Below are 144,179 nucleotides of genomic sequence, written 5' to 3'. Positions count from 1 at the left end.
GGACTCACAGGGCAGTGTGTTGGACTATAGAGTCAGTGCACTCTCATACAGGGACTCACAGGGCAGTGTGTTGGACTATAGAGTCAGTGCACTCTCATACAGGGACTCACAGGGCAGTGTGTTGGACTATAGAGTCAGTGCACTCTCATACAGGGACTCACAGGGCAGTGTGTTGGACTATAGAGTCAGTGCACTCTCATACAGGGACTCACAGGGCAGTGTGTTGGACTATAGAGTCAGTGCACTCTCATACAGGGACTCACAGGGCAGTGTGTTGGACTATAGAGTCAGTGCACTCTCATACAGGGACTCACAGGGCAGTGTGTTGGACTATAGAGTCAGTGCACTCTCATACAGGGACTCACAGGGCAGTGTGTTGGACTATAGAGTCAGTGCACTCTCATACAGGGACTCACAGGGCAGTGTGTTGGACTATAGAGTCAGTGCACTCTCATACAGGGACTCACAGGGCAGTGTGTTGGACTATAGAGTCAGTGCACTCTCATACAGGGACTCACAGGGCAGTGTGTTGGACTATAGAGTCAGTGCACTCTCATACAGGGACTCACAGGGCAGTGTGTTGGACTATAGAGTCAGTGCACTCTCATACAGGGACTCACAGGGCAGTGTGTTGGACTATAGAGTCAGTGCACTCTCATACAGGGACTCACAGGGCAGTGTGTTGGACTATAGAGTCAGTGCACTCTCAAGGGCAGGGGTGTAGTGGTGGAGTAAACGTTAACTACATAGGAAAGGGTTGGGGTGGTGGAGTTGGTGTACAGTTAGTCACAGTGCTAGTAGAGAGACGGGCAGTAAGCAAGTCTCATGCCTCCTCAGCCACTAGACGTAGGTCATAACGTAACTACAGTAGCTGCTAGTGGGGTGTAACATAGAGAGGACTCCTACAGTGCAACCGCTGCTCCAGGTTGGTGTGACTTTTCTGTTCCTCCGGGGATGTTTCTGAGACTGGAGATGAGTATAGGAGTATAGGAGAATAGGAGTATAGGAGTATAGGAGTGTAGGAGTATAGGAGTGTAGGAGTATAGGAGTATAGGAGTATAGGAGTATAGGGTCAAGGCTGTGTTGTACAGATTGATAGCTCTCTGTAGGCTCACTGTGTTGTACAGATTGATAGTTCTCTGTAGGCTCGCTGTGTTGTACAGATTGATAGCTCTCTGTAGGCTCGCTGTGTTGTACAGATTGATAGCTCTCTGTAGGCTCGCTGTGTTGTACAGATTGATAGCTCTCTGTAGGCTCGCTGTGTTGTACAGATTGATAGCTCTCTGTAGGCTCGCTGTATTGTACAGATTGATAGCTCTCTGTGGGCTCGCTGTATTGTACAGATTGATAGCTCTCTGTGTTGTGCAGGGGTGTGTAGTGGTGGGTTGTAGCGCCCAGCCACCTATAGAGCCATTGGCGTCAGCTAATGAGGATCTTAAAACATCAAATCCAAAAATTGAATTGATATCTCTCTGTAGGCTTGCTGTGTTTGGGCAGTGGTTCTACATCTGCTCTGCATTGCTTGGTCTTTGGGGTTTTAGGCTGGGTTTCTGTATAAGCATTTTGACACATCTGCTGTTGTAAAAAGGGCTTTATAAATACATTTGATTTGAATTGGTTGGGGAAAGCATGTGCCCTCTTGTTCCACACAATTTTCACTTTTGAACTGTGCTCCCTAAATTGCTTCACTCACTCTGCACCTTGGGTCCAATTAAGTAGTATATTTCCTCTCATAAAGCTAGTGAGACTTGGCCTATTTGGTGTGTAGAACTTTATGCTGAAGGGTTCTCTTTGATGTCTTCAGAAGTCTTCTAGGTTCTAAGTGTTGTGTGGAAGGAACAATGGATCTCTACTTGAATGGGACTGGTTGAGTAACCCTGCTTATGTCCAAACAATATGGACTTATATCCGAATATTGGACTTGGTTTACTATGTCTGATGACTTACTGGTAGACACTGGGGGTTTTGGGATTTGTTGTAAAGTGGGAGTGATTTTGACTTTGTTTCAGATAGGTTTCGACTTTGTTTTGCTAGTTTGACTTTTGTCCACAAATAATGTGTTCAAATGATTTAGTTCAGATTTATTTATCAAATTATGTAATTGGTGTCCTTTTTAATTATTCAATGAATCAACATGAAGCTTTATCCCTCGCATTTTTTATTGCACTAATAATATAAGATCATTATTTTATTTGTTTGGACATAGGATTAATTCATATCATATCTACTACTCCCTAAGTCTGTTCAATTTACTATTTCAGTTCTTACATATTCATTCAAGTTCAAGTGCGTGTTCATATTTTCAGCAGGAACACTTGGCTTAAAGACAACATCTTTCAGCGTGAGACTAAAAGCAGGAACACTTGGCTTAAAGACATCTTTCAGCATGAGACTAAAATATAGTGTCAATAATATATTGAGCTAATTAATATATACTGTTTATATTCATTTAAAATATGTATGTGCTATATCCATACTATGTTCCTAGAATAGCAATCCCCAACATGCAGGCTACGTATAGTACGTTCTTGTAATGCGCCATACATGCACACACTCCATACATATAGCCATACACATATATTGTATTTACTAGCAATGTACCATATATGCACCTAGTGTAAGTTACAGAGTCCATTATGGAGACATGCTACACGGCTAAGCTACTCTGTCTTCATTTGTTATGGAGTCAACACTCATTGGGCTTTGAGACAGTCACATAACAGAAAAGGGTGGTAATGGTTAGTACAGTCATCTATCAGGCTGCAGAGGAGAGGGGGACTGTGTGTTTGAATGTTGGTGAGAAGTCTGATCATGACAAATTGGTTATACACACAGAGGAGAGGGAACCAGCTGCTCCAAATAGTGTCTTGTGTTGCATGAGAGGAAAGAGGGAACAAAGGAGAGAGAGAAGGAAAGTCGGGAGCCTAGATAGAGGGACTTACTTTTGCTGGATTGTGTTTGTTTTTGTTCATTTAGAATGATTCATTAAGAATTTGTTTGAATTTGTGAGTAGCATTAATATATACAGTATCTTCTACACAACAATATGCCATTTTGCTAGTAACACATTTGCTTGAAGCGTTGTTTGGACAAATAATTAGTGTTTCATAATAAATAAATACATTAAATAATTAGTGTTTCATAATAAATAAATACATTAAATAATTAGTGTTTCATAATAAATAAATACATTAAAATATTTGTGTTTCATAATAAATAAATACATTAAAATATTTGTGTTTCATAATAAATAAATACATTAAAATATTTGTGTTTCATAATCAATAAATACATTAAAATATTTGTGTTTCATAATACATAAACTGTTCCTTGTGTAAATGTAAGTTATTGAATGAAGTAGAACCCAACAGTATGTGTGGGAAACAATAATAATCAACCAGTTTGAATGCCCTTGTTCCTAGCATGCTTTTATCCAAAACATACACTATTATAATTATACTTATAACATACACAGTGTAGAAAACATTAAGAACACATTCCTAATATTGAGTTGCACCCCATTCATTTTGCGCTCAGACCAGCCTCAATTTGTCCGGGCATGGACTCTACAAGGTGTCAAAAGCGTTCCACAGGGAACATGGAAAAAGCAGGTGTTCCTAATGTTTTTAAACACACAGTGTATACAGTAAGTATAAGTTAAATACATATAACTTAAGTATATGTTAACAAATGTGGACATATACTTAAATAAAATACATAATTAAAAAATATACTTTTATATAAACTTTATAAAATGTATAATATTTGTGTCCTCGCAGCAGCACAAATACAAATATGTCTATTTTTAATTTATTTAAATTACTGCACATTTTCTATGAATAAAATTGTAAACGGAAAAATAGCTAATAAATTATTATTAGCTTAATTGTTTTCTGTTAGTAAAAGTTAGACTGCAATATGGTCTCTCAGCATGTTGAGAGAAACAACCCAATTCAAATGAATAACAGAATAGTGACTATATTGTTGTTTTTGAACGCAGACACTTTATGGCAATTTGACATCCTGAACATTATTAGTATGCTGTTTCTTTAAATGACTGCTTATATGAACTACATTTCCAACGTTTAACATATTATCACGTTACCATATACGTACAGATGTAGGATATTAATTTGAACACTCTTTTGTTGATGAGAATTTTCATGCACCTCGGGAAATGCAGATGAGCTTCATGAATACACTGAAAACGCGCACTAACACATGGTTGGTTACACTAACAGTATTGCAGTTTTCATGTAGCCTAATTTTGGCCAGCTAACCAACGATTAAACAACATTATGGACTAAATGTTTAAATTCTTTTACTGCAGGATTATTTTGCTTTGACAATACTGGTGAAATTAAGATCCAACACCTGTATGCAGCATAACAATGCCAGGGAGCTCTCCGCCCTTCCCTGCTTATAATAACTACTACTAATTAATGATGAAGCATGTGACCATACCCACAGCACGACACCGTCCCGTCCACATTGTTACACCATTAAAAACAGGAGCATGAAATAGTTTCACACGAGAACATGACAAATCCCACAGTTAAAACTAGTCTGATTTGATTGAATGTATAGGATTGAATATTGCTAATAGTGTTATGGGTGACTAATAATTTGTATTTGGGATGTATTTCTGTATTATATTTATTCACAATGTTGTCTCTGATATAGTGATTTATGAGATCTTAATTCTATAATAGCTCACCCCCTACATCGTTATTGTGTTTCTAAAAACCGAACACCTTCAACTATGCACTCAAGGTTGAGCTTGTTGAACCGTGGCGACATAAGCTAAGGCAGCAATGACGTCACCCTGTGTGTGCGAGAGTCTTTTTCTGGCGTATAGGAGACTGGGTCCAGTATTTATGACATGGTAAGAGATTCCCAGCAGACAGCAGACACACAATAGGACCTCAGACAAGCATTTGGGCCTAATAGTCTAGTCAGTTACAAGGTCATTAGCAAAACAACAGGGGACTCAGTGTTTTTTAAAAGCAACAATTTATTCCTCTGTAATATAAAAAACATGTTTAACTCAATGATAATGCAATTACTTAGGTACTATTTAATACAACGTTGTTGCTTTAGTTAATACACAGGTATAAGAGCAACTTACCATATGTAGAGTCATCTTCAGCTGAGGATCGCTCCAGAGAAATTCAGTGTGACATTCATATTGTCATCAGTCAGTGTAATATACACTCTATCCATCTCTGATTGGTGTAAAGGCCCCCGATCCTTTAGAGCACATCTAATGATCTATTATCAGATCACGCTCCAATAACCCTAACACCTGGTTTGAATTTATTAACGATTGTATGACAGGCAGACACACACACACATTCTTCAGGGGGCATCTAATGATGGCTTATCATATTACGCTCCAATATCCCACCACCTGATTTTAATGAATAAATTACTGTCCGGGACGACTTGAAACCTGAGTCTTACACGGCACCCTATTCCCTATGGGGAGGCCGTCATTGTAAATAAGAATTTGTTCTTAACTGACTTGCCTAGTAAAATAAAGGTTAAATAAAATAGAATAAATGTAGAAAGCTACTTTTAAGAGGGCCCATTGTAAAAAGTAGTAGTATATAGAAAATAAAGTGCAATTTGAGATGCATCCATGGATCTATACCTCTACTACTAAATCTGTTTTGTATTACAAGATCTGGACAGGTCTGAAGTGGCCTGGCCAGCAGCACTCAGCGAGCCAGACCTCGGTTCAAATAGTACTTTCTGTCTTTAAAATACTTTAGCCGTTTGATTGAGCTTTGCCCTGAATGCCAGGTGGGCAGGGTTGGAACTTTTGGGACTATTCCATTGGTCCCAAACTATTTGAAAGAACCAAATACTATTTAGACCCAGGTCTGCTCTACTCAGATCCAGCTGCCTCAGTAAGAGCCGAGGCCATATTTGTCTATTAAGGGCTGTGTGTCAGAACAGATGAGAGACTAGTATTTTTAGCAGCGAGTCATCGGCTGCGGCAGTGTTTATATGATCCATCAGCGTGCTTGTACTGATAAGAGTGTGTACAACATGCAGCACAGGGGGCTGACCACCCTGTCAAGTGTCCAAGAGATCTAGTTCAACACTTAATTATGTAGCTTTTAAATAAAGTACATATTAGTATTAGTGCTCAAAGCATCTTGTGGAAAGACAACAATATCCTGCAAAGTATTTTAAGTTATTCAATCTTTTTGCTTCCTTGCTTCCTTTATAAACCTGTATTTATAAATCACCTCTCATATTGTCCTATGCTCTAACACAAGTCACCCTGCTTATCCACCTATACCGTGACAATCACAGTCTTTATCCGTTTACTGGCTGACATGACATAAACAGCTTCATCTGATCTGGGCAGCTAGGCCTATAGTCTGGTCTGTTCTGACTGAGACAGAGTGTATCATTGTGACATTACTGGCACTTCAATCTCAGCTAACAGAAGGACAACGAGGGGCAACCGGGGCAGTTGTTGTTTGTGTGGTTTAACAGCGTGCAGGCCGTAAAGCAGGACTTTTAAAGATGGCTACGTATACTACTACAGAGTTAGCGTGTGGTGGTGTTGCCAGGGTGAAAAGACAGACAGGCAATTAAAAGGGCAGCTGCTGTGGGGTCCTAAAGTCTTAGCCTCAGTACAAGCTAGTATGTAATTTAACACGAAGCTCTGGTGCCACGGTGCAAACAAAGTATGATGATGTTATACAGTAGCATGTAACATGTACGACCAAAGTCATAGTGATATGATAAACACAGTAATACTGTATGAGGATGTCAATATGAGGTCATCTTGTGACCGTTAAGTCAAAGCGGTTAATTGTCCAAGTTTGAGTTAAGTCACAGGGGGACATGTGTACTATCAGAAGTGTGTAATACAGTATGCTAATATCAAGATGTCTCTAAAAAATGTAAGTTGCAGGTGCACTATAACTGTGTATGATGTTAGACTATTTTGTGAAATAAAGAGTAGCCTAATACTATGGAATAAATATTATTTGAATAATCTATGGAATAGTGATGGCATACGATCGTTCAAATGTGATCGGTTGTGAAAATGGTGAAATGTCAATAACAAAATCCACTCCGTGGTCTATAATATAACTGATGTCTAATTTAGCGACAGCACTGACGTGATGACTTTATGGTGTGGAAATGTACCTCTTCGTAAGACCATATGACAACTCTACAAGCCAGTAGCACCACAAACCAAGAGGTGCTAATCCTCACAAAGATTCAGTTGCTTCTCCGTGTTCCGAACGAAACCACAACGATCTAAATATCTACATTAGTCTCTTGTCCATATTTCACAATTTGAACCCAGCAGACGCCACACAGACGCTTCACCCTGTGAAGAAGCTGTGTTGTTACGTTTCACAAACAAAATGCCCCTTATGTGGCGCTATAGACCTTCATGTGTGTGAGAAAACAACATGGCTGCTGTGTCCATCAATGTCTAAAACAACTTTCTCTTGGGACCTTGCCCACCCCTAATCCAATTGGTCTCTCACCTTCTAGTTCTAGAGTGTTGGATCGGGGCTGATGGTTGGTCGGGTTGGGCTGTGTCAAGTCATGGGGTTCTATATATGATTTGATTGATAGTGCAAGATACTAAATTTAGCCAGCATGTGAGCACATTCATCAGAACACGAAAGGACAGGGCCCAGTCAAAAGCGTTTACATCCGGGAAGGGTCTGGGGTTGTGTGGTGGGTATGTTGGTATGTGGATAAGTGTTCATGTGTACAGCTGGTTGCAAAACTTTGTTGTCTCGTTTAACCATTCGCTTGGTGCGAAACAAGCTGTTACTGCTACCGGTTCCTCTATAATGCAATGGTCTATGACTCTGATACGAATTGTAGTTCCTCCACAGAAGCTAAATGTTAAGGCTACATAATGTATTTATTTATTCGTTTTAAACAGTGGGACCCAAATCTCTGATTAAAAGCTGTGTTTTATAGCTACGGTTGTTTACATTTTCTCATCCATCTTTTCCCTGTTTGTTTCTAGCACCAGCGTGTCCGACGGCAATGATAACAAGCCCCAGCCAGTGGGTGGTGTCCAGGGCCAGCTGAGTGGTGGGGGTGGGACCCACCAGAACCACCAGAACACACAGCTCCTCTTGACACCCGCCAGTATCCAGCTAGCCCAGCTCCAGGCCCAGCTCACCTTCCACCGCCTTAAACTGGCCCAGAGTGCTGTGGGGGGCAATGCAAACTCTGCAAACGCAGCCAGCATCCTCAATCAGGTCTGTTACAGAATTGATTGGTTTGCCTGTATTTTCTTTTGGTACTTTGGAATGCAAGCTTTTATTTTCTCAATTTTACTTTTATTTCCTCAATCAGGTCTGTAACAGGGCTGGTTGGTTTTCTTATATTTACATATCTTGGAATTTTATTCTGAGATGCAAACTCTTGTTTTCACACACTTTTTAAGTGTTTCAAGTGTTCACACTTTTTGTCTGTTTTCGAGACTAATGTTTTTGAATATATCTTCTCCCTCAATCAGGTCCTTGCCAATGTGGCCATGTCCCAGCCCCTCTTCAACCAGCTCCGCGCCTCGGCCATGGTCAGTAATCCCCAAACAGTTGGTGGTGGTTTCCACTCCAGTGCCCTAGCCTTCCAACTGCCTCCACCACCGCCGCCACCGCCGCCACCGCCGCCACCCCCCAACTCTGCCCTGGGGACTTTGGTAGGGGCCGGATTCAACCAGAATCATGGTAATCTGAGGCTGAACCATTACGGAGGTGGGGGTGTTTCTGGGAACCAACAGCAGCAGCTACAGGCCAACCAGCATGGTGGATCAGACTACAGCAAGAAAGCTGGCTCAACATACCCTTCAGATATGGATAGGCGTCTCCAGTATGGCTTCACAGGGGGGACGTCGGTGGCGTTGAGTGAAGCTGGAGAGGGACAAGGACAGTACGTGCCAATCATGACTCAGGCAAAGAGTACAAACCAAGGCTTTCAGATTGACTTCTATGGTCAGAGTCAACAACAACAGGCTGGGTTCGGTGTTGGGAATCAAAACTATCAGAACAAGAACGCTTTTAATGAGCAGCAGTGGAAAAGCCCAGGTAACATGAGCCACGCGGGAAAAGGGTTGGACATGGTTTCCAATACTGCCACAGTATGGAGGGGGACTGGGCAGCCAGTCCGTGCCAGAGAGGATCTGTACAATCCAGAGGAGCCAACCTCTGACCCCAAGTTCAATTCCGGCGGTGGGGAAATTACTTCCTCGTTCGGAGAAGGCATGGGTGGCACCAAGGGGTTTGTGGGATACCACAAGCAGCCCCTGCAGGGGGGAGAGGAGATCCTGTCTACAGGTGGTTCCGTACAACTCCAACCTCACCAGCTGAATGACTTCCACGCCGTGACGCCATCCCACCTGCCCCACCAGTGCACCATCTGTGAGAAGAAGGTCTATAACCTCAAGGTGGGTGGAGCTCACTGGACGGGGATTATATCATTTCCTGTGGACAGTATGTCACTTCCTGTGGAGAAATATGTTACTTCCTGTAAAGTCTAGACTAGAGAAATACTTAATTACATTGAACAAGCTTGGTGACACTCCTATTAGAATGTATTGCTCTTTGAAACTGAGATGCAGGCATAGACGACGTGGGATAACATATGGTTTTATTCTAGTGAACATATATCGTCAATGCGTTTAAATTTTCATGTACTGTAGTGTGTTAACCATAGAGATCCTATTAACTTACTAGAGGGGCTATGACATAAACCCTCAAAGTTCCAGAATGGAGTGAAAATTGCAGCCATATTGGTCAGGGAGAAATCCAAACCAGTCTGATTGGAATGAATGGCAGCAGAGGCATAATCCTGATTTTAATTATGCAGGAAAATAAAAGTAAGGCGTGTGATATATCGGAAATTGTGTAATAGAATTATTGTCAACCTAAAATATTGTCATATAATTATATATACAGTTTATACAGGTTTTATACCAATTTTCTGTATAAATAGCCTCTAAAATGATCAGGAATCAAGGTAAGACCCAGGCGCAGACTGTTGAGGTAACAATGTTTATTGTCGCAACAGTGGCAGACAAAGACAAGTCAAGGCAGGCAGGGGTCGAAGATCCAGGGTAAGGCCAAGGTAACAGGATGGCAGGCGGACTCAGGGTCAGGGACAGGCAGAGTTCAGTAATCCAGAGGTGGAGCAACAGCACAGGACGGCAGGCAGGCTCAGGGTCTGGGACAGTCAGAGAGGTCATGTGGGCAGGTACAGGGTCAGGACAAGCAGAGATCAAAAACCAGGAGGACGAGGAAAGAGAGGCTGGGAAACGATAGGAGCTGACAGGAAAACGCTGGTTAGCTTGAACGAACAAGACAAACTGGCAACAAACAGACAGAGAACACAGGTATAAATACACAGGACATAATTGGGAAGAGGGGCGACACCTGGAGGTGGGTGGAGACAAGCACGAGGACAGGTGAAACAGATCAGGGCGTGACAGTACCACCCCACTTCTAGGGACGCCACCTGGCATTCCACCTGGGCGTATACCTCGTTGACCGGGGTGCCGGCGGTGAAAGTTGGTGATGAGGGCCGGGTCCAAGATGTCTTTAGTGGGAACCCAGCACCTCTCCTCCGGGCCATAACCCTCCCAGTCAACCAGGTACTGGAAACCCCTGCCCCAGGGTCAAACCCTCAGGAGGCCTCTCACCATGTACGCTGGCTGGCCATCGATGACACAGGGGAAGAATGGGCCTAGAAACAGAAGACAAGGGGCAGTCAGACATGGTTTTGACTCTAGACACCGAAAAGGTAGGAAACATACGGAGGGTACAGGGTAACAGAGGACAAACAGCAGAGGGGCTAGTGATCTTGGAGCGGGGGAGACAGGTCTCGGCTTCCGGGGGTGTAGCCGCTGCCCTAAAGTGACGTGCCAGTGCCTCAGACTTGACTTCCTTGGATACCGGTCGATGCTGCAGAAGCGCAATGGCCCGGGCCTTACTGAACCCCTTCCGGAGGTCCTGGTACTCTGTGGAGCTTGCGGAGAGGTCCGGGGATATTTCCAAGCCCCCAGGAAGATGTAGGCAGAGCTGACTTCAGGCAACGAGTGTGGCAGGACAGGCTCCAGACCACAATGGCACCAGTAGCCCAGTCAATGGAGGGATTGTGTCGCTGGAGCCAATAGAATCCCAATACCACGGGAACTTGCAGAGACTCAACCAGCAGGAATTGGATAGCCTCGCTGTGGTTCCCGACACTCGTAGGCTGACGGGGGTGGTCTGGTGGGTGACCCAGCCTATAGAGTGCCCGTTCAGCACTCTAACACCCATGGGAATGGAGAGGGGTTGTGTGAGGATGCCCAGCTCGGACGCCAGGGTATTGTCCAGGGGGACTCATATCGGCCCCCGAGTCCATGAGCACCTGGAGAAACATGGACTGATCGCCCCACAGCAGGGTGGCATAGAGAGGGAGGCGAGTAACGGGAGAAGAAAAATTCTCTCTCAGACCCACCAGTGTACTCACTCCAACGAATGAGATAGCTCTCTTGAAGGGACAAGTAGACACAAAATTACTAGCAGTACCGCAATACAGACAACTCTGGGTCGCAAGTCTGCGTACGCGCTCGGCTGGAGGCAGCCTAGTCCTGTCGAGCTGCGTCGGCTCGGGAAGAGGTGAATCGGCAGTCTCCGGGGGCTGTTGGAGAGATTCGGGTAAGCACAGATTCTTTCGGGGACTTCCAGAGTTTATCAGCTGCAAGGTGGGATCCCTAAGTGAGCGATTGGGACTGCAATCGAAACTCTTCTGCCTCCTACGTTCCCGTAGCCAACCATCGATCTGGATGGTTAAAGCGATGAGTGAGTCGATATCCGTTGGTAGTTCTCCGGCTGCCAGCTCATCCTTTATTTCCTCCAACAATACATGCAGGAATGTGTCGAATAGCGCTTCCGGGTTCCAGGTACCCTCGGCTGCTAGCGTGCGGAACTCCACCGCATAGTCTGCCACATTGAGGGTGTCCTGCCGAAGCTGGAGTAACTTCTGGGCAGCCTTTTCCCGGACATCGGAGCAACGAACACCTTTTTCACCTCCGCCACAAATACCTCCAGACTGAGGCAGATGGCAGATTATTGCTCCCACACCGCTGTGGCCCAGACGAGAGCCCTCCCGAACATCAGCGTAATTATATACGCTCTTCGAGGGGAACGAAAAAGGCTGCAGCTCGAAAACGAGGGAGCACTGGGAGAGAAAGGCCCGGCAGGTTCCGGAATCTCCATCATAGCGCTCTGGTGGAGGTAAGCGGGGTTCCCGGGAAACCGGGGTGACGGTGCTGCTACCAGCCGGGTTACAGAGGGGCTGGGAGGTTACCATCATGATTGGCTGCCTAGGAGGTAACCCACGGACTTGCTCCCGCAAAATGTCCAATGGTTGGTCGTGACATTCGGCTGTAACCTGGAACCCCTCCACCATACCACAAAGCAACTCCTCGTGCCTACCAATGGCGGATCCTTGGGAGGAGATGGCATGGCGGAGCTGGTCCAGGTCTGCTGGGTCAGTCATGGCCAGTTCGTACTATCACGGATCAAGGTAAGACCCAGGCGCAGACTGTCGAGGTAACAATGTTTATTGCCGCAACAGTGGCAGGGAAAGGCAGGTCAAGGCAGGCAGGGGTCGAAGAAACAGGGTAAAGCCAAGGTACAGGATGGCAGGCAGACTCAGGGACAGGCAGAGAGGTCAGGCAGGCGGGTACAGGGTCAGGACAAGCAGAGATCAAAAACCAGGAGGACGAGGAAAGAGAGGCTGGGAAACGATAGGAGCTGACAGGAAAACGCTGGTTAGCTTGAACGAACAAGACGAACTGGCAAGAAACAGACAGAGAACAAAGGTATAAATACACAGGACATAATTGGGAAGTGGGGCGACACCAGGAGGGGGTGGAGACAGGCATGAGGACAGGTGAAACAGATCAGGGCAAAAATATATGTAAACAGATCATTAATGTCTCTATTTTAGTTTTCTTTGAATGATGTGAGTGCTATTATATGATAAAATCAGTACTTGTTGCATTTACAACTTGTCTAAGTCCTATCATCAACTGATTTCAGTGTATGGCTGTAGGTTGACTGCATTGTTTGAATGGAATGTTGGCATATTGGCAGTTTATTTGAATAATTATTGGAATCATTCCTCTAAAACTGTCTGGCTAGCTAGCTGACAAACACAGCGCAGATAAATTCTTCAAATTCATTATTTTACACAATATCTTATCACAACACTGGCAAACCATGGTTTGCTTCCTGACCAAAATGGCTGACCTTTATCCCATCATAAGAAGGTTCATGTAGATTCTAGTACACTAATTCCTAATTCTATGGTGTAAATATTGAACTCAATCCCTTTAGCATCTTGCTCTTTCTAATGTTAAGCTGTGTAATAGATCCTTTGCTCAACAACTACTAGTTCATTAGTGTGTGTGACCTGAACTGTAAATGGCCTGTTCCTTGAACAGGGTGTGAGGAACAGTTTAGTTTTACTGTGGTGTGCAGGATGTAACATCATTACCCAACAGAGCCAACTACAGTTAGCCTGGTCCCAGATCTGTTTGTGTGGTCTAGCCAACTCCTTTGGGACTCATATATCCCATTGGCATGACAAGTTTGCTCTACAGCACAAACAGATCTGAGACCAGGCTAACTGTAACTGCTCCAGAAGCAGTTGCTCTCCGCTCCAAGTCGTTGCCCCTTTAATTATAGTCCAGCCACCCATGATCAGGGCCAGACACACAGGGGGGGGGAATGTCGCTGTGCCCAAAGGGGGTGCACTGAGGTAGGGGATAGCGTTCAGCGAGTCAGGGTCTATCTATCTGACTGGGTTTGGTTGGATGTGTGTTTTCAGGACTGGGACCAGCACGTGAAAGGTAAACTACACCTGCAGAACCGCTTGCTGTACTCTGAAGGGTGAGTTATAGGGAGGTCAAATAGATTAGACAGCACGTTGATATGCTTCTGTGTGATCTAGAAACGGCTTTCTGCTTCCTGTCTAGGAATAGGGAGTGACTGACAACAAATGACTAATGTGTGACGTGTTCCACTCATACCGTGGGTTGTGAAGTACAGTATTGAGGGTGCCTTTCAGTTAGATACAGTATAGGCTAAAACTATTTCTTAAATGTGTTCTGTTTTGATCTTGACATTTTGTGTAACGTGTGCTCCACTGTGGGTTTGAGAAGTATTTTCAGTCAGATATAAGGAAAAAACTCTTCACAAAAGGGGACCAATCATATAGAGTTTAAAGGGTTTATAACTACATGAATGGTTATTTAATCATTTGTAAATGCATTATAAATCATGAATAACATAATTAGAAACGCTTTAGAAAGTGTACCTTATCATCAAACACGTTTCCTAAATGTGGTACATTTATGTGTTGTGTAGCAGTTGAGTTGCATGTGCTTCACTGAAAGTTTTCTCTTAGGGTACTTTTCAGTCAGATATAGGCTACAAAATTGTAATAACTTTAATGATTAAGCCATTATACCTGTTTATACATGCTTTATAAGTTACTTCATGTATTAGTTTCTGTCCTTATGTTGTAAGTTTAATCGTCATACTCTTGTGACCATTAAGTCATGTCTTCACCTTATTCTGATCTCCTCCGTTATTCCCAAAGTAAATATTCCCGGACAGCCGAGGCATTAGATTTTTACACTTGTGTTCCATATACAGCCTTAATGGCTTTTGAATATGAGACTTGAGGTCCCCAGTCACAAGATATAGCAACAGCCAGGCATGGACAGTCGAGGGGAGGGTAGTCAGTCAGTCTGTCAGAAATCTAAAACTAGTCTCCGGTACCGTCCCTGCAGAAGGGGCATAATGCCCAAAACATTGGTGTAATTAATACCCATTAAATCATTGGGATATACTGTATATAGAGTGTGCAACATTCTTTATTTAATTTTCTTTCATAAGTTTACTTTTCCGTTAGTCAGCCAGATAGACTAGCCAGGGAGGACAGAGCAGTGCAGGTAGACAGATCACTCAATCAGTTAGTCAGGAAACTAAAACAAGCCTCTCGTGGCGTCCGGTTCTGTCCGCAGTGCTACAATCACAGCCGGAGCCGTCTACTACGGTCCCGCCGGGTCGTCTGAAGGATGCCTAAACAACGTCGGAGTGAATAACTCCATGGCTTACTCTTCCACTGCCAATCAAGGTAGGTTGGAGTGTGTGTCTGTGTCTCAAAGACTTCGGGTTGGAGGTTGAAGGTCAATGTTGTGGTGTTTTTAAGAGGGGAAATATGTGATATGTGGTAGATATGCGGTAGATGGGGGTGGAACTGCTGCTATTTTTAGACTGCAGGGTGCATGGCATGGGTCTCATTTTGGATTTTTCGATCTAGGGAGTAGGGAGCAGATCGGGCTAACTTGATCGTCCATGTGTTGATATTATCTCAATATAGTACTTATAAAACACAAATAAAACTTGTAATATCGATGTAAATTACTGTTACTAATTGTGCAACTTGTATTTTTACACTATTTGTCTGGGGTTTATAGTTTTTTTCAGTAAAGATTACAGTATTTTGAGAGTACAACTTATTTTTGGGCTCCCGAGTGTCGCAGCAGTCTAAGGCACTGCATCTCAGTGCAAGAGGCGTCCCTACAGTCCCTGGTTCGATTCCAGGCTGTATCACATCCGGCCGTGATTGGGAGTCCCATAGGACGGCGCACAATTGGCCCAGCGTCGTCCGGGTTTGGCCAGGGGTAGGCCGTCATTGTAAATAAGAATTTGTTCTTAACTGGCTTGCCTAGTTAAATAAAGATGAAATAAAATAATAATAATAATAAAATAATAGAAATGTGGTATTTTCTTATCGGAGCCAATATTTAACATTTTTAAGGTGAGCTTGTGAAGTAGACTGGTCCTTTAATTTCAAGAACAGCCATGATACAAACATAACAAGCAAAACTAGGATAGCATGACACCATTTTAACATAGGTCATTGTGATTTTCTGGTTTCTTCACAGTCAAGAATTAACACAACATAAACTTCCCTCGATCCCATGTGTTTCATGGTCCTGTCGTTCCTGTTTCCTCCACATTTATCCAGATGTATCATCCGGAGCTAACCTACCAGCTGGAGTAATGAGAACCTATCCCATGTCAGGGGCTGGATTTACCCAACTCCCACCTGGGTCAAAGGTCAGACAAATGTTTTGGCTTTCGCTTATCAAGATTAGGGGATATGTGCTCCTGCTGTGTGTGGATGTAAATTCGTGAAGGCTAAATACGACAGATTGTACAGTTGGGTTACTTAAACTTGTAAAAGGTCAGCTAAACGTTTGGCTTTCTCTTATCCAGATCCGTTAGAATGCTGCTGTGAAACAAAAACTGTAAATGCCCTACTGAATGAGATATAAGGACTGTAGTTTGGTGTAACGCTTTACAATAACTTTAATTAATAAGCATGATTAAACCATTTAAAGGTCAATGTTTTGGATTTTGTATATCAAGATTAGTGAATACATGCTTTTGTGAAATACATATAGTACATTTGGGCTGAAGGACAGATTGATTTTATGGTAACACTTTATAATGACTTTTAAATATAAAATATTACTTTAATTTAACTAGTCAACATGCATCAACTATTTATACGTAGTAAATACACTCTCAATAAATTAGTAGTAATAGTGCATTTATAAACATGTATAAGCATTGCAGATTCTAAGCATTATATGCATTACAATCATTTATAAAACACTAAAAAGCATTTAGTATGGCTTTTTAATTAAAGTTAGGGAGTGGTACGGAGATCCATGTTTTCTGGAACCCTCTTCCCGACAGCTAAAGGTCTGAAGCTTCTTCGCATGTGTGGGATTCTCTACTTTGCGCACAGCAGAGACGGAAGAGGAAGAGAGACATCCCACTCCCTCGTTTCTTCTGTTTCAATGGAAGTCAATGAACTAAGTAGACCAGAACCATGCTATCACAGCTTAAGTAGACAGGAACCGACAATTTTTTTCAATGGTAACTGGTAACTGGTGAAGTATTTTAATTTAACCACCATCTTTGGCGCACAGTCTCTGCTCTTAAAGTTATTAATATAATTGAATGTGTCTATCCCGGCTTGCCTCTGTGCCTAGAGAGAGCATGGCAGAGGAAGGGCTCAACACGGGGGCCCAACATGGGGGCACATATTAGGCTATGTATTTGTGCCAAGGTGTATTTTTCATGTTGTATGGCAGTTTCTCCAGTCAGTTCTACTTATTTGATGTATTTTTAAATACAGTATATTTTTTTATTTCAAGAACTAAAGAGCCATTTTGACTGAGATGTACACTCTTGTTTTAGTTTGACCACTGGCTTCCCTCCACATCCCTCTGGTATTGAGCGTATGCACTTCAACTGTGTTTCAGCTAGTAGGATATCTAAGCTGTGGTGGCGGATGGGGTTGTGTGTTGTGTCAGTGGATAATAACGGACCAGCGAAAGGCCTTGTTGACAGCTGTGGATCCAGAGAGAAGCTTTTGTCTTTGCTAGACAACTTAACTCCATTTAAACTGATATCTCCGGCAAACTATGTAATTAAATGCCTGGCTTGAAAACGCGTGTGTGAAATGAACAGATTTAAGCTCTCTCTTTAGTGATAAAATGGGTCTAATGGACTTTATCACAACCATATGCGAGGACTCTACAGTGCAAAGCGGCAAAAAAAGACATTGGCTGTGGCGAGATGGATTTTCATAATCACGGTTCATTTTTGTTGCTTTTTATACTATTTGTTGATGTTGTGTGTTGATTTGATTTCTAACTGATATATCCGACTACAAACTATGTAATTAAATGCCTGGCTTGTAAACACAGATTTCAGCTTTCTCTTTAGTGATGAAAGGGGTCTAACTGATTAAATCGCAACCGTATGCGAAGATGTAGTTACACAGCTACAAAACCCCGGTAGGCTTTGGCCAGATAATAACGGTTTATACATGTAACTGTTGAATTGTTGGTATTCATTTACTTGGAGTATGAATAGATCTTTTACGTGTGTTATTTCATTTTCTGTCAAGCGGTGAGTGTAGCTGGTGCATGGAAGTCAGGCGCAGGAGAGCAGAGATGAGTGGACAAAGCACTTTACTGAGGCAACCATTTGCACAGAACGCAACCGCGTCACAAAACAAAACCCGGTGCAAACCAGCCACACAGACATGGGGGGAACAGAGGGTTAAATACACGACAAGTAATGAGGGAAATGTAAACGAGGTGTGTGGGAAAACAAGACAAAACAAATGGAAAATGAAAGGTGGATGGGCGATGGCTAGAAGACCGGTGACGTCGACCGCCGAACAAGGAGAGGAACCGACTTCAGTGGAAGTCGTGACATTTTCACTATAGCTTTTTTTAAATGATAGATCCTTTTTCACCAATGATCCATTCTATTTTATTCTGTTATATTATATTATTTGTGCCATGTGATATATGTAAGAAACAGTTGTTACACCCCGTTACACCATATGACAGGTCAGCTTAGCTTGGAGGTGCCACGTGGCCAAGACACCCTCTCCATCAGGAGAGGTGGTGAGGAGAGGGGTGACGTGTGTGCCTGCATCCGTATGTGTGGGTGTCTGTGCGCATCTGTGTGTGTGTGTGTCAGGCAGCATACTTTTTGATGTGAGGTCTTACTTGGGTTTGCTTGAGGTGTAGAGTATCGCCATGACGGCTTGTCGGGCTATTTCAGCGTGACATTTCTATGTGGCCATTATATCTGTGGGATTAATTGAGGAAACTTTTTGAGCTATTTCTTGTCCGAGGTGAAGTATTTTTAAGTCATTGAATTGAGGATTTGACTGAGTGATAGCCATCTATAGCGAGAAAATATGGAGCTCAAGTCCCATCATTTTTTGTGTTGCGTGTCTGCTTTATCCCTATTTTGACTTGGAATAGGCCTCCGTCCCTTTCCACTATGAACATGTTCACATTTCTTCCTTGGAACAACACACTGATGCCTATTGCATTGCACCAACAAACATATGTCTTCATTGTCAACTGTTGTTAGGCAACACCTTTTATCATTGTCAACTGTTGTTAGGCAACACCTTTTATCATTGTCAACTGTTGTTAGGCAACACCTTTTATCATTGTCAACTGTTGTTAGGCAACACCTTTTATAATTGTCAACTGTTGTTAGGCAACACATTTGATCATTGTCAACTGTTGTTAGGCAACACATTTGATCATTGTCAACTGTTGTTAGGCAACACCTTTTATCATTGTCAACTGTTGTTAGGCAACACCTTTTATTGGAGATTTAAAAGCATTTGATGTGAATTGTGGAACTCCTACAAAAAACTAGCCTGGTTCCCAACCTGTCTGTTCGGTCTTACCAAGTTGGCAAGCACAAACAGATGTGGGACCAGGCTAGAAAGGCTTCCACAGAAACCTATGTATCTGTTTGACCCCATTTTATTTACGAGGCCTTTTATCATGTCAGTGGTGTGCTAATGTTAGCCCTGTAAACACTACACCTGTCCCTACCAACAACCCAACAGATGGAGGTTGTGTTGTTCCCAGCAAAATACAAGCCTTGCAGGGTAGCCTATAGAAAAATGACTTTGGTGGCCTGTTAAAAAATATTTAATAGTCAACAGACACTCTATCAGCTAAACTGTCAACTAGTCTATGGTATGGTTCGAGACTTTTGTGATTTTGTAGTAGCACACTTGAATATCAAGTTCCAAATTATTATAACATAATGATTTGTATTCATAGCCTAGGTCTTTGCAATTTATTTTTCTCAAACTCAAAGTACCTGATACAAGCACTGCTGATATCTTCATTTATCTTTAGTAGTAGTATTGATATGCAGAGTCCAATTAAATATAGGGCTTAACTACAATGCATTATACATGAAAACAATATGCAAAAGTGTCTTTAATTTAAAGGCCAAATGAAATAACTGAAACAGAATCGAGACCTCAAGCACACACACAGATCCACAGGAGGGCTTGGCGGTGCAGAGAGGTTGAGTTTTAAACCAAGGGGACTCCACGGCGATCCAAGGCGTGGCCGGGCCCTCTGTTTTAGGAACGCCGGGAGAAACTGAACGTTGTGGTCAGCACCCTGGTCGTACAACGACAAGGATCTAACGTTCATCCAACGGTGGATAAACTAACAGGAATGTCTCTCGAGGGGAACAGCACGCGGCTAGTCATAACGTTTGGTTGAGAGTGTAAAGTATACACTTTACACTCACTTTACACAGTTCAAAATTAAATGTTGAGAGTGTAAAGTGTATAGTTCAAAATTAAACATTGAGAATGTAAAGTGTATAGTTCAAAATTAAACATTGAGAATGTAAAGTGTATAGTTCAAAATTAAACATTGAGAATGTAAAGTGTATAGTTCAAAATTAAACATTGAGTATGTAAAGTGTATAGTTCAAAATTAAACATTGAGTATGTAAAGTGTATAGTTCAAAATTAAACATTGAGAATGTAAAGTGTATAGTTCAAAATTAAACATTGAGTATGTAAAGTGTATAGTTCAAAATTAAACATTGAGAATGTAAAGTGTATAGTTCAAAATTAAACATTGAGAATGTAAAGTGTATAGTTCCAAATTAAACATTGAGTATGTAAAGTGTATAGTTCAAAATTAAACATTGAGAATGTAAAGTGTAGAGTTCAAAATTAAAGGTTTGGTTGAGAGTGTAAAGTGGTCCATTAAATCGCAGTCAGGGTCTGGTAAGCATCATTTAAAAGCTTGGTCTATTGCAAACATAACTAACCAAGTTATAAAATAGGATCTTACAGTGTAAGGCTTTCACAAGGTAATTCAGAGAAGCAGATCGTACATTTGGTGCGCATGGAATAGTCATCCGAGCATTCAGATGCGTGGTCCTCACATTGTCTTCACAATACAACAAACATAGACTCATTCTGATCAGGACAACCCAGGGTATAACACCATGTCATCTTGTAACTGGACATCAAACATGATATGGACATGTGAAGTGCACATCTGGACTGACAGGTATTTGGCTTGTATGACATCGAAGCGGTATTTATAATAATCCTCATCGTCTCATCTTTCAAAATACATAGAGTCCTTGTAATTTATAGAATTGACCTCACTCAGACAACCAAACATTTGCTAAAAGTTGCCCAATTAGCGTGAGGGGGGGGGGGCAACTTCTTGTCGCTCGCGGTGCTCATGTTCAGAATGGATGTCAGTCAAAACCCATTCATAGCTGTGAAGCGCAAAGCCTGAGCTCTGACGTCATGTATAGCATGTTACTGTACAGCCACTGCTCTCCAATTTAAGAGCCTATTAGTGTCCAAATCTGCCACTTTCAACCCGTATATGGGTATGGGTGTAAAGGGCTGTGGGTTTTGTGTTTTGTCTATGGGGCGGAACTACTGCTGAGACTGCTGAGAGTGAAAGTGGGAATTTGCAAGCATGTTTGATTGACTCTTGGTAGCAGTATCAAAACATTCACTGGTGCACGAAAACATCTCTCTCTCTCTCTCTCTCGATCTCTCTTTTTTCCATCTGTCTTTCTTGTAGTTGATTGCAAAGTCAATATCAATTGAACACTGACATCAAAGACCATCACATGTAAACCATTGAATAAACATCACAATGTCATACCATTCCAGTCGCACGTTTCAAATGTGGTTTACTAGCCGCAATGACATTTGCCAGGCCGTTCCGGTAACTTAACTAACTGCCTCATGTATTTCAATTGTAACTTCACTTTTTCATTTCCTGATGAATAGGTCACAGTTCAAATACTATTTGAAATCTTTCAAATACTAAGAGTTTGCTCTAGTCTGCCTTGAGTGCCAGATGGGCGGGGATTGCACTTTTACAACTATTCTATTGGTTCCATCACGCTCGGTGAAGCTCAAGTAAGCCCAGATAAAGTATTAGAAACTGTATTTAAACCCAGATCTGAAGGTCAGATTGTATTACAAATCACACACTATCGCCCAACAGAAATGCAGCTCCCTGTACCCCAGTAAACCCAATCACGTTTACAAGATGTAGAAATCATCTGCCGTTGTCAGCCTCCACACACGAATCAACAGCAACACTCCAGTCCATCCACAGCTGTTGTAGATCAGCTAAATTAGTCATATACACACTAACAATGTCCCATGTCAACGTAAGGACCAGTTGTTCCTTTTGGTCTGCAATACACTACAATACATAGATTTATAGTAAAGAAATTGTCTTTAACCACTGATACAATGTCAGGCTTTTTTGTTTGTTACACCATTCTAAATAGTTCAAATTGAAGCAAGGGGTAATGTCATTGCTGCTGTAGGTAGCCTGGTGGTTAGAGCGCTGGGCCAGTAACCCGAAAGGTTGCTAGATCGAATCCCCGAGCTGACAAGGTAAAAAATCTGTCTTTCTGCCCCTGAACAAGACAGTCAACCCACTGTTCCTAGGCCGTCATTGTAAATAAGAATTTGTTCTTAACTGACTTGCCTAGTTAAATAAAGGTTAAATAAAAAAATCCTAGAGCTGTGTTTAAGAAGCGTTGGCATCTTTCCACAGCCCAAGAACATTTACACTGTATGACCCTCAAGTCAGGGGTAAGACTCAGGCTGTATAACAGTATGAAGAGGTCTAGCCCTTAACCAGTGATACAAGGTCAGACATTCATCCTCCTAATGGTTTATGACTAGGGTAATCTGATCCAAGATCTGTGATATAGAAGCGTCAACATCTTCCCCAAGCCCAGAAACAGACACTGTTTGACCCTCAATTTATGGATCCAAAGGATGTAAAAGCATGAACAAGTGTCCAGATCGCTGGGCCACATATTTACAAGGCAAACACTCTGACTGATACAACCCCGACGACGGCCGGCAAGACTCTTCTTCCCTCTTTCACCTCAAGGACATTAACAGCCTGTTGCTGTCTATTTTTGTAGCTGTTTACTGACTGGGCTGCGGTGACCTTTCGTGTGTGTGTGTGTGTGTGTGTGTGTGTGTGTGTGTGTGTGTGTGTGTGTGTGTGTGTGTGTGTGTGTGTGTGTGTGTGTGTGTGTGTGTGTGTGTGTGTGTGTGCTAGCTAGATAGCTAGCTTAGCTTAGTGGTAGTTGGCACAGAGCCGCTAATAGAATTATCACTCTCGCATCTGAAACTGTTAAAATCAGGTGGCAGGCCAGGGGCAGTTAAACGACAGTTATTTAACCCTGTAGGCAATCAGGGATTTGGATAGATTAACATTGGGGATAGCGGATTAGTCTAGGGTATAGCAGCACAGTAGCAATGTTCTTCACATAAACTACCTACTAATCTTGAGGTGTAACATTTTGCTTCTAATCTTAGGTTTTATGGGATGAGCAGCACAGTAGCAATGTTCTTTTCAGAAACTGTATACTAATCTTTGGTTGTAACATGTTGGTTCTAATCTTGGGGTGTAACATCTTGGTTCTAATCTTGGTGTGTAACATCTTGGTTCTAATGTTGGGGTGTACCATCTTGGTTGTAATTTTGTGGTGTAACATCTTGGTTCTAATCTTGGGGTGTAACATCTTGTTTCTAATCTTGGGGTGTACCATTTTGGTTCTAATCTTGGGGTGTAACTTCTTGGTTCTAATCTTGGGTTGAGGGGAGGATTATAGGGTAGCAGCATAGTAGCAATATTCTTTTGGCACAACTTTCCCAACTCATCACATCTACTAGTATAGTCTAGTTTTCTGTCTACTATCAAATGTAGCAGTGTTCCTTATTGGAAATAGGTAGCGACACAGATACGCTGGTAAGAGTTCCCCCATTTTAGCCTGTGACCTGGGGTGTATAGGGACCATCAAGCACAATGCACGTTTGATCTTCTTAAAAGAAGATCGATGGGCATTACTCAAACTCGGGGGGCGTGGCAGCGAAAGGAAACTTTAAAAACAGAGCAACATCAGTACTTCAATATCCCTGTCCCCCTGTCCTCTCTACCACTTGTAAAACATCTGTTGGTGCTAGATTTCCTCTGTACAAGTTCCTTATAACAACAACACCATCGCTGGCCCTGGCTACTGTTACTGACTCAGGCCCAGACCCAGGAGAATCAGATCCCAGACTGTCCCACATGTGTGCCTGTCTGTCAGGCAGGCTGGGCGGCCCGTCCCTGGGGTAGAATCATGGTTCCCTGGGTAGTATCATGATTAAGGACAGTTTAGGCCCGTCAGGCTTGGGTTGCAAAACTACCGGTAATTTACAAAAGTTAACAGAACTTTCAGTAATTTTGGTAATTAACAGGTAATCTGTGGCAATCTATGGTAACTTTGGCAATTTATACTTTAATAACTATTTCTTAAAGTAGTCCTATTTTATATATGTATCCATATTGTCCAGTTTCAAGAGAAAATAGCCTAATTCATGAAAAAAGCTTCTAATCAACAATGGCATTATTTTCAATTAACTCTACAACTCTTCCAACTATTGACTTTTTTCACAACTGCCACTAGTTTGACGCCAAAACATTTACAACAAAGACATATTGGCTTCGTAAAATAAACAACTGTGTGTAAAAATAAAGGATACTTCATGTTGAAACGCTCATATTTAACACCAATGGTGTTCACTAAGTTGATGGTTTATATTTAGCATGTTGTAGTGTAAAACTTAGAAAGTTACCACTAATATACCCTCCCTTTGCAACCCTAGTCAGGCTACAGTGTTGTTCTTACCTGTAAAGGGAATCTTTTCGTAAGAAATCCAGCACTACCAGACATTTTACAGAAGACAGAGAGGACAAAGGGTAGAGGTAAGAGGGGGACTGTCTGTCAGGCTAGCTGGGCAGCCCGTCTCTGGGGTAACGTCATGGTTAAGGACAGATCCGGTCTGATAGGCTGCAGTGTTGTTCTTCTTATAAGTCTGACCTGAAGAAATCCAGCACTAACTGACATATTGTACAGTAGAGAGGGCAGAGGTTAGGGGAGAACATGGAGGGACTTATGACCGTCCTGGGTAATGTCATGGTCACCCAAACCCCCGGCTGTCAGGGACTGTCTGTCAGTGCTGTTTTATGTGACACATAAACACATTTTGCTTTGAAGTGATCTGAAGGTGAAAGTTAGGGTTAGGAACGATCCCGGTTTGGCCTGGAATTTCCAAATACAAATCAAATCAAATCGAATGTGTCACATTCTTTGTAAACAACAGGTGTAGTCTAACAGCGAAATACTTAGTTACGGGTCCTCTTCCAACAATGCAGAATTAAAGATTACAGATCCATTAAAAAGAAAGACATGTTGAACGTCTTCCCGTAAGTGACCATTAAATGTCTGAGTAGTGTCCAGTACCACATGCTACTGTATACCCAGTGCTGTATCATCTGAACAACACAGTGGTTGATATATTCCATAGGTTGACCCATGATGCTGATTCCCATTACATCTGGTGTCGTAGCTATTAGGGAATAGTGTTGACACCCTCTTCATTCACTTACTTTGTTGGCCATTAGTCAGTCAGACGAGAGGCCAATGGTTTTTACCTCAGAGCTGAGTGCTGCCCCTGGGTGTAAGTTACACCACTCTGAGAGGGAGAGAGAGAGGGGAGGCAGGGAGGAGGTGGGGGGAGAGGAGCAGCGGGGGTTGCTATACTTGGCAATCCAGAGGGATTAGTGACAAAGATGACTGGGATGTCTGGGTCTTTGTGTGTGTGTGTGTGTGTGCTATGTATGTCTGTACCTGGTCAGCTGACATGTTCCCAAATCCAAGCGAGAAAGCTCTCATTATCATTGTCACGCTGTCACGGCGACTGTGTCGCTTCACCAGGGATCTATTTATAGCAGAGCCACTGAGGTGGAGGGATACGCTCTAAGAGTGGAGGGATACATCACATTCTGTCACTGAGTGTGAGTGATAATGTTGAAGTGCTTTGACATTAGAGAGGAAATAGTTCCCTACAGTCCAGTCTAGGTCTACAGTCTGTGGCTGAAGTAGGGTCAAATATTTTCATTGACCTTAAAAGTCTTCCAAAAAGAGGGAAGAAGACAGCAACAGCCTAGAATGGACTGCATTTCTGTATGATCATTTCTCAGATCATTGTGCTGTTTTCTTAAAAGCGGACATGTTTTTTCATATTTGTAATTTTAGATAAGAGCATACCTGTAATTGATTATTTTAATCAGACTTTTACTAGTGTAAATAATACATGAAGTACAGTGAAATATTACACGAATCGTATGATGTTTTAACAGTAATAAACATACTGATGCATTTATCTTATTTCTCTTTATTTTAGGTATTTCCACCCAGGAAATCAATCACAGGACGGGTGGTCCACATCTGCAACCTCCCCGAGGGCAGCTGCACAGAGAATGATGTCATCAACCTGGGACTGCCCTTCGGGAAAGTCACCAACTACATCCTCATGCGCTCTACCCACCAGGTACAGTACAATGTTATTCTCTTAAAACATGAGTGTACAACTCCAAACACAACCACACAACTCCAAACACAACCACACAACTCCAAACACAACCACACAACTCCAAACACAACCACACAACTCCAAACACAACCACACAACTCCAAACAAGTACACAACTCCAAACACAAGTACACAACTCCAAACACAAGTACACAACTCCAAACACAAGTACACAACTCCAAACACAAGTACACAACTCCAAACACAAGTACACAACTCCAAACACAACCACACAACTCCAAACAAACAACAAACACAAGTACACAACTCCAAACACAACCACACAACTCCAAACACACGTACACAACTCCAAACACAACCACACAACTCCAAACACACGTACACAACTCCAAACACAACCACACAACTCCAAACACAACCACACAACTCCAAACACAAGTACACAACTCCAAACACAAGTACACAACTCCAAACACAACCACACAACTCCAAACACACGTACACAACTCCAAACACAACCACACAACTCCAAACACAACCACAGAACTCCAAACACAAGTACACAACTCCAAACACAAGTACACAAATCCAGTCCTCTAGTCCCAGAATGGCCAAAAAGTGAGCTCGTTTTTGGTCTTACCTGATGATTATTAAAAGATGAACGATTAACTTAACGACTGAGGCCTATCCCGACAGACTCCTCACAGTGAGCCCTAGTCGTTGGAAATGCCTCAAAGAACAAACCTGTGGTTTCGCTTTACCCTCACAGCTACTGCCATTAGCCCTGTGGGATATCACTGCAGAACAAATACTCACTAATGTATACAGCTGCACTAGGGAGTCAAGTCACACTTCAATGAACAAATAACTGCCATGGAGAAACGGAAACCAAAGGATGTGTGCCCCTTTGCAAATGTCTTGAAATAACCCTCGGTTGCTAAGGACCAGATACACCATTTTCCCCCTCACAAATGTCTACTGCTCTACTGTGGAGTCTAGTCACAATATTAGTCACATATATTTGTTGGGAGAAAAGGGTCAATGCCCTTGACAACTGGAGCAGTTCTCTAATGTCTTTAAATACCCCTGTGTTGCTATGGACCAGTACCCCTGTGTTGCTATGGACCAGTACCCCTGTGTTGCTATGGAACAATACCCCTGTGTTGCTATGGACCAGTACTCCTGTGTTGCTATGGACCAATACCCCTGTGTTACTATAGACCAGTACCCCTGTGTTGCTATGGACCAATACCCCTGTGTTACTATAGACCAGTACCCCTGTGTTGCTATAGACCAGTACCCCTGTGTTGCTATAGACCAGTACCCCTGTGTTGCTATGGACCAATACCCCTGTGTTGCTATGGACCAGTACCCCTGTGTTGCTATGGACCAATACCCCTGTGTTGCTATGGACCAGTACCCCTGTGTTGCTATGGACCAGTACCCCTGTGTTGCTATGGACCAGTACCCCTGTGTTGCTATGGACCAATACCCCTGTGTTGCTATAGACCAGTACCCCTGTGTTGCTATGGACCAATACCCCTGTGTTGCTATAGACCAGTACCCCTGTGTTGCTATAGACCAGTACCCCTGTGTTGCTATAGACCAGTACCCCTGTGTTGCTATAGACCAATACCCCTGTGTTGCTATAGACCAGTACCCCTGTGTTGCTATAGACCAGTACCCCTGTGTTGCTATAGACCAGTACCCCTGTGTTGCTATGGACCAAATGAATTGTTTCCACTTCATATTATCTTGTAATATGATAAGATGCCTTTTCCTACAGTTTCATGGACCATTTTCTATTGTAATGTGATAATGATGTCTTATTTTCCCTACGGTCCATCCAACCATTTTATCACAGAACATGATGTCTCACTCAGTCTCTAGAATTTCATTTATCAGACACTGTATTAAAATGACTCGTTAATGTCACCCACATCACAGTCAAGGGGCTCGACTACACTAAAATCATGGGTGTTGGTTACCCAGAAATGTATCTGAGCAGATTGTAACTGTCTTTTTGATTTATGATGCCAATGAAATATGATAACCTAGCTGGGATATAGAAGATTTGCTCGCACCTTGTTTGACATATGTTATTGCAAAAATGTTATTTGAAAAAAAAGGACGTTAAACTGTCACAAACAGATGTCTAACATTGGTGTCTTTCTCTCACTCCACTCAACTGCCGTTGTGCCCTTGAGCAAGGCACTTAAGCCCTAAAATCTGCATGGGGTGTGTCAGCCTGCACTGTGAATACCCTGTGTTTGCATGCCTTTAGAAGGGCTTGGGGTAAAATGTAAGACACATTTTCTTGGACTCTAAGGGAAAATGGATCAATAAAGTTTTCTTCCTCCTCCTCTTCCTCTTCACCCCACAGGCGTTTGTGGAGATGGCGTACATTGAGGCGGCCCAGGCTATGGTTCAATACTACCAGCTGACTCCAGCCACGATCAACGATCAGAAACTACTGATCAGGATGTCCAAGAGATACAAGGAGCTTCAGCTCAAGGTGAGTTGTATTGGGTTGACAATGTGGTGTTGAAATGTTTATTACAGTTTTTATTTAGCTCACACCAAGTGTGTACTGAATCTACAGTACAGTATCATGTTATGGTGTGAAATGCTCTGTTCATACAGAAACCAGGTAAAGACGTTGATTCAATCATCCAGGATATCAACTCTCTGAGGGAAAGGGACGAGATGCAGGAGATTGATCAGTAAGGCGACTTGTTTCATTCTTTCCTTGTACATTTTCTTAGCGGCAATTTTTTGTTTTAATATGCGATTGTCTATGTACGATCGATCTACAAAACGACAAATAATGGATGAAATGATCCAACACTACTTCCTGACTACAAACTGCATATTAATGATATTATTTCCTCCCAGCTACATGCCAGAGAGAGCGCGGTCCCGTAGTCCCATCAGCCGCTCTCTGAGCCCTCGCTCCCACAGCCCCAGCTTTACCTCCTGTAGTTCAGCCCACAGCCCGCAGGGGGCACCCTGCCGAGGAGGCCCGGAACGGGGCTCCTGGACCGCCAAACACATGAGAAAGGGGGACGAGGACAGAGAACGAGAGAGGGAAAGGGACGAGGTGCCATGGAGGAACGGAGGTACAGTGGATGACGACAGGCTGAACGGGAGGATGCAGGATCGACGGAACAAGCCGTACCTGAAACCCTCCGACCGAGACCGGATCAGTCCCAGATCAGCAGACGAAAGAGGTGGAGGAAGAGGGGAGGGGATGAGGGGGGGGAACAGGGGGGGAGACTGGTACCCCCACCCGCGGTGTAGCCCTCAGGGGATGCCCCCCTTCCCTTCGTACAGGAACATGGATGAGGACTCCTACAAAACACAGCACGTGTATAAGCCAGAGAAGCCCCTGAGGCCACAGTACCAGAGACATGAGGAGGGGAGAGTCAAGTCAAAGAGGAGGGATGGAGGGGACTACCACAGATCCAGACACTCAGAGTCAGAGCTGGGAGAGGAGTCTCTACCCACCAGGACAGGAGAAGACAGAAGACAGAGAGGAGGCTCCCCGACATGGGGAAGGAGCAAGAAACCCACCATGAGACACGGGACGGAGAAACCGGAAATAGAGATTACTGAAAATAACGTAAGTGATAGGATTTTATTTTATTAGTAAGTAAGATTAATACGTAAATCAGAAGTTTGACATGTACAGTATATCTTATCTATAAACAAATGGCGTATCATTACAGGGAGAAACCGCTGAGGATCAGCGATCCAAAGAGAAGTCTGTTTCTCCTCAACGAAGTGGCAAGCATGAGAGAGAAAAAGACAGCGAGGCGGAGGAGTGGGAGAGTGGGGACGACACAGAGGGTGAGTGCTGGTACCCCAAGAACATGGAGGAGCTGGTCACAGTGGACGAGGTAGGAGAGGACGACTCCATCATCGAACCGGACCTCCCTGAGCTGCAGGATGACGAGGATGTGTCAGCCTCAGACCTCCAAAAGGATCCTACGGAGGAGGAGGAGGGAGAGGCTCCACGATCAACCTCCACCCCCAGTCCCAGGCCCTGCTCTGAGAAGGAGTTAGCCCAGAGAGAGGATACCGAGTTGGGTAGAGGAGGTGGGGTAGGTGGGGTGGTGGATCCTATACCTACAGAGCAGAAAGATGGGGAGATTAGCACAAACCCCAGCCCCACAGACCAGTCACTGCCACAGTCACAGTCACAGTCACAGCCACAGCCACAGCCACTGCCACTGCCACTGCCACAGCCACAGCCACAGCCACCAGTCACAGTCACAGTCACAGTCAGCCACAGCCACAGCCACTGCCACAGCCACTGCCACAGCCACAGTCACAGCCACAGCCACAGCCACAGTCACAGCCACAGCCACAGCCACAGCCACTGCCACTGCCACAGCCACAGCCACCCATCCCAGTAGCCTCAGAACAGCTCAGTTCAGATCTGGATGATTTCCCCAACCCGGAGTTCAAGGCAGCCCTGGAAGAGACGTGTTTGGAAGTCGAAGTACTGAAGAGTGGAGCGCCGACGCAGGAGCTGGCGCTAACCAATCACGCTGGCGCGTGTGAAAGCAGCAAGACCCAGGATGTAATACACAAGATGGAGGACGTGGGGAGGGAAGTAACGGTCATGAAGCCAGACATACAGCAGCACAAGGCTGAGACTTCTAGAGGTACAGAACATTTGCTCTCACTATGAAATAATATGTCTAGAATTTGACTTCCTGATCAAATAAGCCAGTATCGGGATTCTGAATCGTCATCCATGTTTCCTGTTTATTATTGTACAGATGTTATTCTTCTAGATTTTATAGGTAACTTATGTTCACTTGTCATTTACAGTCATCCAGAATTCAACACATGTCCCATGTCCTATAAACCTGATAGACATAGGGGCTCCCTCACCTTCTAGAGGGCAGGAGAAGATTCTCAGTGAACACAGCATCCCTCTGGGTAAGGACCAAATGACTTTAATTTACATGAAGTATTGTTGTTGTTTTGTTGTTGTATGTATGCGATCTGCAATGTCATTTTAAGCCCAGTAAAAATTGCCCCTTGGCCTTGGGGACAAATAAAACTTATTGAATATAATATGATTATTAATCAACAACCTGTTATACCAATGCTATCTGTGCCTGGAGTGAAAGAGCGCATGTGGTAGCTTCAGCTGGCCACTTGTTGAGAGCAAGGTGTTAAACGTACCCCTGAGATGTGTTTATTTAGGCCTGGCATGACATAGGCACACACAACACATGACCTACTGTGCCTTGTTGGTGAACACTACACATGAGTGGACTATGATGGCCTTCGAGTGTGTGTGTGTGTGTGTGTATGTGCACCGTGTGTGTGTGTGTGTGTATGCTGTGTGTGTGTGTGTCAGTGTATGTGCACCGTGTGTGTGTGTGTGTGTGTGTGTGTTTCACAGCCAAATGCTACGGTCATTGATAGCATGGCTGAGATAGATTCACAATTGAGTAGTGTCTGGCTGCAGTGTTGTGTTGTGTTCTCCCATGAGAGAGACAGTGACAGTGCAGCTGATCTAGATCAGCTTGAAGAGTTAACAACTTCACTCTGTCACACTGACAACGAGGCTACTGATGAGGGGGAGAGGGGCCATGCTGCCCCGTTGACTATCCTCCTAGCTGCCTTTGAAAACGTGTCTGTTTCAGACCTGGGAGTTAGCCCTGGGAGTTAGCCCTGGGTAACCTCTCTAGCCAATCAGTTACATTGGTAACACTACATTACGTTACTCTAGTCCTTGTGCAGTAACAATCTAATCAGATTTGTAACAACTTTTAATACGAGTTTTAGAGGTACATGGGCTGTGTTCTGATTGGTCTGATGCTGTTGTATGGTCGGAGGATTCTCTTCTGTAATTGGTCTGCGGCTGCTGTAGGGGTACATGTTCTGTTCTCTGATTGGTTTGTGCTGTTCTAGAGGTGTATTAGCAGTTTTCTGATTGGTGTGTTGTTGTTCTAGGGGTGGAGTTCATCGTGCCTAGTACGGGGTTCTACTGTAAGCTGTGTGGCCTGTTCTACACCAGCGAGGAGACAGCCAAGACCTCTCACTGTCGTAGTACTGTCCACTACAGGAACCTTCAGGTACAGCAACACATTTACTATTAACATAGGTCATTCTAATTAGACATGGTTATGAGGAAGAGGAAGAGAGGAGGAGGAGGAGGAGGACGAGGAGAAGGATGAGGAGCAGGAGGAGGAGGAGGAAGAAGAGGAGAAGGAGAAGGATGAGGAGCATGAGAAGGAGCAGGAGGAGGAGGAAGAAGAGGAGAAGGATAAGGAGAAGGATGATGAGGAGGAGGAGCATGAGGAGGAGCAGGAGGAGGAGGAGAAGGATGAGGAGGATGAGGAGGAGAAGGAGCATGAGGAGGAGCAGGAGGAGGAGGAAGAAGAGGAGAAGGAGAAGGGTGAGGAGGAGGATGAGGAGGAGCAGGAGCAGGAGGAGAAGGATGAGGAGGATGAGGAGGAGAAGGAGCATGAGGAGGAGCAGGAGGAGGAGGAAGAAGAGGAGAAGGAGAAGGGTGAGGAGGAGAAGAAGGAGGAGAAAGAGGAGAAAGAGAAAGAAGGAAGGGGATGAACGATGATGATCATGATGATGATGATTTTGATAGCAGGAAACACTAACCCTCTCCATCGTTAACTTACACTACCCCTTGCAGAAGAGTCATGAACATATGTGTGACATGTATTAGTTATTACAGGGAAAGCTTGGAAGCTTATCACTCAGTGACATCATTGTGAGACCAAAGTTCAGAAAAATGTCTTTAGAGTTGAGTTACAGTGTGGCACATGCTACCCAACCGTGGGGCAGAACACGAGATACAGAGATCAGTCACTCACTATCTCTATTACACACACACGTCAAAACTGGCAGCACAATCCAAAGCTTTTCCCCCTCTCCACCGTGGGGGGTGGGGTCCCCCTACAGTGGGGTGTCAGAAAAGGAGACTTTTGATGAGTGAGTAGAGTAGAGGGTGTTAGTGTGGCACCCATGGGAGTCTATCCATGACGCTACTTCCTAAAGGCTCCCTTCCAATGGGCCCAGCTGCTCTAGTCCTTCCTGGGGACCTCCTTTGTGCACAGGCAACGTGTAGACTAACTAGCGGATAGAAAGTCCTACATTTGTTAGACCCATTGTGCTCTTCAAGTAAAGTAATAACATTCTGAAGGTTCATTCCCAATAGGCTTTTGGTTCAGCAGGTCAGGGTATTTCTGTGCGGCTGTGAACAGGCAGTGGAAGGGGCAGCCCATTGACTACAGGAAGGCCCCCTCACAGTGTTGAGTACTGGGAGTTGTATTAGGTTACCTATTAGTGCCCAATGCCCATCCAGACACACACACACACACACACACACACACACACACACACACACACACACACACACTCACACGCTAACACCCCACACACATGCAAAGCTGCACAGCTGAAAGCAGCCAGAGGGGGAAAAGATTCCTTCACATTTGATGGATTACATTGCGAGGGTAAAAAACCTCAAGAACAGTTGTGCTGTCCGTCAAAAGCTGAGGGGTTTTGTGTGTGTGATTGTGTGTGTGGTTGTGTGTGTGATTGTGTGTGTGGGGGCTCCCTGCTGCTACCCGCTTAGCCGAGAGCGGGCTGCTGATGATGGTTTTGGCCTTTAACAGGACTGGGGAAATACAGTGAATGTAGAAACTAGACAGGTTAATGTCTGTTCAGGAAGCACCTGCCTCTCTCTCAGAACATTCCACTCTCTGAGGTCTCCCTCCTTCACTATTGTGTCAAACAGCAGTAGCTCTGGCTGAGGAGTTTCTATAGCGGAATATGCATAAGAAACTCAATGCAGATAAATCGGGTCTCCTTGTTTTAAAATTCACAGGAAGTCGGATGGAGTTATAGTGTATCATAGTGGGAAGCGAAATAAGGGTGAAACGCAGATTGTTGTGTTATCGTCTAAGTATTTGAAGGCAGTTGAATATCCCACTTAAAGGGGAACTCTACAACTACGTACACAAAGCTAACTTTTATATTTGTGCTCTTCACAGAAGTACCTGTCTCAGCTGGCAGAGGAGAGTCTACTTGGTGCACTAACTGACCCCTCAGCTACAGAGTGACCTCTGACCTATTCTCATCATTCGGTACTGTCAAGTTGATATGGTGGACAGCGTTGCGTGTGTGCTACAGACTGCGTGATCTGAGCTTGCCAAGGACTACTCAACGAAAGAGACATGAATAAATGACATATCGGATGGAAGTCACACGGTGAAATGCACTGGACCCAGAGAGAAGAGCGATTCTCTGAGAATTGCTTGGACTAAAACTCATTGCTACAAATCAAATGAAATGTTATTGGTCACATGCTCCATATACAGTAATACATATTACCGTGAAATGCTGACTTACGAGCCCATTCCCAACCATGCAGAGTTAAAAACAAAGACAAATATTTGCTAAAGAAAATAGTAACGCAACAAAATAACAATAACGAGGCTATATACAATCTAGCAATATGTTTGATTCTGTACATAGTCTAAACAATACTGTAGTTTAAAAAGGTTCCAGTGTTAATGTACTACGTTTGTGAAAATGAAAACCGGTCACCAAAGATTTGTGTTAAAAAGATATTTCTGTATCTTTCACCCTTTGATTTATTTGCAGTAGAGAATAAATGTGTTTGTTTTTCATCGTGGGAATAAACACAGCCTTCTTTCTAGTCATTATTATAGAAGTCAGACTCTGTGATATAGTGAACTGAAAGTCATCCATATTAGTATTTGTCCTGGTTCTGGTTCCATGTTGTTCCATGTAGCTGTACTCCAAATAGTACTTTAATCATTTGGTTTAACTTTTCATTTTAGTCTGTAAAGTGTTAGGGATATTACATAGTGTGTTTTTAGATGCAAAGTGCCTTGGAACATGTCTGCCATTGTTAGATGTAGCGGCTTAGAAGTAATCCTCAGGTTGGTTTAATTCGGATATTGAATTTTGAATGTATATTTATTACACAGTGTTTTTGTGTATAACTGGAGGATATGAAGGCCTACACTTGTTATACCTACTGTGTCTGTTCATTGAGACAAAATGGAATATGGTTCCCGACAGACATGGACAAAGACATATCAGTCTGAAAGATATGGAACTTTCAAAATACAGAATTCATCCCAGTATGATGCATTTTGCATCAATTTTGAAAGTTACATATCTTGAAATGTTAAGTGCTGTAAATGCTTTAGTCCCGAAATTCTGACAAGCAGAACATTTTGGGACTATATCAACAATCGACTAATGAAACAAATACCTAAAAATATTTTTTTGTGTGGAATTTTCCTTTAAATTGAGATACAGTTTTGCCAATGTATCGCCATACGTTTTCTTCAGGTTTTCTTCTATTGTGTTTTGTCCCGTATTTAATTTAATTTAAAAAATACTTTTGACAACTTTGTGAATTGTAAAGTTTGTCACAATCAGGTTCAATATTTTGCAAATGTCTAAATAATTTATACAGAGCCTTTAAACTGTAGAGAAACTTGAACTGGACCATGTGTGTTATTTAAGAGTTAAATGAAGTGTTAAGAGTTAAATGAAGTGTGATTTTAAGTCAGTATAATATATTGTCGAGGCAGGGTTTGAAACTTGCTCTCTCTCTCTCTCTGTTTTCTACACTGTGAATGTTGCTCCAAGTTTTAAGATTTTGTTGAACTTTTCTTATGGTTATTTTCTGATGAAATCATTTGAATAAAAATGTTAAGAGAGAAAGCTGTTAGCGTATCAGTGGCGGAGGCTGAGGGGAGGACGGCTCATAATAATGGCTGGAACGGCACAGATGGAATGACAACAAACACATGGAAAACATGCGTTTGATGTATTTCATACCATTCCACCTATTCCACTCCAGCCATTACCACGAGCCCGTCCTCCCCAATTAAGGTGCCACCAACCTCCTGTGGTGTGTGTGTTGCCAATTTAGCCATTTTCTCTATTTTCTCCCATTGAATAATGGGATGCAAAATAATGAGTTTAGTTTATTAGACAATTTGGAAAGCAAAACACAGTAAAAGACTACGTGCATAAATAAAATCCTTGAGGATGAGAAAAACTGCTACTTTCATGTGCATGAGGCATTGTGACGTTCTACTGTTTGAGGGGAGCGCCCCCAGATGTTAAGGTAGGATATTACACTTGTCAGACAAAACTAATTGTATAATGATTATTCCTTTTGATAGCACAGACTTGGTCAAGTCAATTGCACTCTTGGACATGATCATTGACATTACACATTAAAGTCAAATGGGGGAAAAAATATACAATAAACTATCTATCTTTGGACAGTTTCCCAGTAACAACTTGTTATGTATAATCGATTGGACTTTTCTTATTTACAGAACACAATGCTATACATTTTGAAATGGGGAAAAGTAGTGTAGTAGAGATTAGGGATATTGTGTATTACTTAAATATCTACAGTAACAGTCAAAAGTTTGGACACACCTACTCATTAAAAGGTTTTTCTTTATTTTTACTATTTTCTACATTGTAGAATAATAGTGAATACATCACAACTATAAAATAACACATATGGAATCATGTAACCAAAAAAGTGTTAAATCAAAATATATTTTATATTTGAGATTCTTCTAGGTAGCCACCCTTTGCCTCGATGACAGCCTTGCACACTCTTGGCATTCTCTCAACCAGCTTCATGAGGTAGTCACCTGGAATGCATTTCAATTAATAGGTGTGCCTTGTTAAAAATTAATTTGTGGAATTTCTTTCCTTCTTAATGCGTTTGAGCCAATCAGTTGTGTTGCGACAAGGTAGGGGTGGTATACAGAAGATAGCCCTATTTGGTAAAAGACTAAGTCCATATTTTGGCAAGAACAGCTCAGATAAGCAAAGAGAAACGACAGTTCATCGTTACTTTAAGACATGAAGGTCAGTCAATGCAGAACATTTCAAGAACTTTGAAAGTCGCAAAAACCATCAAGCGCTATGATGAAACTGTCTCTCATGAGAACCGCCACAGGAAAGGAAGACCCAGAGTTACCTCTGCTGCAGAGGATAAGTTCATTAGAGTTACCAGCCTCAGAAATTGCTGCCTAAATAAATGCTTCACAGAGTTCAAGTAACAGACACATCTCAACATCAACTGTTCAGAGGAGACTGAGTGAATCAGGCCTTCATGGTCGAATTGCTGCAAAGAAACCACTTCTAAAGGACACCAATAAGAAGACGAGACTTCCTTGGACCAAGAAACACAAGCAAATTTGAGTCCAAATTTGATATTTTTGTTTCCAACCTTTGGTTAAATACTTGCCTAGTTAAACACTTGTCGAGTTAAACACTTGTCTACTTAAGTAAAGGTAAAATGAAAAATAAAATAAGAAAGATGCAGAGTAGGTTAACGGATGATTTCTGCATGTGTGGTCCCCACCATGAAGCATGGGGGAGGAGGAGTGATTGTGTGGGCATGCTTTGCTGGTGACACCGTCAGTGATTTATTTAGAATTCAATGCACACTTAACCAGCATGGCCACCACAGCATTCTGCAGAAATACAACATCCCATCTGGTTTGCGCTGAGTGGGACTATAATTTGTTTTTCAACAGGAGAATGGTCCAACATACCTCCAAGCTGTGTAAGGGCTATTTGAGCAAGAAGGAGAGTGATGAAGTTCTGCATCAGATGACTTGGCCTCCACAATCACCCCACCTCAACCCAATTGAGATGGTTTGGGATGAGTTGGACCGCAGAGTGAAGGGCAAGCTGCCAACAAGTACTCAGAATATGTAGGAACTCCTTCGAGACTGTTGGAAAAGCATTCCAGGTGAAGCTGGTTGAGAGAATGCCAAGAGTGTGCAAAGCTGTCATAAAGGCAAAACTTTTTAAAGGCTACTTTGAAGAAACAAAAATATTTTTTGATTTTGTTTAAAACTTTTTTGGTTACGACATGATTTCATATGTGTTATTTCATATTTTGATGTCTTTTATTATTCTACAAAGTAGAAAATAGTAAAAATAAAGAAAAACTCTGGAATGAGTCGGTGTGTCCAAACTTTTGACTGGTACTGTATGTTCTTACCCCTGGGCAACATGGGCCTGGGAAGCTCACACGCATATTGGTTTCCACACACAGTACCTACTTCACCAATTCTATTTCAACTCAATACTTCTTATATGCCCCCCAATTTTTTTTTTTACATACATGTGCTGTAATTTAAGCTTCAAAATTGCAAAGTTTTATCTCGGCCTTTTGGCGAAATGTGTAGAATTGCAGGATACTTCAGTTAGTACTAAACACGGCTGCTAGAGTCTTGACTAGAACCCAACAATGTTCTCATATTACTCCAGTGCTAGCTTATCTACACTGGCTTCCTGTTAAGGCTAGGGCTTAACAGGAAGCCAGTGTTTTACTGCTCTTGCTCCTACCTATCTTTCCGATTTGGTCCTGCCGTACGTACCTACACGTACGCTACGGTCACAAGACGCAGGCCTCCTTATTGTCCCTAGAATGTCTAAGCAAACAGCTGGAGGCAGGGCTTTCTGCTATGGAGCTCCATTTTTATGGAATGGTCTGCCTACCCATGTGAGAGACGTATACTCGTTCTCGACCTTTAAGTCTTTATTGAAGACTCATCTCTTCAGTAGGTCCAATGATTGAGTGTAGTCTGGCCCAGGAGTGTGAAGGTGAACGGAAAGGCACTGGAGCAACGAACTGCCCTTGCTGTCTCTGCCTGGCCGGTTCCCCTCTCCACTCTGATTCTCTGCCTCTAACCCTATTATAGGGGCTAAGTCACTGGTGCTCTTCCATGCCGTCCCCAGGAGGGATGCGTCACTTGAGTGGGTTGACTCACTGACGTGATCTTCCTGTCCGGGTTGGCGCCACCCTCAGGTTCGTGCCGTGGGGGAGATCTTTGTGGGCTATACTAGGCCTTGTCTCAGGGTAGTAAATTGGTGGTTTAAGATATCCCTCTAGTGGTGTGGAGGCTGTGCTTTGGCACAGTGGGTGGGGTCCTGCCTGGTTGGCCCTGTCCGGGGGTATCGTCGGACGGGGCCAGAGTGTCTCCCGACCCCTCTTGTATCAGCCTCCAGTAATTATGCTGCAATAGTTTACGTGTCGGGGGCTTTCTGGAGTATTTCTCCTGTCTTATCCTGTGTGAATTTAAGTATGCTCCCTCTAATTCTCTCTCTCTCTCTTTCTCTTTCTCTCTCTCTTAGGACATGAGCCCTAGGACCATGCCTCAGGACTACCTGGCCCGATGACCCTTGCTGTCACCCAGTCCACCTGGTCGTGCTACTGCTCCAGTTTCAACTGTTCTGCCTGCTATGGAACCCTGACCTGTTCACCGGACGTGCTACATTTTTTAAATTTTATTTAACCTTTATTTAACTAGGCAAGTCAGTTAAGAACAAATTCTTATTTTCAATGACGGCCTAGGAACAGTGGGTTAACTGCCTGTTCAGGGGCAGAATGACAGATTTGTACCTTGTCAGCTCAGGGATTTGAACTTGCAACCTTCCGGTTACTAGTCCAACGCTCTAACCACTAGGCTACCCTGCCGCCACATTGTCCCGGACCTGCTGTTTTCGACTCTCTCTCTCTACCGCACCTGCTGTCTCTAACTCTGAATGATTCGCTATGAAAAGCTGACCTGTTGCACCCTCTACAACCCCTATGATTATTATTATTTGACCCTGCTGGTCATCTATGAACGTTTGAACATCTTGGCCATGTTCTGTTATAATCTCCACCCGACACAGCCAGAAGAGGACTGGCCACCCCTCAGAGCCTGGTTCCTCTCTAAGTTTCTTCCTAGGTTCCTGCCTTCCTTGGGAGTTTTTCCATGCTTCTACACCTGCATTGCTTGCTGTTTGAAGTTTTAGGCAGGGTTTCTGTACAGCACTTTGTGACATCATCTGATGTAAAAAGGGCTTTATAAATACATTTGATTGATATTAGCTTTAAAGCTGCAACAACAAAAACATCTCCCTGCCCCATAACTGAATGTGCAGAATTGCCGGAAATTAGCTTGAAAACTGCTAAATGTATTTTCCGATGACAAGACATGGGCCTTTAAAATGTTCCTTCCCAGGGCCGAGATTTGGTTCATCCGGCCATGCACTGCCAGTCATAGTACTCCATGTATGCTATTTTTATCTCACTCGAGTTGTGTTCTGATTATGAGGGGGTCCCTGGTGAATTTGTTATCACAAAAGGGGTCCCAGGCCCCCAAAAGTTTGAGAACTAAATGTTCTAGCTATTTTAGGGTCTAACATTGCACCATTTAGGACTTAGGCTTATTTGGTTGGGTTTCAAATAAAACAAAGAATGTTATTTGACATTTTCTCCAACACAAAAATGCTTATTATAAGACGTTATTATAGCAATAGTGTTATAGCAATAGTGTGGAAAGTTTTACAAAAACACATTGTTGCTACTCTGCAACCCCAACGATAGGGGGCAGCACTACATCATTAGGAAGTCGACCCTACAGAAAATACGAGAAGCCAGGTCTCATCCGGGATTTTGATTGGTGCCCTCTTTACAACACGTTTGCAAGGTCAGCCAATCGTATATCTCAAATACAATTCTATGCCAAGTGTTGCTGGGTATACAACATAAAAACAACTGAATTTAAAACCCACAACAACTAGCAGCTTCAACGGCAGACACGGTCAGTGATTTTCCTTTGGATACGCAAAAGGTAGACAGCTAATGTATGACATTATGGAGCAGCTCTTTTAAGCCGACGATAAATGATTTTATCTACTGCAATATAGCTGGCTTTGTTGTTGTCGTGCATTTTCCCGTCGCTTGGGACATGGGCTGCCAAGTGACAACAATCGAGGCAGCCTTCAACTTTGTGATAACTGCAAAGCTAATGACAATATACAAATGATCCCTGAAATATACATTATATTTAGAGTGCATCAACTTTAAGCTGTACTTAACTCTTGTTGTTTCAATGCTTACCATTTTTACCGTGTAAAATCTCGTCATTGATTTCTGCACAACGATGCGGTCATTGTTTTGCCTGCGTAGTAGTGGTGCGTCGTCGCAGCAGGAGCTTGCGATTAACTGACAGAAGTGATTTGCTTTGCTGCTTTCCAAAAACATTTTGTAGACCGATTTGTATTTAGTCTGGAGATTATCAATGCATGAATTAGGTCAGGGGTGGGGTGGGGGGCTTGTCTGGACATGTTGACGTGCCAATGAAATTAATGCACATAAAAATTAATTGAAACGTTATTTTATCATTTTAGGTGTCTGCATATTTTGTTTTTATTCGCACGCATTTCCGCTGCTCCAAATCCACTTTTTAAAACAATGGCAACTGACTGCGAGGCATGGCTGAACGCTAACCCCCTTGGTAAGTTATCTTTACCAGTCTAGTCTGTCTGGACTTTTGATGCGGAAGTAGCTCAGTGATTACTGGTGACTCTAACTTGCAGTGACTGCAGCGGTTTCTGTAACCACTGATCATGATTTGTATTCTGCTGGCCTTACATTTTATATAGCCAAGAATAACATAATGCATTATATTAAATACACACACTATCACTTTAAAACTATGTTTATAAGACAATTAGTGCATTGTCAACATCAAATGACCTTATAGTTATCCATAACCTCTCATGAAATATAACATCTGCAAATAGAGTTTGTTCTGGTAAATCAGTCAAACTGCCTTCTTACCTTGTCTTCCACCACCTCTTTCACCCCCTGCCAACAGACGCAGACGATCTGAGTGACTCTTTCCTATCGGGCGAAGAGGAGAACGGCATTATCACCAAAAACATCAAGAACGAAATAAATGGCAACTGGATTTCAGCACCTAACAGTATCCACGAGGCCCGTCTCAAAGCCAAAGCGAAGAGGAGGCTGAGGAAGACTTCTTCTAGAGACTCTGGGAGAGGGGACTCGTTTAGCGAGAACGGGGACCCCTCCCGGGGTACTAATGGCACCGCACCCCCCACCAGCCCCAAGAGCAAACTGCTGGACAGGAAGTCTCGGGCAGGGAAGGGAAGAGGACTTCCAAAGAAAGGTATGGGGAGTTATGTAGATGTTAAAAACATATATAATGTCAAATGGAAGGTAAGAGAAGAGGACTGTCAGAGAAAGGAATGGGGGAGTGACTATTTATGTGGTTATGTAATGAAGTGTCGTTAACAGGCCTACTTGTGATAACGTGATGTCACGGCTAGGGAAGGTAAGGCCATTGAAGCCTACCAAAGACCAGTAATGGGAAGTTAACATTTATAGAGCAACAAGTTAGTCTGTTAGTGTTTTGAGCAAAACTATGCTTCAAGGAATAGCCCATCATTGCCTACATAGTTACAATGTCGTGTGTCCTAGTCTTGCGTGACCAGAGATCACACCATATTCTTGTTGGCTGGAATCAAGGCTACTCATGATCTAGTCCCCAAGAGATCTCTCTCTGTCCCTGCCTCTCCAACTGCCAGCCCAGTAGTAAACCGATTAGTGTGTAAAAAAAAAAATGGCCAGGTGAGGCTGATCCACTCACTTATATCAACACAACTCTTATCTCCTTTTGGCATCTACTAGACTTTTGACCTATGACCTTGAAGGTGACTGACTTTGTTGATGATTTGTGGGTGATGCATGATCCTTACTGGAGTCAAAAATAAAGGAAAAAAATATTTAAATCATATTACTAATAGAGGCTCCATAATTCAGCCCATTATAATATCTAACCAATGGCTCTTTGTCTAACAGGTTTGGATAACTGAAACAAAGACATGTCCAAAGACATGCAAACTAGGCAATAACAATAACGTAACCTAGATGGCAAGAGCATGGCGGTTTGTTGTAGATGACATCACCTCCCCTTCCCATTGTGGCCAACATCTCCAACTAGCCTGGCTTGTTTACCAATGACATGATTGACTCCTTTTAAATCTTATAGTTGCATGCATATTAATCTTCAAGGTGATAAACTATTTACTACTTTGTAATCACCTTATACGTAACTGCTGAATTGTCATGCATGTACTACTGGAGAGGAAGCTGCTTCTCAGCAGATTCAAAGTGTGTGTCCCAAATGGTACCCTATTCTATATATCATGCACTACTTTTAGCCAGATTCCTATGGGTCCCGGTCAAAAGTAGTGCACTACATAGGGAATAGGGTGTCATTTGGGCTGTAGTCAGAGCAGCTTGCCATACCCCCAGCTGTCCGTCCTCTGGTCCCATATTGACAGTGACTTTCAGAGTAAGAGTGCTGATAAAGGATCCGTTTAGCCTTTTTAGATCTTGATAGATATGATTATGTGGTAATCTGATCCCGGATCAGTACTCGTGCTCTGAGACACCTTTTGAACTGGTTGGTTCAGTTCTTATCTGATAAAATGAAACCGCAGTATCTTTCTTGGCCTTTGTCAGTCCCCATTGCCAAAATAACATCTTGCAGAAGCACAGTACAGTTAGTTATTTTCTGATAGGAAGGAGCCGTATTGTCTTGGCACAGACGTATTTGAGTTATGTAACCAAAGAACGGTGCCATAATGTAAATGCCTGGGCTTCTGTCCCAAATGGCAACCTATTCACTATAGTAAAGGGAGTAGGGTGCCGTTTGGAACACAGTCTAGGTCCCGCTGTGGTTTAGGGGCTCCTGTAAAAGTTAGTGGTGTAAGGTAACATAAACTACTCTATGGGTGGAATCTCTCAGGGCAACAAGGGTAATAGGTACATCATGTTCCGGAATCAGCCACGGCACAGACAACATTCTAAGGGGGCAGAGCTATATACAGGCGGAATGTAACACACACACACACACACTGGGTGGGACTTATAGGAGGGTGGGGGGTTTAAAACATGTAGGCCTAGACAAGCTGAGCTGCTTTGGAAATGGCTCTCTTCTTAAATAGACTGGCAATCTGTTTCTACAGAGCCACCAACAGATGTGGCTTTGTGTAACACTTACTTACTAATGAGGAATGACCCCTTTAAAAAAAAAAAATGTGGTCTGGCACCAGTTGAGCCTTTAAAGTGCTATCCTTTCTGACAACACACACTATATAGGAAGTGTCATATCGAGTAAGGGGGTATTGTTGTGCTCCCCTTATCTGTACCCCTGTATAGTTAGGCCAGTTCCTGTTTGTAATGTTTCATATTGGCTTCCGCAATCAGTAGTGTCTCTGTCTGCCTGTGGTATTTTGTGACGTATGTTCTGTCTATCTGGAGAAGGTGGTTTTCAGTGTTTCACTTCAGTTGTATTGGAGACATCCTGTCTCAAGCACAGAACGCTGCTGTGTGTGTGCCGTACTGTATATTGTACTGTTGATCTTCTTTCCTTTGTCAGCACAGTGTTTGTGTGCCGTTCAAATGTAGGCTGCATTGTAATGTCAACCCGCTGCAGGTGACCACATATCGGCTACTGGATAGTAGTAGGTTTTTCAAAGCTCTGGGGTGACTCAGATCCAGGATCAGCTTGCCTTCCCTAAATCCTAACCTTAATCCTAAGAGGGGGAAATGCGAAACTGACCCTAAAACCAATGTCTAGGGATGACTTCACCTTAATCTGAGCAATGCATCAATAGTAGCAACCTTTTTATAACTCACATTGCTGAAGAAAGGAGCATTCTGTGGCTATTTTTATACTGCACAAATATATAAACAACGATTTTATGGAGTTACAGTTCAATTGAAATAAATCATTAGGCCCTAATCTATGGATATTACATGACTGGGCAGGGGTGCAGACATGGGTGGGCCTGGGAGGGCATAGGCCCACTAGCTTGGCCTGGCTTCCCAGTGAATCAGAATGCATTTTCCCCACAAAAAATACTTTATTACAGACAAATACTACTCAGTTTCATCAGCTGTCCGGGTGGCTGGTCTCAGATGATCCTTTAGGTGAAGAATCCGGTTGTGGAGCTCCTGGGTTGGCGAAGGGTGACACGTTGTGAGGTCTGTTGGACGTACTGACAAATTCTCTAAAATGACATTGGGAGGCAGTTTATGGTAGAGAAATTAACATTTAATTCTCTGGCAAGAGATCTGGTGGACATTTTTGCAGTCAGCTTCCCAATTGCACGCTCTCTCAACCCGAGACGTCTGTAGCATTCTGTGTGACACAACTGCACATTTTAGAGTGGATTTTTATTGTCCCCAGTACAAGGTGCATCTGTGTAATGGTCATGCTGCTTAATCAGCTTCTTGTTACGCCACCACTGTCAGGTGGATGGATTATATTGGCAAAGGAGAAATGCTCACCTAATAGGGATATAAGCAAATTTGTACACACAATTTGGGAGAATACTCTTTTTGTGCGTATGGTAAACATGGGACCAACACTTTGCATGTAGCTTTTTATATTTCTGTTCAGTATATGTGGCGATTTCTATGCTTCCTGTTAAGTTTTGTCTTGCCAGTTGAAAATACAACATTTTGGGCTATGTAAAAGACACTTCAGTGGTTTAGATGGTACAATGATTCTCTACACTATACTTACTTGTTTTGTCGCAAACTATTTTAGCAACCAGGAAATGGCGGCGCGATTTCTGCAGATTGCATCTTTTAAATTGCACTGCCAGATTATAATATTTTTTTAACGTTTTGCTACATACAGATTTAAACTATTTTGCACCATGAAACTGTTTCTGTTTTGAAAACATCACAGGCATTGTCTTTGTTCTTTGTCAGGTGGGGCGGGGGGCAAAGGGGTGTGGGGCCCACCTGGAGAAGTGTACGATCTGGAGGAGGTCGACGTCAAAGACCCCAACTATGACGAAGCTCAGGTATTGGACCATTTTTATATTGGACCTATGACCGTCTGCGTTAGGGTCCTAACCATATTGTACCTGAGTTTTACCTGCTCATGAGAACTCGGGGCCTTAAGTAAACTATACAAGTTTTTTGGTATCCTGTCTTGATCGGCTTCATTGCTCTGCTTTCTGGTGTCTACAGGAGAACTGTGTGTATGAGACGGTGGTTCCTCCGCTGGAGGAAGGGGCCTTTGAGAAGACGCTCACTCCCATCGTGCAGGAGTACTTTGAACACGGCGACACCAATGAAGTAGCGGTAGGTTAATTTCAACAGAGTTTTCTGTAGGGCTAACTAGTGGTTTTAATGTCCTAGACACTGGTGGACCTGCTTCTGCCTTTTTATCTGACAGGAGACAGAGTTAATTCTGAAGGATGTAGCTATGTTCTCTGATTTGACCCTATGAGCCCACTCCCTCTCTCTCTCTCTCTCTCTCTCCATGACCGACTCTTTATTCCATCTGACCAAAACCCATCCCCCTCTCTCCCCTCCGTAGGAGCTCCTGGGTGAACTCAACCTGGGCTCCATGTCTAGCGGGGTGCCCATGCTGGCTGTGAGCCTGGCCCTGGAGGCAAAGGCCAGCCACAGAGAGCTGACGTCCAGGCTGTTGACGGACCTGTGTGGCCGCGTGCTGAGCCGTAGCGACGTGGAGAGCTCATTTGACAAGTTACTAAGGGAGCTGCCTGACCTGGTGTTGGACACACCTGGAGCCCCTCAGGTAGTGTGTGTGATATCGCGCCGTCTAAGAATAGAAGTGTTTGGGTGTATCTGTGAAAATGTCTAATTGACTGTGGAGGCCAATGTGTTGGACCGTGTGCCCTTGTGAATGTTTGAGTGACTTAGCAGGCGCACTGCAGTGTGTATGAGGTGTCTTTTTATGCTTGTGCTGTGCCTCTGTGTTCTGTTCTGCATGCAAACTGGACCAGTGTATCTCAGAACGCATATGTTTGGAAATTCTATATGCGGGTCATAAAATAAGAGCTTTACAGTTACAATAGCCATCTGACCGTTCCGATCTACTGTAAAGTCAACAGACGCACTGTTCAAACATGGTATTTATTAGGGATCCCCATTAGCTGTTGCCAAGGCAGCAGCTACTCTTCCTGGGGTCCAAACACATTAAGGCACTTACATCACATATAATACAATACATCATACAACATTATTACACCACTACACATCTACAATACAACATGTATAATACAACAATATTACACCACTACAATACAACATTTATAATACCACCATACAATAATATTACACCACTACACATCTACAATACAACATGTATAATACCACCATACAACAATATTACACCACTACAATACAACATATATAATACCACCATACAACAATATTACACCACTACAATACAACATATAATACCACCATACAACAATATTACACCACTACAATACAATATATATACACCATACAATAATATTACACCATACAACAATATTACACCACTACAATACAACATGTATAATACAACAATATTACAACATGTATAATACAACAATATTACAATACCAACATGTATAATACCACCATACAATATTACACCACTACACATCTACAATACAACATGTATAATACCAATATTACACATACAACAATATTACACCACTACAATACAACATGTATAATACCACCATACAACAATATTACACCACTACAACAATACAACATGTATAATACCACCATACAACAATATTACACCACACAATACAACATGTATAATACCACCATACAACAATATTACACCACTACAATACAACATGTATAATACCACCATACAACAATATTACACCACTACAATACAACATGTATAATACCACCATACAACAATATTACACCACTACAATACAACATGTATAATACCACCATACAACAATATTACACCACTACAATACAACATGTATAATACAATACAATAATATTACACCATGTATAATACACCATACAACATGTATAATACCACCACTACAATACAACATATAATACACCACTACACCACTACAATACAACATGTATAATACCACCATACAACAATATTACACCACTACAATACAACATGTATAATACCACCATACAACAATATTACACCACTACAATACAACATGTATAATACCACCATACAACAATATTACACCACTACAATACAACATGTATAATACCACCATACAACTACAATACAACATGTATAATACCACCATACAACAATATTACACCACTACAATACAACATGTATAATACCACCATACAACAATATTACACCACTACAATACAACATGTATAATACCACCATACAACAATATTACACATTATACAACAATATTACACCACTACAATACAACATGTATAATACCACCATACAACAATATTACACCACTATTACACCACTACAATACAACATGTATAATACCACCATACAACAATATTACACCACTATAATACAACACTATAATACCATATACAACAATATTACACCACTACAATACAACATGTATAATACAACAATATTACACCACTACAATACAACATGTATAATACCACCATACAACAATATTACACCACTATAATACAACATGTATAATACAACAATATTACACCACTACAATACAACATGTATAATACCACCATACAACAATATTACACCACTACAATACAACATGTATAATACCACCATACAACAATATTACACCACTATAATACAACATGTATAATACCACCATACAACAATATTACACCACTATAATACAACATGTATAATACCACCATACAACAATATTACACCACTATAATACAACATGTATAATACCACCATACAACAATATTACACCACTATAATACAACATGTATAATACCACCATACAACAATATTACACCACTATAATACAACATGTATAATACCACCATACAACAATATTACACCACTATAATACAACATGTATAATACCACATACAACATATTACACCACTACAATACAACATGTATAATACCACCATACAATACAACAATATTACACCACTACAATACAACATGTATAATACCACCATACAACAATATTACACCACTACAACATACAATACATAATACAACAATATTACACCACTACAATACAACATATATAATACCACCATACAACAATATTACACCACTACACATCTACAATACAACATGTATAATACAATAATATTACACCACAACATGTATAATACAATAATATTACACCACTACAATACAACATGTATAATACAACCATACAATAATATTACACCACTACAATACAACATGTATAATACAATAATATTACACCACTACAATACAACATGTATAATACAATAATATTACACCACTACAATACAACATGTATAATACAACAATATTACACCACTACAATACAACATGTATAATACAACAATATTACACCACTACAATACAACATGTATAATACCATCATACAACAATATTACACCACTACACATACAACATGTATAATACCACCATACAACAATATTACACACTACACCATACAACATGTATAATACCACCATACAACAATATTACACCACTACAATACAACATGTATAATACCACCATACAACAATATTACACCACTACAATACAACATGTATAATACCACCATACAACAATATTACACCACTACAATACAACATGTATAATACCACCATACAACAATATTACACCACTACAATACAACATGTATAATACCACCATACAACAATATTACACCACTATAATACAACATGTATAATACCACCATACAACAACAATATTACACCACTATAATACAACATGTATAATACCACCATACAACAATATTACACCACTACAATACAACATGCATAATACCACCATACAACATTATTACACCACTACATGTATAATACAACAATATTACACCACTACAATACAACATGTATAATACCACCATACAACAATATTACACCACTACAATACAACATGTATAATACCACCATACAACAATATTACACCACTACAATACAACATGTATAATACCACCATACAACAATATTACACCACTACAATACAACATGTATAATACCACCATACAACAATATTACACCACTACAATACAACATGTATAATACCACCATACAACAATATTACACCACTACAATACAACATGTATAATACCACCATACAACAATATTACACCACTACAATACAACATGTATAATACAACATACAACAATATTACACCACTACAATACAACATGTATAATACCACCATACAACAATATGCGTTGGTCTGTACCTTTGTCTCTTCACAGTCCCCGCTGTTCCAAAAGGTGTATTTTTACCTGTTTTTTTTCTTCTTTTTTTTCCGTCTGATTCTACTGCTTAGATCAGTTACCTGATGTGGAATAGAGATCAAATGTATTTATGAAGCCCTTCGTACATCAGCTGATATCTCAAAGTGCTGTACAGAAACCCAGCCTAAAACCCCAAACAGCAAGCAATGCAGGTGTAGAAGCACGGTGGCTAGGAAAAACTCCCTAGAAAGGCCAAAACCTAGGAAGAAACCTAGAGAGGAACCAGGCTATGATGGGTGGCCAGTCCTCTTCTGGCTGTGCCGGGTGGAGATTATAACAGAACATGGCCAAGATGTTCATAAATCACCAGCATGGTCAAATAATAATAATCACAGTAGTTGTCGAGGGTGCAGCAAGTCAGCACCTCAGGAGTAAATGTCAGTTGGCTTTTCATCTCCGATCATTAAGAGTATCTTTACCACTCCTGCTGTCTCTAGAGAGTTGAAAACAGCAGGTCTGGGACAGGTAGCACGTCCGGTGAACAGGTCAGGATTCCATAGCCGCATGTAGAACAGTTGAAACTGGAGCAGCAGCACGGCCAGGTGGACTGGGGACAGCAAGGAGTCATTATGCCAGGTAGTCCTGAGGCATGGTCCTATCGGGCTCAGGTCCTCCGAGAGAAAGAGAGCATACTTAAATTTACACAGAACACCGGATAAGACAGAAGTACTCCAGATATAACAGACTAACCCTAGCCCCCCGACACATAAACTACTGCAGCATAAATACTGGAGGCTGAGACAGGAGGGGTCGGGAGACACTGTGGCCCCGTCCGATGATACCCCCCGGACAGGTCCAAACAGGCAGGATATAACCCCACCCACTTTGCCAAAGCACAGCCCCCACACCACTAGAGGGATATCTTCAACCACCAACTTACCATCCTGAGACAAGCCTGAGTATAGCCCACAAAGATCTCCGCCATGGCACAACCCAAGGGGGGCGCCAACCCAGACAGGAAGATCACGTCAGTGACTCAACCCACTCAAGTGATGCACCCCTCCTAGGGACGGCATGAAAGAGCACCAGTAAACCAATAAAAGTAACAAAAAATTGAACGGTAGTAAAATAACAATAGCGAGGCTATATACAGGGGGTACCGGTTAGTCGAGGTATTATGTACATGTAGGTCGTTATTAAAGTGACTGCATAGACAATAACAGAGTAGCAGCAGTGTAAAATGTCTTGTGGGGGGATGCATTAGAGGTCGACCGATTATTGGAGGACCAAAACAAATCCAATACCAGTTAATCAGCCAACTATTTTTTTTCTCATTTGTAATAATATTTACAACAATCCTGAATGAACAATGAACCCTCTTTATTTTAACTTAATACATAAATAAAATCTATTTACTCTCAAATAAATAATAAAACATGTTTAAATAATGCAAAAAGTGTTGGAGAAGAAAGTAAAAGTGCAATATGTGCCATGTAAAAAAAACGACCGTTTTAAACTGGAGGTTCAATGTTCCCAGTTAAGAAGTTTTAGGTTGTAGTTATTATAGGAATTATGATGCGTTGACTATTTCCCTCTATACCATTTGTATTTCATATACCTTTGACTATTGGATGTTCTAATAGGCACTTTAGTATTGCCAGCCTGATCTCAGGAGTTGATAGGCTTGAAGTGATAAACAGCGCTGTGCATCATGCATTGCTAAGAGCTGCTGGCAAACACAGTAAAGTGCTGTTTGAATGAATGCTTATGAGCCTGCTGCTACCTACCACCGCTCAGTCAGACTGCTCTATCAAATCATAGACTTAATTATAATAAACACACAGAACTACGAGCCATTGGTCATTAATGTGGTCAAATCCAGAAACTATCATTTCGAAAACTAAACGTTTATTCTTTCAATGAAATATGGAACCTTTCTGTATTTTATCTAACAGGTGGCAACCAGTCTAAATATTGCTTTTACGTTCCACAACCTTCAATGTTATGTCATAATTACGTAAAATTCTGGCAAATGAGTTCACAGTTCGCAACGAGCCAGGCGGCCCAAACTGTTGCATATACCCTGACTCTGCGTGCAATGAACGCAAGAGAAGTGACACAATTTCCCTAGTTAATATTGCCTGTTAACATGAATTTTAAACTAAATATGCAGGTTTAAAAAATATACTTCTGTGTATTGCTTTTAAGAAAGGCATTGATAGTTGGGTACAATTGTGCTTTTTGTGAATTCTCAACCAGCTTCACCTGGAATGCTTTTCCAACAGTCTTGAAGGAGTTCCCTCGTATGCGGGATTCTTTTTTGCTGCTTTAATTCACTCTGCAGTCCACCTCATCCCAAACCGTATCAATTGGTTTGAGGTTTGGTGATTGTGGAGGCCAGGTCATCTGATGCAGCACTCCATCACTCTCCTTCTTGGTCAAATAGCCTTTACACAGCCTGGAGGTGTGTTGGGCCATTGTCTTGTAGGAAAAACAAATGATAGTCCCACTAAGCGCAAACCAGGTGGGATGGCGTATTGCTTCAGAATGCTGTGGTAGCCATGCTGGTTAAGTGTGCTTTGAATTCTAAATAAATCAGACCGTCACCAGCAAAGCACCATCACACCACCTGCTCCATGCTTCACTGTGGTAACCACACATGCGGCGATCATCCGTTCACCTACTCTGCGTCTCACAAAGACACGGTGGTTGGAACCAAAAATCTCACATTTGGACTCATCAGACCAAAGGACATGTTTCCACCGGTCTAATGTCCATTGCTCGTGTTTCTTGGCCCAAACAAGTCTCTTCTTATTGGTGTCCTTTAGTGGTTTCCTTTCAGCAATTTGACCATGAAGGCCTGATTCACAGTCTCCTGAACAGTTGTCTGTTACTTCATTTATTTGGGCTGAAATTTCTGAGGCTGGTAACTCTAATCAACTTATCCTCTGCATCAGAGGTAACTCTGGGTCGTGCTTTCCTGTGGCGGTCCTCATGAGAGCCAGTTTCATCATAGCGCTTGGTTATTTATTTTATTTAACTAGGCAAGCCCAGTTAAGAACAAATTGTTATTGACAATGACTACACTTGAAGAAATGTTAAAAGTTCTTGACCTTTTCCTTATTGACTGACCTTCACGTCTTAAAGTAACGATGGACTGTTTTCTCTTTGCTTATCTGAGCTGTTCTTGCCATAATATGGCCTTGGTCTTTTACCAAATAGGACTATCGTCTGTATACCACCCCTATCGTGTCACAACACAACTGATTGGTTCAAAAGCATTAAGAAGGAAAGAAATTCCACAAATTAACTTTTAACAAGGCACACCTGTTAATTGAAATGTATTCATGTGACTACCTCATGAAGCTGGTTGAGAGAATGCCAAGAGTGTGCAAAGTTGTCAAGGCAAAGGGGGGCTACTTTGCAGAATCTCAAATATAAAATATATTTTGATTTGTTCACCACTTTTTTTTTTTTTAGTACTACATGATTCTATGTGTTATTTCATAGTTTTGATGTCTTCACTATTCTACAATGTAGAAAATAGTAAAAATATAGAAAACCCTTGAATGAGTAGATGTATGCAAACTTTTGACTGGTACTGTATATATTTACTGATAGCCAGGGGCACACTCAGACATAATTGACAAATTAAGCATTTGTGTTTAGTAAGTCCTTCAGATCAGAGACAGTAGGGCTGACCAGGGATGTTCTCTTGATAAGTGTGTGAATTGGACCATTTTCATGTCCTGCTAAGCATTCAAAATGTAACATACTTTTGGGTGTCGGGGAAAATGTATGGAGTAAAAAGTACCTTATTTTCTTTACGACTTTTACTCCACTACATTCCTAAAGTACAAAACTAAAGTAGTGCTTTAAATTATTTTTACTTAGGTATTTTACACCACTGAATAACACTGGTACTGTTTACTGTAGATAAGACTGTCTGTGAAAGAAAGCGATGGTGAGTTTCAGCTCTTTTCTTTCTGTTCTCCCCGTCCACACAGAGCAGACATGCGATCTCTCGCCTCATTGTCTCGGCAGCGCCAGGCACAAAATGCTAGCTCAGCGTAGGAGGCTGATAAAAGGGTTATTTATCATCCCTCCCTCTCTCTTTCTCTCTCACGTGTCTGTCCTCCTACTCTCTCTCTCTCTCACTTCCCTGCAAGGCCACCCTCTCTCTGTTCTTCCCCCTGACTGTGCAGTCTCTTTCTCTCTCATTCCTCTCTTTCCAGACTGGTTCTGGTCAGATGAGTTTGGGGCTCTCTTGTCTGCACAGACACAATGGCTTGTTAGCAACAGGCTTTGTCCAGTTTGTCCTGTCCAGAACAGCAAGGCCAGCTCTTTCTCTGGCTTTTCTCCTCCCCGTCACACTCGCTCTCATATCTCTCTGACTCATGTCAACAAACACTGTCACTGTCACCTCATCCCAAACAACAAGTGTTTATGCATCCATCCAGCCTCTGGTCTCTCCGTTGGCCTACTTTGATGCTAAATGTAAGTGATTTGTTGTCTATTTGCCTCTGCAGTAATTCATTATAAAATGTGTGTATTGTACTATAATGGTTTATGGCTGTGCAGTTAGTTACATGTGTTCCTGACGCTTCATTTCCAAATGGATTACATTATTCTGCAGGCAGGATATTTCAGGCCCATGGGCATGCTATTTGGCAACAGTTCAGTCTGTCCTCTTTATTTAGATGTCTTTGTTGGCAGAGCTAACTTCCTGTTCTGTTGTTTTGGGTGGACCAGAGAGAAGTGTTCGAGACCAGTGTGTGTGTTAACAGTGTTTTCTTTTTGTCTTTCAGCTCGTCGGCCAATTCATTGCCCGGGCTGTCAAAGACCAGATCCTCTCCAAGAGCTACTTAGACGGCTACAAGGGGAGAGTCGACTGTGTCCATGCAAGGTATGTGTTGGTGTCCTTATTAAACATGAAACGCCTTCTTGCATTTCTATGTGGTATGATCATGGAGATGTTGTTGAGGGGGTTTACAGTATACCCTTATAGGCACAACCAGGTCTGGGAGGCTCACAGATCTACAATACTCCATCAGATTCAGTTTTCAACTCCATACCAGTTTTTCAACTCTACTGTAAAATTGCCTGCTCCGTGGGAAAATGTGTGGAGTTTCAGGAAATTAGCTTTAAAATGGCAAAATGTTCTCTCCAATGCAGGGGAGGGAGGGGGGGGGCTTTTAAAATGTTCTTTCCCAGGTCTTGAGACTTAGCATGCACTGCAGCAAATGTAATAAAAAATGTTTTATCACACTCTCTAAAGTTGGAGTTGTGTTCTGATTTATTGAGGGGTCCCTGATGAATTTGCTATCATAAAAGGGGTCTCCCGGCCCCAAAAAGTTTGGGAACCCCTTGGGTTATGTTGTTTCGCCTTGTAATTTGGTGGGCGTATTCACAGAGACAAATGAGTGAAGCTTTTGGGGGAGTGTCATACATGGATTACAAGACTAGTTGGTGGCTTGTTGCTAGGCAGAGTTTATGTAATTAAATGTCTTTGTTCTATGAATGCATTGCGTGAACTTGAGGGAAATCTAATACATCCTGAGGGATGGTTTATGGGAGTTTGGAATGAGAGGGTATAAACCAGGGCAGCAGAATTCATGACTAAGGGAAGGATAATTCCATGAACGAGGGAGGTAGAGATGGATGATTGACTGAATGATGACAGCGTCCACACTGACGTGTCGCCATGTGTTTTTCCATATAGGGCGGCCTTGGACCGGGCGGCGGTGCTGTTGAAGATGGGTCTGGGCGGCCTGCGCATCGACAACCTCTGGGGAACAGGCGGGGGTCAGAGACCTGTCACCCAGCTCGTCAGAGAGGTGAGACCTGCTCATTTTATAGAGGACGGAACGAGCTGCTTGTCAGGTGTGTTCTCTATGCTCTGTCCTTTATGTCTGCCAGCTATTTAAATCCTGTCTGTGCTGTTCTCCAAATTAAGTTATTGGAATGTAATTTCATTGAGCTTTCACTATGAAAGGGTGAGGTCATCAAGACCTGCATTAGTTTAACTGACGTCTCCAGTGATCACATGATATCGACACGTCCATTACGGCTACTCAGCTGTACATGCCACCCTTCACGTGAATATCTCAGCCGTTGCTGAACTATCTATGAGCGGGCCTTTTTGTTGTCATCGATGAACCTCAGGTGTTCAATGGGCATACATTGACTTTGGATATCCCCTTTTCTCTACTTGTATCAGATGACCCTGTTGCTGAAGGAGTATCTTCTGTCTGGAGACAACAAGGAAGCAGAGAGGTGTCTGAGAGAACTGGAGGTGCCACACTTCCACCATGAGTTTGTCTATGAGGTAACTCACGGCATCCGTTGTCTAGTTTTTCTTTCCCCAGTTTTCATGTTATTTTGTATGAACCTATTACCTGTAGGTGCATTGGAAATGTACTCTCTGTTGGAGGGTTGTTTTGCTTGAGAATATCAAACTGACATAATGAATTTTCCTTAGTTGATTGTAAGAAAAGTTATTCATCTTGTCTTCCTATTATCAATAGGCCATGGTCATGGTCCTAGAATCCAAAGGGGAGAAAACGTTCAAAATGGTTCTGCAGCTGCTGAAGTTTCTGTGGGTGTCCTCCATCATCACTGTGGACCAAATGAGAAGGGTGAGCTTGAGTGCCACCTGGTGGTAACATTATACTTCTGCAGTGCAATATGGCGCCACCTGGTGTTGAAACTATTGTGGGTCGAGAACCAATGTGATATATAATACTTTTTACCTAAAAATCAACTGCATCTCCTTGTTTACCATTGAAAGTCACTGTTTACATAATTATCTTGTTTGCAGGGATACGAAAGAGTTTACATGGACATAGCTGAAATCAACATCGACGTCCCTCGTGCGTACTTCATCTTGGAGCAGTTTGTCGACAAGAGTTTCAGTGCTGGCTTCATCTGTGAAAAGCTGAGGGATCTTTGTCCTAGTCGGTAAGTATCTTTTTAATTTGCTATTTTTGTTTCTCTCTCACACACATCCGTGTTTTAAGATTGATGGAGAAGTACTGATTTTGGCTATTTTCACAGGGGCCGGAAGAGATTTGTGAGCGAGGGGGACGGCGGTCGCTTCAAATTGGAAAGCTACTGAGAAGCCATTTTGTGCCAGAGATGTTCCGCTATACTGAAGCTACTTTTTTACTATGATCCATGTCAGTTATTGTTTTCCTTAACAGTGAAAGAATGTACTTTTTTTTTTTTTAAATGCGTAAAATCGCACTTTGTTCTTTAGTTGAAGAAAAGTTAGACGATACACCCATTTAAGGTGTGAGTATACATGTATAAGCTAAAAACCCAGAAAGTGCCACACCTCAACGAGTCACTTCATGTTGTTTTTATATTTCTTTATTTCACTGCCACTCCTTTCTTGTTCTAGATGAAAGTGTTTGTACAAGAATTAAACTGGTTTGTGTATAAAGCTTTTTAATGAAAAGGGGGGACAGATCGTTGGTTCGAAGCAACACCTTCCCTCACCAGCTGCTGTCTGTTTCTAGCCTGGTTTCAAGATCTGTTTGTGCTGTTTTACACAACTTCTATCATAGGAATTTGGGCAAGATGGCACAAACAGATCTGGGTACCAGACTAGTGTCTTTCTATGCTGTGCTTGACTTTTTTTCTTTATTTTTTAATTACTCAAGGCAATTAATAAAGTTAAGAGATTGGGAACTGGTTTGCGATCATTTCACAACAAAATGGTGTCCAGAATGTTTATTTTTATATTTGGGGAACACTGTTGTGAAATGTAGCCAAGTCTTAATTGCTCCCTGATTGTCAAAAGTTCAATAAATTGCTATACAAAATGTTTGCTATTGTCAATGTATTTGTGTGAGTAGATGAAAGATGACTTGAATCATGGTACTAGATTCAGAAAACACCATAAAAGGGGAAATAAATCTTAGTTTTATTTGAAGAACATGTTCACAACAGATGTTATTTACCTAAACTCCAATTCAACTTCTCAGAAATAAGACTCCCTATAATTACAAGGCTATTATACATTCACAGCAATCAAAATAATCCATGAGATTGATGCCAACTGTGCTATATTGCAATATTAGGTTGTGACTAGTGTGAACCTCTGCCCTCCATTGTATCCATCTTAACTTCTGTCTGTAGTCCATTTTGTGTCTACTTGTGTAGCTACTGTCCTCCATTGTGGCTCATTCAGTTCCTGTTGCTTGATAATAAAACTACTCTGGCTATTGTCCATTTTGTGTCTACTGACCCTACTACTCCATGGGCTGCCATTGCATGTCTACTGTGTCTCCTGCTGCTCTTTCAGTGCCAGATCCTGTTGCTTGATGGCCTCCTGGGCCTCCAGTTGCATCTTCTCCAGTTTCTCCAGGGTGACTGATTTCAGAGGCATCAGCTTTGGCTTACACAGCACCATGGTGGGGACATCCTCCATGGACAACTGCCCTTTGGATGGTAGCATAACCAAGAGTGAGAAGTTACAGGCTTGTCTTCTAGTTATCAGAATGCATCCCGAAAATAAGACACACCCAGGTTTCCTACATGCCACAAGCCTAGGAATGAACCAACTCGTACACTTACTAAGACTGTCTTAATAGAATAGACTCAATACTATGATCAATATAATCAACACGGTATACTCTTGTAGCACTGTGCAGTTTTCCTCTGAACATACTGTAGTTAAGTTTTCAGGTAAAGAGAAAAATCTGGTGGGCTCCGTGTAGGTGTATCTTTTGGGGTCAGTGACCGGTTTCAACAGTAGATAGGTATTTTCAGTAGGAGTAAAAACCTGAAGGAACATAACATCGGTCGGCAAACACTTGGCAGTGTTTCGAAGTGTTCCTTCTGCTGACAGGAATGTGTTGACGGTATTTTAGAGCATCTAACGTCACTGCAGAAGTGAAGGGGTGGCTGTGTTGAGTTGCATGATAGACGAAATTGCTCATTTATACCACAGTCTTTATTGATAATGGTCGTTACTCACCTTGTTTGGGCAACACTTCTCTGAACATCGATTTGACTTCAGGCATTATGTATTGTTAGGTCCAGCTGAAATAAAAGCATGAATAATTATAGTTGGCATCTGACAAAATATTAAGGCACGATAAGATGGCTAGCAACTGTTGTTGAGCTTAGTTAGCTACTACACGATTTATTTAGTCACTGATGATTCAAAACATATTTATTCATCCTTCTTCAGTCATATAGGTACGTGATGTTATCGTCACGAAATTGATTTATAACCATAACATTACCTCAGGGTAATGGGTTGCCAAGCCAAACAAACCAATGTTTGTTCTTTTCCGGGATTGTCAGCTGGCTTTTTCTTCTACGGTTTTACGACCCGGTTTAGAAACAGTGCATCGCAATGCAGCCATCTGGTGGGCAGATTTGGAAGTTTATATTGAGTTCATAAAATCTAAAAAAACACTACACATCATATAAATGTGATAAAGACAGAAATCACAAATTTTCTTTACATATTTTAATTTAAACATATCTTATCTAGCCTAGAGAGAAAATAAGGAGTGAGAAGATATGTCATATGTAGATGGGGTAAGAAAATAAAAACCACAGGAGGCTTTGAACATGAAACGAGCTCTCAGAATTCAACGACATTGTTACTTTGACATTTAAAGTATGCTAATATTTTTGAAGTAATTTGACACTTTGTTCAGACAATAATGAAATGAGATAGGGAGACAGGCAAATGCTAGAAACAGTGGGAAGGTTGGAAGTAGGGATTGATCCCTGTTCTCAGGTGGAAAGTTGTATGTGACATGTGCCAAGGACATGTACCACTACACCAAGGCTCTCCACAGGAAATGTTAATATTAACGGTTCATGACAGTGGGTAACCAAATTATAGATTGCACTCTCCTTGTCCATAGACTGCTTTCAAGGTAAGGACACAAACATATGTATTTTGTCATTTGGGTGAACTCTCTTTAAAATCAGGCTGGAAGAAAATGTAATTTGCTCTCTAAGAGGGTTGGCCACCCCTGACCCTGTATATTTTCCAAGTGCTAGGTGTTTGGAAATGTTGTTGTTATAACAATACATTTTTCAAGATCACCCAACATTTAAGAAAAATCGAATGATTATCAATATTCAGGTGGTTTACGCCTACTAGTTGAATATCAGTGGCATCATCTTACTCTACATAGACAAAACTATTGTCTATGTACAGTAAGATGATGCCAAGGACCTTCAACTCGTAGGCGTAAATTAATTTGATATGATGCGTTTATGAGTTGTGAGACCCCTACCATCTCTGCCTAGCATGCACACCAGTGGCGGATTTAGGTATAGGCGACATGGGCAGCCGCCCGGGGCAGCATCTTGCCGGGGGCGACATGGGCAGCCGCCCGGGGCAGCATCTTGCCGGGGGCGACATGGGCAGCCGCCCAGGGCAGCATCTTGCCGGGGGCGACATGGGCAGCCGCCCGGGGCAGCATCTTGCCGGGGGCGACATGGGCAGCCGCCCGGGGCAGCATCTTGCCGGGGGCGACATGGGCAGCCGCCCGGGGCAGCATCTTGTCGGGGGCGACATGGGGCGCCCACAAAAAAATAAAAATATGAATTAAAAACACCACAAAGAAACAACAAATATTCAGAATGGTGACATTTGCACGATGGTTTTCTATCACTCATTTGCACGTCATGTCAATGATATCATGTCACCGTGTGGGACTGTGGATCAATTAACCTTGTCGGAGTGGGCGCCCTGATTCTAGTTTGTGAGCTAGGCAGGCTACTGCCTGGGAAATTCTCCCACTCAAAAGTATGAGATGGGGAGGAGGCGGGGGTAGGTTGACCTCAGGTCTCCCCACTGGAAGCCAGAGGTAGGGGGAGCGGGAATCTATCAAATAGCGCACCTCTAACTTTGTACAGTACTAATGTAATTAGTCATGCAATTACTTGTGCAATTTAGTTGTGTGTGTTTCTTGTTTGAAGTTCAATAGTGTAATAATCAGGTTCTCTTCTCTATAAGTGTGTTATTCTCTTTGTGTATTTGTGTGATATAGGATTGGTGCAACTTTAGTTTTATTTGTGTGTTTTTTGTTAGCAATAGGGTAATAGTTTAATAATTCAATTATCTTTTTAAAAATGTATTTATAAACTACAATTTGTTTCTATTTGTCTTTGTTACTTCTTTTTTATATTTATGAGTCTTATTTTTGTGTATATATTTATATAGTTTTAAATGTTATGATTACTTATTTATGTTGTTCCAAATGTCTGAATAAAAATTACAAGTTAGCACAGGGGTTCGCCCAGGGAGCCATACAAGCTAGAACCGCCACACAATTCTACAATGTCACAAATGATATTTGATTCCTGGAGCATTTAATATCCAATGCTTATTATGTATGACTTATTCAAAACTGTTATTGTACGGCTGAAAAAACACATAGCCTCATATCATTTGCACAAACTGTATACAGACTTTCTTTTTTTCCTATGTGTTATTGACTGTACGCTTGTTTATTCCATGTGTAACTCTGTGTTGTTGTTTGTGTCGCACTGCTTTGCTTCATCTTGGTCAGGTCGCAGTTGTAAATGAGAACTTGTTCTCAACTAGCTTACCTGGTTAAATAAAGGTGAAATAAAATAACAATTCAAATAAAAAAATAATTTTCAAAGACACAGGTCAGCATATCAGATTTCAAATACTTAAATACACTGGCAAAATTGGGAAGAAGCAGAATAATAAAATACGTGTGGGGAATAACAGTTGTGTTCTTGCTGAAAATGTAGCCCAATGTTAAGAATGAGAATTGTTCCACTGATCAGACTAAATAAAGTAAATAGATAATACAATCTCCTGAAAATCACATAAAACTACCCCTTCACCAAAACCAAATAATTGTTCTATTGTTTTGTCCCCCCTCTTGAATCAAACGTAGTTCACAATCTGTTTGACCAAATTATTTGTTATAGTTACCAATTAGGTCACAATACCAAACTTCCCTACTAAAACTGTGTGGGTCTGTCTGTCACAACCTAAATGCCAATCACCAAACGAAGGGACTATTGCAAACGTGGATTAAATCGACATTAGTACATGCTGTCTAAAATCTGGATTCTGCAATAGGGAAGGCAGTAACAGCAAGCACATTTTGTTGACGACATTGTACATAAAACAGCGCGCTACTGTTGTGCACATACCTCAGCACAGAACGTGGTCTCTCTCTCTCTCTATTTAGCGCCACTCAAATCTTGAGGGGCGTTTCTTTAAAACATGCCTCCAATCCCCTTGATCTCTTACATAATTAGGCCAATCATATGCTTCAATGTGCCGCTGTTCACAGTGCTGTGGCAAGACAAGGCTCTGCTCGTGATGTTACATTGCAGGCGCAGATGCCCTGATTTCAAAACGATTTGGAGCACAGTTGAAAAGTGAACGCGCTGTCTATACAATTGAATAATTAGACAAATAAAATCAGAGTACTTTTCAATGCGTGTGATATAAAAGTTGTGCAGTGAGAACATGAGAAGAGGGTCAAATGCGTGTCTCACCGCCAATGCGTGAGAGTTGGCAGCGCTGGTCGTGGCTAAAATAGATGCTCATGGAGCAGACCTAATCCAACCTCTTCGGATGTGCATTATTATTCTAACTGACTGTTTGAATACGAATATAAACGAATGTATACTAAACCCTACGAGCAATATATGCTTGCTTCAAACATTCAATTTCACTCCCAGGAAAAAGCTCTGAGTTATATTCCGGGTTTTTCTGACTTTTACACTTTTATGATGACAATAAATATGCCAGGTAGCTAAATTACACATTTTCACCAGTTTCACTTACACTCACCCAAACACCTTTTTCTGTTCAAGTAAGTCTCGTGATACATTGGTAATGCGTGCGTGTGACGCAATTTGGTGGTAGGGAGGGGACCCAAGCAACAGCAGTGGTAGGAAAGAGGAGGAAGCAGGGATGGTAGAGTCACACCTCTGAAGGTAAAACAGTTATATTATTTCATACCTTTCAATACACCTTTAAATCAAGCTGATGTTTTTATAGTAGGCTTCTTAAATGTCCCTTTTGTCATCCGCATAGCTTGGTTGATGACGCAGCCTTTCGGTAGGCTGAGAACCGCACTCTTTTGTTCAAGCTTCGTTCGGAATGGCCGCTGTTTTGAGAATGTTTTATTTTTTCCTCATTTCACTACGAGAGCGAGAAAAGGGCTCTGCGAAAATGCTTGACGAGAAACGGTCTTGAATGACCAAGTGTCAATCTGTAAACTAACGATTTGAACATAATAGTTATTATTTAGGTGTCAGTACAGTTGAAGAAGGTAGCTACAGGATTGAGCAGCGCGATAGTGGGGTTGCGTGCTTGCTTATTTCCCCGTGATAGGCTCGCGATTGTCGGGATGGTGTTCCAAGTCTGACAGCTGCTTTTGGTGGGGCCTACGGGAACCGCGCTGTGAGAACGCTCGGGTATGTGAGCTTGGAGGTTAACGATAGCAATTAATTTTTATAAATAAGAAGGCCATCTAGCTACTGAGACTGATATTTGTTTCCTCTACCAGAATTGTACCTAGATATGACGTTGTCCAAGTTGTTTGCTCTACGATTTGACTGAATGGTTGCAAAAAAATGTTTGCCAGCCTCACTTAGCTTCTGAAGTTAGCTTGATGTGTTGACGTTTCGTTTTTTGATTTCATGACCAGTTGAAATGATTTAGCTAGCTTGCTTACAGATTTTGTTAGCACGACAAGGGTGACACTAAATTAAGAATAGCTAGCTATTTGAGGCTACTTTTCCCAAACAATCAATAGCTAACTAGCTAGTTTATGTCATCCAGTTCGTAGGCTGGCTAACTAACCAATTTAACGTTAGTATGTGGCTCTGACAAGAACAGCAGGACCACCCCATCGGTTGCTGCTGTATCATACACACACAGGTTGGCTTGCGTCTCGTTTTTACGCATATCAATCGTGATCTTGGACGTAACTTGACTTCCACGAACTGTGGCACCGGTTTTATCGATAATCTCTCTTTCCACGGATTTGTCATTGGCACGGTTACGTCCTGCTTGTGCTGTGGGCTGGTTATGTAGCTGCCTGCCACCTCACCAGTGCATCTCTTGCCATCACTGTCAAATGTAGACACACATTACAGGAGCTGCGTAGTATTAGGCCTATTGGTTGTAATCATCTTTTGATAGTCAGTCAGTGAGAGAGTTGTTAAGCCTGCCTAGTTAGCTAAATGCTTTGTAAAAATGAAAAAAGATATGCAAGGGAAAGAGAGCAGACATAAACTGTCTGTCATTCATTCATTCAGGAGTGGACATGGGGAGATTGTTCCAAAGTCCTTAACCCCCAATCAATCACAAATCTGGCAGCTAAATGTATTTGCACAATTGTAGTGATTGTATCATATCAAAGCCTAAACCTGTGTGTTATTCCAACTTTATTCCAGTGATGATGATATATGCGTATACTTATGCAATCCTCAAAGGGAGAGGACAGAGATGAAGAAAATTGGCCAGTCTTGAGCAAACATGACGCAACAACATGGGAAGACTTGGCAGGATTGGTAGTAGTGACTGCTTGCTTTGCCCAAGATGTCCACCAACTGGCTATAGTCTACATTATACAAGTAGAGGCTTAACAATTGGCACGTGAATTGAGGAAAGCTACAGTGATGATGGTGGTGGTGGATCATCATCATAATAATCAGAGGAAAATGGTGTCCAGCCTTCTCATTTTATGTATATCATCTATTGCACTGCCTGTCATTCGTCCCAAACTTGGTTCCTCTCCTTTTGGTTCCTCTCCATGGAGTGGAATCTGGAATGATACATTTAGTCAGTCAGTGATGAAAAATAACTGGAAAGTTGCTGCGCTCCGTGACCCTTGACCTTATGTGCTTTTTCTACAGCATGACTTCGCCCACAAGTAATTTTTCTGGAGTTGGGGGGGGGGTGCTCCTTCGGTTCGGTCACCTGCATATTATTAAACTAGCTTATGTTTGTTTCAAACCTTGGGGGTACATTTTATGGTTTTGAAGAGGAATTTAAAGAATAAACAAACACTGACATCACACCCACTGCTTGTTTAGGTGAGGGCCAGTAGGTTAGTTCTCTGCTTGCCGTTGCCATGTTTATTGTTGGGATTTTGACACTTGATGCACCCCAGACTATGCCTGGTGACCAATCCACATCTCTCCGGCCAAACGCCACGCCCATTAAAATGTATTCTCCACAATGAGTCTGGATTTGATCTCCTCCCAGAGGACTTCTCGAATGCGAACACGTTCAAACCGTTCTGGTTGGTCCCAGTAACCGATGGGTGTGGCCAGAGCCTGAACACGTGGGTAAAGCGGCGTTTCAGAAATGGTCATTGCTTTTGATACTCTGATTGGTTAGAGACAATCCAATCGCAGATGACTTGTTTTGTATAACGCCCCTCACTTTAACGTCAGCAGAAAGGACTTCTACGATGGCAGTCTGACTGAATGATAGTTAGAGCAGCAAAATTAAATTCAGAATGAGTCGCCAGGCAACCCCAGACCCCACTGCCGTGTTGCATAGTTGCCTTTATCTAAGACATGATTGATGTGATAGCCTACTTACCCTATTTTAGGGTTTCCACAAGTTACCAATGCCACAAAGTCAAAATTGGCTATATCGTAAAAATACTCTACATGAAAACAAAAATGTGCTTTTTGGTCTTAAGTTTAGCAGTGACTTTGTGGCACAGGGTTTATGACTTTGTGGCAACTAGTGACGACCCTATTTGAGGGACCCAAAAGAAAATACAAAGAAGCTGCCTGCTTTGATACAACCAACTTATTTTCTACAGTCATGTGTTTTGATATTCAACGTCCATCACCTTTCTCTTAGTTCATTAGAATCTGGGTTGAGTCAAGAGGTCATTCAGTGATTGCTGCTTTGCTCTAGGCCTAGTTCACAGTATACAGTCTCATTGTTATTTATGTATTTTAATATTCACCATCTATTTTCTCTCATTTTATTAGTAGCCTAATATAGAATTCACAGTTATCCTAAGTCAGTGAGGTCCGTGCTGCTAGATACTTCTCTGTTGAGTGAACATAACTGTTACTGAGAAGAGCAGCACAAAATGTACCGACAGAGCAATATTAAAGACCCTGTGTAGTCAACATTCAGTTTTTCCTGTGTTTTTGTATAATATTGTATAACAGCTGATGAAACTAACACTGTAAAAGTGTGAACACATTTGATCATTGTAATTTCCTGATAGTTGCTGGTTGAAAATACAATCTACACAGGACCTTCTAATCACTTGGTTTTGCATGGGTGGAGTTTCAGCTTGCCTGATGATGTCACTAGGGGAAAATGAATTAATAGATGAATAACAAAGAGTTACAAACCTCTGCCAATAACAGCAAGTTTCAAGTTTTCCCCACTCAGACCACTCTGACAGTCCTAGCAAAATAATGTAGTTTTTTTGCTAATAAAGCAATATTTGTTATTTTTGACCATTTTTAATTGTGAGCCATTACAGAATTTATTTGATATAAAAACAGCAGATATTGGGCCTTTAAGCTTATCTCTTTGTCATTAACGGGATCAACAGGACCCCTTTTTACCCCTATAGGTTTTATGAGTCTTATGCTTTGAAGACCGCTTCCTCCCAAAGATTAGACACACACAAACACCTACTCTCAGCAGCAGTGCTAACCTTTCCCTTAGCTCTGATCTGTTGCCAAGCCTGCTCTTTTTCTACACTACACACACACATACCTAGAGCATAACAGATGACTTTATTAGGCTTCATACTGTAGCCTATTACTACATACAAATGATGCTACTACAGGCTGTGAGATGGAACCACAGAACTAGAATGAGGGTTAGAGGTTCCAAACCTTTCCTAGATAATCTATTTCTATGGACAGAACAAAGACAGAAACCAAGAGCCTTTGGTTTTATATAAATCATTTTGATGTTGAAGCTCTTGACAGTTGTTGTCAATTTGTCTTTTATGACCTTTAGGTTAAGTCAGGCCAAACTACTTACCAGGTTTTCTCAACATCACTTGTAGCTATTGTAGTACCTTCATTGGCTTACAATGTCATCTCACTTAACCTGTTGAAGTTGCCTATGGCCTAACGTATTCACTAATAGAGCTGGGAATTGCCAGAGACCTCACAATACGATATTATCACGATACTTAGGCGCCGATACGATATGTATTGTGATTCTATGTATTTTGATTAGAGCTGTCCCCAAGAAGAAGAGAGAAATTCTATATTGGTCAACTGAGTCGTCTGTTCTTTTGACCAATTATTTGGTTGACATTTTGTGTATTTTTCCATTATATAGACACAATCCTATGTGCTTTAATCAAATCAGATATGCACTGAGCTTGTCTGATTCTTTAAGCAAACTGTTCAATTAAATAATTAATACACAAATGACTAGTGGGAGGACGATCGCAATCCTCCCTGCTGCAGCGACCACCACAGAACATCAACAGTGTTTAACGCGCTGTCCGTGTTGCTGAAGCTGCAACAGTCATTTCTGACTGAAAAGTCGTTGCTGAAATCCTTAATTTGTTTAGGAAAAACATTCCCTCAATCCTTGCTGCCTTCACATGTATGTATTGCATGCGTGTCACCAATAGGGCCTGGCCTATAGCATATCATAATCACATCAATAATTGCTTATAACAAACTCCGAACACTAACACGTCACAGCAAAATGAGGGAATGTTTACTGGTTGCTCAGTAGGTAAAGGGGAAGTCAGATGTGTGGAATGAGTTTGACTAGTTATGAAAAATACTGGAGATCAAGAAAAAGAAAGTAAGGAGCAAGCAGTGTGTGCATATTATGTGTGCCAAACAGGGGCTGTTAGATTACAATAAACATTTTCTGACTGTTTGGAACAATGTAAACAACACTAAATTATAAGCATACCAGAGTTTGTTGTAACGTTCGTGAATGAAATTTCCGAAATGGAATGGTTTATTTGTTGTTTACGCTAATTATTCAAGGCTCACTATATTTTAAAACTAAAATGGTTGATTGCATTTCAATTCATGAATGACTTGTATGCTGTGTGATATCATGAAGGAATTCATGATTTATTGATGCAGTACTGTAGCCTATTGAAATATAGGCCTAAGTAAGTTATGGTATTAAGAGTAAACAGGAGGTGCTCTTAGCCCTACAGCTCTTAGGCTGACAGCCTGGGGCGGCAGGTAGCCTAGTGGTTAGAGCTTTAGGCCATTAACTGAAAGGTTGCAAGATCGAATCCCTGAGCTGTCAACCTAAAAATCTGTTGTTCTGCCCCTGAACAAGGCAGTTAACCCACTGTTCCTAGGCCGTCATTGTAAATAATAATTTGTTCTTAACGGACTTGCCTAGTTAAATAGATGTTACAAAAAAAAACATATGGCAAATAGAAATCAACTGTATGGTGTTCAGAGATAGATGGGAGGGGTTGAGGGGAGCTGAAGGATGGGACTAAAGACAAACAAAACTAATGTAAAATATAATGTGTCTGTAAAATGTATATAGTACGTTTAAGCTGGAAGTAGACGCCTAAGTGGTGGTGTTCATTAGTTTAATCCAATTACGGGAGGGGTGGTAGGGTTGAAGGAAAATATCCCATATTTTTTTACATACACAGTACCAGTCAAATGTTTGGACACGCCTACTCATTCAAGGGATTTTTTTTTATACTATTTTCTAAATCGTAGAATAATTGAAGACAAACTATAAATAACACACATGGAATAATGTAGTAACCAAAAAAGTGTTGAACAAATCAAAATGTATTTTATATTTGAGATTCTGCAAAGTAGCCACCCTTTGCCTTGATGACAGCTTTGCACATTTGGCATTCTCTCAACCAGCTTCACATGGAATGCTTTTCCAACAGTCTTGAAGGAGTTCCCACATATGCTGAGCACATGTTGGCTGCTTTTCCTTCACTCTGCGGTCCAACTCATCCCAAACCATGTCAATTGGGTTGAGGTCGGGTGATTGTGGATGCCAGGTCATCTGACGCAGCACTGTCCTTCTTGGTCAAATAGCCCTTACACAGCCTGGAGGTGTATTTTGGGTCATTGTCCTGTTGAAAAACAAATGATAGTCCCACTAAACGCAAACCAGATGGGATGGCGTATCGCTGCAGAATGCTGAGTTAGCCATGCTGGTTAAGTGTGCCTTGCACCATCACACTACCTCCTCCATGCTTCACGGTGGGAACCACACGTGCAGAGATCATCCGTTCACTAACTCTGCGTCTCACAAAGACATGGCGGTTGGAACCAAAAATCTCAAATTTGGACTCATTAGACCAAAGGACAGATTTCCACTGATCTAATGTCCATTGCTCATGTTTCTTGGCCCAAGCAAGTCTCCTCTTCTTATTTGTGTCCTTTAGTAGTGGTTTCTTTGCAGCAATTTGACCATGAAGGCCTGATTCACTCAGTCTCATCTGAACAGTTGATGTTATGTGCCTGTTACTTGAACTCTAAAGCATTTATTTGGGCTGCAATTTCTGAGGCTCTTCCTTGCCTGTGGCGGTCCTCATGAGAGCCTGTTTCATAGCTCTCGATGGTTTTTGTGACTGCATTTGAAGAAACTGTCAAAGTTCTTGAAATGTTCCATATTGACTGACCTTCATGTCTTAAAGTAATGATAGACTGTCATTTCTCTTTGTTTATTTGAGCTGTTCTTGCCATATTATGGACTTGAGCCCAATTTGGTAAAATATATATTCTGTATACCCCCTACCTTGTCACAACACAACTGATTGGCTCAAACACATTAAGGAAGGAAATTCCACAAATGAACTTTTAGCAAGGCACACCTGTTAATTGAAATGCATTCCATGTGACTACCTCATGAAGCTGGTTGAGAGAATGCCAAGAGTGTGCAAAGCTGTCAAGGCAAAGGGTGGCTATTTTGAAGAATCTCAAATATATTTTGATTTGTTTAACACTTTTGGCTACTACATATGTTATTTCAGAGTTTTGATGTCTTCACTATTCTACAATGTAGAAAATATTAAAAATAAAGAACACCTAGTAATTCAAGGGTTTAAAACTTTTGACTGGTGGTGTATATATGGATGATTTATAAAGCCAGGCACATTTAACAGTTAGGTTATTGATTATAGACCTAATTTAAGTTGGTTTCCTCTCCTCACTTTTCTTAGATGATTAAGGCAAGGGCTGTGTTCTTGTCTCCTAACTTCGCTGCTGCCTCCACAGCATTCTTCTCAACACCAATATGCTGGTTAACTTCTCTATTATGCACATAGCAACATGGTCTAGGAAAATGTGCCAATTCAACAACGCGCTGATGTGTTTCAGAACTGAGGACAGCGAACACTATCCATCGCAGTTGCACCATTTGTTCTTACATAATATAACCATATACAATTTAAGTAGCATATGTCTTAGTGATGGACTGTGCCACCCCCACAATGGATCAGTCCACTCAAACAGGTGCCAGTCAGACAGGTGTCTTGTACACTATTTATTTATTTTTTGCTACTGCTAGACTAAACAAATCTTGGTCGACCAAAAGCCAATCAACCAGTCGACTAAATGGGGTCCACCGTAGATTTGGTACTGTGATTTATTGCTCACCTTGGTCTCCTGCAGAAATGATTTTGATCAGTCATGGAAATAAGTGCTGAAAACATTGTCTCCCTATTTAAAAAGATGTAGAGACATTATTGCATTGGCTCTATGCACACTCACTGGACTCTACCCACACAGTGACTACACTGACGCTCCAACACATACACACGCATTATGACACCACACACTCAGTTGCACATTGACACACTTTCACACTCCACATACGCTACTGCCTAGTCACTTTTACCTCTACCTACATGTACATATTACCTCTACTCCTTTTATATAGCCTCGCTATTGTTATTTTATTGTCAGTATTTCATTTTTTTCTTATTTTGCATTTTTTATTTTTTTTTAAATTAATTAATTTTGTTGTTGAAAGGACTCGTAAGTAAGCATTTCACAGTAAAGTCTACACCTGTTGTCTTCAGGGCATGTGACAAATATAATTTGGTTTGAACAAGCTGTGATGGAAAAATACTGTAGTTTTGGTACAGCCAGCTAGCTCAAATAATATTGCAATGTTGTCAAATGATAGGATTTAGAGAATGACCGATAATCTTCCAAGCCGACGTATCAGGACGATATTGGCCTTTTCTATTCTATCGGCCCCTATCTATCAGCTTAGCTGATAGTCCTTCTACATAGCAAAGCTGTGCCAGCCTGAGCCACGAGCATTGCATATAGGGCTGGGCAGTATACCGTATTTTACTATATACCGGTATTGATCCATGGACTGTTTAGTGTTTTTTTGTTTTGTTTACCTTCTACAACAGTATTTGTATGTTTGGTTTGTAAATGTGATATGGCGTGTGTAATGAAAATATTTATAGTTACCTCTACTTGAGTCATCCCCCTCCGCTCTCGCATTCCATGCCGCTTCCTACATTGACTTAGCCCCGTCCCCTTTCATTCAAGGAGCGCATTTGTTGTTGCTTCACCATGAGACTCTTGCGTTCAGTCTGCATGGTCAATGCAGTTGTCATCAACATTGTTGCATGTACGATGCTGTTTCATTTGATGACGATACATTGTGCTTAATGTAAATCCTCAAGCGTTCTATAATTACACTATGTGTTTGTCTTTTCTTAGCAAGTTTTAGCCGCTAATCGCTAGTTAGCTCGCTAGCTAGCTAATACAGCTTGATAACAGTGATGGTGTAGGCCTAAATCACCATGTTGTTTGCGCAACAGTATCTTCTAAATCAAAGAGGAATAGGCTAATCAAAGAGGAATAGGCTAAGCATGACTATGTTGGCTACATGAAGGAACATTTTAAAGTAAACAAAGATTATAGGGTCCCCTAGGAAATGCTGACAAACACTTTGGTACCTACCCTGTCACAATAACTCCTCCCTGGCATTTTCATTTCTTGTCATGTCAAATAAACTGTATTCTAAGTGCCCACATTCTACTTCCATGATTCCAACAGTTCACCCAAGTGTTTTTGATCTAAATCACAATTTGAAACATTTGGTTAAAAATAAGGCTTAGATTTGTTGCCTGTATTGTGCAGCCCTATGTGGCAGTCTGGAAATTCTCAAATAAGTGCAGGAAATGCAGAAAAAATGTACTGTAAAAAAAAATACCATGATATGATAGCCCTAGCTCTAATTGCACAATGCTGAGGAATGTCTAGCTGGGAAAATCAACCACAGCAGAAAGCTGGCTTATTCTCCAACAGGAAGGTGCAGTATTGGGAAATGGATGAATTGACTCTGTGACCAAAATAAAAAATTTGAGTTAATTCACTAATAATAAGGCTTGTGTCGACTTGCCCGGACATGCATGCAGTAAGCAAGCATCGAATAACCCCCACGATTTCAGGGAAGTTAGGAACCAATATACACAGGCAGTTAGGAAAGCAAAGGATAGCTTTTTCAAACAGAAATGTGCATCCTGCACCACAAACTCCCAAAAAGTCCATGGACAATAAGAGCACCTCCTCCCAGCTGCCCACTGCACTGAGTCTAGGAAACACTGTCACCACTGATAAATCCATGATAATTGAGAATTTCATTAAGCATTTTTCTATGGCTGGCCATGCTTTCCACCTTTCCACCCCTACCCTGGTCAACAGCCCTGCACCCCCCACAACAACTTGCCCAAGCCTCCCCCATTTCTCCTTCACCCAAATCCAGATGGCTGATGTTCTGAAAGAGCTGCAAAATCTGGACCCCTACAAATCTGCTGGGCTAGACAATCTGGACCCTCTCTTTCTAAAATTATGAGCCAAAAGTGTTGCAACCCCTGTTACTAGCCTGTTCAACCTCCTCCTTCGTATCGTCTGAGAGCCCCATAAATTGGAAAGCTGCCGCGGTCATCCCCCTCTTCAAAGGGGGAGACACTCCAGACCCAAACTGCTACAGACACATCTATCCTACCCTGCCTTTATAAGGTCTTCGAAAGCCAAGTTAACAAACAGATCACCGACCATTTCGAATCCCACCGTACCTTCTCCACTATGCAATCTGGTTTCCAAGCTAGTCTGGGTGCACCTCAGCCACGCTCAAGGTCCTAAACGATATCATAATCTCCACCGATTTGACAATACTGTGTAGCTGTATTCATAGACCTGGCCAAGGCTTTCAACTCTGTCAATCACCACATTTTCATCGGCAGACTCAACATCCTTGGTTTCTCAAATGACTGCCTCGCCTAGTTCACCAACTACTTCTCAGAGTTCAGTGTGTCAAATCGGAGGGCCTGTTGTCCGAACCTCAGTCTATGGGGGTGCCACAGGGTTCAATCCTTGGGCCAACTCTTTTCTCTGTATACATCAATGATGTCGCTCTTGCTGCTGGAGATTCTCTGATCCAGACAATACCATTCTGTATACTTCTGGCCCTTCTTTGGACACTGTATTAACAAACCTCCGAACAAGCTTCAATGCCATACAACACTCCTTCCATGGCCTCCAACTGCTCTTAAATGCAATTAAAACTAAATGCATGCTCTTCAACCAATCGCTACCAGCCCGTCCAGCATCACTACTCTATCACTACAATATTATGTACATTTATGACTTGGTAGCAAATGCCATTGAGCTAGTTGTCATAGTAGCAGTACACAGCACCAAATGATATGAGCGATGGAGAGATGAGAAAGTAAACGGAGTTACAGCCTCACGCTATCCAATCGTAGCAGTAGGATACAAGTTAGAACCCGCCCATTTCTTGACAGATGGCTGAACTAGCCAATTGAGTTGTTTTGAATTTTGTCTTGGTAGGTGAGTTGTTGACAGTTCTGTCCTGACTGCAGAAAAAAAAATGTTTTCACAGAAAATGACAAATACTAGTTTCATAAGCAAACCCATTTACATTGAATAGATGTTATTTCATATCCTCAAACTAACAGCAGTGCCTACATGCCGGAGTGATGCTTCTATGCAAATGTTGTTAATCAGTAGGCAAATGTTGTTAATCAGTATTGTGTGTATTTGGACCCCTTCACTTTTTCCACATGCAGCCTTATTCTAAAATTGATTAAATCGTTTCCCCCCCTCAATCTACACACAATACCCCATAATGACTAAGCAACAAAAAAAATGGTTTTTAGAATTTCTTTCCTAATTTATCAAATAAATAAAATCCTCTCATTCTTCCCTGCAGATCCTCTCAAGCTCTGTCAAGTTGGATGGAGATTTGCACAACTTTTTCCTGGCTTCTATAGAGTTTTTCGATTGGGTTCAAGCCCGGGCTCTGGCTGGGCCACTCAAGGACTTTCAGAGACTTGTCCCGAAGCCACTCTTATGTTGTTTTGGCTGAGTGCTTAGGGTCGTTGTCCTTTTGGAAGGTGACCCTTCATCCCCATCACGGATCTCTTGGTACTTTGCTCCGTTCATCTTTCCCTCAATCCTAACTAGTCTCCCAGTCCCTGCTGCTGAAAAACATCCCCACAGCATGACAGCACCATGCTTCACCGTAGGGATGGTGCCAGGTTTCTTCTAGATGTGACACTTGGCATTCAAGCCAAAGAGCTCAATCTTGGTTCAGACCAGAGAATCTTGTTTGTCATGGTCTGAGAGTCTTTAGGTGCCTTTTGGCAAACTCCAAGCGGGCTGTCATGTGCCTTTTTACTAAGGAGTGGCTTCTGTCTTGCCACTCTACCATAAAAGTTTGATTGGTGTAGTGCTGCAGAGATGGTTGTCCTTCTGGAATGTTCTCATCTCCACAAAAGAGCTCTGTCAGTGTGTGGGTTCTTGGTCACCTCCCTGACCAAGGCCCTTCTCCGAGGCCACTGTGTTCTTGGGGACCTTCAATGCTGCAAAAATGTTTTGGTACCCCTCCCCAGATCTGTGCCTCGACACAATCCTGTCTCTGAGCTCTTCGGACAATTCCTTCAACCTCATGGCTTGGTTTTTGCTCTGACATGCACTGTCAACTGCGGGGCCTTATATGTGCCTTTCCAAATCCTGTCCAATCAATTGAATTGACCACAGGTGGACTCCAATCAAGTTGTAGAAACATTTCAAGGTTGATCATTGTAAACAGGATGCACCTGAGCAAAGGGTCTGAATACTTATGTAAATAAGGTATGACTCCACTGATCAGCCAAAACTAGCTCAATAACTCGACGCCCCTATTGAATATGCATTTACCTGTATTGAGTAGGCGTATGCCATCTTCATTTGCAAGAGATTTACCATTCAAATAAAATTATTACCATTATGTTTTGTAGTTAGATTGGTAAAAACAAAGTAAAATGTATTGTTTGATTTTTTATTTTTTAAAATTGATACATGAATGCGTACATGGCTCTCTGGGGAAATTCTGTTATCAAAATGTTCACATTTTAAAGCGGCAATCAGTAGTAGAAACAGTAGTAATGCGTACTCCCCACCCCTGGTTAGGTAAAGAGCTGAGGCATGGTGCTGGAGACATTGACTCACTCTCAAATTCATAGACAGAACTTTGGATGCAAGGATTAGTCATCCATGATATCAACATTCGTTTTAACCATGTTTTGAGGCTATATAGTGTTTGTTTACATTTTACTTTGTTTTAACATTGGAGTGAAACAAGCTTATGTTTCGGGTTCTGTTGGGGTGTGACAGTTGAATTAAGATCATGAGGCATTTATAAGTGTATATTCATCAAGAATCAATGGGTACATATCATTAGTCCAAAAATGAATGTAGCAACTGCTGATTGCCCCTTTAATGATATTGAATATCGGCCTAAAATATCATCCACCTGCCTCATTTTTTAAAATAGTTATTTTTTACGGCTATTCACTAAGATATCAAATGTGATTTTGACTCGTCATTTCAAATATGATCACGTTGAACAGCCTTTTGACTCATTGTCTATGTTTTATTCAACAGCATTCAAAAAGCCCAAAGGATGATGAGAACCTCGATGACCTTTCTAGTCTGAACTGGCTTCAAACCGAACTGAGGGGAATCGTCTGCAGTTCAAACAACTAGGTGGCCCATGGCTGCCATCACCAATCCTGTCAAGTCGCAGCTTCAAAGGATTTACTCCCCTATGGCGTTCTGAGAAACGAAACCGCTTGGATCACAGGGATTGATTTGTGAAGTAAATGTATAGGCCCACACAGGTATGTATCAGCTGGTGTGTTTATAAAGGTCGTCTCCTACTCTTATCCCTCTCCACGCCTACTTGTCGGTTGACTGCTTTTTTGAGGGAAAACTCCAAACAAACCAAGGAGAGTGACAGTTGGGGAGTTGCGGTCCCATGAGAGACTCCGCAGGGGGACCGACAATCACGTCGACGCCATGAGTAGTACTTTAGGTAACAAAGACAAAGACTGGAAAGAGAAGGACCTGAAAGGAGGTCCGACAGGAGGGAAAGAAAAGGAAAAAGAGGCCAAGGCTCTGGCTGGTTTAGGCAGCAAGGATCCCAAGGCCAAAGGGAAAGACGCCAAAGAAGGAAAGAAGGATGCAGGTTCCGCGTCGCCTGCCGTCGCCTTCTCCGTGGACAACACGATAAAGAGGCCCAACCCGGCGCCGGGGACACGCAAGAAGTCCAGCAACGCCGAGGTAAGATGAGATGAAGACACTTTATCACAAAACACACAGCCAATGTATCGTAACGTACACATTATTTGTGGTTGAAAATTTGTTTTTGGGGGGGGGTACTGTTTGGACATGGGCAGCCCAAAAAAAGCCACAGGACTTTGGACACAGGCCACCCAGGACTTTTATTTGCAGTAACAAACCTGTAATATATGCCATTTAGAAGACACTTTAACCCAAAGTCTTATATATTCAAAAAAAAATAAAAATATATATTTTATATATATATAAAATGCAACATGTAGTGTTGGTCCCATGTTTCATCAGCTGAAAAAAAAATAAGATCCCAGAAATGTTCCACAGCACCAAAAGATTATTTCTCTCAAATGTTGTGCACACATTTGTTTACATCCCTGTTAGTGAGCATTTCTCCTTTGTCAAGATAATCCATCCACCTGACAAGTGGGGCATATCAAGCCGACTCAACAGCATGATCATTACACAGGTGCACCTTGTGCTGGGTACAATAAAAGGCCACTCTAAAATGTGCAGTTTTGTCACTCAATGCCATGGTTGTCTCAAGTTGAGGGGGCTTGCAGTTGGCATGCTGACTGCAGGAATGTTCACCAGCCCTGTTGCCAGAGAATTTTAATGTTAATCTCTCTAACATAAGCCACATCAAATGTCATTTTAGAGAATTTGGCAGTACGTCCAACAGGCCTCTCAACCGCAGACCACATGTATGGCGTTGTGTAGCTTTCGGATACAGATGTAAAGTATGTATAAAAGATAATGGACCAATATTAATTTTCAATAAGATCATCTTTGAGAACAAATATCTATAGAACAAATGTCTATAGATATTATTACAAATGTCTAAAATTAATGTTTGAGTCACTCCGATAGCATAAGCCATGGCAAAATGTGTAGAATTGCAGGAAATTAGGTTTAAAATTGCATATTTTCGTCTCCGCTACATGGCAAATTGTGTAGAAATGTCAAAAAAAAATTGGTTGGCGTCCACACCATGGCCACACCCCTGCCACACCCACCACCTAAGCCCAATTTGATCCAGAAAAAACTTACTATTATTATTCTACATCACACAACACAGTGTTTCTCAAACTCAGTCCTGGGGACCCCAAGGGGGCCACATCTTTTTTTATTCTAGCACTGCACCATTCATTCAAATAATCAAAGCTTGTCGATGAGTCGATTTATTTAAATCCGCTGTGTAGTGCTAAGGCAAACTAACCGTGGGTCCACAAGACTGAGTTTTGGAAACCCATAACATGTCTTCAATAACATGGACACACAACTTTCCCATTCCCAGGTGATCAAAGAGCTCAACAAGTGCCGTGAGGAGAACTCCATGCGTCTGGACCTGTCCAAGCGTTCCATCCACATGTTACCCACCTCCATCAAGGAACTCACCCAGCTGGCAGAGCTCTACCTGTACAGCAACAAGCTCCAGAGCCTCCCCTCAGAAGTGGGCTGCCTGTCTGGCCTGGTCACCTTAGCCCTGAGTGAGAACTCTCTAACCAGCCTCCCAGAGTCCTTGGACTCCCTGAAGAAGTTGAGGATGCTGGACCTGAGGCATAACAAACTGAGGGAGATACCGGCGGTGGTTTACCGGGTGACGTCGCTGACCACACTGTACCTGAGGTTCAACCGGATCACGGCGGTGGAGAGGGACATCCGGAACCTGGCGAAGTTGACCATGCTCAGCATCCGTGAGAACAAGATCAAACAGCTGCCTGCCGAGATAGGTGAATGAGGGAGGGAAATGGGGGTTGGGGTGAGGGAAATGGTGGAGAGCGGTGAGTGGGGGGAGGGAGGGAAATGTGAGTGGGGGAAGGAGTGGGAGGAGAGCGGGAAGGAGAGTCATCCATGAGAACAAGATCAAACAGATGAGTGTTGAGGAGGAGGGAGTTAAGGCTGGCAGATTGGGTGATGACGATGTGTCGTCATTTTTGCCTGACATAAGCCGGGGGCGTACACACACTTTTGGCCCTGATTTTTAGCTGTCCCAGACACGTTTTTGAGATCGGAGACAAAATCCCCATGTCGTTGCGTACTTGGGGCGCACGGCCGTCACCGATGCTCGGTTCAGTGACGCAATCTGAAGGCTACCGATCCCGTCCTTCAGACGTCCCAATATTTTCTACATCTCCAATGCTCTTGTAGTGTGAGAGGTGCAATGACAAGTTTTGAGAACAGTGATCAGCAATAGCCAATGAGAGCTCGCCAGGGAGATGATGATGATGATGATGATGATGATGTTGCATCACATCACCCAGAATGTGTGGACTCTCCAGCAGGAGTGATGACTACTACTAGTATGCGTTTGTACTTGCCTTTAACCAAAGCCAAAGTATCAAATCGTTACAGCTCTGAAGTTCACTACCAGTGTTATTCAATTCCAAATGTATTGGCTAGACATTTCAACTCTGTATGGCAAGCGTGAATGTCTGACTGAAAACGTTTGAGGCTTGTCTGAGCCACATGGTTTAGTGTGCGCACCACTACGTTAGCCAGACAAAAAAACTACAGGAAAGACGTTGGTTAAATGTGAGCAGCTCAGCGACGTTAGGATTTTGAAAGTCGTCTCGTGTAAATCCGGCATTACAGAAGACATTGCTGCAGTGTTGTCAATAAGCTAAAGCCATCAGCTAAACCAGTCTTTTAATAACTCTGATTGCGCTTCTTGTCCAGATTAGTCACGTTTGTGTGTTGACTGTTGTATTGCCCCTGCCTCTCTGCAGGGGAGCTCTGTAACCTCATCACCCTGGACGTAGCTCATAACCAGCTGGAACATCTACCCAAGGAGATCGGCAACTGCACCCAGATCACCAACCTGGACCTACAGCACAACGAGCTACTGGACCTACCAGAAACTATAGGTGAGACTGACCGGGACCTCAGCAGTCAGAAATGTTCTCTCCTCAATGCAATCATCTGCCTATACTCTGCCTACAGGATACCAATACTGACACAGCTGCACAGTGCACATTCTTAACTGTACATTGTGACGATAAAACATTTGAGAATTGTTATTAATTGTATAATCTACAGTTTTAGGAACTGCAAGTGCTGGTATTTAATTTAAGATGGTACTTTATTGATCCCCCAGAGGGGGAATTTGATTGCACCAGCCAATACATACATACACTTGAAATGCTTAACATGATATCTAATATCTGACTTTGTTGATTGTCATTTTCGTATTTAACCATCTCTCGTTGCAGGTAACTTGGCAAGCATAAACCGCTTGGGTCTGCGGTACAACCGGTTGTCAGCCATCCCCAGGTCGCTAGCCAAGTGCAGAGAACTGGAAGAGCTCAACCTAGAAAACAACAACATCTCTGTGTTACCAGAAGTGAGTGGTGCTTTTATTCATTGCTGCATTTAATGGTATTGTTAGGGATATAGCATATCTATCTACCTCCTTCTCTCTATCCCAGGGTCTCCTGTCTAGTCTGGTGAATCTGACCAGTCTAACCCTGGCGAGGAACTGTTTCCAGTCCTACCCAGTGGGAGGACCCTCCCAGTTCTCCACCATCTACTCTCTCAACATGGAGCACAACCGCATCAACAAGATCCCCTTTGGAATCTTCTCCAGGGCCAAAGTCCTCAGCAAACTCAACATGAAGGTAAGGATGCTGTCCATTGTTATGTGTTGTCATCTCCTTCCCTCTGTTTTGATGACTTCTAGTAAGAGGACCAAGACGATAGTCCCAGACATTATGTAGGCAGGACAATGTCTCTTTCTTCTGATGTTAACAGTAGATAAAGGGCCTCATTGCCAAAATCCCGAACTATCCCTTTAAGGTTGACAATGGTTGGTGATGGTGGTGGCTCAGGTAAAGAGGTGACATTGTTCAATAAGGTGTTGCTCATCATGTCTTCTTTCTGTTCTGGTTCTGGAATTGTTGTCAATGTCATTGTTTTTTTTTCAGGACAACCAGTTGACGTCTCTGCCTCTAGACTTTGGCACGTGGACCAGTATGGTGGAGCTCAACCTGGCCACCAATCAGCTGACAAAGATCCCTGAGGACATCTGCGGTCTCGTTTCACTTGAGGTGAGGCCTAGATAGAATTCCCAGATGGGATCTTTCCTGAAAAATGTGCACTTACTACTTTTCTGATGCCGTCATCAATTCATACATTATTCAAACGGACCAGAAAATCTAAATGATTATCACTCTCCTATTTCAGCATACAGTAGGTGATCAACTATTTAGTTATTTTTAGGTCTGTAACACAAGCTACAGGTTGTGACCGTTCGCTTCAGTGTTCTGAAACATCTGGGTTTTTTCACAGGTCTTGATATTGTCCAACAATCTTCTCAAGAAGTTGCCACATGGTATTGGCAACTTGAGGAAACTACGGGAGCTCGACTTGGAGGAGAACAAGCTGGAATCGCTCCCGAATGAAATCGCTTACCTGAAAGATTTACAGGTTTGATACTATTACGTTATTTCCCTACACTGTCACGTAAGCATTTAGGCCTACCTTTAACTAAAATGTGTTGTTATAAACCATTCAAAGACCACTAATAGATGTAGTGATACCGTAGTGCTGTGATGAGTCATTCCATTGACACAAGTCATCTTTCTTCTACTTTTAAAGGCCCAATGCATTAAAAAAATAGATTTATATATACTTTATAGTGCCTTCGGAAAGTTCAGAACCCTTGACTTTTTCCACATTGTTACTTTACAGCCTTATTCTGAAATTGATTAAATTGTTTTTCCCCTCATCAATCTAGACACAATACCCCACAATTACAAAGTGAAAAAGTTTTTTTAAGTAAGTATTCAGACCCTTTGCTATGAGACTCGAAATTGAGCTCATGTGCATCCGGTTTCAATTGATCGTCCTTGATATTACTACTCCCGAGTGGTGCATTGGTCTAAGGCACTGCATCTCAGTGCTAGAGGCGTCACTACAGACCCTGGTTCGATTCCAGGCTGTATCACAACCGGCCGTGATTGGGAGTCCCAAAGGGCGGCGCACAATTGGCCCAGTGTTGTTAGGGTGTGGCCGTGGTAAGTCGTTATTGTAAACAAGAATTTGTTCTTAACTGACTTGCCTAGTTAAATAAAGGTAAAATAAAAATAAACTACAACTTGATTGTTCACCTGTGGTAAATTCAATTGATTGGACATGATTGGGAAAGGTGTGTATATAAGCCCCCACAGTTGACAGTGCATGTCAGAGCGAAAACCAAGCCATGAGGTTGAAGGAATTGTCCAAAGAGCTCAGAGACAGGATTGTGTCGAGGCACAGATCTGGGGAAACCTGGCACCATCCCTATGGTGAAGCATGGTGGTGGCAGCCTACAGGGGCTGGGAGACTGGTTGGGTTCGAGGCAAAGACGAACAGAGAGATCCTTAATGAAAACCTGGTCCAGAGCGCTCAGGACCTCCGACTGGGGCGATGGTTCACCTTCCAACAAGACAACGACCCTAAGCACACAGCCAAGATGACACAGGAGTGGCATCGGGACAAGTCTCTTGAATGTTCTTGAGTAACCCAGCCAGAGCCTGGACTTGAACCCGATCGAACATCTGGAAAGACCTGAAAACAGCTGTGCAGCAACGCTCCAGATCCAACCTGACAGAGATTGAGAGGATCTACAGAGAAGAATGAGAAACTCCCAAGCTTGTAGCGTCATACCCAAGAAGACTCAAAGCTGTAATTACTGCCAAAGGTGCTTCAACAAAGTACTGAGTAAAGGGTCTGAATACTTATGTAAATGTGTTATTTTCTAAAAACCTGTTTTTGCTTTGTCATTATGGGGTATCGTGTGTAGATTAAGGGGGAAAAAACAATTGAATCTTACAAAATGTGAAAAGTCCAGGACTGAATACTTTCCGAAGGCACTGTATATACAGAAATACATGGACCCCTTCAAATGAGTGGATTTGGCTATTTCAGCCACACATGTTGATGACTGGTGTATAAAATTGAGCACACAGCCATGCAATCTCCATAGCACAACATTGGCAGTAGAATGGCCTTAGTGTAGAGCTCTGACTTTCAACGTGGCACCGTTATAGGATGCCACCTTTCCAACAAGTCATTTCGTAAAATTTCTTCTAGAGCTTCTACGGTCAACTGTAAGTGCTGTTATTGTGAAGCGGAAATGTCTAGGAGCAACAACGGCTCAGTTGTGAAGTGGTAGATCACACAAGCTCACAGAATGGGACCGCCGAGTACTGAAGCGTGTAGAGCGTAAAAATCATCTGTCCAGTTCCAAACTGCCTCTGGAAGCAGCGTCAGCACAACCAACTGTCGGTCAGGAGTTTCATGAAATGGCTTTCCATGGCCAAGCAGCCGCACACAAGCCTAAAATCACCATGCACAATGCCACGCGTCTGGAGTGGTGTAAAGCTCGCCGCCATTGGACTCTGGAGCAGTGGAAACGTGTTCTCTGGAGCGTTGAATCATGCTTCACCATCTGGCAGTCCCCACCGAACACCTTTGGGATGAATTGGCACGCCGACTGTGAGCCAGGCTTAATCGGCCAACATCAGTGCCTGACCTCACTAATGCTCTTGTGGCTGAATGGAAGCCAGTCCCAACATCTAGTGGAAAGCCTTTCCAGAAGAGTGGAGGCTGTTCTAGCAGCAAAGGGGATACCAACTCCATATTAAGGCCCATGATTTTGGAATGAGATGTTTGACGCGCAGGTGTCCACATACTTTTGTATTTCCACAGTAAGGTTTGTAAAAAATTATAATAATGCTCTTTTAGTGTAAGAGCTGTTTGAAAAGACCGTCTCTGAAATCTAAGCCTGTTTTGGTGGATTGGAGTTTTGGCCTGACCAAGTGGTAAATGAGTTAATAGACCAATAAGAAAGAGTCCCAAACCAATAAGGGCAATCTTTCACTTGTCCCCTCCCCACTCAGACCACTCCGACACTCCTAGCACAATTTTTGCTGGAGAAATTGCTCTTGGATGATAATCTATTTTTATTTTTATTTCTTGAAAACAATTTGATATTGATCTGCTGCATTGGACCTTTTAAATAAACCATTTTATATCTCCAGAGTTTGAACGATGGAGCTCATAATCATTTATTCACCAACGTTTCGACAGCTAAGCTGTTTTCATCATGTGATATTGACATTCCATTTTTGCTTGTATCCTATCAGAAACTAGTGTTGACCAATAATCAGCTGACCACGTTGCCCCGTGGGATCGGTCACCTCACCAACCTGACCCACCTGGGTCTGGGAGAGAACCTGCTGCAGCACCTGCCAGAGGAGATCGGTAAGTACATTTTTACCTCATACCACTGGGTACCGGTCTGTTTCTGCTGAGACCACTCGTTGTACTCTGTCATTTGCCAAATATACAGAAAGACTGGTACCCAGGCTACAAACAACTCAGACTAGGAGTGAATCTTAAAAGTACTTCCTTGATTCCTTCCATCCTCACCTGAACTCCAAATGTCATCGAGAAATAAGGAGCTTATTGGAGGAGGTCACAAGCTTTCATTTGGATACAGAATAGAGAGAGAACTACATGTGGTCCTTTGTAGGTGAGTTGGTAGACCATGGTGCTTGTAACGCCAGGGTGGTGGTTAGATTCTCGGGACCACCCATACTTAAAATGTATGCACGCATTTATTTCACCGGGTAGGTGAAACCATTATTTAACATTATTTAACCAGGTAGGCAAGTTGAGTACAAGTTCTCATTTACAATTGCGACCTGGCCAGGATAAAGCAAAGTAGTTTGACACGAACAACAACACAGAGTTACACATGGAATAAACAAACATACAGTAGAAAAATATGTCTATATACAACTATGACTAAGTCGCTTTGGATAAAAGCGTCTGCTAGATGGCATATATTTATATATTACATATAAAACGTAACTTCAGCTAAACAGTTTAATTAGCATATTTTAGCCCCAGCAATAATTACTGTATGTACCTGATCTGTCTGTGTCTCCAGGTAGAATATAACACTCCTGTATCCTCTGTATCCTCCACCCCTCCTATCTCCCTCCATCCCTCTCTCTATCCTTTCTTTCCATCCTAGGTACACTGGAGAACTTGGAGGAGCTGTACCTCAATGACAACCCCAACCTGCACAGCCTCCCGTTTGAGCTGGCCCTGTGCAGCAAGCTGTCCATCATGAGCATCGAGAACTGTCCTCTCAGCCATCTGCCCCCGCAGATCGTCGCCGGGGGCCCCTCCTTCATTATCCAGTTCCTCAAGATGCAGGGGCCCTACCGGGCCATGGTCTGAGGGCCCAGAAGGAGGCCATGGTCTGAGAGCTGATTTGATGGCAGATATACCAGGCCCACGCAAGGCCCATGATCTGACAACGGACCACGCCCATAATTGGATAGACCACGCCCATATTCTGAAGGCCGACGCCCACCCAATCACTTACCTATCCAACTATGTGTGTCATACACTGTAAAAAAAAATACAAATACATCATAACAAAAACAAACTAAATGTACAAAAAGAGGAAAACATTTTCGGTTCATACATTATCTATCTATATGCGGAAAAAAACTAAACAAGTACATTTATATTGAGACTGTGCTCCAGCGTTTCTGTTGAGGAATCATAGCCATTTAGAAGGCCAACTTCTCCAATATTTTATTCCCGAATCATGTAAGACAAAACTTAAAGGGTCATTACAACTTTTTTTTAATTTTTTTTTTTACATTATATTCATTAATTCCAGCACCATATGATACATAATCTGTTTTCATACATATGAAGACACTGGTATAGTGCTGGAGGTAATGAATAGGAGATTAAAAAGTGGTGGAATTGCCCTTTAATATCTCTACCACCTTTTGCCAAACCGGATCATGTATATTGAGTAACAGTGAGCTAAAGTGGCTATGATTCTTTTAACATAGAAACCAGATTCCCAATGCCAACATATTTACAGTAATTAGGTATGTATATTAGGAGAGCTTAGGATACAACTATTGTATGCAAAAATATTTGAAACTGTAATTTTTACTGCTGCTGCCATTATCAATGTTGATTTTGTCATGTCTTTTTCTTTTTGATATGTATATATTTTTTACCACTCGACTAAAGATTTGTTATCGTGAGGTTTGAGGTTAAAGAACAAAGGTCTAATGTTGTTTTTAATTTCACATGAATACGTAACAAACAGTGCCTATATGCCCGGGAAGGTCCACTGGTTTTTCTGACGCTCTAAACACAATTGTCCATTATACAAAGGTATCATTTAGTTAAACAAATTTTCTTTCTAGAATTATGGTATTACTTTTTACATTTGTTTTATATTAGTTCTATCATAGTTGGATGACAATGAGTCTATATAATAAAGCGGTAAAGTATACATTTGAATCAATGGCGTTCGGAGGTTTTACATTTTAAAAATAAGCAGTCATCTTTAAACAGTAAGCTAGTAATATATAAAATAAATGCGAAATCTTTAATGCTTTAAAAAATGGACTTAACAAGTTTGACTCAAACCTTTCCAAAATAGGCAGTAATGTTGCCCTCATGTTTTAAGATATTAGATTTGTTTTTGCTTTGAGAAAAAGAAGAAAAAAAGTTAAACTATAAAAAGACAGGTGATTAGATAAGTGATCTGTAGTGATTTTTTATATATTCTATAAATACTGATTGTTGCCTTGAGTGCAATTGAGTCATTGTAATGTTTACTTTTTTTGCTATGTCTTCAGTGTTGGCGCTGTCATACAACGTGGAAACGATTGACCAACAACATATCAGGAACGTTGAAGGAAAGGTGTCAATATAACTAATGACTAACGTTGCCATGGTTACGGTCGTTAAGGTATGCCAAAAACACGAATCAAAACCCATTGTTGTCATTTTACATCCAGTTTCTTTGACTGCTTTTTTAATACGCCTCTTCACGAGATCTGTAAGTTTGTGTTACTTGGCTTCCTTTTTTTTGTTGTCCCACACTGTCCCAGCAATGATGCTGTTCTTATGCACTTTCTAAATGACATTGGCATCATCCTCTTTTAACAATGACAATATTCTTATCTCCATGGTTACGTTGAACTGGGGCATTTTTGTTTCACAGTGAAGAAGTATTTTATCTCTTTGAACAGTTTATCATGTATATTTTATAATGTTGTCAAATGAATATTAAAGATGAGATGACAAGCTCAAAATAAATCTAAACTAGTAAGTATGTGGAGCGTCGAATTCAGACGTTTTGGCTTTCGTCCTATCAATCTTGATGGAAAATATTAGCTTGAACTGTGTCTGTCCAATAAGGGTCTTATTGATATGTTTAAAGATGTATTAAAGTACCCCATTTCTTGCTCATATGTACTACAAGCAACAATGTTTTGTCAAATTATTGCAATTCATTGAGATCCACATTGTAAAATGTAAATCATTTTCTGTTACTATAATTTTTTTGACACTGTATTGGGTTAGTATTATATCACGTGACTGTACATTAAAATCCCAACTAAGGTAGATCAAACCAAACGCTTTTTTGGTTTTGGAAATGAACGTGTTGCGTCCAAGCTTTGTACTCAATCATCTTTTAGTATTTATTTTCAATCAAGTGTGGGTCTAGTTTTTTGGCAGCAGCTTACGATTACAGTTTCGATGTGGGTTGTGGACTGCTAAGAAAAACGAGGCCTGGGCAGAGCACACACCCAGACTAAATGTATTGCTGCTTCTAATCCTACCAGCAGAACCTGTTGCTGCTTGAAAAATATGCTGTAAATGATTGATGTGGTGGGAAAAGTGAGATCTATCCTAAACAAAATCAACATCGATATACAAGACTCGTACAGTTGCCTGGCTGGGAAGATTGACCTCTGCCCTTGACCTCTGAGTTTGGGGTCACATGAGGTCTGGTGGTTTTCAAACAGATCAAATTGTTTGGACCGACGTACAACGAGGAAAAACCAAGGTGCATATTTGAGCCTATAACGACGCAGTTACAACACAATACTTTTTTGAAAAGACAAAATGTAAAAAGGGCTTTCTTCTCGTTCACGCTCAAAGAACACCACCAGGGGCATTGCATTCCTGGTTTTATATTTTAAAAAAGCTTCGGAAGAAAAAAAAAAAGTAAATTGTTTTGGGGGATTGGTTGTGTACTTATGTTTTAGCTATAAACAAAATGGAATCATTGTGAAAATGCCTTCAGTGAGATGTGCATTAGGGTATGCAGCGAGAGAAACGCTGTTATCCCGTATAATGTTGAGTCTGTTTTTGTTCATATTTGTATCTATGTGCCATTTGCAAGGTGAGGGGTGGATGACTGACGTATGTCTAGAGAACCTGAGACATAATCGTCATTATTCAGAAAAGCATTTATCAAAACAAGGAATGTAAGTTAAAACACGCTTTTTGGAAAAGAAATGTGTGACAGTCTAGGTTTGGGGGTGGTCATATTTTGTATTGTATCTGAGGTTGATGACGAAGAGGTATTCTGATGCATCCTAATGATTTGGAGACGACTAGGTGGTGTTTATTTTTCAATCGTCTGATTTTGGGTCATAAAGTGTAATAATCATAGCCATTTTTTTCTTTTAGCAAAATATATTTTGTGTCTCAATCCTTTTCTAGCCTGACTATTGTGTAGGAAACCAAGCATGTTGAAAAATAATTTGACATGGTTTTTTGTCTGGGTTGGAACTACGTTGGTGTGGCGAGTGGTTGTATATAGAAGACCAGCTAATGTTGCTACTATTTGGTATCTGCAAAAATGTTTCCTGTAGATTTTTTTGTGTACATTTCACAGTATTTGAAACATTGTGCAGCCAGCAATGCTTTACCTACCTATTCTTTATCAAGCAGCCTTAACTGTTAAACCTTTTTGTTATTAACCCTTCTTTGTGTCTGTGGCTGTAGTAGATAACTTTCATTTTCTGTCCTTTCTTGCTCTGTGCATGCATATTTTAACCTGACCTGATGATTGACAGTTCACATAAGCACTCTCCAAACTGAATTCTGTATTCAGTTTCATTATTCTGGAACACTAGTGAGCAATAGTGAAACAACACAATTCAGTTCAGATTCCATGCTAGCTACAGGCCACCCCAAACAATCCCTATACCAGTGGTCTCCTACCCTGTTCCTGGAGTGCTACTGTCCTGTAGGTTTTTGCTCCAACCCTAAACTAACGCACCTGATTCTAATAATTAGCTGGTTGATAAACTGAATCAGGTTAGTTACAACGGGGTTGGAGCAAAAACCAACATTCATTTGACTGCCTTACGTCGTGCACCAAGCATCACCTCTCCCTCAACTTTCACCCAGTCAGACCTTCAGTCACTTGGCTCTTTTTACTCACGTAAAACAGAAAATCAGTTTGATATAAAATCAGGGAAAATGCTTTCCCCTTTAACCTGAAAAAAACTAAGGCTAATATTTTATTATTGGCTACAGCCAATAATAACTATATGGCCCAGGACCCCCCCCCCCCTTCTCAGGTCACAGCAGGGTTAGGAATAACTCCTGGCCCTAGGCCTATACATAACAAGTGAGTTGACTGTTTAATGGTCAGAAATGAGATTGAGCGACTATGTTCCAGAACTAGAACACCACGTTATTTTTTAAAGGTTCTCTTTTCTGTCTACCAATATGAGTACAGTATATGCAGACGTGACTACCTGACTACGGTGGCCACCATGGTCCAAGTAACGTATGTAAGAGAATTGGAAAAATGGTGACATGACATCCTACTGTTTAGTACCGAGAGACATGCCTTTACTAAATATTACTTGGCAAATGAAATTAGAAAAAGGATTTGTTTGCTTGGTTGTAAATGACACAATTTTTAATCAAAGCCGACCCATTGTAAAGAAGAAAATTATTCAGACTCAAGTTTGCAAAATGGTTGACAAACTGCAATGTTTGATGTTCTGCATGTACATACATCTTTTTAATTAATAAACCTATAAACATTTACAAATTGAAAAAAAAAAGTGACTTGTAATTTTTTATTTTTTTTGCTTTCACCAAAAAGTACTGCAAAATGAACATGGTTGGTTGTTTGCCGGTCACATTGAGAGAGCAGAACAGAGCTGCCTATGTCCTCAAGTAATTCCTATTTTCGTCTTTGTTCTTTTTTTCGCTTTCTTCTCTGTAACTGAATTTGTATTTATTTTCAAAACACATGAAGCAGCATTTAAGCCAAGAGTCCTGCTCAGTATATGACCTTTTAGCAATGATTTGCACAAGCACAGCAAGGGCACAATTTCAAAATCCCAATCACACAGAAGAGAATGGCACTTAGACTGTTTACACAGGCAGCCCAATTCTGATCTTTTTTCCCAGTAATTGGTCTTTTGACCAATCACACAAGTTTTTTTCACATCAGCTCTTTTTCAAAACTACTCTGATTGGTCAAAAGACCAATTAGTGAAAAAAGACCAGAATTGGGCTTCCTGTCTAAACCCAGCCCAAGTGTCTGTCTCAAAGTAAGAGTGCTGATGTAGGATCCGTTTCACCCTTTAGATCATATTGAATAAGATTATATGGACAGGTGGAGACCTGATCCTAGATCAGCACTCCTACTGTGAGATGCTTTTTGAACACTGGCCCAGGGTCCCACCTGTCCATGTAATCTTATTCAGTATGATCTAAAGCAAAACTGATCCTAGATCAGCAGCACACTTACTCTGGAACACTTGATACGTAGGGTGCCCAAACTTGTTGCCTGAAGCTAAATTAAAAACTAAACTTATATAGGCTTTGGATTGTTGCTATACCGTCTAGGCCCAGAATGTTTTTGGGCTACGTAGATTCTAGAAGCATTATCTACATTATCCGGCCCTAGCTACATTGTCTGGCCCTTTTGCTAAAGGTAAAAATTAGTTCAGTATATATCTTTGGTAGTGAAGTGCATTCAATATCTCTGTCTATTATAGACAGCAGTATCAGCTGGAGACCTTTGAACAGTATATAGTATGTTAGTCAGCAGGGATCCATTTCAATTCAGTTAATTCCTGATGTTTGCTGAAATTACATAGAGGAGCATTGAGGGAAATTGGAATTTGATGTTGTCTTCTTGACTTAATTTAAAATGGAATTGATTATTATCATGTTAGATGAGTTAAACCCCCCCCAAAAAAAAAAAAAAAAGCAGTTGAAATGTTTCCCATATTTGAAAAAGAGGCAATATTGTGCCTTTTTTCATATGTTCAGGACTGGGCTGTTCTCTCTCAAATGTCTCTTTTGTACCTAGAAAAACGTGTCGTGTGTCATTCGAGTGTACAAACTTTATCATTTCAGAATGTTCTGATGTTTGTATATTACTCCCGTTATGCCTGCACAATGCTTTGGTTTTCATTTTCTATTTGAGGTTTTCCCACTATTTGTCAAATTGTGGAATTTAAGCTCTGAAAAAAAACTGATAAATGTACTTTTAATCCAATGAATTGTAATGTGCAGTTTGTTACTTGTTCAATATAAAGAAAACGGTTACCCTGTCTTGAATGTATAAATTATGTTGTATGGATGTGTTGTTCTTTCAAATGAGAAAATATAACTGACCACTATATCAGTTTCCCAGCCAAAGATTAAGCCTGGTCATGGACTAAAAGCTAACTCAATTAGGCTTAATTAGTGTGTGGGAGACTGCCCCTATATTGTCCAATTGGATAAAGCGATAACAAATTCATAGACTGGTAGTGTCTTGCTGTTTCAATACAGTCTTACATTAGTTCAATATCTTCCTCTTATTTCACTTATGGCACATGACCGTTTATCCCAAATGGCACCCTATACAATGCACTGCACTACTTTTGACTAGGGTTACGGTCAAAAGTAGTGCACTATATTGGGAAAAGCGTGCCATTTGGGATGCATACATACAGTAAGGTTACGTCAGACTGACCAATGAAAGGTCTAAACTGCAATCGAAGAGCAATAACAGGCACGTAGAATATCTGAATGACTAACTTTGTGTAGAGCTGTAGTCGAGTGGTAACATTCATGGCACATGTAAAACTCCCCACTGTTCAATCTCACATCCACTCATTCTTCTGTACTGATGCTTCCCTGCCTCCCACTCTGTTTCCAAACTGTCTAAATAAAAACGATATATACATAATTACACTTTCTATTTATATGGATGGGTACGTCTGACTTTGATTCAATATTACAGTTGATGAATTATGAATAAGTAGATGGATGTGGTCTGTGTCATAAAACTGGAAATTGTACTTCTCAATCTCGACACGTTCCATTCTATTGCACCTGTACCCAGAGAGGCGAAAACGGCTCTGCCTGTCCCAATACAAGAGCGTCCCCTACTGGATCATTGAAAACATGGTCCCTCACATCTCGACTCCAGTCAACGTCAATTACTTTCACCCTTCAACTTCTAAATGTATTTGAATTCTAGTCAGATTGAGGTTTTTGACTGGGGTTTCAGAATACATTACATTAGACATATTCAAAGTGAGGTACGTTTTTTTCTCTTCTGTCTTGCCGTTTGCCATTTAAACCACCACGAGAAAATGGAGAAAGTATCTGGTAAAGTAACTGGTAAAGTATCACAATACTTCATGTGTCATCTGAACTGGAAGTCCAAATTTGGACTGCACTTAGCACGTGATGATGATGTTGCATCGGAGTACATTACAATTTAGTGCATTAACCGAATACCTTGCCTAAAGATTTACCTAGGATAGTCCTTTCTTAACCTATTTAAATAATGTCAAATATGTGACGCTTTTGCATTTTTTAAAATGTTTTATGGTAGAACAGAAGTTGGAAGCACCTATGGTCTTATTAGAAAAGGTAAAAGTTAAAACGCATAATAGTTCATATTGTTTTCAGTAAAAGCATATTGTTTTCAGTAAAAGCATAGAGTACTATGTGGTATCATTCGATACTTAACGGTAGGTTTTACAATCCTGAATGTCACATAACATCAGTGGTGATGGCGCGCCTCAGGCTATTTCTTCCAAAGCGAATCCGAGAGAGACCGACGCCGGGCGCGGAAGCTTTTTCAGAAGACGACAGGTGTCACTGTGTCCTCGCGCTCCATCCGCACGCTGACGCATGATCACTAGCAGTGATGTTTACTCAAAACACAGGATTCCGCTGTCATATGATATCACACTAACAACACCTTCCTCCACTCCCCAACTACACATGATATGATAGAAAAGCTTTATACTGATAGAAGGCTATGTTATTGAAAGCACCTGTTCCAAAATGGAAGAGTGGCTAAATTGGGCATAGCCTACCTCTTGGTGTTATCACTCTTCAAGTTGATCCAATGCGGTCTGTCTCAATAACATATGTTACAATATGCAGAAATCGCTCTGCCATTTCCTGGTTGCTAAAATCCTTATAGCCTAATTTCAGTTTGTGACAAAACAAGCAATTGTATCATCTAAACTGCTATGAAATATGTTTTCAATAACCACAAATATTGTTTTTTCAGTTGTTTAAAGCGGGTGTGCAAAATCGAAAATAAAATACACGAAAACTAAACTTAAGAACAGGAAGCATAGAAGTAGTGCACATGGAACAGATCTATCGCTTCTTAGACTTGCTTTCAATGAAAAGGACAGATCTGTAACTCACATTTCGCGGTCGTCCATCAATGTTGATCCATCAATGATCATCACATGGGCTGACATTGGTTATTTTACCCTATAGGCTAACTATTAAGCTTAGGCTAAAGCCAATGTTAACTGGTCAATAGTTTACTGCTTAGTCTATAATTATCTTACCATTGACTATGAACCCCAGCCCCTTTCGTTTTTTTTTCTATATCGTTTTAACAGTTTTAGAATGGTTGGTGTGACAATAAATGGTGCTTGAAATGGGTTGGTTCGTGAACGGAATGGAGTTGGCGCGCGCCAAGTAAATAAAAAGCCTGTGTTTAATTTCCACGTGGTGTAGGCTCCGGGTGCTGCTATAGCAACCCAGTTCTGGGATGTTGGGGTTATAAATAGAGGGCGTGGCAGAACTGAGTTTGGAGCGGCCAACAGTAGCATAGTAGGGCGATAGTCTCCACTGATAGAACCGACAGCGGCAGCAGGAGCAGCAGCCACAGGATAACGTGATTAAGGCTCTATTAGCTCTCCGCTAGTGAGACAGACTTAGATACAGAGCTGTGCAGAGGAAAACTGATTGTGAAACCTTAGCTCGCGCTCGTCCATGGAACACAGAAGAGATGCGTGAGAAGCCAGCTGATTCGGGTAACTGACCTGCATGAAGTTGCTCACTGTCCATTCTATTGTCGGCCACTCAAAAGGACCCAAGTGACACAGCACAATGCTTGAGGTAAGAGTTATATTTAGTGTGTACCTGCTATATTCTTGGAAAGTATAACTAGAGAGTTATGTTGTATTTGTGTAAATTGACAGTTAAGGCATCTCCAGTTCCTGCTAAAATTCTTACTTCTGCACCTCCTATTTTTCAGATGAAGTGACAATCAGCTGTATTCAACCTAAACTGTTCTTGATCGATCAACATGCAATGGAGCGAAAAATTACAAAAACAAAAACACTGAAGAGTCCCACACCCTCACTTTCCAGTCTTCCAGTTGCAAACTACATGGTCTCCTGGATGACATTTGCTGACCTTACATGATTGTAAGGATCTAAGGAGAATCAATGGCGGGGTGGGATAACATGACGAACGTGACCAATGAGACTCTTACAAGCACGACCATCATGAGCAACATGACCAATGAGACCATCCTTTGGGGTCCGCCCTATAGCCTCCAGATCTCGTTGCCCCTAACGATCCTGGTCGGGATGCTCATCCTATTGACAGTCTTCGGCAACGTCTTAGTGGTCATCGCTGTGTTTACTAGCCGGGCCCTGAAGGCCCCTCAGAACCTCTTCCTGGTTTCGTTGGCGTCGGCGGACATTTTGGTTGCGACCCTGGTCATTCCCTTCTCCCTGGCCAACGAACTCATGGGCTACTGGTACTTTGGTAAAGTCTGGTGCGAGATCTACCTTGCACTGGACGTTCTCTTCTGTACGGCATCCATCGCCCATCTGTGCGCCATTAGTCTGGACAGGTACTGGTCAATCACCAAGGCCATCGAGTACAACCTGAAACGGACACCGCGCAGGATCAAGTGCATCATCGTCATCGTGTGGGTCATCGCCGCGGTGATCTCGTTCCCGCCCCTCATCAGCATGGAGAAGGAGAGCGATAAAGAGGAGGGGCCGGTGTGTAAGATCAACGAAGACAAGTGGTACATGATCTCGTCCAGTATCGGCTCGTTCTTCGTGCCCTGCATCATCATGATCCTCGTTTACATCCGGATCTATCAGATCGCTAAGAAACGGACGCGGGTACCACCGGGCGACCGGAAACCCAAAATGGCGGCCGCAGTGTCGCCGGTGACGGGCAAGAAGGAGAACGGAGCTGGTGGAGTCGGAGGTGACCAACACGCTTGTCACGAGAAGCTTAACGGAGAGCAAGGAGACAGAGAGGGGGATGAACACAGAGGAGAGGACGAGAAAGAAGGGGAGATAAACGGCGTGGACATGGAGGACTCCTCATCGTCTGACCACCAGGTCAACAACCCCTGTTCTATCAAGAAGAAGAAACACACGGCTAAAACCAAACTGAGCCAGATCAAACCAGGAGTGGACCACCCGGCACTGCCTAAACTGGTGGTGAGACAGAGCTCTAAGGGGAGTCGATGGAAGGGGAGACAGAACAGGGAGAAACGGTTCACCTTCGTCTTGGCTGTGGTCATTGGAGTTTTTGTCGTTTGCTGGTTCCCCTTCTTCTTTACCTACACTCTGACGGCGCTCTGTGACTCGTGTTACATACCTGACACACTGTTTAAATTCTTCTTCTGGTTCGGCTACTGTAACAGTTCAGCCAATCCCATTATCTATACAATCTTCAACAATGACTTCCGAAGATCTTTTAAAAAGATTCTCTGCAGGGATAACCGAAGAATGGTATGATTAGACTTGGGACTTTTTGGTTGTTTGTATGTTTTAAAAAATATATAAATTGTTATCGTGCATGGTCGGATCCGTGGCTTTAAACAAATAATGTACCTACCTGTGACAAAACATCTACATGTTTTATGTTGCAAAGGCTTTTGGGGGAAAGACTAAAACTCACTACAGTATGTGCAGTAAAAGCATCAAAATGTTGTTTTTCCAAAAGGTCGGCAGCACTACGCCACACCGCAGCTTGGAAACAAACGATCCTGTGAATACAGACTTTAAAAAAGCTCAACCATTCCAGCCACGTTCATCCAACCTTTCAACCAATGTTTTTCTACAGTTTTGTGAATGTTTGAATCACAATATTGGATAAACGTGGCCAGGAGTATGATACTATATGGAGTATTTTATGATATGTTGATATGATGTTGGAATAATTGTCTCTTTCTGAGCCACCTTGGTGTGTTCTATTCATTGTTATTGAAACACACGGCCATTTCATATGATATCAAGCTACAACTGGGAGAATGGTTTACCATAGTTATGTTAAAGAATAAACATCTCTCAATGACCATTGTCATGGTTTCTGAACTCTTATACGAAGGTCAACTCTGAGATGACAGCATCACAATAGTATACGTGGTCACACACACACACACACACACACACACACACACACACACACACACAGAGAGCAGTGTTACTTCTGATGAAAATAATAATAATGCCTTAAGTTCATGGCTAGGGAGAGAACACAGACAATGGGATCGGGAGAAAGAAGTGAGACTGATCATTGTTCACGAAAGAGCTGAAAGACACTGCTTCAGTGTGAGGACAGGGAATATAGTGTGTCATTTCAGAAGTAGCACACTGTATAAGGATAGCGTTCCATTTTGAACATAGCCTAGCAGCTGTAATCAAAGGAACAATGTTAATTCCCAGTCTGTTCAGACTGACACACACACACACACACACACACACACACACACACACACACACACACACACACATACACAAACACACGGGTAGTTAGGCAGTTATGAGAGCAGGTCTCATCTATGTTGCAGAGTAACGTATCATTTAGAGTTCCACGTACCGCCGCCTCACGCATCATTAAACCCAGGATGTGGATCTAGCTGGCTCATCAAACCAGAACCTGATAGACTGGTCATGGGCAGAACACTCACAAACAAACACACACTCTCTCTCGCTCTCTCTAACTACTGAGCTCACATTTAAAGAAGACATCAAATGAATGTTAGTCTAACCCTAGCTGTGAATGTTAGTCTAGCCCTGGCTATGAATGTTAGTCTAACCCTAGCTATGAATGTTAGTCTAGCCTTAGCTATGAATGTTAGTCTAGCCTTAGCTATGAATGTTAGTCTAGACCTAGCTATGAATGTTAGTCTAGCCCTAGTTATGTTAGTCTAGCCTAGCTATGAATGTTAGTCTAACCCTAGCTATGAATGTTAGTCTAGCCCTAGTTATGTTAGTCTAGCCTAGCTATGAATGTTATGAATGTTAGTCTAGCCTAGCTATGAATGTTAGTCTAGCCCTAGCTATAATGTTAGTCTAGCCCTAGTTATGTTAGTCTAGCCCTAGCTATGAATGTTAGTCTAGCCCTAGCTATGAATGTTAGTCTAGCCCTAGCTATGTTAGTCTAGCCCTAGCTATGAATGTTAGTCTAGACCTAGCTATGAATGTTAGTCTAGCCCTAGTTATGTTAGTTTAGCCCTAGCTAAGAATGTTAGTCTATACCTAGCTCATAGAGGAGCACAGCATGGTTTTTAAATGCCAATATCGTCTGTGTGAAGATATTGGCTATGTTCCCTCATTTTCAGGCAGAGAAACAGACCATATACTTTTTTTGTAGATTTTTTACTCCAAACAAACCACCAAGCTCTGTGTTCGTTCACTTGGGCCACATAACAAGAACCTCATATGAATCAGCTCAACTAACAGACCTGCTGGTAAGTCTACAGCCCTCCCTACACACACACACACACACACACACACACACACACACACACACACACACACACACACACACACACACACACACACACACACACACACACACACACACACACACACACACACACACACACACACACACACACACACACACACACACACACACACATCCCCCTCATGGTGATAGATCAACAAACCTGAGTGCTCATTTGTCACCAAGAGGGCCCAACCAATCAAAATAAAGGAATCAATGCCACCCTCTTTCCTGCCATCTCAGACATATCAATTGAAGTTAGGAGGAGATGCTGTGGAGCTGGAATCACATTTGACCTGACTGCCTCACTGGTGATGTCATAATACCGTATAGCGGAGGAGGGAAATGATGATGAATCCAACACACATGCGTAATATTCAGACCTCCAGTGCACTTTCAGCAAACAACATCAGCTTTTTCAAGGGGCCTACCCAAACATACCAAATAATATCATCGGGGCAGAATAGGGCAATATGATTATGGGCATTGGTGTGATGACGAATTGTACAAAGCTGAAAAACATACGCACATCCAGGTACTTTCCTCAGGTACTGGAGTTGTAGGCAAACTAATGGACAACAGGAAGGAAAACGCTGCACACTGCTGCTCATGCTCCCAGGTGATATTTATTAACAACAACGTTTCGACCCTTAGGTCTTCATCAGGCATCCATATCCCAGGTGGGGGTGAAAGGTCCTATATATAGGGGCAGTACTCAGTGACATCACTTCCTGAAACAGGAGGTAAAAGAAATGATAACATAGTTTCCCAATATTAACATTCAATGTATCAATATATATGATCATACACAGGGAATGTGATCAATATTTACAGTAATATACATACACATACAATTTTCAATTAGGATTTTTTTTAAACACAGTTTAGACATATTGAAACTATAAAAACGGTTTCAAATCAAACTCGTCGTTAAGGCCAAGAGGAGACAGTGTGTTGAGCCTGTGGATTCAGAAAGAATCCCTTTGAAGAAGTTTCCTCTCAATGTCCCCTCCCCTGTGTGACATCTTGACCATTTCTATTCCAATGTATCACAGAGAACTAATAGGAAGTCCAGCTTGTACAAAATGAGCAGCAACCAGATGTTTTGTCTCACCTGTCCGTATGTTGCTGCGGTGCTCACTGATCCATGTCTTAAGGCTTCTATGGGTTTTTCCTATGTAAGACAGGCCACAATGACAATTCAACATGTAAATAACATTGGTGGACATACAAGTAATCAGGCCCTTAATCTTAAATCTTTGGGGGGGTAAGTGAGTTGCATTTGTATGTGAAGCTGCATTGAGCACATCGGCCACATTTGTAATTACCCTCTGGAACCTTGTCCAAAAACGTTTCCCTTTTCTCTGGTGGGTAATCAGATTTAACCACAATATCTCTCATGTTTGGGGGTCTTGTAAAAACCATACGTGGGGGATATTTAAAATGGGTTTCAATTGTGGGTCAGTATCAATAATGTACCAGTGCTTCCTGATAATGGCCTTAAATGCCTTCCCCATTGGTGAGTATTGGATAAAGCATGAATTGACTGATAGTGAGATTTTGAATAAGTGGACGTGGATGAAAGCTGTCACCTCTAAGGAGGGTAATTCTGTCCATAGGTTTCCTATAGAGATCTGTAGAGAGGGAGGTTTTGTCCTGAATAACCATCACATCAAGAAGACTGATTTGCGATAGGTCATAGTTAATGCTGAAGGGAAGGTGTTCATTCATATAGTTTAGGTAAACATGGAATTCCAAAAGTTCTTCTTGGGTGCCTGTATAGATCACAAAAATGTCATCCAAATATCTACGAATTTGGAGAATATCGGAGAGAAAAGGGTTACGGTCTGGATTCAGCACCACCTGTTTTTCAAACATACCTAGATATAGGTTAGTATAAATAGGAACATAGTGCTCCCCATTGTTGTCCCTTTGGTCTGGAGGAAGAAGTCTCCTCTGAAGAGAAAATAGTTGGAGGGTAGTGCCAGTTCAGCCAAGTCCACCATACGATTGGTGCTGGGTAGAGCATTAGGGGGACGTACATTGAGGTAGAACATGAGGGCCTCTTGGCTGCCCTGATGGGGGATGTTAGTATATAGACTGGTAACATCAAAAGTACACAGAGTAGAATTTTCAGGTACAGTTGAGGTCGCAAGATTACATACACTTAGGTTAACAAACAATAGTTTTGGCAAGTTGGTTAGGACATCTACTTTGTGCATGACACATGACACATGCATGAAGTAATTTTTCCAACAATTGCTTACAGACAGATTATTTCACTTATAATTCACTGTATCACAATTCCAGTGGTCAGAAGTTTACATACACTAAAGTTGACTGTGCCTTTAAACAGCTTGGAAAATTCCAGAAAATTATGTCATGGCTTTAGAAGCTTCTGATAGGCTAATTGATATCATTGGAGTCAATTGGAGGTGTACCTGTGGATGCATTTCAAGGCCTACCTTCAAACTCAGTGCCTCTCTGCTTGACATCATGGGAAAATCAAAAGAAATCTGCCAAGACCTCAGACAAAAAATTGTAGACCTCCACAAGTCTGGTTCATCCTTGGGAGCAATTTCCAAACGCCTGAAGATACCGCGTTCATCTGTACAAACAATAGTACGCAAGTATAAACACCACGGGACCACGCAGCCGTCATAGCGCTCAGGAAGGAGACGCGTTCTGTCTCCTAGAGATGAATGTACTTTGGTGCGAAAAGTGCAAATCAATCCCAGAACAACAGCAAAGGACCTTGTAAAGATGCTGGAGGAAACAGGTACAAAAGTATCTATATCCACAGTAAAACAGGTCCTATGTTGACATAACCTTAGAGGCTGCTCAGCAAGGAAGAAGCCATTGCTCCAAAACCGCCATAAAAAAGCCAGACTACGGTTTGCAACGGCACACGGGGACAAAGATCGTACTTTTTGGAGAAATGTCCTCTGGTCTGATGAAGCAAAAATAGAACTGTTTGGCCATAATGACCATCGTTATGTTTGGAGGAAAAAGGGGTACGAAAGCCAAAGAACATCATCCCAACCATGAAGCACGGGGTGGCAGCATCATGTTGTGGGGGTGCTTTGCCGCAGGAGGGACTGCTGCACTTCACAAAATAGATGACATCATGAGAAATGAAAACTATGTGGTTTTATTGAAGCAACATCAGGACATCAGTCAGGAAGTTAAAGCTTGGTTACAAATGGGTCTTCCAAATGGACACTGACCCCAAGCATACTTCCAAAGTTGTGGCAAATGGCTTAAGGACAACAAAGTCAATGTATTGGAGTAGCCATCACAAAGCCCTGACCTCAATCCCATAGAAAATTTGTGGGCAGAACTGAAAGCGCGTGTGTGAGCAAGGAGGCCTACAAACCTGACTCAAGTTGCACTAGCTCTGTCAGGAGGAATGGGCCAAAATTCAACAAACTTATTGTGGGAAGCTTGTGGAAGGCTACCTGAAATGTTTGACCCAAGTTAAACAATTTAAAGGCAACGCTACCAAATACTAATTGAGTGTATGTAAACTTCTGACCCACTGGGAATGTGAGGAAAGAAATAAAAGCTGAAATAAAATCATTCTCTCTACTATTATTCTGACATTTCACATTGATAAAATAAAGTGGTGATCCTAACTGACCTAAGACAGGGAATTTTTACTAGGATTAAATGTCAGGAATTGTGTATTTGGCGACGGCGCATGTAAACTTCCGACTTCAACTGTATATGGAACAAGGAGTTTTTTTAAATGGACAAATTGTAAAAAATAAAAAGAATAAATAAAAAAGGACAGAGAGAGAGAGAGAGAAAGAGATACATGAATGTATTTGGCTACCTGTGTTTTCCACAATGAGAATGTAGTCTCCGTGGTGGTAGAATGCCCCCCAAAATGTTGATGATTCATCGGATTTAAAACCTGTTATTAACTTCCAGTAGGCCTAACTTAATACCTATTATTAAATATGTTAGCTTAATAACGGCAACAATCTATTTGCAATTAGTACTGTTCGTACACTGAGATTGTAGCCTAGAGGTTGGACAAACCAACAATAGGTCATGGTAACCTTAATAATAATCTCCATGACAACTACATTATATATTTTTTTGTTAATTTAACCTTTATGTAACTAGGCCCGTCAGTTAAGAACAAATTCTTATTTATTATGATGGTAGCTACTGTATTCTAGTCTGGGTGAACACATAAAGCTATTGTTCACTTCAACTGGAATAATCTATTTGATAATGGATTGGGCTGTATGTCCAACACATGATGAATATATGCCAACACTAGTTTATGGTTAACCTTAATAATAACCTTAATAATCTCTATGATAAATGCAGGGAAAAGCCAAAATAATGGAAACACTTGATTAAACGAGGGATACAAAGTATATTGAAAGCAGGTGCTTCCACACAGGTGTGGTTTTCTGAGTTAATTAAGCAATTAACATCCCATCATGCTTAGGGTCATGTATAAAAATGCCCAGTTGCCCACTACTGTGGCTACCATGGCTAGAAGAAGAGCTCTCAGTGACTTTGAAAGAGGGGTCGCAAAGGAGCATAGGGAGTATAAAGTATGTATGTGTGTGTGTGTGTGTGTGTGTGTGTGTGTGTGTGTGTGTGTGTGTGTGTGTGTGTGTGTGTGTGTGTGTGTGTGTGTGTGTGTGTGTGTGTGTGTGTGTGTGTGTGTGTTTGTGCTTGTGCGTGTGTGTCAGTCAGTCACCAGATCTCAACCCAATTGAACACTTATGGGAGATTCTGGAGCAGCACCTGAGACAGCCTTTTCCACTAAATGATGGAATTTCTCGTGGGAGAATGGTGTCGCATCCCTCCAAGAGTTCCAGACACTTCTAGAATTTATGCCAAGGTGCATTGAAGCTGTTCTGGCAGCTTGTCGTGGCCCAACTCCCTATTAAGACACTTCATGTTGGTGTTTCCTTTATGTTGTCAGTTACCTGTATATGATAGTACCATAGAAATATAATGAATATCTATCTTAAATTAATAGATCTATATTTCTATGGATAGTACTGTATTAGGCTGGGTGTATTGTATACCATGATGCCAAATTCCCTAAACACAGATTTCCCGGAAAACTATTTGGGTGGACAATCTATTTTCCAGAGCTCATTATTACCGAACGCAATTATCTCTCATCCTCTCACAGACAAACAGAAGACATTTGGGGATTTGATTATTGAACCTTCCTGCCATTCTGAAACACACACAGGCGCACATGCACACATTCATACACACACAGGCACACATGCACACATTCATACACACACAGGCACACATGCACACATTCATACACACACAGGCACACATGCACATGCACACATTCATACACACACAGGCGCACATGCACACATTCATACACACACAGGCGCACATGCACACATTCATACACACACAGGCGCACATGCATGCACACATTCATACACACACAGGCGCACATGCACACATTCATACACACACAGGCGCACATGCACACATTCATACACACACAGACACAAACTCTAAACAGACACACATACTCAGCCATTTTTTTCTCTCCTCTCTTTCTGTGCCGTCGATGGAAACAGGAAGATTTCCTGTTCACTCTGATAAGAGACATAAAATTGATGTTTTCAGTCATCAATTTCACTCATTAATGAGGCTTTAACAGAATACAGCAAAGATACACACAAGCACACACACACACACACACACACACACACACACACACACACACACACACACACACACACACACACACACACACACACACACACACACACACAGAATCATAAAGGAGATTCTTCCCATGAACAAACGTCAATCATGGATATTACTGTAGAGTATATTATATTATAGGGTTTAATTCTGATATAATAATGATAGATGATTATAACAGTTATATTAAGACCCATTCCTATTGGTGCTCTCTGATCCAGTGTTCCGGGTGTTCCTTCCTCACTGTGTGAGGGCATACAGTATAAAGACTGTTGTAAAGGAGGGACAGAGCTTCACTGTGTTCTCAAATTCATGTTCAGGGAGAGATATTATTATTCTAATCTGAAGTCACATTGAGTGGGTGGTGATGGACAGCTTGTGGGTGTGTGATGGAGATTAGACCTAAGAACTCTCCTATTTGGCAGTCTGTAATGGCATTAAACATAAACTGACATTTTGATCCAAAAACCAAAACTGATCCTAGATCAGCACTCCTACTCTTTGACATTGTGGATACGGGCCCCTGATATAGTTGTCTTATGATGAACACAGAGGTGGTGAACAGTAGGTGGTAAAGGCTCTCTGATTAACAATGTGACTGAACAAATACATTGACAGGAAGCAGTGTTGCCAAACATAACTACTGACCTTAATTCATCATTCGGGTTAGACTGACTGTCACGCCCTGACCTTAGAGAGCATTTTATTTCTCTATTTGGTTAGGTCAGGGTGTGATGTGGGGTGGGCATTCTATGTTGTTTGTTTCTATGTTTTGTCTGGGTATGGTTCTCAATCAGGGACAGCTGTCTATTATTGTCTCTGATTGGGAATCATACTTAGGCATCCTTTTTTCCTTTTGGTAGTTGTCTTCATTTGTGCATGTATAGCCTTACAGAGTTTCACGGTCATTTTTGTTGTATTATTGTTTTGTTGGCGACATTTGCAAATAAAGGAAAATGTACGCTCACCACGCTGCACCTTGGTCCATTCCATATGACGGTCGTGACACTGATATTCATAGCTAGGGCTAAACTAACACTTATAGCTAAGTCTAGATGAACATTCTTAGCTTGGGTTAGACTAACATTCCTAGCTAGGGCTAAACTATCATTTCTAGCTAGGGCTAGACTAACATTCCTAGCTAGGGCTAGACTAACACTTCTAGCTAGGGCTAGACTAACATTCATAGCTAGGATTAGACTAACATTCCTAGCTAGGGCTAGACTAACATTCATAGCTAGGGTTAGACTAACATTCATAGCTAGGGTTAAACTAACATTCCTAGCTAGGGCTAGACTAACATTCCTAGCTAGGGCTAGACTAACATTCATAGCTAGGATTAGACTAACATTCATAGCTAGGGCTAGACTAACATTCCTAGCTAGGGCTAGACTAACATTCATAGCTAGGATTAGACTAACATTCATAGCTAGGGTTAGACTAACATTCCTAGCTAGGGCTAGACTAACATTCCTAACTAGGGATATAATAACATTCCTAGCTAGGGCTAGACTAACATTCCTAGCTAGGGTTAGACTAACATTCCTAGCTAGGATTAGACTAACATTCCTAGCTAGGGCTAGACTAACAACCCAAAAGGCAGACTATTATGTATCAGGCATCTACTATGGTGGGAAATGAAGACAGCAGCTGACAACTTATGATAAGGCTGAGGACTGCTGGCAGAGTTAGCAAGACAGAGGAAATGACTATTCATTAGTTAAAGGACCAGTTTAGAACATTTATTGTGGAAACAGAATGGATGTGATAATGAGGATTCAGGAAGTCAATGAGAATGGAATCGATGAAGCAGAGGGCCGCAGATGAAGGATCCAGAGGGTTGACCCTGTAGAGTTTGGCTTGGAGTCTCAGGTAGACGTCCCCGTCAGGCTGTGGTAGTAAGGCTGCTGTGGTGATGACAATCACCCCCCAAGAGATCCTTGGAAGAACCTTATAGATACTAGCTAGACGGATGCAAAACCTTGATCAGGCTCGTAACATGCAGTGTCATTCAACGCAACATGCACTAGACTAACATTCATAGCTAATGCTAGACTAACATAACTAGGGCTAGACTAATATTTATAGCTAGGTCTAGACTAACATTCATAGCTAGGGCTAGACTAACATAACTAGGGCTAGACTAACATTCATAGCTAGGGCTAGACTAACATTTATAGCTAGGGCTAGACTAACATTTATAGCTAGGGCTAGACTAACATTTATAGCTAGGGCTAGACTAACATTTATAGCTAGGGCTAGACTAACATTTATAGCTAGGGCTAGACTAACATTTATAGCTAGGGCTAGACTAACATTTATAGCTAGGGCTAGACTAACATTTATAGCTAGGGCTAGACTAACATTTATAGCTAGGGCTAAACTAACATTTATAGCTAGGGCTAGACTAACATTCATAGCTAGGGCTAGACTAACATTCATAGCTAGGGCTAGACTAACATAACTAGGTCTAGACTAACATAACTAGGGCTAAACTAACATTCATAGCTAGGGCTAGACTAACATAACTTGGGCTAGACTACCATTTATAGCTAGGGCTAGACTACCATTTATAGCTAGGGCTAAACTAACATTCATAGCCAGGGCTAGACTACCATTTATAGCTAGGGCTAGACTAACATTTATAGCTAGGGCTAGACTAACATTCATAACTAGGGCTAGACTACCATTTATAGCTAGGGCTAGACTAACATTCATATAGCTAGGGCTAGACTACCATTCATAACTAGGGCTAGACTAACATTTATAGCTAGGGCTAACATTCACATAACTGTAAACTCTCAGGCAGAGATTGTATTGCCAAAGAATTCCTTCACATAATTCAAACCAGACGCAAAGAGATTCAGGTTCACAGTCAACAGGTGTGTGTGTGTGTGTGTGTGTATGTGTGTGTGTGTGTGTGCTTGCGTTGTGATGAAATTCCTGGCTATCCCCGTCCACAACACCCTAGCAAAACTAAAACCTACTTGACAGCGCTCACTGTTGCCCCTAGTGGCTGATTTCCACGTAATCTCCTGACGTCCTCAGATGGATGGACGTCGAATACCGACTTGTACCGTGTGCTACCGGGCTGGAACAGATACCCACAGAAAGCATCTCTGTGTCATTTTATTGGGGTTGAATGTAATGGTGTTATCTTTCATATTGGAACCCGACACCTTGATTCTGTATCTGTTATGATGTTAGAGGAAAGTTTCCTATCAAAGATACGTCTCTTATACTTCCTACTGAGATGCATTGTGATCATAACTCATCTCAATCTCCTGTTACACACACAACTCGCCTTTCCTGACACAGTTGAAACAGTCCGTCTCTGTCCTATTCAGACACAGTCGGCAAATTTACCACGGTAACGCTTCCTCTCTGTCCGTTGGTTTATAATGAATCTATACACCAGCCTAGCGCTCCAGTCTCCAGCAGAAACAGACCGGCCGTAGGGCAGTTTGGCAAATGCCAGATGGGCTGGTCCATTGTTAGCTGAGTGGGCCTGTCTAAATAGTTTTTTCTTGAGCAGAATGATCATTATTTGGCTAATACTGGGGGCCTTGAAGAAAACCATAGGCCAGTGTGGGGGCCTTGAAGAAAACAATGGGCCATTATGGGGGCCTTGAAGAAAACAATGGGCCATTATGGGGGCCTTGAAGAAAACAATGTGCTAGTTTGGGGGCCTCGAGGAAAACCGGTGTGTTAGAAATGCCCAGGCCGATTTCTGGTCCCAGTCCGTCTCTGGTCTCCAGCCCATAAAGCATTATATTATATGAGATTATATTATATTATACAAATCTCTCCTGTCATTCTCTCCACAGTCTCTATGGGGTTTTCATTACTGGTACCTACTAAAAGAGAATGCTAGAAATTAATGGAATGCCTTCTTATCCTATTAGAACCCAATGGCCTGTGGAAAGTATTGGGGGCACACACACACACACACACACACACTTCCCTCTGTCATCGCAATGCGTCATCTAGAAAAAAATCATGCCGGTGATTCATAAATGCAGATTTTTTTATACAACTGCATTTTTCTATGAGTATCTTGTTGTAGCTGGAACCTGATGCACCTGAGGGAGGGATGTGTGTGTTAATGTGTGTGATGGACAACAATCAGCCAGGAGCAGAGAGCTCTTAATGGGATGACATGAATGAAACAGATATTGTGAAGTGGCAAACAGATATTGAAGAGGGCCAACAGATATTGAAGAGGGCCAAGCGTGTCATGATGAATGTATTATTCAACAAATTAGATATTTTCACTCATCTTTGGTAAAGTTTAAAAAAAAATGTTTTACAACATTGCTTCATTTCAACTGACACTGTATTTTTTGTGCACGTTATGGGGAATAGGGTGCATTATATAGGGAATAGGGTGCATTATATAGGGAATAGGGTGTTACTTGGGGTGCTTCCTAGAATGCAATTCAGGCCCCTAGTCTAGGTCAATATATAGTAGGAGGAAGATAGCCTTACTGTCATAGTCTGACTCACTACCTGTATGTCAGTTGGGATAGTGCCTTGAGAGCAGGTTGGGCCCTAGCCTGTCAGAGATGTCTTCATGGGCCTGTTCACAGCACCACAGTGTAGGAGGAGGATACTAAAGGATAACCTTCCTGTCACAGCATGTGATTTACTACCTATCTGTCTGAAGGGGGGCTCCAGTCTCTCACTCATTCAATTACCACTGTTTTATGACTCGCAGACCATCCACAGAGCACACATGCGCACACGCACACACACAGCATCCCCCAGAGTAAACACAGTAATCTCTGCTCAATCAAATACAGCCAGAGGGCCTCATCCAGATCGGATAACTCACAGTCCTGAAGATGCCAGGCTGCCAGGCAGTCCCTACTCCCCACCTTTATTGGTTTGTTTGGGCTTTTACAGCAAATAGCTAATAACTGTCTGGTCTCTACCCTCTGCTGCCACAACTATACAAAAAATGGGTCTGTTTTTTTACACTCATTTTCTCCTGGCTGTCACTGAGCGAAAGAGCTTTTCGGTTGTTCATCGATAATCTGTTTATCAATATGTTTCCAAGCCCACAACCAAACATAACATCATGTAATGTTCTACTGTCTATGTTGGCGATGAGGACAACAACAATCGGGATATTGACGATTCCTCAGACATGTTCTTTATTTCCTGGCTGTCACTGTAGAACGAGCCGTTTGTCTGTCCTTCGATAAACTCGACAAAACCTGCCACCGTTAGTCCAAGTAATCACACATTACAAACATCTCGTAGACCATCTATGTTGGAGATTAGAGCAAAACAACAATTATCACTGTCTAGGCTTCTCCTTATTGGTTCAATGAATCTCAATCACATGCTGGTAATGATCATAACAATCTCCTTCCACACCTTGCAATAACCCTGATGTAATGTTGGCGCGGTGAGACATCCTCCTCCGGGAGTCTCTGCAAACCTAAGAAGGATGCCGGCAATTGAACCTCTGTCGGTTGCCTGACTGCCTCTAATTTCAACCATTTGAAGCACATCTGTAATCTTCTCCTGTTGCATTACCTTCGGGGTGTGTGTGTCTCTCCAAGGATGAGGAGCTTCTGAAAGAACAAATACTCGTTATCGCTTATCTCCTCAAGCGCTGCCGCGCCGACACCAGCCGGTGACGACGGTGGCAGGCCTGTATAGCCTACAGTACAGCCTTGAGTCCCACTCTCTCTTCCATGTTGGTGTGGTTTTATTGGACGATAGGACAGTGAAAAGAAGACAATAAAGGTATGAGTGTGAGACAGAAGGGGACTGGGTAGAGTTTGATCCCATGCCAAATCAGGCCAATCTGTGTCCTGTCCAGGGGGTGTACTTATACATCAAATTGCCTCAAGTTACAACAAGAGATAAGTTCCTGACCAATGGGCTGTTCTGGCTCCTTTCCTATGGGCCGTTCTGGCTCCTGCCCTATGGGCCGTTCTAGCTCCTGCCCTATGGGCCGTTCTGGCTCCTGCCCTATGGGCCGTTCTAGCTCCTGCCCTATGGGCCGTTCTGGCTCCTGCCCTATGGGCCGTTCTAGCTCCTGCCCTATGGGCCGTTCTGGCTCCTGCCCTATGGGCCGTTCTGGCTCCTGCCCTATGGGCCGTTCTGGCTCCTGCCCTATGGGCCGTTCTGGCTCCTGCCCTATGGGCCGTTCTGGCTCCTGCCCTATGGGCCGTTCTGGCTCCTGCCCTATGGGCCGTTCTGGCTCCTGCCCTATGGGCCGTTCTAGCTCCTGCCCTATGGGCCGTTCTGGCTCCTGCCCTATGGGCCGTTCTGGCTCCTGCCCTATGGGCCGTTCTGGCTCCTGCCCTATGGGCCGTTCTAGCTCCTGCCCTATGGGCTGTTCTAGCTCCTGCCCTATGGGCCGTTCTCAAGCGAGGCTACTTACTTTACTTACTACATCTCAAGCTGCTACGTGTTGTTTTCATATTTCAGCTGAGAGTTCCCACTTAGCCACTTAGCAGGGGGGAGGAGAGGTCCCCAGATCTGAGAGCAATGGAGGGAGGGATGGTGGAGCTGGAGAACGACTGGGGGGGGAGAAGAGGGAGAGGGGTTTGTTAGTAAGAGGGACCAGAATAAGCTGGCTGTTTGTTATGTTGGCCCCCCAGGGACGCTGAGGATAGACTACTAGGAACTCTGGACAGGCTCCATCTGGCTCCATGCTGAGTGGGTCAGAGAGATAACACACACACACTCTGGACCAATCACTGGGGGATGACACATCCAGGAAAACGTTCCTCTCTCTAAGATCACGTCCTTAAAGTGGGCTATGGGGTAATGTTTCTGTTTATATATATCAATATGGGATCAGCACTTTTCCTTGACCCATGAGATCAGGAAAATACTCCAGTTATAAGAGAACTAAAAGTGTGTGAATGTTTAAATGAGGCCTCTGACTGGACATCATACCGTACCACATAGTAGTTCATGACAAATGGAATACCACGGACTATCTGCTGCTTTTTGGGGTCATTTTTCATTTTGTGAAAGATTCGATCTCACTACTTTGCTGAGAAAATCCCCCATGGTCTGAGTAATTCCCCATGAAACAAACAAAACTACCAACATGTGAGCAGAGAAAGAGAGAGAAAGAGAACGAGAGAGCGAGAGAGAGTTTAGAGAGCAGAGCAGATGGTTTCCCTCCCCTAAGCTCTCCTCTCCACTTTTCCTGCCGCTGCTCGGATGGACAGATCTGCCTGTTGTGAGGAAAGAAGGATCAAATGATTACTTCATCAGCATTCCACGCAGCAACTCATACGGACAACTGATTCTCTCACTCCTCTCCCTCACTCCTCTCCCTGTACATGGCCCCGTACACACTCAGGTTGTACAACTGACGTACAACACATTTGACACAACTGTTTTAATACAGCAGAGAGTTTGTCTGCACAATTTTACGTAAACAAAGGTTGTCAAGAATCAATGGTTGTGTAATCACTTTTGTGCAGTGAAGCTCTCCGTTGTCAGACACAACAATACCAGTTGTAACACAACCGTTGTGTCAAGTAATTAACATTTGACCTGCTTTGTGTCTTATTTTTTATTTTCCCCATCCATCCACCCACCCACCCATCCATCCATCCATCCATCCATCCATCCTTCCACTAACTAGAAGCACAAGCATTTCGCTACACATGCATTAACAGCTGCTAACCATGTGTTTGTGACCAATAAAATCTGATTTGATTTGACCCATCCGTCTCCCCATCCACCCACCCATCCTTCCATCCACCCACCCACACATCCATCCACCCATCCTTCCATCCACCCACCCACACATCCATCCACCCATCCTTCCATCAACCGACCCACCCACCCACCCACCCATCCTTCCACCCACCCACCCATCCTTCCATCCACCCACCCATCCTTCCATCCACCCACCCATCCCATCCACCCACCCACCCACCCACCCACCCATCCTTCCACCCACCCACCCATCCTTCCATCCACCCACCCATCCTTCCATCCACCCACCCATCCTTCCACCCACCCACCCACCCATCCTTCCATCCACCCACCCATCCTTCCATCCACCCATCCATCCACTAACCATAAGCTCTAAGGATATAAGGCTTCTTTGTAAATCAAAAACATGAGGCATATTTCTGCCTTTTTCTCAGCGATTGTTGATGTAGAAGATGTATTTAAAAGCTTCCCATTTGTCTTTCCCTGTGGGAAGGGATTGAGGGAGGGGTGAGAGGATGGAAGGATAAGAGGATAGAGGGCAGATGTGGTTGGAGCGGTAGAGGAGAGGAGAGAGAGAGCATGGAGTTGCTTCAGGGGCCAAGGCTTATTTCTAAAATGCACTCTTTGTTTCTCTCTCTCTCTCTCACACACACACACACACACACACACACACACACACACACACACACACACACACACACACACACACACACACACACACACACACACACACACACACCTGTATTGATTAACAATGTGTTGCTCAAAGAGAGATACAAACAAAGTGACTCCCTGCAGACTCTCTACAAGAGCTTCTCTTTACTATGACCTGTGCTGCCATGCAACCAATACATCGGCATAGTTTAAAAGCCTTTTCTTCCCAAATAGTAAATAAATACATGGGCTCACAAGTGGGATGGAATACAGATGGAATACAGTGGGATGGAATACAGATGGAATACAGTGGGATGGAATACAGATGGAATACAGTGGGATGGAATACAGATGGATTACAGTGGGATGGAATACAGATGGAATACAGATGGTATACAGATGGAATACAGTGGGATGGAATACAGATGGAATACAGTGGGATGGAATACAGATGGAATACAGATGGAATACAGATGGAATACAGTGGGATGGAATACAGATGGACTACAGATGGAATACAGTGGGATGGAATACAGATGGAACACAGTGGGATGGAATACAGATGGAATACAGTGGGATGGAATACAGATGGAATACAGTGGGATGGAATACAGATGGATTACAGTGGGATGGAATACAGATGGAATACAGATGGAATACAGTGGGATGGAATACAGATGGAATACAGTGGGATGGAATACAGATGGAATACAGATTGAATACAGATGGATTACAGTGGGATGGAATACAGATGGGATACAGTGGGATGGAATATAGATGAAATACAGTGGGATGGAATACAGATGGAATACAGATGGATTACAGTGGGATGAAATACAGATGGAATACAGATGGAATACAGTGGGATGGAATACAGATGGAATACAGATGGAATACAGTGGGATGGAATACAGATGGACTACAGATGGAATACAGTGGGATGGAATACAGATGGATTACAGTGGGATGGAATACAGTTTTCCACTAGCTGTCAGAAGTATTTTAATATTTTATTTTATCCTTTATTTAACTAGGCAAGTCAGTTAAGAACAAATTCTTATTTATTTTACAATGACGGCCTACCCCGGCCAAACCCGGACGACACTGGGCCAAACCCGGACGACACTGGGCCAAACCCGGACGACACTGGGCCAAACCCGGACGACACTGGGCCAATTGTACGCCGCCCTATGGGATTACAATTCCAGCCGGATGTGATGCAGCCTGGCTAATAATAATGGATGGTTCTGGATCAAAGTTGAGCTATCAAGTGGAATAGAATAATCAAATGACACTGTGAACAAGTCTATCTGAAGAACAGAACAAAGCCCATGCTTTGGAAAGAAAAGTGAGAGATTGTTTCATTATGGTTGTCTAGTAGGCTTGGAGTTAAGGCAATAGACTACGTAGTTACTGTGGATCAACTATTTTAGAGCATATGATCATCTCCGGTTTATGACAATTGATTATTATTTGATGTGGATTAGGTCCTATTAAACAGTAGCCAACTGTCATTGCTAATTCAATCTAAAGATTGATAAAAGCATCCAACTGAACCTATTTGCCACCCATTTTCCAGATCAAATAAACGTACAGTATAAACACACAGAGAGAGAGAGAGAGAGACAGAGAGAGAGAGAGAGAGAGAGAGAGGCACACTCACACAGAGAGAGAGAGAGAGAGGCACACACACAGAGAGAGAGAGACACACACAGTCTTGTAACAAATGTATATTTGCTAATGCACCTGTTTTTTGTTTTAAGGTCCATGCGACAAGGCTCATTCCCAGCTTAAATATTTGCTCGTCATGTAGGTTTAACATCCGCATTGTTCTTCTAGCTCTCTGAGGTGCATTAAATAACATGTACGAGTAACCACCTCTCTTAGATTATGTCCCAAATGGAAACCATGCGTCCCAAATGGCCAATGGTCAAAAGAAGTGCACTATGTAGGGGATAGGGTGCCGTTTGGGAAGCATTTCTTTCGTGCTCTCTCATGTAGCGCAGCACAAAGCAGCACTCCAAAAACCAGCACAAATACAACACCCCTCACTGTTTATATCCTCTTTCTTTGATAGATATGAACATGAAGTTTGTGTACGATAAAAAATATACTAATGCTCAATTTTACATCATATTTTAAATTTTTTTTTATATTGTTTTATATTTTATTTTATATTGTTTTTATATTGTTGTCTACCTTTACCCTTTTGTGGATCAGTGAAGTAATTTATGAAGATCAATCTTATATTACATGTCTGTCTGGTATACTCATAAAAGCAATGACATTTATATTGTGTGTTTTCAACTAATCCTGTAACAGCAATGACACACAGTGTTACGGCTTTCTAGGTGTGGTGAAGGAGAGTCGGACCAAACTGCAGCGTGTAGATTGCGATCCATATTTAATGAACAAAACCAAACACGAAATAAACACAAACACTACAAAACAAAGAACGTAACGAAAACCGAAACAGCCTATACTTGTGTAAAACTAACATAGAGGACACTAAGGACAATCACCCACGACAAACTCAAAGAATATGGCTGCCTAAATATTGTTCCCAATCAGACAACGATAAACACCTGCCTCTGATTGAGAACCACTCCAGACAGCCATAGACTTTGCTAGATAACCCCACTAGCTACAATCCCAATACATACACACAAAAACCCCAAGACAAAACACACCACAATACAAAAACCCCATGCCACACCCTGGCCTGACCCAATACATGAAGAAAAACACAAAATACTAGACCAGGGCGTGACACACAGCCTGGTATGTGACTGGTATCAATGTGAAACATGGTCAGTCGCTTTTTTCCAGGAAATACAATTATTTAGATGATGTACACAGGGTGTGTGTGTGCCACAGGAGGCTGCTGAGGGGAGGACAGCTCATAATAATGTCTGGAATGGAGTCAATGGAATGATATCAAACACATTTATTTTATTTCACCTTTATTTAACCAGGTAGGCAAGTTGAGAACAAGTTCTCATTTACAATTGCGACCTGGCCAAGATAAAGCAAAGCAGTTCGACACATACAACGACACAGAGTTACACATGGAGTAAAACAAATATACAGTCAATAATACAGTATAAACAAGTCTGCATACGATGTGAGCAAATGAGGTGAGATAGGGAGGTAAAGGCAAAAAAAGGCCATGGTGGCGAAGTAAATACAATATAGCAAGTAAAACACTGGAATGGTAGTTTTGCAATGGAAGAATGTGCAAAGTAGAAATAAAAATAATGGGATGCAAAGGAGCAAAATAAATAAATAAATACAGTAGGGAAAGAGGTAGTTGTTTGGGCTAAATTATAGGTGGGCTATGTACAGGTGCAGTAATCTGTGAGCTGCTCTGACAGTTGGTGCTTAAAGCTAGTGAGGGAGATAAGTGTTTCCAGTTTCAGAGATTTTTGTTGTTCGTTCCAGTCATTGGCAGCAGAGAACTGGAAGGAGAGGTGGCCAAAGAAAGAATTGGTTTTGGGGGTGACTAGAGAGATATACCTGCTGGAGCGTGTGCTACAGGTGGGAGATGCTATGGTGACCAGCGAGCTGAGATAAGGGGGGGACTTTACCTAGCAGGGTCTTGTAGATGACATGGAGCCAGTGGGTTTGGCGACGAGTATGAAGCGAGGGCCAGCCAACGAGAGCGTACAGGTCGCAATGGTGGGTAGTATATGGGGCTTTGGTGACAAAACGGATTGCACTGTGATAGACTGCATCCAATTTGTTGAGTAGGGTATTGGAGGCTATTTTGTAAATGACTTCGCCAAAGTCGAGGATTGGTAGGATGGTCAGTTTTACAATTTAGTTTTACTTGTACTTAGTTTTACTTGTATTTAAGAGCAATTGGAGGCCACGGAAGGAGAGTTGTATGGTATTGAAGCTTGCCTAGAGGGTTGTTAACACAGTGTCCAAAGAAGGGCCAGAAGTATACAGAATGGTGTCTTCTGCGTAGAGGTGGATCAGAGACTCACCAGCAGCAAGAGCGACCTCATTGATGTATACAGAGAAGAGAGTCGGTTCAAGAATTGAACCCTGTGGCACCCCCATAGAGACTGCCAGAGGTCCGGACAGCAGACCCTCCGATTTGACACACTAAACTCTATCTCGATCACAAAGAGAAGTAGTTGGTGAACCAGGCGAGGCAATCATTTGAGAAACCAAGGCTGTCGAGTCTGCCGATGAGGATGTGGTGATTGACAGAGTCGAAAGCCTTGGCCAGATCAATGAATACGGCTGCACAGTAATGTTTCTTATCGATGGCGGTTAAGATATCGTTTAGGACCTTGAGCGTGGCTGAGGTGCACCCATGACCAGCTCTGAAACCAGATTGCATAGCAGAGAAGGTATGGTGAGATTCGAAATGGTCGGTAATCTGTTTGTTGACTTGGCTTTCAAAGACCTTAGAAAGGCATGGTAGGATAGATATAGGTCTGTAGCAGTTTGGGTCAAGAGTGTCCCCCTTTGAAGAGGGGGATGACCGCAGCTGCTTTCCAATCTTTGGGAATCTCAGACGACACGAAAGAGAGGTTGAACAGGCTAGTAATAGGGGTGGCAACAATTTCGGCAGATAATTTTAGAAAGAAAGGGTCCAGATTGTCTAGCCCGGCTGATTTGTAGGGGTCCAGATTTTGCAGCTCTTTCAGAACATCAGCTGAATGGATTTGGGAGAAGGAGAAATGGGGAAGGCTTGGGCGAGTTGCTGTTGGGGGTGCAGTGCTGTTGACCGGGGTAGGAGTAGCCAGGTGGAAAGCATGGCCAGCCGTAGAAAAATGCATATTGAATTTCTCAATTATGGTGGATTTATCAGTGGTGACAGTGTTTCCTATCTTCAGTGCAGTGGGCAGCTGGGAGGAGGTGTTCTTATTCTCCATGGACTTTACAGTATCCCAGAAATGTTTTGAGTTGGTGTTGCAGGAAGCAAATTGGAAAACACAGGGTTAATGTATCTGATACCATTCCACCTATTCTACTCCAGCCATTACCACGAGCCCGTCCTCCTCAATGAAGGTGCCACCAACCAAATCAATTTAGAGTTTTCCTTTTTTCAATATAAATTATTATTTAAAAAATATTGCAACCAATAGAATGGTATACAGTATATATGGGGGATACAACAATCCCAGCTCTGCAGATTTTGCTGCAACGAGACAGAATCCTTCGATCTGTTTTGATACTGTCCATACGTAGCTGGTTGTTTGCTGCAGGTCCAGGAACAGATGAAGAATTGCAACACGTACCTGGAGTTAACTCTGGAGATCTGAAAAGCCAGAGTCAATCGATCAATAATATAATAATACTCGAAGCAGAAATGTTTTTCTTTCATTTATAATTTGTGGAAACTATGAGAATAGAGAGAACTTTTGTGAAACGGCACAGTTGGAAAGATATATGGCAAATAGAAATCAAAACTGAATGGTGTTCAGAGATAGATCGGAGGGGTTGAGTGGAGCTGAAGGATGGGACTAAAAACAAACAAAATATAACTAATGTCAAATATACTGTGTCTGTAAAATGTATATAGTGTGTATAAGCTGGAAGTAGAAGCCTAAGTGTTGTTGTTCATTAGTTTACTCCAATTACGGAAGGTAGGGTTAGGGGAAAATAATAAAGGAAAATATATATAAATAAATTATAATATATCTATATCTATATTTTTAACATAGCATATACACTATGTTTATACACTACCGGTCAAAAGTTTTAGAACACCTACTCATTCAAGGGTTTTTCTTTATCTTTTACTATTTTCTACATTGTAGAATAATAGTGAAGACATTAAAACTACGAAATAACACATATGGAATATGTAGTAAGTGTTAAACAAATCAAAATATATTTTATATTTGAGATTCTTCAAATAGCCACCCTTTGCCTTGATGACAACTTTGCACACTCTTGGCATTCTTTCAACCAGCTTCACATGGAATGCTTTTCCAACAGTCTTGAAGGAGTTCCCACATATGCTGAGCAGTTGTTGGCTGCTTTTCCTTGACTCTACGGTCCGACTCATCGCAAACTATCTCAATTTGGTTGAGGTGGGGGATTGTGGAGGCCAGGTCATCTGATGCAGCACTCCATCACTCTCCTTCTTGGTAAAATAGTCCTTACACAGCCTGGAGGTGTGTTGGGTCATTGTCGTGTTGAAAAACAAATCATAGTCCCAATAAGCCCAAACCAGATGGGATGGTGTATCGCTGCAGAATGCTGTGGTAGCAATGCTGGTAAAGTGTGCCTTGAATTCTAAATAAATCACAGACAGTGTCACCAGCAAAGCACCCCCACACCATCACACCTCCTCCTCCATGCTTTACAGTGGGAAAAACACATGCGGAGATCATCAGTTCACCCACACCGCGTCTCACAAAGACACGGCTGTTGGAAGCAAAAATCTCCAATTTGAACTCCAGACCCAAGGACAAATTTCCACCGGTCGCCTCCCGAGTGGTGCAGTGGTCTAAGGCACTGCATCACAGTGCTAGCTGTGCCACTAGAGATTCTGGGTTCGAGCCCAGGCTCTGACGCAGCCGGCCGCGACTGGGAGGCCCACAGGCGGCGCACATTTGGCCTAGCGTCGTCCGGGTTAGGGAGGGTTTGGCCTGCAGGGATATCCTTGTCTCATCGCGCATTAGCGACTCCTGTGGCGGGCCGGGCGCAGTGCACGCTGACATGGTCGCCAGATGTACGGTGTTTCCTTCGACACATTGGTGCGACTGGCTTCCGGGTTGGATGGGCATTGTGTCAAGAAGCAGTGCGGCTTGGTTGGGTTGTGCTTCGGAGGATGCATGGCTCTCGACCTTCGCCTCTCCCAAGTCTGTATGGGAGTTGCAGCGACGAGACAAGACTGTAACTACTACCAATTGGATACACGAAATTGGGGAGAAAAAAGGGGTGAAAAATCGACTAATTTAAAAAAAAAATCCACCATTGATGGATGTCCATTGATCATGTTTCTTGACCCAAGCAAGTCTCTTCTTCTTATTGGTGTCCTTTAGTAGTGGTTTCTTTGCAGGAATTTGATCACGAAGGCCTGATTCACACAGTCTCCTCTGAACAGTTGATGTTGAGATGTGTCTGTTACTTGAACTCTGTGAAGCATTTATTTGGGCTGCAATTTCTGAGGCTGGTAACTCTAATGAACTTATCCTCTGCATCAGAGGTAACTCTGGGTCTTCCTTTCCTGTGGCGATCCTCATGAGAGCCAGTTTCATCATAGTGCTTGATGGTTTTTGCGACTGCACTTGAAGAAACTTTCAAAGTTCTTGACATTTTCCGTATTGACTGACCTCCATGTCTTAAAGTAATGATGGACTGTCATTTCTCTTTGCTTATTTGAGCTGATCTTGCCATATTATGGACTTGATCTTTTACCACATAGGGCTATCTTCTGTATACCACCACTACCTTGTCACAACACAACTGATTGACTCAAACGCATTAAAAAGGAAAGTAATTCTACAAATGAACTTTTAAGAAGGCACACCTGTTAATTTAAATGCATTCCAGGTGACTACCTCATGAAACTGGCTGAGAGAATGCCAAGAGTGTGCAAAGCTGTCATTAAGGCAAAGGGAGGCTACTTTGAAGAATCTCAAATATGAATATATTTGGATTTACTTAACACTTCTTTGGTTACTACATGATTCCATATGTGTTATTCCATAGTTTAGATGTCTTCACTATTATTCTACAATGTAGAAAATAGTACAAATAAAGAAATTCACTTGAATGATTAGGTGTTCTAAAATGTTGACCTGTAGAGTATATGGGGGATTGGAAACGACAGAGACAATTAAATCTATCTGCAATATTAAAGCTGATCCACCCCCTAAAAATAAATTATTAAAATAAAGTGCCACCAACCTCCTGTGGTCTCTCTCAACCTCCTGTTCTCTCTCTCTCTCTCTCTCTCTCTCTCTCTCTCTCTCTCTCTCTCTCTCTCTCTCTCTCTCTCTCTCTCTCTCTCTCTCTCTCTCTCTCTCTCTCTCTCTCTCTCTCTCTCTCTCTCTCTCCCTCTCTCTCTCAAAAAACACACACACAGCGTCACAGGTTGTCGAACAGAGAGTGAGCGTGAGAAAGAGAGAGAGCGTGAGAAAGAGAGAGAGAGAGAAAGAGAGAGAGGGGAAACAACCCTCACAGAAAAAAACATTTTGAATTTCACTTGATCACATGTGAAGTGTTCCAAAAACACATGTTTTCATGTGATCACGTGGTCTTATGTAATGTTTATATGATAATGTGATCAATACATGTGATCACATATGAAGTGTTCCAAATGAACATTTTCACATGATTTCACATGTGAAAGTTCATGTGTAATCGTGTGATTTTCCACATGTGAAATGATGTTTTTTCCATAAGGGAACATGATGAATACTAGAACATGAAGTGACGCTGAAATGCATTGGTTGGATGTTTTTCTATTCAACTCCATTCTCATTGTCCCATAAGGGGGTGACTAAATTAATATTGTCTTAACAACACTGCACACACACTCACACACACACACATACAGTACACTAGTTGCGGTCGGTGTTTTTATGAGCCTGGCCTTATTTCCATTACAGCATATTGGATGACTGTCAGTCATATTCCATTCACCCACCTCAATGTAAACATTGATAGGTTTAGGCTACTACAGGATACAGTTTCTCTATACCCATCATGAGGTTGCTACAACCTAGCCTATGAATGAAAGTTTACGACGTAGGTGCACAGGTCGAGAGAAACATTTGAGTACTCAAAGTGACAGAGAGTGACACATTCAATAACACCTTGCACACACTTGCATGCATCTAGCATGTAATCATTAGCCCAACAGTTCCAAAATATAATTTCTATTCGAGAAATTCAGGTATGTTTATCCCTGTTTCATTCCTTTTGCTTCCATTTAAGAAACGCTTTCCAACCGAATTGGTGGAATGAATACACCCCTGATCACACGCAGACACGGTTCACTTTATATCATAACCGCTACACACAGCCTACATTGTTGTTGTCACACCCTGACCATAGTTTGCTTTGTATGTTTCTATGTTTTGGTTGGTCAGGGTGTGAGCTGGGTGGGCATTCTATGTTACATGTCTAGTTTGTCTAGTTCTATGTTTGGCCTGATATGGTTCTCAATCAGAGGCAGGTGTTCGTCATTGTCTCTGATTGGGAACCATATTTAGGTAGCCTGTTTGGTGTTGGGTTTTGTGGGTGATTGTCCTTAGTGTCCTGATGTCCTTGTTCTGTGTTAGTTTACACAAGTATAGGCTGTTTCGGTTTTCGTTACGTTTATTGTTTTGTAGTGTTTGTGTTTAGTGTGTTTTTTCATTAAACATGAATCGTAATCTACACGCCGCATTTTGGTCCTCTGATCCTTCTCGCCTCTCCTCTTCAGATGAAGAGGAGGAAGACCGTGACAGATGTCACCTAATTAACTAACATCATATTAGTCAACATAGCTATTGGAACTAACACATTAGTAAACTCACTACAATCATGCAGTACAGTGTAGTCAGCAAGCAGTTTAGCGGTTACACCGGCGGGCCCTGTTGGCAATAAATTAATAAAACCGAAAGATGACCTTAACTTGGAAGAATGTCGATGTTAGCCACAGCCAGTTAGCTAACATAGCATCCCTTTCGGGTTGAGCCAGGTGTTTGAGTAGGCTAAACTAGCTAGCTGCATTCTCTAGCAAAGTGAAAGTGAAATAAATACAATGACATAAAGCTAGCTCTCTCTCCTGCTTCTCATTCATTTTTAAATAAATACATTTGTTCAAAACTGTTCAACTATTGTCTTTCTCACTCTTTGAGTCAACTACTCACCACATTTTATAAACTGCAGTGCTAGTTAGCTGTAGCTTATGGTCTGAGTACTAGATTTATTCTCTGATCCTTTGCTTGAGTGGACAACATGTCAGTTTATGCTACAAGAGCTCTGATAGGTTGGAGGAAATTCTTCGGAAGTTGTCATAATTACTGTGTAAGACGTAAATATATTTCGTATAGTTTTATCTAAAAAGGATAATTATTTTAATGTTTCACTATTTTTATTTTTATGAAATTCACTGAGGAGGATGGTCCTCCCCTTCCTCCTCTGAGGAGCCTCCACTGACACACACACACACACACACGTCAGAGAGTAATAACGTTACAGTCATAGCTGCATTGCATTTCAATGTCTGCGTGCCAAATGGTTTTCTATTCCCTATGGGACCTGGTCAAAAGTAGTGCACTATATAGGGAAAGGTTGCAATTTGGGATGCAAACAATGTTCCTTTTTGAAAAATAAATGTTACTTTTTTAAAGAAAATGTAATTTTCGATGTAATTACTCTTAAGCCATTCGGTTGGTCATGGACGACACGAACCAACATTGGAGGATTTTACAGTTTTTTTTTGTTACACAAACCCACACTGGTATTTGAGAATGAAGACATTAAAACACATGATCTATGACCCAAATGGCACCCCATTTCATTTTTAGTGCCCTACATTTGACCAGGGCCCATAGGGCCTCCAGGCACAATATTGGGTGCTGTTTGGGATGCAGCCATTATCGTTGGCCACAGAAGGTTTTGTTCTCGCTTTTATAAAGGTCATACACTCCTACAGTACCAACATTCCAACGTAATTTACACTAAACGTACCACTCCATAAGCCATTAGACCGATCACAGCCTGCACTTTCACACTACGTGAGTTGTCAGAAGGGCTGGGATGTGCGTGTGTGTGTGTGTGTGTGTGTTTGTGTGTGTGTGTGCGTGTGTGTGCGTGTGTGCGTGTGCATGTGTGTGTGTGTGTGTATATATATGTGTGTGTGTTTGCTGTCAGAAAGGAAGGGGAACCATTTGTAATGCTAATGAGAAATAGTGAATTTGAACATTTAGCTGGTGCTAATAAAAGAAGATAAGAAGTTTTACATTTTCAAAGTAAGTCCTGTTTTTCACTTGAAGCGAGAAAGAGACTTGTTTCCTCTACCTTCTTGCTTGTATCCGACTATGGTGATACCTGTTACATGTATGCCCCTGTTGCATCAGTACGTGTGCTTGACACTGTGTATCATGGGGCACTGAGGTTTATTACGAACACCAAAACCCTCACTCATCACTGTACTCTCTATGTGACAGTGGCTGGCCTTCCTTAGCTCTTCAGGGAGACAGAGACTATGTCATTGCTATGTTTTCATTTACAAGGCCATACTGAGACAGCTCCCATTTTACCTGTGAATCTACATTGTCCAGCAGGCTAATGGCAATTATCTCCTACGCTCACAGGAATGTATCTAAGGCCCGTACAGCTAGGTAAAAAAGCATCCCAGTAGCTCACTCTGGCCCCTCTACTTGGAACGAGCTACAAAAAGACTTGAAAGCAAAGAAGATCGTCTCCTCAAATGATTTTACAGCTAGGGTCAAATCTATTATGGGAAATGATTTAGTGGGCTCTCAATGTTTTGACCCTTATTTGAACCCTCCTCCCAAACCCTATGTGCCTGTTCAATGTGTAAACTGATGCTTTTCAACTGTAGTGCTTCGTGTTTTATGTTGTAAATGACTGAAACTTTGTGTTGCGGTTCTTTTGGCCAGGTCTCTCTTGGAAAACATTTGTTTAATCTCAATGAACCTGGTAAAATAAAGGTAAAATAATCAAATATATATATATTTTTTTTAGTGCATTGTTCTGTTTGCTCTTTCTCAATAACATGCACACACACACACACACACACACACACACACACACACACACACACACACACACACACACACACACACACACACACACACACACACACACACACACACACACACACACACACACACACACACATCAATATTTAACATTGCATTCACTGTTGACACATGCAAGAACTCTTAGTACAGTGCAGAAACAACATAATTAGTCAGTCAGGTAAATGAAGACCCATTTCAGTTGAATGGATTCAGTTGTGCAACTGACTAGGTATCCCCCTTTCCCTTCCCTGCTCCTATTCTCACGTTAGACAGCCTCCCTTCACACAATTTGTCAACACCATGTGTCTGTGTGTGTGTAAATCTTGGTGGGGCAAACAAATGCAACACTAAACAATACATTAATTGCACTATAACAGTGACAAAGTGCCCACAAGCTGTTAGGTCCGACATAAAGCTGTCCCAACAGCAGAGCTTTCTTTTCAGCCACTGCTACCCCTGGCTATCAGCGAAACAGTTCATTCAGCCTCATTTACTGCCTTTTTTAAAAACATAGCTGATATGGCTTACTTGCCTAACAAAGAGGTTAAACAAATGTGGTCTCTACTGACAATTGAGATGTACAAACTATGGCATAATGGGACAACGAGCGGATAAGAGGTAATCCGTCATTTCGATTGACATAGTCAATACAACTATTTGTTCAGCCCTTTTGAAATGTACAGTGTCAGAATTCAGAACATGGGCCGTTCGTACAGTATTCTCCCTGTACACCGAGTCAGAATCGTGGGACAAATAAAGGGGAATATAAGCAGATAATGAAAGAACTTACAATATTCGATGATGACATTTCTCAAAAACAGGCTACATGGATGTGGACCCCATTCAAATGTGTGGATTTGGCTATTTCAGCCACACCCGTTGCTGATGGGTTTATAAAATCGAGCACACAGCCATGTTATCGCCATAGACAAACATTGTCAGTAGAATGGCCCGTACTGTAGAGCTCAGTGACTTTCAACGTGGCACAGTCATGGGATGCCATCTTTCCAACAAGTCAGTTCGTTAAAATGTTTCCCTATTAGAGCTGCCCCAGTCAACTGTAAGTGCTGTTATTGTGAAGTTGAAACGTCTAGGAGCAACAACGGCTCAGCCGTGAAGTGATAGGCCACACAAGCTCACAGAATGGGAACGCCAACTGCTGAAGCACATAGGGACTTAAAATAGTCTGTCCTCGGTTGCAACACTCAGTACCGAGTTCCAAACTGCCTCTGAAAGCAAAATCAGCACAATAACTGTTAGTCGGGAGCTTCATGAAATGGGTTTCCATGGCCGAGAACCACACACAAGCATAAGATCACCATGCGCAATTCCAAACGTTAGCTAGAGTGGTGTAAAGCTCACCGCCATTGGACTCTGGAGCAGTGGAAACGTGTTCTCTTGAGTGATGTATCACGCTTCCCCATCTGGCCGTCCGATGGACGAATCTGGGTTTGGCGGATGCCAGGAGAACGCTACCTGCCCCAATGCATAGTGCCAACTGTAAAGTTTGGTGGAGGAGGGATAATGGTCTGGGGATGTTTTTCATGGTTTGGCTAGCCCCCTTAATTCCAGTAAAATCTTAACGCTACAGCATACAATGACAGTCTAGACAATTCTGTGATTCTAACTTTGTGGCAACAGTTTGGAGAAGGCTCTTTCCTGTTTCAGCATGACAATGCCCCCGTGCACAAAGCGAGGTCCATACAGAAATGGTTTGACAAAACTGTTGTGGAAGAATTTGACTGGCCTGCACAAAGCCCTTTGGAATGAATTGGAACGCCGACTGCGAGCCAGGCCTAATCGCCCAACATCAGTGCTTGACCTTACTAACGTTATTGTGGCTGAATGGGAGCAAGTCCCCACAGCAATATTCCAACATCTAGTGGAAAGCCTTCCCAGAAGAGTGGAGGCTGTTATAACAGCAAAGGGGGGACCAACTCCATATTAATGCCCATGATTTTGGAATGAGATGTTCAGTGAGCAGTTGTCCACATACTTTTGATTATATAGTTTATTTAGGGTCAAATCTATTATGGGAAATGATTTAGTGGGCTCTCAATGTTTTGACCCTTATTTGAACCCTCCTCCCAAACCCTATGTGCCTGTTCAATGTGTAAACTGATGCTTTTCAACTGTAGTGCTTTGTGTTTTATGTTGTAAATGACTGAAACTTTGTGTTGCGGTTCTTTTGGCCAGGTCTCTCTTGGAAAACATTTGTTTAATCTCAATGAACCTGGTGAAATAAAGGTAAAATAAAATATATATATATATTCATTTTTTTCGCATTGATCTGCTTGCTTCTTCGTAACACACACACACACACACACACACACACACACACACACACACACACACACACACACACACACACACACACACACACACACACACACACACACACACACACACACACACATTTAACATTGCATTTAATGTTGACACATGCAAGGACTCTTAGTACAGTGCCACGCTTCACACTATTTGCCAACACTGTGTGTATGTGTGTGTGTGTGTGTGTGTATGGTCACGCTTCATAGTCCACTATAAGCCAAGCATGGGCAGTCGTTCACACAGTTGTGTGTGTTGATTTATTACTGCTTGTTGAGTCAATTTAATCATCACAAAGTGCTACAGATCCTGCTCTATATCCGGATAGGTTTAGGTTTATCACGCCAACCTTATCAACTATGTACAGTTGAAGTCAGAAGTTTACATACACCTTAGCCAAATACATTTCAACTCAGTTTTTCACAATTCCTGCATTTAATCCTAGTAAAAATTCCCTATTTTAGGTCAGTTAGGATCACCACTTTATTTTAAGAATGTGAAATGTCAGAATAATAGTAGAGAGAATGATTTATTTCAGCTTTTCTTTCTTTCATCACATTCCCAGTGGGTCAGAAGTTTACATACACTCAATTAGTATTTGGTAGCATTGCCTTTAAATTGTTTAAGTTGGGTCAAACATTTTGGGTAGCCTTCCACAGATGAATGTGGTACCTGTGGTACCTTCAGGTGTTTGGAAATTGCTTCCAAGGATGAACCAGACTTGTGGAGGTCTCCAATTTTTTTTCTGAGGCCTTGGCTGATTTATTTAGATTTTCCCATGATGTCATGCAAGGAGGCACTGTGTAGGTAGGCCTTGAAATGCATCCACAGGTACACCTCCAATTGACTCAAATTATGTCAATTTGCCTATCAGAAGCTTCTAAAGCCATGGAATTATTTTCTGGAATTTTCCAAGCTGTTTAAATCAAATCAAAACAAATGTATTTATATAGCCCTTTCATACATCAGCTGATATCTCAAAGTGCTGTACAGAAACCCAGCCTAAAACTCCAAACAGCAAGCAATGCAGGTGTAGAAGCACGGCACAGTCAACTTACTGTATGTAAACTTCCGACCCACTGGAATTGTGATACAGTGAATGATAAGTGAAATAATCTGTCTGTAAACAATTGTTGGAAAAATGACTTGTGTCATGCACAAAGTAGATGTCCTAACAGACTTGCCAAAACTATAGTTTGTTAACAAGAAATGTGTGGAGTGGTTGAAAAACGAGTTTTAATGACTCCAACCTACGTGTATGTAAACTTCCGACTTCAACTGTATGTGTCATATGAGGACAGGATGGGCTGTGTGTGTGTGTGTGTGTGTGTGTGTGTGTGTGGAGGACTAAAATCACTAATGGAACTCAAAGAAGAGAACTACCCCCTAGAATCGATTGACTCTAATATAATAAGCATAATACAAATAATCCTCATCAAAATCCATCTGTTTTAGATAGAGATATCTGTTTCTGCTTGGGCTACTGTCCGCAGACCGTCAGCCTTCCATCTGCGGTGGAAGCTGGTAGAGCTACACCAGGAGACATCCCGGAAGTCTGTCTTCTCATGTAAATGTCTGTAGCGACCAAACAGTACGCGCTACAAACGAATTACCCCACCGTAGAAACAGGAGACTCTCATGAACACGTACATGTCAGATTTTGCTCTACGATGCTTACAAGTTTCACAAGATTCGTCTGAAGTAACCCTGTACCAGTTTTAAAAAAGGAATGGAAGTATGGAGGTACTTTAGTGCCAAAAAAGAGTTAAATATGGATAAAAATATGTGTAATAATTTCCTGAGCTTTCTTATAGCTCTCAGATATAGGACAGACACTTCGAAATATGCTTAATTTTAATGTATTTTTTGACTATGTTATTCAATGTGTTGTTATGGGCTAATAGCAGGAAAGCCAAATGTAATGTTTCATCAAATCATTATTTTTGTTGGGTCCTAAAATTCAAACAATTCCTTGGTATGACCATCTTAAAACAATTACATATGTTAGCTTATTAGAAACCCAGCCCCGGGCCCTTAGACTCTAGGGGGTTTAACGGGAAAAGAGCACCGCCGCAAAGAACCGGCAGCAGTGCCAGTAGCAATAAACCATGTCTACAGGATGAACCTGCCCCCACTGAGACAACCTCTGCACATCACCGATTGGCCTATTCAGCTATCTCCAGACCAATAGCAAGCCAGACCTACACCACAACCCAAACACAGTATACTTGGAAGGAATCATACTGGACTAAGAGGGATCCCAAAGGAAGGTGTGTGATTATGCACACCCACGTGTGTGTGTGTGTGTGTGTGTGTGTGTGTGTGTGTGTGTGTGTGTGTGTGTGTGTGTGTGTGTGTGTGTGTGTGTGTGTGTGTGTGTGTGTGTGTGTGTGTGTGTGTGTGTGTGTGTAAGGGCTTAATACGTACAGAGATTAGCTGTACATGTCAGCTTACTCTGAAGTTCATGAAAACATGGTACTGAGTGTGCTAACAGGGTTGAAATTTGTCACATTTTACTCAGTGGATATATTATATTCGCATACTCTCTACGTTACATTTTTGCATAATTATTTCAAATGGGTAAGATGCTCCACAGCTCCAAGATGAAGGAACCCTTTGATTCTAACACAGCCGTGACATACTATGTTCTTTGTGTACGTGACAGGAATGTGAAAAAGGAACGTGACAAAACGTACAGTCACTGAACTCTACAACGGCATAAAGTACGAGGGGTTTCATTCTCAACTTCAATGTGACGACTGTAAAGTTCAGGAATATGATTCGTTGACTGTTGGTTGAGTCCAAAACAACAGTCGTTCTTAACAGTGCTTCATACAACTACACTGCTCAAAAAAAATAAAGGGAACACTTAAACAACACAATGTAACTCCAAGTCAATCACACTTCTGTGAAATCAAACTGTCCACTTAGGAAGCAACACTGATTGACAATAAATTTCACATGCTGTTGTGCAAATGGAATAGACAACAGGTGGAAATTATAGGCAATTAGCAAGACCCCCAATAAAGGAGTGGTTCTGCAGGTGGGGACCACAGACCACTTCTCAGTTCCTATGCTTCCTGGCTGATGTTTTGGTCACTTTTGAATGCTGGTGGTGCTTTCACTCTAGTGGTAGCATGAGACGGAGTCTACAACCCACACAAGTGGCTCAGGTAGTGCAGCTCATCCAGGATGGCACATCAATGCGAGCTGTGATTTTGTTGTCAGCACATTCAACTATGTAAAGGAAAAAGTGTTTAACAAGAACATTTCATTCATTCAGATCTAGGATGTGTTATTTTAGTGTTCCCTTTATTTTTTTGAGCAGTGTACATTAAATAATAGGAATTTCAGTCTGTCACGTGTCGAACACATACATCTTGTTGAAAACAACATCTATTACAATTACTCATACAAGTCCTCGACTCTACAGGACACAAAAATACTCATTTCCCTCTTAAATTCAGCCTGACAACCAAACACACGTACACTCACTGAACTTGTACATAATCCATTAAAACGCCAAGTCTAATTCATCAGTCTAAAACAACAGCCATTATGGTGATTCATATCAACACACAACACTGAGGGGGAGAACCAACCATCCATCCATAATGGAGTGGACCTGTAGCTGGCCCATTATCCCCACATTACAACTTGGAGAAATGCCTTATTTGTCATGGTTACGTTTCCTGTCTGTCAGCGTGTTCTAGAACACGCAGCTCCAAATTACCCATGAGAGGGATACTTGGAGGGGTGTAATCACCCAGGTGCTACGACCTCCATTAGGTTCGCTAGTACACACACACACACGCAAGCGCATACGTGCACCTTGCATACAGAACACGTGCGTGAACACACACGCAGGCATGTACACATATTTCTCTCTCTCTCTCTCTCTCTCTCTCTCGTGTACAGTATGTTCCATACTTGAGATATGAGATGACAGTGTGTGTGTGTGTGTGTGTAATAGTTGTGTTATGTTCAGCTAAGCCTTCCAGCCATTATGTTCAGTAAAGGGAAGGGTGAGGTACATTATAAGGAGAGGTGACAGATGATTCCGACATCAGCGGCTGATTTGCGCTGAGACTTTGTCAGACTATTGGACTTCATCCACCTTTAACATCCTCCTCCACTAATGCTAGAGAGGGTTGAAAGGTCACTCGTTCACTGTTGTTGGCATTAGATCATCTACTATTACATTTTCACATTGTTTATCAGTTGATGTAAAATGTGTGGACCTGGTTGGTCATTTGATCTCGTGGTGTGGTTATTAAATATGGACCCACCTGGTGGAATTTTATCATCTATCATTTTGTTGCATTGTTTATTAGTTATTATATGTGTATCTATGGACCCCGATGACCAGCTGCATTTGATCATATACTATAGATTTTAAGGAAACGAATGCTGAAAATCAAATTAGAACCTTGTATTGCAGGAGAGGATTTGTACAAAAATCTAATAAGTATCTGGTAAGATGTTGAATGGTTTTCCTGATACAGTGCCTTCAGAAAGTATTCAGACCCCTTGACTTTTTCCACATTTTGTTACGTTACAGCCTTATTCTAAAGTTGATTAAATATTTTTTTTACCACTCATCAATCAACACACAATACCCCATAATGACAAAGCAAAAACTGTTTATCAAATTTGGGAAATGTATCAAAATAAAGAAAGGAAATTAAACGTTAACGTAAGTATTCAGACCCTTAACTCAGTACTTTGTTGAAGCACCTTTGGCAGCAATTACAGCCTTGGGTCTTCTTGGGTATGATGCTACAAGCTTGGCACACCTCTATTTGGGTAGTTTCTCCCATTCTTCTCTGCAGATCCTCTCAAGCCCTGTCAGGTTGAATGGAGAGTGTTGCTGCACAGCTATTTTCAGGTCTCTCCAGAGACATTCGTTCTGGTCCAAGTCCAGGCTAGGCCACTCAAGTACATTCAGAGACTTGTCCCGAAGCCACTCCTGCGTTGTCTTGGCTGTGTGCTTAGGGTCGTTGTCCTGTCGGTAGGTGAACCTTCGCCCCAGTCTGAGGTCCTGAGAACCCAGGAGCAGGTTTTCATCAAGGATCGCTCTGTACTTTGCTCAGTTCATCTTTGCCTCAATCCTAACTAGTCTCCCAGTCCCTGCCACTGGAAAACATCCCCACAGCATGATGCTGCTACCATCATGCTTCACCGTAGGGATGGTGGCAGGTTTCCTCCAGATATGATGCTGCCACCATCATGCTTCACCGTAGGGATGGTGCCAGGTTTCCTCCAGATATGATGCTGCCACCATCATGCTTCACCGTAGGGATGGTGGCAGGTTTCCTCCAGATATGATGCTGCCACCATCATGCTTCACCGTAGGGATGGTGCCAGGTTTCCTCCAGATATGATGCTGCCACCATCATGCTTCACCGTAGGGATGGTGCCAGGTTTCCTCCAGATATGATGCTGCCACCATCATGCTTCACCGTAGGGATGGTGCCAGGTTTCCTCCAGATATGATGCTGCCACCATCATGCTTCACCGTAGGGATGGTGCCAGGTTTCCTCCAGACGTGATGCTTGGCATTCAGGCCAAAGTGTGTGTGTGTGTGTGTGTATGTATGTCAATGCCAATAACAAATGCATTGTCTGGATGGTACATTGGGTTCTTTAGTTTGTTCTCTGGACTGACATGAAAGAGCACAGAATATATTATCATAAATATCCATGTGTCTTTATGCTACTGAAAATGTGATCCAAGTTTTGGCACGCCTGCTTTCTCCATGAAATGACTAACTGCAAAGGCTGTTAGTTAGTCACATGGGAATCCAGCAATACCTTATTCCCATGCCAAGGATCTACCAGTGGAGGCAGGTGGGAAGAAATATAGGAGGACGGGCTCATTGGAGTGGAATAAATGTAACGGAGTCACAGACAGGTCATACAGCCTATTCTGTCTCTCTGCAAACTCTCTTTCTCCCATAAACTGTTTTCAAAAATGATATCAAAGTGATGGTGCTATTTCCTGGAGTGTGTTTGCGCCGGCTCACGCACAGCAGTGCAAGGAAACCCACAGCGGAATCACAATTCTCCACAACCTCCAATTTCATGTGAACGGTAACCAAGCAACCCACAGAAACACAATTATCATTCATGCGGTGTGAGCATTCAGTTTCAGTTTTTATACCATTTTCCTTTCCTCCCTTCCTCCCCCCACTCAATTTACAGGGTAGCATCCCAAATGGCACCCTATTGCCTATATAGTGCACTACTTTTGACCAGAACCCTGTGGGCCCTAGAACACCATACAGTGAATAGGTGGCCATTTGGGACGATGTCGAACATAAAAGCAGTATTTGAATAAAAGGAGAGGTATTGTCAATACTCGTGGGGGAATGGCGGTAAATGTAATTTCCTGCAATTTACACCTAGCAGCATCAAACAGACAGATAGTCCTACCTGTCTGTCTTGTCCTGAAAGGGGGTGGAAAGGGGGGTGGAATCAACAATGTTCTATGGTGAATCAGGCGACAGGAGACACTTGTCCTCAGATTTGAAAGACACATTTCAAAGTCTATATTGGAGAGAAAGACAACGAGAGAAGGGGAGAGTAAAATAGAGAGAAAGACGGATGGGGAAGGAGGATAAGAGAGAGACTGAGGTAGAGAAAGAAAGAGATGGGTAGAGAGAGAGAGAGAGAGAGAGAGAGAGAGAGAGAGAGAGATACATATAGCAAGAGAACAAAAATGGGCGAGAATGTAAGGGGAACCCCCACCCCCCTAGCATTGTATGCGCAGCTCATATAGATTAGCCTGATTCTGCTGGCTCATTTGGCAGCTCTAGTAGGTCTAGTACACATCGTACATTAACACACACATATACACTGCTTCATTTGGCAGCTCTAGAAGGTACTCTGTACTCCTGTTCTTCTGGGTCTGGTTCATTATGCATCAAATGTTTCAACAACAAAAAAACAGACAAATGGGAGGTCTTTACCTGAACTTGTCCAATAAGAAATGCTTGTTTTAATTTCCGGTTGCAAAACATTTTGCTACAGTGTGCCAAATGAATTTGAACCTGTACTCCTGTCCCCATCCCCAGTTCCAATCCGTGGGTAGTCACTTCCTGATTAAACAGATTGGGTAAACACTGGCGAGCTAGGAGGAAGGAGGCCGACTCCCAATTGGCACCCTATTCACTACACAGGCCCATGGGGCTCTGGTCTAAAGAAGTGCACAATATAGGGTATACGGTGTCATTTGGGATGCATCCCCTGCTCCATGATTAGGGTTAGGATGTTCTGTACATAACGTGACACATGGTGAAGAGTTTCGAGAAGAGTAGGGTGTCTAGACAGCTCGCTCTCTCTTTCCTTCTCCCTTTCTTTTGCTCACTCACTGTCACTTTCTGTTGCTCCACCTCTTGCCTTCTAAAACCAACAACATATTTTGTAAGGGAGGAGACTTGGGCATTAGACCAATTTTAGAATCAGAGGAGGGGTGGTAGGAATATATTTTAGTTTGGGGAGATATCTACAGTATCACAGTGACATGGAAGGAGCAGCTTGTTCTGTCCTTGTGAGTGGAGTTACAGACAGAAAGAGCAAGAGAGAGGGAGATAGAGAAAGAGGTACTGGGACTCACAAACAAAAACAGACCCCACAAAGCTCCAGGACAGCAATACAATTAGACCCAACCAAATAATGAGAAAACAAAAAGATAATTACTTCACCCAAAAACTGAGCAAACTGGAAAGCTTTTTGGCACTAAACAAAGAGTAGACAGTAGCAGAACACCTGACAACTGTGACTGACCCAAAATTAAGAAAAGCTTTGACGATGTACAGACTCTGTCACACCCTGATCTGTTCCACCTGTCTCGTGCTTGTGTCCACCCCCCACCAGGTGTCTCCTATTTTCCCCATTATCCCTTGTGTATTTATACCTGCGTTTTCTGTCGGTCTGTTGCCTGTTCATCTTGTCAAGTTGTCCCAGTGTGTTTTTCCTTCTCTTTAGTCTTCCCGGTTCCCTTTCATCCCAGTGGGTCAGAAGTTTACATACACTCAATTAGTATTTGGGAGCATTGCCTTTAAATTGTTTAACTTGGGTCAAACATTTCGGGTAGCCTTCCACAAGCTTCCCACAATAAGCTGGGTGAATTTTGGCCCATTCCTCCGGACAGAGCTGGTGTAACTGAGTCAGGTTTGTAGGCCTCCTTGCTTGCACACGCTTTTTCAGTTCTGCCCACAAATTTTCTATAGGATTGAGGTCAGGGCTTTATGATAGCCACTCCAATACCTTGACTTTGTTGTCCTTAAGCCATTTTGCCACAACTTTGGAAGTATGCTTGGGGTCATTGTCCATTTGGAAGAACCATTTGCGACCAAGCTTTAGCTTCCTGACTGATCTGAGTTTCATCCTGTGTCGTTGTAGACTCAGTGAGCATAGCCTCTTATCGATAGAGGCCGCTGTAGGCAGACCTGGCTCTCAAGAAAAGACAGACTATGTGCACAAATTAGATGGAATCTGAGCTGCACTCCCTGACCTCCTGCCAAATGTATGACCATATTAGAGACAGATATTTCCCTCAGATTACACAGACCCAGAAAGAATTTGAAAACAAATCCAATTTTGATAAACTCCCATATCTATTAGGTGTGCAAGCACAGCAGCAAGATTTGTGACCTGTTGCCACAAGTAAAGGGCAACCAGTGGAGCACAAACACCACTGTAAATCCAACCTATTTATATCGGTTTATTGATTTTCCCTTTTGTGCTTCAACTATTTGCACATTGTTACAACACCGCACATAGCCAATAATGTCATTTGAAATGTCTATGTTATTTCAAAACTTTTGAGGGTAATGTTTCACTGTTCATTTCTGATGGTTTATTTTCCTTTTGTTCATTATCCATTTCACTTGCTATGGTAATGTAAACATATGTTTCCTATGCCTGTAAAGCCCTTTGAATCAAATTGAATTAAAGGACAGTGTGTGTAAGAGATAAAGACTGTGAGAGAGAAAGAGAAGCAGAGAGAGAGAGAGAGAGAGAGAGAGAGAGAGAGAGAGATAGATAGATAGATAGAAATACGACATTATAAAATTCATGTACACAAACAAGTGTGTGGTTAAAATTGGAATAAAACACATTTCTTCCCACATGGCCGTGGGGTGACACAGGGATGCAGCTTAAGCCCCACCCTCTTCAACATATATATCAACGAATTGTAGAGGGCACTAGAACAGTCTGCAGCACCCGGCCTCACCCTACTAGAATCTGAAGTCAAAGGGTCTACTGTTTGCTGATGATCTGGTGCTTCTGTCACCAACCAATGAGCGTCTACAGCAGCACCTAGATCTTCTGCACAGATTCTGCCAGACCTGGGCCCTGACAGTAAATCCCAGTAAGACTAAAATAATGGTGTTCCAAAAAAGGTCCAGTCACCAGGACCACAAATACAAATTCCATCTAGACACCATTGCCCTAGAGCACACATAAAACGATACATACCTTGGCCTAAACATCAGCGCCACAGGTAACTTCCACAAAGCTGTGAACGATCTGAGAAACAAGGCAAGAAGGGCCTTCTATGCCATCAAAAGGAACATAAAATGTGACATACCAATTAGGATCTGGCTAAAAATACTTGAATCAGTTATAGAACCCATTACCCTTTATGGTTGTGAGGTCTGGGGTCTGCTCACCAACCAAGAATTCACAAAATGGGACAAATACCAAATTGAGACTCTGCATGCAGAATTCTGCAAAAATATCCTCAGTGTATAATGTAAAACACCAAGTAATGCCTGCAGAGCAGAATTAGGCCGATGCCAGCTAATTATCAAAATATAGAAAAAAACGTTACATTTTACAACCACCTAAAAGGAATCGATTCCCAAATCTTGAATAACAATGCTATCACCTACAGAGAGCTGAACCTGGAGAAGAGTCCCCTAAGCAAGTTGGTCCTGGGGCTCTGTCCAAACACAAACACAGTGCCCCAGGACAGCAGCACAATTAGACCCAACCAAACCATGAGAAAACAAAAAGATAATTACTTGACACATTGGAAAGAATTAACAGAAAACCTGAGAAAACAAGAATGTTATTTGGTCATAAACAGAGAGTACACAGTGGCAAAATAACTGACCACTGGGACTGATCCAAACTTAAGGAAAGCTTTGCCTATGTAGAGACTCAGTAAGCATAGCCTTGCTATTGAGAAAGGCCGCTGTAGGCAGACATGGCTCTCAAGAGAAGACAGGCTATGTGCACACTGCCAACTAAATGAGGTGGAAACTGAGCTGCACTTCTTAACCTCCTACCAAATGTATGACCATATTAGAGACACATATTTCCCTCAGATTATACAGATCCACAAAGAATTTGAAAACAAACCCGATTTTGATAAACTACCATATCTATTGGGTGAAATACCAGTGTGCCAAAACAGCAGCAAGATTTGTGACCTGTTGCCACAAGAAAAAGGCAACCAGTGAAGAACAAACACCATTGTAAATACAACCCATATTTATGTTTATTTATTTTCCCTTTTGTACCTTAACCACGTGCACATCGTTACAACACTGTATATACAGTATATACATAATATGACACTTGTAATGTCTTTATTCTTTTGGAACTTCTGTATGTGTAATGTTTACTGTTCATTTTATGTTTTATTTCACTTTTGTATATTATCTACTTCACTTGCGTTGGCAATGTTAACATATGTTTCCCATGCCAATAAAGCAGAGATAGTTAGTGTGAGAGAGAGGGAGAGAGAGAGAGTCAGCCCAAATGACCACTTCTACTGTAGCCTTCCCAGGGGTTTCCAGGCTAACCAAGAGAGTAAGGATTTTGTGGTTTCCCTTTGTCATCAAAGGTTCACGATCTGCCAACTGCTCACATGGACACTAGAATGCTATCCACTCGAAGGCTGTCCCATGATCTACAGTCCCAACAATGTTGTGAATCTCTAGTTTACACGGAGTGTCTGTGAATCCCATCATCACAGTCTTCTTCTCCTCATTTCTCTCTTTCACCTTCATCCCCAGAAGGGAGGAGTAGCGTATTGATTTCTGCAGGTCAGACCCTGCCAGACACACCTTCTGTACAGGATCATTGAGAGGCTGTTCTTTGTCCACCAGGTAGAAGCGATAACCTCCTGGGGCCTCAGCCAGAGGCCCTTTCCAACCTCAGTGAGGGGCCAACCAAGCCACTTAGCATTGCTGACAGCCTGGCTAGACTGCAGAGTCAAACCGAGGAAGTCATTGCCTAGGCGATATCCTCCCACTCCATAATTGTAGATCAGTTCAGCCATAAAGTCATCATCCTCTGGCCCAAAGCCGACCATTGTCTTGGTCCATTTTCCATCATAAGGGCCCTTACAAGATGCCTTCTTTAAACTCTTTGTAACGCAAATATTGTGAGGCAAAATCTTCATGCCGGTAAAAATGTGGCCGTTTTGCTTCTGTCACCCACTTTGAAAAGGAAATGCAAGGCTCGCCTCAAAGCCAATGCAATCCAAGTGAGTTTGCTGTGTACTGTACGATTATATATCACGCTCAGTTTGTCTACGTTGATTGAGGGTCCTTGCAATTGATTGCCGTATAGAAAAGTGAAAGGGAAAAACAGAAGAAACCACAGAGAAATGAGAGAAAAACACCCTTTGAGGCATGATCATCATCATTGTTTTAATCTTCTCTGAACCTGACCACGTTTCCCACTACCCTTTTCTGCCGTAACAGCAGTAACACATTTCCTCAAGCGGAACCGTTTCTTCACACTCAGCTGGTCTAACCCCACTGTCACCTGTAACACCACAACTGACCTCACAAACTTATCATCATCAAAGAAATCTGCCAACTTGACAGATTTCCCAAAAGTCTGATCCAGGAACCCATTTACATCCTCTAAATTGTAAATTGAGTTGTCACCAGCTGCTATCATATCAACAGAGATGTCCATATCCTTCTCCTGATCCTCCTCAACTAAGGCCACAGACCCCTCACTCCCCTCAGCCACATCTCTCTCAACACTCCCCACTTGCACCCCATCACTCGTACCGGGCATCTCCTCCACTACCTGGGAGACTGGCCCCACCTGAACCCCATTACCTGTACCGGGCATCTCCTCCACTACCTGGGAGACTAGCTCCACCTGAACCCCATTACTCGTATCTCCTCCACTACCTAGGAGACTAGCTCCACCTGAACCCCATTACTCGTAGTGGGCATCTCCTCCACTACCTGGGAGACTAGCTCCACCTGAACCCCATTACTCATAGTGGGCATCTCCTCCACCAACTGTGAGACTGGCCCCACCTGAACCCCATTACTCGTAGTGGACATCTCCTCCACTACCTGGGAGACTAGCCCCACCTGAACCCCATTACTCATATCTCCTCCACTACCTGGGAGACTGGCCCCACCTGAACCCCATTACTCGTAGTGGACATCTCCTCCACTACCTGGGAGACTAGCCCCACCTGAACCCCATTACTCGTATCTCCTCCACTACCTGGGAGACTAACCCCACCTGAACCCCATTACTCGTATCTCCTCCACTACCTGGGAGACTGGCCCCACCATAACCCCATTACTCGTATCTCCTCCACTACCTGGGAGACTAGCCCCACCTGAACCCCATTACTCGTATCTCCTCCACTACCTAGGAGACTAGCTCCACCTGAACCCCATTACTCGTAGTGGGCATCTCCTCCACTACCTGGGAGACTAGCTCCACCTGAACCCCATTACTCATAGTGGGCATCTCCTCCACCAACTGGGAGACTAACCCCACCTGAACCCCATTACTCGTAGTGGACATCTCCTCCACTACCTGGGAGACTAGCCCCACCTGAACCCCATTACTCGTATCTCCTCCACTACCTGGGAGACTGGCCCCACCATAACCCCATTACTCGTATCTCCTCCACTACCTGGGAGACTAGCCCCACCAGAACCCCATTACTCATATCTCCTCCACTACCTAGGAGACTAGCCCCACCTGAACCCCATTACTCGTAGTGGACATCTCCTCCACTACCTGGGAGACTAGCCCCACCTGAACCCCATTACTCGTAGTGGACATCTCCTCCACTACCTGGGAGACTAGCCCCACCTGAACCCCATTACTCGTATCTCCTCCACTACCTGGGAGACTGGCCCCACCATAACCCCATTACTCGTATCTCCTCCACTACCTGGGAGACTAACCCCACCTGAACCCCATTACTCGTAGTGGACATCTCCTCCACTACCTGGGAGACTAACCCCACCTGAACCCCATTACCCATGGTGGACATCTCCTCCACTACCTGGGAGACTAGCTCCACCTGAACCCCATTACTCGTAGTGGACATCTCCTCCACTACCCGGGAGACTAGCCCCACCTGAACCCCATTACCCGTAGTGGGCATCTCCTCCACTACCTGGGAGACTAGCCCCACCTGAACCCCATTACCCGTAGTGGGCATCTCCTCCACTACCTGGGAGAATGGCCCCACCTCAACCCCATTACTCGTAGTGGACATCTCCTCCACTACCTGGGAGACTAGCCCCACCTGAACCCCATTACTCGTAGTGGGCATCTCCTCCACTACCTGGGACACTAGCCCCACCTGAACCCCATTACTCGTACTGGGCATCTCCTCACCAGTCTGGGGAATTGCCTCCCCAAATCCATCCTTACCTCCTACAACAATACTTTTCTGCTGCATAACAGACGCTATGTTCTCCTCTGGTACAAGCTGCAAGTCCGTACCCTCAACACGGACAGCTTGTTCCTCAGCAACAGGTGCTTGTGATTGCTCCATCACTGTCGGACCACCTGTCCCTACATCAGTGGATCCAGGCGTTACGAGGACCACCTGCACCCCTCCCTCCGCCTTCACCCTTTTCGGGCAAGCATGTCGCTTATGGTCAACATCCCCAAACTCACACCGTTAACTACCCGTACTAGAATAAGCCATACACAGTCTGCTGTCATACTTTAAAACAATAACCCCAAAGGCTGCTCCGGTGAGTCCAAAAACAAACACCTGTTGCCATAACGACATAACCTGTTTCAAAGCCGGGTGTGAAAGATATAACCCGTTTCAGAGCCGGGTGTTTGAAACGACATAACCCGTTTCAGAGCCGGGTGTTTCCAACCCAAAGGGACTATTTTAATTCAACTTGCAAACTTCCCAAAATGCAATAACTTTTTAAAGTAATGATAACCTTAATCATGCCTAGAAGAAGGAAAACCACCAGGAAAATGATTTAAAAAAATAAAACACAGGTGATGTAATTTTTGTATTGTTTATCCATTTCACTTGCTTTGGAAATGTAAACATATGTTTCCAATGCCAATAAAGCCCTGAATTTGAATGGAGAGGGAGACAGAGAGATAAAGAGACAGAGATAGTTAGAGTGAGAGAGAGAGTTAGTGAGAGAGAATGTGAGACAGACAGAGCATGAGAGACAGAGCCTGAGAGACAGACACAGAGCCAGAGAGACAGAGCCAGAGAGACAGAGCCTGAGAGACAGAGCCTGAGAGACAGAGCATGAGAAACAGAGCATGAGAGACAGAGCCTGAGAGACAGAGCCTGAGAGACAGAGCATGAGAAACAGAGCATGAGAGACAGAGCATGAGAGACAGAGCCTGAGAGACTGATACAGAGAGACAGAGCCTGAGAGACAGAGCCTGAGAGACAGAGCATGAGAGACAGAGCCTGAGAGACAGAGCATGAGAAACAGAGCATGAGAAACAGAGCCTGAGAGACAGAGCCTGAGAGACAGAGCCTGAGAGACAGAGCCTGAGAGACAGAACATGAGAGACAGAGCATGAGAAACAGAGCATGAGAGACAGAGCCTGAGAGACTGATACAGAGAGACAGAGCCTGAGAGACAGAGCATGAGAAACAGAGCATGAGAGACAGAGCCTGAGAGACTGATACAGAGAGACAGAGCCTGAGAGACAGAGCCTGAGAGACAGAGCATGAGAAACAGAGCCTGAGAGACAGAACCTGAGAGACAGAGCATGAGAAACAGAGCATGAGAGACAGAGCATGACAGACTGATACAGAGAGACAGAGCCTGAGAGACAGAGCATGAGAGACAGAGCCTGAGAGACTGATACAGAGAGACAGAGCCTGAGAGACAGAGCATGAGAAACAGAGCATGAGAGACAGAGCATGAGAGACAGAGCATGAGAGACAGAGCATGAGAGACAGAGCATGAGAGACAGAGCCTGAGAGACAGAGCCTGAGAGACAGAGCATGAGAGACAGAGCATGAGAGACAGAGCATGAGAGACAGAGCATGAGAGACAGAGCATGAGAAACAGAGCATGAGAGACAGAGCATGAGAGACAGAGCCTGAGAGACAGAGCATGAGAAACAGAGCCTGAGAGACAGAACATGAGAGACAGAGCCTGAGAAACAGAGCATGAGAGACAGAGCCTGAGAGACAGAGCCTGAGAGACAGAGCATGAGAGACAGAGCCTGAGAGACAGAGCATGAGAAACAGAGCATGAGAAACAGAGCCTGAGAGACAGAGCCTGAGAGACAGAGCCTGAGAGACAGAGCCTGAGAGACAGAACATGAGAGACTGATACAGAGAGACAGAGCCTGAGAGACAGAGCCTGAGAGACTGATACAGAGAGACAGAGCCTGAGAGACAGAGCCTGAGAGACTGATACAGAGAGACAGAGCCTGAGAGACAGAACATGAGAGACAGAGCATGAGAAACAGAGCATGAGAGACAGAGCCTGAGAGACTGATACAGAGAGACAGAGCCTGAGAGACAGAGCCTGAGAGACAGAGCATGAGAAACAGAGCATGAGAGACAGAGCCTGAGAGACTGATACAGAGAGACAGAGCCTGAGAGACAGAGCCTGAGAGACAGAGCATGAGAAACAGAGCCTGAGAGACAGAACATGAGAGACAGAGCCTGAGAAACAGAGCATGAGAGACAGAGCCTGAGAGACTGATACAGAGAGACAGAGCCTGAGAGACAGAGCATGAGAAACAGAGCATGAGAGACAGAGCATGAGAGACAGAGCATGAGAGACAGAGCATGAGAGACAGAGCCTGAGAAACAGAGCCTGAGAGACAGAGCATGAGAGACAGAGCATGAGAGACAGAGCATGAGAGACAGAGCATGAGAGACAGAGCATGAGAAACAGAGCATGAGAGACAGAGCATGAGAGACAGAGCCTGAGAGACAGAGCATGAGAAACAGAGCCTGAGAGACAGAACATGAGAGACAGAGCCTGAGAAACAGAGCATGAGAGACAGAGCCTGAGAGACTGATACAGAGAGACAGAGCCTGAGAGACAGAGCATGAGAAACAGAGCATGAGAGACAGAGCATGAGAGACAGAGCATGAGAGACAGAGCATGAGAGAGAGAGCATGAGAGACAGAGCCTGAGAGACAGAGCCTGAGAGACAGAGCCTGAGAGACAGAGCATGAGAGACAGAGCATGAGAGACAGAGCATGAGAGACAGAGCATGAGAGACAGAGCATGAGAAACAGAGCATGAGAGACAGAGCATGAGAAACAGAGCATGAGAAACAGAGCCTGAGAGACAGAGCCTGAGAGACAGAGCCTGAGAGACAGAGCCTGAGAGACAGAACATGAGAGACAGAGCATGAGAAACAGAGCATGAGAGACAGAGCCTGAGAGACTGATACAGAGAGACAGAGCCTGAGAGACAGAGCCTGAGAGACAGAGCATGAGAAACAGAGCATGAGAGACAGAGCCTGAGAGACTGATACAGAGAGACAGAGCCTGAGAGACAGAGCCTGAGAGACAGAGCATGAGAAACAGAGCCTGAGAGACAGAACATGAGAGACAGAGCCTGAGAAACAGAGCATGAGAGACAGAGCCTGAGAGACTGATACAGAGAGACAGAGCCTGAGAGACAGAGCATGAGAAACAGAGCATGAGAGACAGAGCATGAGAGACAGAGCATGAGAGACAGAGCATGAGAGACAGAGCCTGAGAGACAGAGCCTGAGAGACAGAGCCTGAGAGACAGAGCCTGAGAGACAGAGCATGAGAGACAGAGCATGAGAGACAGAGCATGAGAGACAGAGCATGAGAGACAGAGCATGAGAAACAGAGCATGAGAGACAGAGCATGAGAGACAGAGCCTGAGAGACAGAGCATGAGAAACAGAGCCTGAGAGACAGAACATGAGAGACAGAGCCTGAGAAACAGAGCATGAGAGACAGAGCCTGAGAGACAGAGCCTGAGAGACAGAGCATGAGAGACAGAGCCTGAGAGACAGAGCATGAGAAACAGAGCATGAGAAACAGAGCCTGAGAGACAGAGCCTGAGAGACAGAGCCTGAGAGACAGAGCCTGAGAGACAGAACATGAGAGACTGATACAGAGAGACAGAGCCTGAGAGACAGAGCCTGAGAGACTGATACAGAGAGACAGAGCCTGAGAGACAGAGCCTGAGAGACTGATACAGAGAGACAGAGCCTGAGAGACAGAGCCTGAGAGACAGAGCATGAGAAACAGAGCATGAGAGACAGAGCCTGAGAGACTGATACAGAGAGACAGAGCCTGAGAGACAGAGCCTGAGAGACAGAGCATGAGAAACAGAGCCTGAGAGACAGAACATGAGAGACAGAGCCTGAGAAACAGAGCATGAGAGACAGAGCCTGAGAGACAGAACAGAGAGACAGAGCCTGAGAGAGCAGAGCAGAGCCTGAGACTGATACAGAGCATGAGAGACAGAGCATGAGAAACAGAGCATGAGAGACAGAGACAGAGCATGAGACAGAGCATGAGAGACAGAGCCTGAGAAACAGAGCCTGAGAGACAGAGCATGAGAGACAGAGCATGAGAGACAGAGCATGAGAGACAGAGCATGAGAGACAGAGCATGAGAAACAGAGCATGAGAGACAGAGCATGAGAGACAGAGCCTGAGAGACAGAGCATGAGAAACAGAGCCTGAGAGACAGAACATGAGAGACAGAGCCTGAGAAACAGAGCATGAGAGACAGAGCCTGAGAGACTGATACAGAGAGACAGAGCCTGAGAGACAGAGCATGAGAAACAGAGCATGAGAGACAGAGCATGAGAGACAGAGCATGAGAGACAGAGCATGAGAGACAGAGCATGAGAGAC

General features: G+C 42.5%; 5 protein-coding genes, 1 non-coding gene and 1 pseudogene across 8 annotated transcripts in view; 5 read left to right on the top strand and 2 right to left on the bottom strand.

Moving 5' to 3' along the window:
- rbm20 (RNA binding motif protein 20) overlaps positions 1 to 35,090 on the top strand; it is a 71,976-nt gene extending 36,886 nt beyond the window's left edge. Inside the window, exons 2-15 of the mRNA XM_042305492.1 lie at positions 8,021 to 8,258; positions 8,519 to 9,445; positions 13,876 to 13,937; positions 15,077 to 15,189; positions 16,087 to 16,178; positions 26,230 to 26,376; positions 28,763 to 28,894; positions 29,023 to 29,102; positions 29,275 to 30,001; positions 30,108 to 30,632; positions 30,704 to 31,049; positions 31,219 to 31,329; positions 32,356 to 32,477; positions 34,416 to 35,090. Of these exons, the coding sequence (XP_042161426.1) occupies positions 8,021 to 8,258; positions 8,519 to 9,445; positions 13,876 to 13,937; positions 15,077 to 15,189; positions 16,087 to 16,178; positions 26,230 to 26,376; positions 28,763 to 28,894; positions 29,023 to 29,102; positions 29,275 to 30,001; positions 30,108 to 30,632; positions 30,704 to 31,049; positions 31,219 to 31,329; positions 32,356 to 32,477; positions 34,416 to 34,484 (3,691 nt within the window). The 3' untranslated portion in view covers positions 34,485 to 35,090. The remainder of the gene's footprint in view (positions 1 to 8,020; positions 8,259 to 8,518; positions 9,446 to 13,875; positions 13,938 to 15,076; positions 15,190 to 16,086; positions 16,179 to 26,229; positions 26,377 to 28,762; positions 28,895 to 29,022; positions 29,103 to 29,274; positions 30,002 to 30,107; positions 30,633 to 30,703; positions 31,050 to 31,218; positions 31,330 to 32,355; positions 32,478 to 34,415) is intronic.
- LOC112236772 lies at positions 27,056 to 27,189 on the top strand. The gene has a single exon (XR_002951276.2). It is a non-coding gene; the product is annotated as a small nucleolar RNA SNORA18 (small nucleolar RNA).
- A 5,809-nt stretch (positions 35,091 to 40,899) lies between the features above and the next one.
- On the top strand, positions 40,900 to 58,288 carry pdcd4b (programmed cell death 4b). 2 transcript variants are annotated; one of them, XM_024405380.2, is made up of 12 exons: positions 40,900 to 41,042; positions 41,632 to 41,738; positions 42,102 to 42,413; positions 46,034 to 46,128; positions 46,298 to 46,411; positions 46,650 to 46,871; positions 55,267 to 55,364; positions 56,181 to 56,295; positions 56,679 to 56,786; positions 56,986 to 57,096; positions 57,279 to 57,418; positions 57,515 to 58,288. In XM_024405380.2, the coding sequence occupies exons 2-12, from the start codon at positions 41,696 to 41,698 to the stop codon at positions 57,573 to 57,575; spliced, it is 1,419 nt and encodes a 472-aa protein (XP_024261148.2). In that variant the 5' UTR covers positions 40,900 to 41,042; positions 41,632 to 41,695; the 3' UTR covers positions 57,576 to 58,288. The 2 variants fall into 2 exon arrangements, with proteins under 2 accessions (XP_024261148.2, XP_042160440.1); XM_042304506.1 differs by having other exon boundaries at positions 40,950 to 41,072.
- Positions 58,289 to 58,363: 75 nt separating this feature from the next.
- On the bottom strand, positions 58,364 to 59,835 carry bbip1 (BBSome interacting protein 1). Its single transcript, XM_024405381.2, has 3 exons — positions 59,713 to 59,835; positions 59,442 to 59,506; positions 58,364 to 58,903 (listed from the first exon to the last, which is right to left on the bottom strand). The coding sequence occupies exons 2-3, from the start codon at positions 59,485 to 59,487 to the stop codon at positions 58,740 to 58,742; spliced, it is 210 nt and encodes a 69-aa protein (XP_024261149.1). The 5' UTR covers positions 59,488 to 59,506; positions 59,713 to 59,835; the 3' UTR covers positions 58,364 to 58,739.
- A 3,484-nt stretch (positions 59,836 to 63,319) lies between these two features.
- On the top strand, positions 63,320 to 91,484 carry shoc2 (SHOC2 leucine rich repeat scaffold protein). Of its 2 annotated transcripts, none has more exons than XM_042304495.1 (10): positions 63,320 to 63,424; positions 76,379 to 77,056; positions 78,366 to 78,801; positions 79,798 to 79,935; positions 80,281 to 80,411; positions 80,497 to 80,685; positions 80,992 to 81,114; positions 81,356 to 81,493; positions 84,196 to 84,313; positions 85,092 to 91,484. In XM_042304495.1, exons 2-10 carry the CDS (start codon positions 76,793 to 76,795, stop codon positions 85,298 to 85,300), a joined length of 1,746 nt encoding a protein of 581 aa, XP_042160429.1. In that variant the 5' UTR covers positions 63,320 to 63,424; positions 76,379 to 76,792; the 3' UTR covers positions 85,301 to 91,484. The 2 variants fall into 2 exon arrangements, with proteins under 2 accessions (XP_042160429.1, XP_024261144.2); XM_024405376.2 differs by lacking the exon at positions 63,320 to 63,424 and adding an exon at positions 63,884 to 63,907.
- A 2,481-nt stretch (positions 91,485 to 93,965) lies between these two features.
- adra2a (adrenoceptor alpha 2A) lies at positions 93,966 to 96,511 on the top strand. Its single transcript, XM_024405382.2, has 2 exons — positions 93,966 to 94,297; positions 94,437 to 96,511. Exon 2 carries the CDS (start codon positions 94,630 to 94,632, stop codon positions 95,947 to 95,949), a length of 1,320 nt encoding a protein of 439 aa, XP_024261150.2. The 5' UTR covers positions 93,966 to 94,297; positions 94,437 to 94,629; the 3' UTR covers positions 95,950 to 96,511.
- Positions 96,512 to 110,121: 13,610 nt separating this feature from the next.
- LOC112236764 lies at positions 110,122 to 138,182 on the bottom strand (annotated as a pseudogene).
- Positions 138,183 to 144,179: the final 5,997 nt, after the last annotated feature.

This window comes from Oncorhynchus tshawytscha, linkage group LG02 (assembly GCF_018296145.1).
Source record: "Oncorhynchus tshawytscha isolate Ot180627B linkage group LG02, Otsh_v2.0, whole genome shotgun sequence".
NCBI lineage: Eukaryota > Metazoa > Chordata > Actinopteri > Salmoniformes > Salmonidae > Oncorhynchus > Oncorhynchus tshawytscha.
The sequence above is the reverse complement of the archived record's forward strand: the minus strand, read 5'-3'. Positions and strand labels throughout refer to the sequence as shown.

What these genes read in the sequence shown, in the direction of transcription:
- pdcd4b (XM_024405380.2), top strand. Translation starts at nt 41,696, where the DNA reads ATGGCAACTGACTGCGAGGCATGGCTGAACGCTAACCCCCTTG. An exon ending in AAGAGGACTTCCAAAGAAAG is followed by an intron (nt 42,414 to 46,033) that starts GTATGGGGAGTT and finishes GTTCTTTGTCAG; the next exon opens with GTGGGGCGGGGGGCAAAGGG. An exon ending in AGGGATCTTTGTCCTAGTCG is followed by an intron (nt 57,419 to 57,514) that starts GTAAGTATCTTT and finishes CTATTTTCACAG; the next exon opens with GGGCCGGAAGAGATTTGTGA.
- bbip1 (XM_024405381.2), bottom strand. Translation starts at nt 59,487, where the DNA reads ATGCCTGAAGTCAAATCGATGTTCAGAGAAGTGTTGCCCAAACAAG. An exon ending in AGAAGTGTTGCCCAAACAAG is followed by an intron (nt 58,904 to 59,441) that starts GTGAGTAACGAC and finishes TACCATCCAAAG; the next exon opens with GGCAGTTGTCCATGGAGGAT.
- shoc2 (XM_042304495.1), top strand. Translation starts at nt 76,793, where the DNA reads ATGAGTAGTACTTTAGGTAACAAAGACAAAGACTGGAAAGAGAAGGAC. An exon ending in ACAGCTGCCTGCCGAGATAG is followed by an intron (nt 78,802 to 79,797) that starts GTGAATGAGGGA and finishes GCCTCTCTGCAG; the next exon opens with GGGAGCTCTGTAACCTCATC. An exon ending in GCACCTGCCAGAGGAGATCG is followed by an intron (nt 84,314 to 85,091) that starts GTAAGTACATTT and finishes TTTCCATCCTAG; the next exon opens with GTACACTGGAGAACTTGGAG.
- adra2a (XM_024405382.2), top strand. Translation starts at nt 94,630, where the DNA reads ATGGCGGGGTGGGATAACATGACGAACGTGACCAATGAGACTCTTACA.